The sequence below is a fragment of the Ovis canadensis genome, chromosome 4, assembly GCF_042477335.2.
Source record: "Ovis canadensis isolate MfBH-ARS-UI-01 breed Bighorn chromosome 4, ARS-UI_OviCan_v2, whole genome shotgun sequence".
Classification (NCBI taxonomy): domain Eukaryota; kingdom Metazoa; phylum Chordata; class Mammalia; order Artiodactyla; family Bovidae; genus Ovis; species Ovis canadensis.
This window is the reverse complement of record NC_091248.1, coordinates 1049575-1190709: the sequence shown is the minus strand read 5'-3', so window position 1 is coordinate 1190709 and position 141135 is coordinate 1049575. Positions and strand designations below refer to the sequence as shown.

The 141135-nt window shown below is 52.6% G+C and overlaps 3 long non-coding RNA genes across 3 annotated transcripts; all 3 read left to right on the top strand.

The window, feature by feature from the left end:
- The first annotated feature begins 36806 nt into the window (after positions 1-36806).
- Positions 36807-51254, top strand: LOC138438755 (uncharacterized). The gene is made up of 6 exons (XR_011256459.1): positions 36807-37002; positions 38508-38614; positions 40236-40369; positions 42405-42525; positions 48517-49350; positions 50589-51254. It is a non-coding gene; the product is annotated as an uncharacterized lncRNA (long non-coding RNA).
- Positions 51255-63241: 11987 nt separating this feature from the next.
- Positions 63242-77739, top strand: LOC138438754 (uncharacterized). Its single transcript, XR_011256458.1, has 5 exons — positions 63242-63391; positions 66712-66845; positions 68890-69010; positions 75000-75833; positions 77074-77739. It is a non-coding gene; the product is annotated as an uncharacterized lncRNA (long non-coding RNA).
- A 15444-nt stretch (positions 77740-93183) lies between these two features.
- Positions 93184-107681, top strand: LOC138438753 (uncharacterized). The gene is made up of 5 exons (XR_011256457.1): positions 93184-93333; positions 96654-96787; positions 98832-98952; positions 104942-105775; positions 107016-107681. It is a non-coding gene; the product is annotated as an uncharacterized lncRNA (long non-coding RNA).
- Positions 107682-141135: the final 33454 nt, after the last annotated feature.

The window sequence follows — 141135 nt, the reverse complement described above, 5'->3', positions numbered from 1 at the left end:
TCGAGTGGAGACGGGTATGTCGGGGAACTTCTTGAGTTGCAGCAATGGTGTGAAGGACCCTTTGGAAGTTCCAGTGGTTAGATGTGATTGGCCTCGAGAAGCCTCAGCGGAAATGGGCCTCATCTCGCCTGGAGGGCAAAACCTCCTGGATTTTCTCGAGTTGCGGCAGGTGCTCTCGACTTACGACGGGGACCTCAGCGACCCGCTCTGGTGGCCTCAGGAAAGGCCAGTCCCCATGCGAGTTCCTCGGGGGCCTCTCGGGATTCCTCTCCCGTCGATGCCAGGGCCTAAGACCTTGTGTGGAGTCGGGGCCGGAACCTGAGGATTCCTCTCCAGTGCTGACATGGATCTTGGGGTACTTCTGGAGTCTCCCCAGGGGAGTCAGTCCTCGTCTCGAATGCGGGCATGCACTTGCGCTTTCCTCCAGAGCGGTAGCAGCAGTGTCACGCATTCCGACGCGTGGATCAAAGGATCTATGGTTTTCCCTCGAGTCTTTCCCACGAGGCTTTCCCACGAGGCTTTCCCACAGGGCTGTCCCACGTGCACACGTGGTGGGAGTCGATCCTCGGCTTGAACGTCAAGGCAGTGCAGGGAAAACAGGTTCCTCTGGAATGGACTGACACATCTGGGGGACTCTTGGAATGGTGGCACGACCCTGGAGTTCCTCTCGCCTTTCCTGTGGAGAGCACCTATTCTTGAGATGCGACGGGAACGCCGGGAATTCTTTCCCTACGAAACAGGGAAAGGATCCCTCATCTCGAGCTAGGAGGCAGAAACGGGGCTCCCCTGGATGTGTACGGGACCCACGTGCTTCCTCTCGAGTGGAGACGGGTATGTCGGGGACCTTCTTGAGTTGCAGAAAGGGTGTGAAGGACCCTTTGGAAGTTCCAGTGGTTAGACGTGATTAGCCTCGAGAAGCCTCAGCGGAAATGGGCCTCATCTCGCCTGGAGGGCAAAACCGCCTGGATTTTCTCGAGTTGCGGCAGGTGCGCTCGACTTACGACGGGGACCTCAGGGACCCGCTCTGGTGGCCTCAGGAAAGGCCAGTCCCCATGCGAGTTCCTCGGGGGCGTCTCGGGATTCCTCTCCCGTCGATTCCGGGGCCTAAGACCTTGTGTGGAGTCGGGGCCGGAACCTGAGGATTCCTCTCCAGTGCTGACATGGATCTTGGGGTACTTCTGGAGTCTCCCCAGGGGAGTCAGTCCTCGTCTCGAATGCGGGCATGCACTTGCGCTTTCCTCCAGAGCGGTAGCAGCAGTGTCACGCAGTCCGCCGCGTGGAACAAAGGATCTATGGTTTTCCCTCGAGTCTTTCCCACGAGGCTTTCCCACGAGGCTTTCCCACAGGGCTGTCCCACGTGCACACGTGGTGGGAGTCGATCCTCGGCTTGAACGTCAAGGCAGTGCAGGGAAAACAGGTTCCTCTGGAATGGACTGACACATCTGGGGGACTCTTGGAATGGTGTCACGACCCTGGAGTTCCTCTCGCCTTTCCTGTGGAGAGCGCCTCCTCTTGAGATGCGACGGGAACGCCGGGAATTCTTTCCTACGAAACAGGGAAAGGATCCCTCATCTCGAGCTATGAGGCGGAAACGGGGCTCCCCTGGATGTGTGCGGGACCCCACGTATTCCTCTCGAGTGGAGACGGGTATGTAGGGGACCTTCTTGAGTTGCAGCAAGGGTGTGAAGGACCCTTTGGAAGTTCCAGTGGTTAGATGTGATTAGCCTCGAGAAGCCTCAGCGGAAATGGGCCTCATCTCGCCTGGAGGGCAAAACCTCCTGGATTTTCTCGAGTTGCCGCAGGTGCTCTCGACTTACGACGGGGACCTCAGGGACCCGCTCTGGTGGCCTCAGGAAAGGCCAGTCCCCATGCGAGTTCCTCGGGGGCCTCTCGGGATTCCTCTCGCATCGATGCCGGGACCTAAGACCTTGTGTGGAGTCGGGGCCGGAACCTGAGGATTCCTCTCCAGTGCTGACATGGATCTTGGGGTACTTCTGGAGTCTCCCCAGGGGAGTCAGTCCTCGTCTCGAATGCGGGCATGCACTTGCGCTTTCCTCCAGAGCGGTAGCAGCAGTGTCACACAGTCCGCCCAATGGATCAAAGGATCTATGGTTTTCCCTCGAGTCTTTCCCACGAGGCTTTCCCACGAGGCTTTCCCTCAGGGCTGTCCCACGTGCACACGTGGTGGGAGTCGATCCTCGGCTTGAACGTCAAGGCAGTGCAGGGAAAACAGGTTCCTCTGGAATGGACTGACACATATGGGGGTCTCTTGGAATGGTGGCACGACCCTGGAGTTCCTCTCCCCTTTCCTGTGGAGAGCGCCTCCTCTTGAGATGCGACGGGAACGCCGGGAATTCTTTCCCTACGAAACAGGGAAAGTATCCCTCATCTCGATCTAGGAGTCGGAAACGGAGCTCCTGGATGTGGGCGGGAAACCACGTGCTTCCTCTCAAGTGGAGACGGGTATGTCGGGGAACTTCTTGAGTTGCAGCAAGGGTGTGAAGGACCCTTTGGAAGTTCCAGTGGTTAGACGTGATTAGCCTCGAGAAGCGTCAGCGGAAATGGGCCTCATCTCGCCTGGAGGGCAAAACCTCCTGGATTTTCTCGAGTTGCGGCAGGTGCTCTCGACTTACGACGGGGACCTCAGGGACCCGCTCTGGTGGCCTCAGGAAAGGCCAGTCCCCATGCGAGTTCCTCGGGGGCGTCTCGGGATTCCTCTCCCGTCGATGGCGGGGCCTAAGACCTTGTGTGGAGTCGGGGCCGGAACCTGAGGATTCCTCTCCAGTGCTGACATGGATCTTGGGGTACTTCTGGAGTCTCCCCAGGGGAGTCAGTCCTCGTCTCGAATGCGGGCATGCACTTGCGCTTTCCTCCAGAGCGGTAGCAGCAGTGTCACGCAGTCCGCCGCGTGGATCAAAGGATCTATGGTTTTCCCTCGAGTCTTTCCCACGAGGCTTTCCCACGAGGCTTTGCCACAGGGCTGTCCCACGTGCACACGTGGTGGGAGTCGATCCTCGGCTAGAACGTCAAGGCAGTGCAAGGAAAACAGGTTCCTCTGGAATGGACTGACACATCTGGGGGACTCTTGGAATGGTGTCACGACCCTGGAGTTCCTCTCGCCTTTCCTGTGGAGAGAGCCTCCTCTTGAGATGCGACGGGAATGCCGGGAATTCTTTCCCTACGAAACAGGGAAAGGATCCCTCATCTCGAGCTAGGAGGCGGAAACGGGGCTCCCCTGGATGTGTGCGGGACCCCACGTGCTTCCTCTCGAGTGGAGACGGGTATGTCGGGGAACTTCTTGAGTTGCAGCAATGGTGTGAAGGACCCTTTGGAAGTTCCAGTGGTTAGATGTGATTGGCCTCGAGAAGCCTTAGCGGAAATGGGCCTCATCTCGCCTGGAGGGCAAAACCTCCTGGATTTTCTCGAGTTGCGGCAGGTGCTCTCGACTTACGACGGGGACCTCAGGAACCCGCTCTGGTGGCCTCAGGAAAGGCCAGTCCCCATGCGAGTTCCTCGGGGGCCTCTCGGGATTCCTCTCCCGTCGATGCCGGGGCCTAAGACCTTGTGTGGAGTCGGGGCCGGAACCTGAGGATTCCTCTCCAGTGCTGACATGGATCTTGGGGTACTTCTGGAGTCTCCCCAGGGGAGTCAGTCCTCGTCTCGAATGCGGGCATGCACTTGCGCTTTCCTCCAGAGCGGTAGCAGCAGTGTCACGCAGTCCGCCGCGTGGAACAAAGGATCTATGGTTTTCCCTCGAGTCTTTCCCACGAGGCTTTCCCACGAGGCTTTCCCACAGGGCTGTCCCACGTGCACACGTGGTGGGAGTCGATCCTCGGCTTGAACGTCAAGGCAGTGCAGGGAAAACAGGTTCCTCTGGAATGGACTGACACATCTGGGGGACTCTTGGAATGGTGTCACGACCCTGGAGTTCCTCTCGCCTTTCCTGTGGAGAGCGCCTCCTCTTGAGATGCGACGGGAACGCCGGGAATTCTTTCCTACGAAACAGGGAAAGGATCCCTCATCTCGAGCTATGAGGCGGAAACGGGGCTCCCCTGGATGTGTGCGGGACCCCACGTATTCCTCTCGAGTGGAGACGGGTATGTAGGGGACCTTCTTGAGTTGCAGCAAGGGTGTGAAGGACCCTTTGGAAGTTCCAGTGGTTAGATGTGATTAGCCTCGAGAAGCCTCAGCGGAAATGGGCCTCATCTCGCCTGGAGGGCAAAACCTCCTGGATTTTCTCGAGTTGCCGCAGGTGCTCTCGACTTACGACGGGGACCTCAGGGACCCGCTCTGGTGGCCTCAGGAAAGGCCAGTCCCCATGCGAGTTCCTCGGGGGCCTCTCGGGATTCCTCTCCCGTCGATGCCGGGGCCTAAGACCTTGTGTGGAGTCGGGGCCGGAACCTGAGGATTCCTCTCCCGTGCTGACATGGATCTTGTGGTACGTCTGGAGTCTCCCCAGGGGAGTCAGTCCTCGTCTCGAATGCGGGCATGCACTTGCGCTTTCCTCCAGAGCGGTAGCAGCAGTGTCACGCAGTCCGCCGCGTGGATCAAAGGATCTATGGTTTTCCCTCGAGTCTTTCCCACGAGGCTTTCCCACGAGGCTTTCCCACAGGGCTGTCCCACGTCCACACGTGGTGGGAGTCGATCCTCGGCTTGAACGTCAAGGCAGTGCAGGGAAAACAGGTTCCTCTGGAATGGACTGACACATCTGGGGGACTCTTGGAATGGTGGCATGACCCTGGAGTTCCTCTCGCCTTTCCTGTGGAGAGCGCCTCTTCTTGAGATGCGACGGGAACGCCAGGAATTCTTTCCCTACGAAACAGGGAAAGGATCCCTCATCTCGAGCTAGGAGGCGGAAACGGGGCTCCCCTGGATGTGTGAGGGACACCACGTGCTTCCTCTCGAGGTCAGACGGGTATGTCGGGGAAGTTCTTGAGTTGCAGCAAGGGTGTGAAGGACCCTTTGGAAGTTCCAGTGGTTAGATGTGATTGGCCTCGAGAAGCCTCAGCGGAAATGGGCCTCATCTTGCCTGGAGGGCAAAACCGCCTGGATTTTCTCGAGTTGCGGCAGGTGCTCTCGGCTTACGACGGGGACATCAGGGACCCGCTCTGGTGGCCTCAGGAAAGGCCAGTCCCCATGCGAGTTCCTCGGGGGCCTCTCGGGATTCCTCTCCCGTCGATGCCGGGGCCTAAGACCTTGTGTGGAGTCGGGGCCGGAACCTGAGGATTCCTCTCCAGTGCTGACATGGATCTTGGGGTACTTCTGGAGTCTCCCCAGGGGAGTCAGTCCTCGTCTCGAATGCGGGCATGCACTTGCGCTTTCCTCCAGAGCGGTAGCAGCAGTGTCACGCAGTCCGCCGCGTGGATCAAAGGATCTATGGTTTTCCCTCGAGTCTTTCCCACGAGGCTTTCCCACGAGGCTTTCCCACAGGGCTGTCCCACGTGCACACGTGGTGGGAGTCGATCCTCGGCTTGAACGTCAAGGCAGTGCAGGGAAAACAGGTTCCTCTGGAATGGACTGACACATCTGGGGGACTCTTGGAATGGTGTCACGACCCTGGAGTTCCTCTCGCCTTTCCTGTGGAGAGAGCCTCCTCTTGAGATGCGACGGGAATGCCGGGAATTCTTTCCCTACGAAACAGGGAAAGGATCCCTCATCTCGAGCTAGGAGGCGGAAAAGGGGCTCCCCTAGATGTGTGCGGGACCCCACGTGCTTCATCTCGAGTGGAGACGGGTATGTCGGGGAACTTCTTGAGTTGCAGCAAGGGTGTGAAGGACCCTTTGGTAGTTCCAGTGGTTAGATGTGATTGGCCTCGAGAAGCCTCAGCGGAAATGGGCCTCATCTTGCCTGGAGGGCAAAACCGCCTGGATTTTCTCGAGTTGCGGCAGGTGCTCTCGACTTACGACGAGGACCTCAGGGACCCGCTCTGGTGGCCTCAGGAAAGGCCAGTCCCCATGCGAGTTCCTCTGGGGATTCCTCTCCCGTCGATGCCGGGGCCTAAGACCTTGTGTGAAGTCGCGGCCGGAACCTTAGGATTCCTCTCCAGTGCTGACATGGATCCTGGGGTACTTCTGGAGTCTCCCCAGGGGAGTCAGTCCTCGTCTCGAATGCGGGCATGCACTTGCGCTTTCCTCCAGAGCGGTAGCAGCAGTGTCACGCAGTCCGCCGCGTGGATCAAAGGATCTATGGTTTTCCCTCGAGTCTTTCCCACGAGGCTTTCCCACGAGGCTTTCCCACAGGGCTGTCCCACGTGCACACGTGGTGGGAGTCGATCCTCGGCTTGAACGTCAAGGCAGTGCAGGGAAAACAGGTTCCTCTGGAATGGACTGACACATCTGGGGGACTCTTGGAATGGTGGCATGACCCTGGAGTTCCTCTCGCCTTTCCTGTGGAGAGCGCCTCCTCTTGAAATGCGACGGGAACGCCGGGAATTCTTTCCCTACGAAACAGGGAAAGGATCCCTCATCTCGAGCTAGGAGGGGAAACAGGGCTCCCCTGGATGTGTGCGGGACCCCACGTGCTTCCTCTCGAGTGCAGACGGGTATGTCGGGGAACTTCTTGAGTTGCAGCAAGGGTGTGAAGGATCCTTTGGAAGTTCCAGTGTTTAGACGTGATTAGCCTCGAGAAGCCTCAGCGGAAATGAGCCTCATCTCGCCTGGAGGGCAAAACCTCCTGGATTTTCTCGAGTTGCGGCAGGTGCTCTCGACTTACGACGGGGACCTCAGGGACCCGCTTTGGTGGCCTCAGGAAAAGCCGGTCCCCAAGCGAGTTCCTCGGGGGCCTCTCGGGATTCCTCTCCCGTCGATGCCGGGGCCTAAGACCTTGTGTGGAGTCGGGGCCGGAAACTGAGGATTCCTCTCCCGTGCTGACATGGATTTTGGCGTACTTCTGGAGTCTCCCAAGGGGCGTCAGTCCTCGTCTCGAGTGGGGTCATTCATGTGTGCTTTCCTCCTGAGCAGTAGCAGCAGTGTCTCGCTTCCCGTCTCGTGGATCAAGGGACCTGTGTCTTTCCCTCGAGGCTTTTCCATGGGGCTTTCCCACAGGGCTATTCCACGTGCCACCATGCAGTGCTGGGAAAACAGGAACCTCCTTCCCCACATAGGGGGTACACTGTCCCCTTGGGCGTGTATCTCCAGGGCATTCGCGCTTGGGGGTTGCCCACGGATGTTGGCCTCAGGCTCCACATGAGAAAAGCCCCTAATGGCATTAGCTGCCGGTCCAGACGCTGGCCCCTCAGGTCTCTGGCCGGAGCCTTGGGCTCCAGGCAACTCCAAGCCCTCGGGGCTGGCGCTCTGGGACTGCTGTAGGGAAAGGACGCCAGGAGCCCACGGAGGAGTTGGGGAGGCGCAGGGGGCATATGGAGGCGAGGACAGCGTGGGATCTAGGTGGAGGCGCTGGAGAGAGCGTCCGTTGTCCCGGAATGCCTCGGAGGAGCCAGCGGGGGACAGTACAGGCCCAGGGACCTGTGGTATGTGAAAAGGTGGGAAACCCCAGAACAAGGCAGGCTGGGAAAGGGGGCGTGGGCGGCCAATTCAAAGGGACCTAGGGGGCGTTTCCTGGGCAGTGAGCTCCCTTGGCACTGCTGAGGGCCCCTGATTGATCCACCCGGGGTTGATCCCACCATCCGCTGCGAGGGAGGGCCACAAACCAAAGCCCCCGAACTGCCCACCCACCCCGACGGGGATCTTGGCGGTCCGGGGCACAGCTGTGCCCGGGAAAAGCCCACTCACTCCACGGGACTCCGTCCAGGGTCTCTGCTTGGAAAGAGGCCAGGGGCGGCCCCCTCCATCTACGCACCCAAACCCTATTGACGTCAATGGGGGCGGAGACGCCTCCCGCTCTCCAGAGTCCTGGGCTGCTGGGTCCCCGCCCACTCGGCCAGCAGTCTGCAGCACTCCCGTGTGCCTCTCCCACCATGGCTTCGTCCGGCTCCTCCAGCGCCTCAAGCGGTACGTTTGCCCTCGGTCCCTGGGGTCGGATCACGTCTCAGGGGATTTGCGGGTGGCCCGGGCAAGGGCTCTCGGCCCACGTGTCGACCCCCCTCCCGCCCGAGAACGGCGGGGACCCATCGGCCGGGCCCGGGGTTCCCAGGCGTCAGGTGTGCCCAAAGTTGGAGGGCGTTGCATCGTTCGTTCATCTTGCTCCTTTGGCACACACATGGCTTCTCCGTTCTCTTTTCTGGGAAGACAGTGTTGTTTTAGGGGGCGCGCTGCGGGGGTCGGGGGCCGGTGGGAGCGGGTGCTGTACTGGGATGAGGCCCTTTATCCTCACATCTTCCTGTGGGAACGGGAGTCGGGGAGCTCTGTGGCCTTGCCGCCTTCAGTGGCTTCCTCTGCACAGGGGCCAAGTGCCTTCTGCCTTCTGTCAGGCGTTACGAGGTTTGGGCTTCGCTTTGGCGGCCTTGGCCTTGGCCCTGGCCTGGGCCTTGGCCTTACCCTTGGCGTTGCCCTTGCCCTTGCCCTTGGCCTTGGGCTTGGCCTTCCCTAGGCCTTGTCCTTGGCCTTACCTTGTCCTTGCCCTTACCTTGTCCTTGCCCTTAAAGTTAAACTTGACCTTGACTTTGACCTTGAACTTGAACTTGACCTTGAGATTGAATTTGACCTTGAACTTGACCTTGACCTTGAACTTGAACTTGACTTTGAACTTGAACTCGAACTTGAACTTGACCTTGACTTTGACCTTGACCTTGAACTTGACCTTCACCTTGAACTTGAACTTGACCAACAACGGGAGACCAGATTTGCTCAGAGCACCGGAGGTCCAGAGGCAGGGCCGTGTATCTCCCCTTCCCTTTGTGATCATTGCAAAGACATTCCTAGCTGATAGCGGGAGTGCCCATGAAGAAGCAAGCAGTGGGAGTGTGTTTGACACGACTGTGTGCCTCAACTCCACAAGGGGCCTTTCCTCTCGAAGTAGGCCCCATGTCCCCTTGGGGAGGGTGTCATGCCTCTTTTCTCCACACTGCCAAAGGGTGGAGCAAAGCTCGCTCTGTCAGAGGTACAAAAACAGCAATTGAATGGATTTTCAAGCTCTTGCTAGGCTGCACCCTTTCAGGGCCCACTTTACTGAAGCAGGTGCTCTGTGGCCCCCGGTTGGGTATGCAGGTTCACAAACAGGGTGAGATCCTGTCCAAGCCAACAATTTTCCTGAAAGACCTAGGCTCACTAAAGCTCTCCTCCAGAGCAAAGGGGATAGAGGAGATGTATGGAGGAGTCGTTGCCTTTCCCTGTGAGTGTGGGGCTACTCCCTACGGCCCCAAGCTCAGGGATAACTGCCTCTAAGAAAGGAATGGCAAGAAGCGCTAATCTTGGAGGTTGGGACAGGGAGTTCGCAGCATGTGGGGAAAGAAAGACTTCTTCGGGGAAGAAGAGGCAACCACTGGGGGTGTGTTCGCAAGCCTCTATTTGGAAGGAACACGTTTGCTTATACAACTCAAGACCTCCAGATCTGCTCAGAGGACTGAAGTTCCAGAGACAGGGCCATGTATCTCCCCTTCCCTTTGAGATCCTTGCCAAGACATTCCTAGCAGATTGTCGGAGTGCCCATGAAGAAGCAAGCAGCGGGAGTGTGCTTGACATCACTGGCTGCCTACCTGGGCTCAGCTCCTCAAGGGGCCTTTCTCTCCTGGTAGGCCCTATGTCCCCTTTGGGAGAGGGTTGTGCCCTCTTCCCTCCACACTGCCAAAGGGTGGAGGTGGAGCAAACTCGTTCTCTCCGAGGTAAAAGAAAGACAAATTGGATGGATTTTTAAGCTCTTGCTATGCTGCACCCCTCCAGGACCCACTCGAGCAAAACAGGTGCCCTGTGGCCCCTAGGTCGGGTATGCAGGTTCACACACCGGGTGTGATCCCGTCAAAGCCAAGAATTTTCCTGACAGACCTAGGCTCACTAGAGCTCTCCTCCAGAGGAAAGGGGACAGAAAAGATGTGTGTGTGGAGGTGGCTCTGCCTTTCCAGGTCCCAATCTCAGGGATAACTGCCCCTAAGAAAGAACTGCTGCTGCTGCTGCTGCTGCTGCTGCTGCTGCTGCTGCTGCTGCTGCTGCTGCTGCTGCTGCTGCTAAGTTGCTTCAGTCGTGTTCGACTCTGTGCGACACCATAGACGGTAGCCCACTAGGCTCCCCCGTCCCTGGGATTCTCCAGGCAAGAACAGTAAGTGGGTTGCCATTGCCTTCTCCAATGCATGAAAGTGAAAAAGAAAGTGCAGTCGCTCAGTCGTGTCCGACCCTCAGCGACCCCATGGACTGCAGCCTACCAGGCTTCTCTGTCCATAGGATTTTCTGAAAGGAACTGCAAGAAGCACTTTTCCAGGAGGCTGGGAAAGGGAGTTCGCAGGATGTGGGGAAAGAGAGCCTCCTTCGGGGAAGAATAGGCGGCCACTTGTTTTGTGTTGCAAACCTCTATTTGGAAGGAACAGGTTAGCTTATACAAAGGGAGACCTCCAGATCTGCTCAGAGGACCGAAGTTGCAGAGGCAGGTCGGTGTATTTTCCCTTCACTTTGCGATCCTTGCAAAGAGATTCCTTGATGCTAGATGACTCAGCAAGGGCCTTTGAGACTGTTGTTTTCTTTCCTAGGTTCAAAGATTCCTTCAGTTCCTAATATAGATATCCTATTAATGATATGACATCCGTGAAAATCTGATATGTCCTGGTCAAATGCTGTCAGTTATCATTCTAGTTATCATATTAAAGCATTTCAAGTCGCAGCAGTGACCAGATGACATTGTCAATTTCTATTTCATCAGGTTTTAACCATGTCCTCTATGGTTTCACACTGATGCCTTTGCAGAAATACTGCTACTTCAAGATATATGGAAAATACTTTTTTTAAGCTTACTGATAATTTGTTTGTTTGTTTGCTTGTCTTCTGGTAAGCTGGTACCAGATGGAATTTAGTCTCCTCTCTAGGTTAAGAGAACAAAGTTTTCTTAGAATTCAATTTTTGATCACAGACTATGAGTTTCTCTACCTTTCATTGATTTATAATTGTTTTCATCATCTGTTTTTTTACTTCGGTAAAGTAAATAAGCCTTATTTAAGATTTTGGTACATGTAGGATGGACTAAGCTTTCCCCACTCTTGCAAGTTCCCTTAACCCTTCAGATTCTTCTCGTGGGACCAAGATCTCACTTTCCTCCAGAGGGACAATCCAAGCTTTTTACCAGTTGATCTGCCCCTGACATCAGAGTCAAGTTGAGCACGAGTTGGCCTATAATTTAGGCATGAAACTATGACTACATAAAGAAAAGGTGACTTTATGATTCAGGGATGGCCATGATATGCCTTGCACTTCAGAGAAAATGGGTTAAAATGATTTTTTTCCTTCAAAACTGCACACCCAGTTCTTTCAGCATATGCAATTGAAAACATCTAGTCATTAGGTCAGTTTTCATTCCAATCCCAAAGAAAGGCAATGACAAAGACTATTCAAGCTGCTGCACAATTGCACTCATCTCACACACTAGTAAAGTAATGCTCAAAATTCCCCAAGTTCACATGAACTGTGAACTTCCAGATGTTCAAGAGGGATTTTAAAAATGCAGAGAAACCAGAGATCAAATTGCCAACATCCACTGGATCATTGAAAAAGCAAGAGAGTTCCAGAAAAAAAGAAACATCTATTTCTGCTTTATTGACAATGCCAAAGCCTTTGACTGTGTGGATCACAAGAAACTGGGAAAAATTCTGAAAGAGATGGGAATACCAGACCACCTGACCTGTCTCCTGAGAAACCTGTATGCAGGTCAGGAAGAAACAGTTCGAACTGGACATGGAACAACAGACTGGTTCTAAATAGGAAAAGGAACATGTCAAGGCTGTATATTGTCACCCTGCTTATTTAACTTATATGCAGCGTACAGCATGAGAAACACTGGGCTGGAGGAAGCACACGCTGGAATCAAGGTTGCTGGGAGAAATATCAATAATCTCAGATATTCAGATGACACCACCCTTATGGCAGAAAGTGAAGAAGAGGTAAAGAGTCTCCTGATGAAAGTGAAAGAGGAGAGTGAAAAAGTTAGCTTAAAGCTCAGCATTCAGAAAACTAAAATCATTGCATCCAGTCTCATCACTTCATGGCAAATAGATGGGAAAACATTGGAAACAGCAGCAGACTATTTTGGGGGGCTTGGAAATCACTGCAGGTGATGGCTGCCTCCATGAACTTAAAACATATTTATGACTTGGAAGAAAAGTGATGACCAAACTAGACAGCATATTAAAAAGCCGAGACGTTGCTTTGCCAACAAAGATCCATCCGGTCAAGGCTATGGTTTTTCCATATGTCATGGATGGATATGAAAGATGTACTATAAAGAAAGTGACAGCTGAAAATTTGATGCTTTTGAACTGTGGTGTTGGAGAAGATGCTTGTAGGTCGCTTAGACTACAAGGAGACGCAACCACTCCATCCTAAAGGAAATCAGGTCTGAATATCCATTGGAAGGACTAATACTGAACCTGAAACTCCAATACTTTGGCCACTTGATGTGAAGAGCTGACTCACTTGGAAGTTGCTTTGATTTGCCTATGAGTGTGGGAGCCCTCCCTGGGCAAAGGGCCTCAGGGGTCATTGCCACTGAATCATGACATCCAAGCAAGCGCATTCCAGCTGTGTGACATGCAGGAAGCAGGAGACTGGGAAAACTGTCTTCCTGAGAGGAAGGAAAGTCATCCACAGAGAGTGTGTTTTCAGGCCTCTCTTTGCAGCAAGTGTTTTGCTTCTCAGACATCAGAGCTGCAGGCTTGCTCTGAGGGCCTCAATTCCAGAGTCAGGGCTGTGTGTCTCACTGCACTTTCCAAGCATTGCAGACACATTCCTAGGTTGGAGCAGTGCTTCCCATGAGAAAGAAGCCTCGGGAGTGTGTCTGAGCGGGCTGAGTGCCATGCCAGGGTCACCTAGTCGAGGGCACCTTGCACATCCAATGGGCCCCAGGCGAGTAGCTATGGACCGGCCCCTCGGTTGAGATATCCCAAAGCAGGGAACAAAGCTAGCTCTGTCAGAAGGAGGAAAACAGCCATGGGATGGATTTTCAAGCAGTTGCTAAGTCACACCACGTGAGGGCTCCGCGGGAAAGAAATGCGAATTTTGGCCTCTAGGCCCAGTATCCGGATGTGTGCACAGGATATTTTCCCCACAGGACCCAAGAATGTTCCAGACAGACCTAAGCTCACTAGCTCTCTCCTGCAGAGGAAATGAAATATTGTTGCTGAACCACGAAAAGATGCTGGGATTCTTGGCTTATGGAGGAGAAGAATTCAATCCAGGGCCCAAGACGAGGCTTGATTGCTCAGAGCTTTTGTGCAATCGAGTTTTATTCAAGAAGAAAGGAGATAGAGAAAGCTTCTGACAGAGACATCACAAGGGGCAGAAAGCGTACCCCCTTGCTAGTGTTAGTAATGGAGTTATATACTCTCCAATAAGTTATTACAACGAACAAAAGAATGTCTGGAGGTTGTAAAGACTCACTAGACCTACTCCCATCATTTACATTTTAAGATAACAGGATTAGCCAGAAGGCTTTTCCAGAGACCATCCTCAAGAAGGATGCATGATTGTTATATAATCCTAAGGAATGTAGAGGGAAAAAAAAGTGTGCCCTTTCTTCCTCCTTGAGAATTCTAGACCCCTCTCTCCTTGGGGACCCTTGAACTTCTTATAAACCTGCCTTGGCAATGACTCTCTCCGAAACATGATTGAACAGCCGTTTGGAGCTTCCTTTGACTTTCCCTGGGAGGGAGGGAGCCCTCCCTGAGCACAGGGCCTCAGGGGCCATGGCCAATGAAAACTAATCTCCCAGTAAGTGCTTTTCAGCCCTGTGTGACTCTCAGCCCACAGGAGGCTGAGAAAACTCTCTTCCTTGGAGGAAGGAAAGGCAGCCCAAGAGTGTGTTTTCAGGCCTGTATCTTGCAGCAAGTGTTTGGCTTGTTAGACATAAGACCTGCAGGCCTGCTCCAACAGACTCCATTCCAGAATCAGGGCCTTGTGTCTCCCTGCAGTTTCCTGGCCTCGCAAACACATTCCTAGGTGAGAGCAGTCCTGCCCATGGGGAAGCAGGCTGCGGGAGTGTGTCTGAGGGGGCCAGGTGCCATGCTGGGGTCACCTGGTCGAGGGCACCTTGCACCTCCAATGGACCCCAGGCAAGGAGTTGCAGGCCACCACCTTGCTTCTGAAATCCCAAAGTGGGGAGCAAAGCTCGCTCTGTCAGAGGGAAGAAAACAGCAACAGGATGGATTTTCAAGCAGTTGCTAGGCTGTACTGCGTTAGGGCTCCAAGGAAGAAAAATGCAGATGTTAGCCCCTACGACTGGTATCCAGGTGGGCTCCCAGGATGATTTCCCCGCAGGATCCAAGAACGTTCCAGACAGACCTGGGCTCACTAGCTCCCTCCTGCAGAGGAAACATGATAGAACAGCTGTTTGGAGGTTGCTTTGACCTCCCCTGGGAGGGTAGGATCCCTCCCTGGGTGCAGGGCCTCAGGGGCCATTGCCGCTGAGAAATGCCCTCTAAGCCAGACCTTTCCAGCCTTGTATGACTCAGCACGGAGGAGACTGGAAAAGCTATCTTCCTTGGAGGAAGGAAAGGCAGCCCCAGAGAGTGTGTTTTCACACCTGTATCTCGCAGCAAGACGTCAGACCTCCAGGCCTGCTCCAACGGCCTCAGTTCCAGAGTCAGGGCCGTGTGTCTCCCTGCATTTTCTGAGCCTTGGGAACACATTCCTAGGTCAGAACAGTCCTGCCCATGGGGAAGGAGGCTGCGGGAGTGTGTCTGAGGGGGTCGGGTGCCATGCTGGGGTCCAATAGACCTGGTACCTCCAATAGACCCCAGGACAACAGCGGTGGGGCTCCCCCTGGCTTCCGAAATGCCAAAGCGAGAAGCAAAGCTAGCTCTATCAGAAGGAAGAAAAGAGCAATTAGATGGATGTTCAGGCTGTTGCTGGGCCGCACCACTTCAGGGTCCCCCCCGAGAGGAGCAGGCGCCCTGTGGCCCCTAGGTCCGATATGCAGGTTAACACACAGGATGTGTCCCCATAGGAGCCAAGAATTTTCCTGACAGACCTAGGCTCACTAGAGCTCTCCTACAGGGCAAAAGGGATAGAACAGACTGTGGATGTGACTCTGCCTTTCCCAGCGAGGGAAAGGGGATGGGACAGATGTGTGGCTGTGGCTCTGCCTTTCCCTGGGAGTGTGGAGCCGCTCCCTATGGCCCCGGGCTCCAGGGGAAATTGCCCCTGAATAATGACCTCCAAGAAGCGCTTTTCCAACTGGCTGAGACGTGGAGTTCTCAGGATGCAGGGAAAGCGAGTGTCCCTTCGGGGAAGCAAAGGCAGTCACCTGTTATCATTACTTACTAGAATAGTAGGTACCTTCTCCAGTTGGGCAGAGGCCTTCCCTACCTGATCTGAAAAAGAAAATGAAGTAGCTCGCTGATTTGAGAAATAATTCCCAGACTTGGGTTTCCAACCAGCATAGAATCCGACAATGGCCCTGTCTATGTAGCCGCGTTAATTAACAGGTATGTGAAGCTCTAAATATCAGTGGAAATTACATACAGCATATAGGCCCCAGTGTTCTGGAATGGTGCAAAGAAACAACCAAACTCTTGAAGAGACACTTTCAAAATGGATCATAGAGACTGACTGTACATGGATGGGCTTGCTTCTGGCAGACTTACTCATATTACGGGTAACTGCTCGTTCCCATAGTTGTTGTCCTTATGAAATTTTCTATGGGAGACCCCCCCCACAATGAGGCAGGTGTTAGCAGATTTGCCACAAGTAAGGAGGTGGGATTTCACAGCAGCTGGAACAATTAGGTACAGTAATAAATCAGGTAACTAAGTTTGTATGAAAAAGAATATCATTCCCCCTTGAGGAACAGATTCATGAATTTGTGCTCAGTGATCAGGTGTGGCTCAATGACTGGAAACACAATTCCTTGGCCTGACATCGGAAAGGTCCTTATATTGTTGTTTTAGCCACAATTCTGAAAGGGAAGGGAATACCAGACCACCTAACCTGCCTCTTGAGAAATCTGTATGAAGGTCAGGAAGCAACAGTTAGAGCAGGACATGGAACAACAGACTGGTTCCAAAAAGGAAAAGGAGTATGTCAAGGCTGTATATTGTCACCATGTTTATTTAACTTATATGCAGAGTACATCATGAAAAATGCTGGGATGGAAGATACAAGAGCTGGAATCAAGATTGCCGGAAGAAATAGCAATAAACTTAGATATGCAGATGACACCACCATTATGGCAGAATGGGAAGAGGAACGGGTATGTCGGGGAACTTCTTGAGTTGCAGCAAAGGTGTGAAGGACCCTTTCGAAGTTCCAGAGGTTAGGTGTGGTTAGTCTCGACATGCCTCAGCGGGAATGGGCCTCATGTCGCCTGGAATGGAGAGGCTCCTGGATATTCCCGAGTATCAGCAGGTGCTCTCGAGTTACGACGGGGACTTCAGGGACCCGCTCTGGCGGCCTCAGGAATGCCCAGTCATCATGCGTGTTGCTAGGGGGCCTCTCGTGATTCCTCTCCCGTCGATGCGGGGGCCTAAGACCTTGTGTGGAGTCGGGGCCGGAAGCTGAGGATTCCTCTCCAGTGCTGACATGGATTTTGGGGTACTTCTGGAGTTTCCACAGGGGAGCCAGTCCTCGTCTCGAGTGGGGACATGCACGTGCGCTTTCCTCCAGAGCGGTAGCAGCAGTGTCACACTTCCCGTCGCGTGGATCAAGGGATCTGTGGCTTTCGATCGAGGCTTTCACACGAGGGTTTCCCACAGGGCTGTTCCACGTGCCACCGTGGGGTTGTCGATCCTCGAAGTGAAAGTCGAGGCAGTGCAGGGAAAACAGATTCCTCTGGAATGGACTGAGACATCTGGGGGACTCTTGCAATGGTGCAACGACCCTGGAGTTACCCTCGCCTTTCCTGTGGAGAGCGCCTCCTCTTGAGATGCGACCGGAATGCCGGGAATTCTTTCCCGACGACGCAGGGAAAGGATCAATCATTTCCAGCTACGAGGCGGAAACGGAGCTCCTCTGGATGTGGGCGGGACCTTCGTGCTTCCTCTCCAGCGGAGACGGGTATGTCAGGGAACTGCTTGAGTTGCAGCAAGAGTGTGAAGGACCGTTTCCAAGTTCAGGGGTTAGGTGTGATTAGCCTCGAGAAGCCTCAGCGGAAATGGGCCTCATCTCGCCTGGAGGGCAAAACCTCCTGGATTTTCTCGAGTTGCGGCAGGTGCTCTCGACTTACGATGGGAACCTCAGGGACCCGCTCTGGTGGCCTCAGGAAAGGCCAGTCCCCATGCGAGTTGCTCAGGGGCCTCTCAGGATTCCGCTCCCTTCGATACCAGAGCCTAACACCTTGTGTAGAATCCAGGCCGGAACCTGAGGATTCCTCTCCAGTGCTGACATGGATCTTGGGGTACTTCTGGAGTCTCCCTATGGGAGTCAGTCCTCATTTCAAACGGGGGCATGCACGTGCGCTTTCCTCCCCAGCTGTACCAGCAGTGTCACCTTCCCTTCACGTCGATCAAGGGATCTGTGGCTTTCCCTCGAGGCTTTCCCACGAGGCTTTCCCACAGGGCTCTCCCACGTGCAACCGTGGTGTGTGTCGATCCTCGGTGTGAAAGTCGAGGCAGTGCAGGGAAAACAGGTTCCTCTGGAATGGACTGACACATCTGGGGGACTCTTGGAATGGTGGCACGACCCTGGAGTTCCTCTCGCCTTTCCTGTGGAGAGCGCCTCCTTTTGGGATGCGACGGGAACGCCGGGAATTCTTTCAGGAGCAAGTAGGGAAAGGATCGCTCATCTCGAGCTACCAGGCGGAAACAGGGCTCCTCTGGATGTGGGCGGGACCCTCGTGCTTCCTCTCGAGTGGAGATGGGTATGTCAGGGAACTTCTTGAGTTGCAGCCAGGGTGTGAAGGACCCTTTGGAAGTTCCAGTGGTTAGGTGTGATTAGCCTCGAGACGCCTCAGTGGAAATGGGCCTCATCTCGCCTGGAGGGCAGAACGTCCTGGATTTTCTCCAGTTGCGGCAGGTGCTCTCGACTTATGACGGGGACCTCAGGGACCCGCTCTGGTGGCCTCAGGAAAGGCCAGTCCCCATGCGAGTTCCTCGGGGGCCTCTCGGGATTCCTCTCGCGTCGATGCCGGGGCCTACGACCTTGTGTGGAGTCGGGGCCGGAACCTGAGGATTCCTCTCCAGTGCTGACATGGATCTTGGGGTACTTCTGGAGTCTCCCCAGGGGAGTCAGTCCTCGTCTCGAATGCGGGCATGCAGGTGCGCTTTCCTCCCGATGGGTAGCAGCAGTGTCACGCTTCATGCCGCGTGGATCTAGGGATCTGTGGCTTTCCCTCGAGGCTTTCCCACGAGGCTTTCCCACAGGGCTGTCCCACATGTCCCCGTGGTGTGAGTCGATCCTCAGCATGAAAGTCGAGGCATTGCAGGGAAAACAGGTTCCTCTGGAATGGACTGAAACATCTGGGGGACTCTTGGAATGGTGGCACAACCCTCGAGTTCCTCTCGCCTTTCCTGTGGAGAGTGCCTCCTCTTGAGATGTGACGGGAACGCCGGGAATTCTTTCCGGACCAAGCAGTGAATGGATCCCTCATCTCGAGCTAGGAGGCGGAAAGGGGGCTCCTCTGGATGTTGGCGGGACCCTCGTGCTTCCTCTCGAGTGAAGACGGGGGCTTCGGGGAATTTTTTGAGTTGCCACACGGGTGTGGAGGACTCTTTTGAAGTTCATGAGGGAAGGTGTGATTAGCCTCGAGAGTCCTCAGCGGATATGGGCCTCATTTCACCTGGAAGGGCGATCCTCCTGGATTTTCTAGAGTTACAACAGGTGCCTCTCGAGTTACCACGAGGCCCTCAGGGACTCGATCTGGTGGCCTTAGGTAAGGCCAGTCTCCATTCGAGTTGCTAGTGGCCACTCAAATTGCTCCCCAGTCCATGCCGAGGCCTCAGACCTTGTGTGGACTCGGGCTTGGATCCTGAGGATTCCTCTCCAGTGCTGTCATGGATCTTGGTGTTCTTCTGGAATCTCTTCAGGGGACTTAGTCCTCCTCTCCAGTGGGGACATGCACGTCCGCTTTGCTCCCATGCTGTATCAGCAGTGTCAGGATTCCCATCGCATTACTAACGTGATCTGTGACTTTTCCTTGAGGCTTTCCCACGAGGCTTTCCCACAGGGCTGTCACACGTGACACCATTTTTGATTCGATACTCGGTGTGAAATTCGAGGCAGTGCAGGGAAATCAGTTCCCTCAGAGTGGACTGAGACATTTGGGGGTCTTTTGCAATGGGGCACGAACCCTGTAGTTCCTCTCGACTTTCTCATTTAGACCGCCTCCTCTTGAGATGCGACGTGAACGCCAGGAATCCTTTCCCGACGAAGCAGGGAAAGGATCTCTCATCTCCAATTAAGAGGTGGAAATGAGGCTCCTCTTGTGGTTTGCTGGACCCTCTTTCTTCCTCTCGAGTGGAGACCGGATTGCTGGGGAAGTTCCTGAGTTGCAGCAAAAATGTGAAGGACCATTTCGAAGTTTTAGACGGATTGTGCGTTTTGCCAGGATGTGCCTCAGTGTAAAAGGGCCTCATCTCTCATGAACCGCTTCATCAGGTTTGGCTCAGGCGCTGCTTCCCCTGAGCTAAGGCTGTGGGCGGGAGCCCAGAGACGCAGAGCTAGGCCCAAACCACCTGTGCACTTCTCTGATGGAAGGACAGCACTCAGGAACCCACGTTTGAGAGGCACACAAGCCAGGCACCTACGGAGTCAGCATCCGAGTGTGGGAGACTGCAGGCCTCATCCACAGCCCCAGGGAGCCTGGTGCTCCTACTGCAGAGGTGAGTTTGGGGGGCCAAACAAAACTGAAGGAGCCCTGCAGTTTCACCTCCCTCCTTGGCAGTGTGCAAACAACAGGCATCTAAGCCCTCCCCAAGGACGCCTGGGGCCTAGGTACAAAGGCAAGGCAAGAGCAGAGCTGAGGCCAGGAAGGCGACAGTGGCGTCTCCCAGGCTCGCGCAGCCTGCTCATTCCTGGGCAGGAAGCCTAGCAGCGAGGCAAGTCTGGGCAAGGCTCGCCCAGGGCAGAGCAGCCTCACGCCAGCAACTCGGCCACATCGGGCCTCTGAGCGGAGCTGGAGCTCTGCCGTACAGGAGGCGCACACGGGTCCAGCCAAGCAGGGCTTTACACGCACGCGGCTGGGCTGCCTCTTCTTCCCCGAGGACGCTCGCTTCCGCGAATGCTGTTCAGTCGGCTTCTAGGAGGGGGCGCTCTGTGCCTCCTGCAGGTCTTGGCTCACAGGCTGCTTGCCCTGAGCTGGGGCTGTGGGCGGGAGCCGAGACACGCAGGGGCAGGCCCCAACCAGCTGCACACGTCTCTGCGTGGGAGGAGAGTGGTAGGGAGGCTTCATGTGTGAGGCAGCTGCTGGGCGCCCACAGAGTCAGCCTCCTAGTGTGCGGGGCTACAGAGCCCTGCTAGGGGCCCTGGGAGCCTGGTGCACTCCGTGCGGTGCTGACTCTGGGCGGCCAAGCAACCGCTGGAGGAGCCCTGCACTTGCCCTTCCTTTCCCTCCGACAGAGCTCTTCCTGCTGGAGCCCTTGGCAGTGTGCATGCGACCGGCCCCTGAGCCCTCCCCAAGGACGCCTTGAGCCTAGGTGCAAAGGCAAGGTAGGAGCGGAGCTGAGTCCAGGAAGGCCCCAGTGACGTCTGCCAGCCTCGCGCAGCCGGCTCCTTCCTGGGCAGGAAGCCTAGCAGCGAGGCAAGTCTGGGCAAGACTCTCCCATGGCAAAGCAACCTCGCGCCAGCAACTCTGCCAGATCGCGCCTCTGAGCAGAGTTGGAGCTCTGGAGTCCTGGAGGCACACTCGGCTCCAGCCAAGCAGGGCTTGAGCTGCACGAGGCTGGGCGGCCTCTTCTTCCCAGAGGTTCTACTTCCCCGCATGCTGTTCACTCGGTTTCCTGGCGGGGGCGCTCTGCTCCTCCTGCAGGTCTTGGCTCAGGGGCTACTTGCCCTGAGCTGGGGCTGTGGGCGGGAGCCCAGGCACGCAGGGGCAGGTCCCAACCAGCTGCACACGTCTCTGCTGGGGAGGAGAGTGCTAGGGACGCTACGTGTGTGAGGCAGCTGCTGGGCGCCCACGGAGTCAGCCTCTGGGTGTGCGGGGCTGCAGACCCCAGCCAAGGGCCCTGGGAGCCTGGTGCACTCGGTGCGGCGCTGAGTCTGGGCGGCCAAGCAACCGCTGGAGGAGCCCTGCACTTGCCCTTCCCTTCCCTCTCACAGAGCTCTCCCTGCTGGAGCCCTTGGCAGTGTGCACGACACCGGCCCCTGAGCTGTCTCCAAGGACGCCTGGGGCCTAGGTGCAAAGGCAAGGAAGGAGCGGAGCTGAGGCCAGGAAGGCGCCAGTGGCGTCTCCCAGCCTCGCGAAGCCTGCTCCTTCCTGGGCAGGAAGCCTAGCAGCGAGGCAAGTCTGGGCAAGGCTCGCCGAGGGCAGAGCAGCCTCGCGCCAGCAACTCTGCCAGATCGGGCCTCTGAGCAGAGCTGGAGCTCTGCTGTCCCGGAGGCGCACTGGGCTCCAGCCAAGTAGGGCTTGAGCCCCACTTGGCTCGGCTGCCTCTTCCTCCGTCGAGGAGGCTCGCTTCCCCGCATGCTGTTCACTCGGCTTCCAGGCGGGGCCGCTCTGCGCCTCCTGCAGGTCTTGGCTCAGGGGCTGCTTGCCCTGAGCTGGGGCTGTGGGCGGGAGCCCAGACAGGCAGGGGCAGGCCCCAACCAGCTGCACACGTCTCTGCTGGGGAGGAGAGCGCTAGGGAAGCTACGTGTGTGAGTCAGCTGCTGGGCGCCCAGGGAATCAGCCTCTGGGTGTGCGGGGCTGCAGACCCAAGCCAGGGGCCCTGGGAGCCTGGTGCACTCTGTTCGGCGCTGAGTCTGGGCGGCCAAGCCACCGCTGAAAGAGCCCTGCACTTGCCCTTCCCTTCCGGGGTCCAGCCCCGGTGGATCCAGGGTGATTCGAAGGTGGGGGGAAGGAGTCGGCGTCTTTGTAAAAATACATATTTAATCACAGATATAGAGAGATTAGAAATGGATATTTTAGTAGGAAGATTAATGGAGAAAAGGGAGCTGAATAACTTGGATTACGTGGAATAGCATCCATGCTCCAGATGGGAATTCAGCCAATAAAACCGGGAGCAAGAGAGATGCGACATGGGGGAATCAGTCTTTCCAGAAACTGATCCGATTTCTTTATTTTTGGGTTTGCTTATATACCTTTTGTTAAACATAGGGATGAATACAGAGTCACGCGGGGGTCAGCAGTCCTGACCTTTATCAAAATCAGGTGCTTCACATAAATGTACAAAAAAAAAGGTCTTAGGAATATTACATCATCTTCTGGCCATGAGTGAGACCTGCTGACATTTTATGATCCTTTCTTTCTGATAACCAAAAAACTTATTTTTTCCAAGGGTGTTTTTTCTTAAACCAGGCACCACTCTCCAAATAAAGTTGCATTCCTATAAGGTGAGGGTGTCGTGAGTTACAATCAAGAAAGGAGTTTATTTAACCCAAGGTTAACAAGATTAGTCTTAAAGGTTAATACTTATTTCTCCTATATGCTTAAAGGTTAATACTTATTTCTTCCTATATGCTAGTTATATTCATTATAAGAGTAGGGAACATGGAGATTTAGCAGCAAACATCAGCCCAACAAATGAAAATCCTTTCACCAATGCTCCCCTTAAGATCTATTTAGTCTTAAGATATGATAAAGTTACATTCTTACATAGGAAGGACACAGTGATTTATAACAAAGTACAGTGATCTATTACAAAAGAGAAAATCCATTAACTCAAAAAGTCTAGTATTGCTAACATCAAAAACTACTATATTTCCTTTGCTATACTCCAAATACATTGATTAATATATTCCCAAGAGCCTAAGGATATGGAGGCCTGGCGGCAATCATTGACTCAACAAGAAGAAAAAGTCCTATGCTAATTAAGACTCTCAAAATACTCCAAAACTCTGCTGTTTATGGTTGAGAGGTAGTAAACAATCATGTGGCAGGAGTATGGATAATCCTCTCACACAAGCTAGTCTGTCAGCAGAGAGGTTTGACCTGAGACATCCTTGTCCCACCCAGAGCAGGGAATTAGTGGCAGTTATTGACACAACAAATGAAAAACCCTTCACCAATATAATTCTTAACCAACACACTATACTAATAATTTCCAACTCCCCAAAAGAATTCGCCATTAATAAGTCTAAAACATCTCGTGCCTCTCAGGTTAGGAGGCTGCAGACAATCACATGTAGCCGGACAAACCTATACAGGTGGGCTAGATAACCTTCAGAGGAGTCCGTATGCTGAAACACTCTTATCACGCCCAGGAATTTTTGTTGCCTTGGAGCTGCACGTTTACTCCTTCTCCGAGAGAAACGGTTATGGGGGAGAGCCCCCCGTAAAGCCAGAGGTGTAGGAGAGAGCATAAAACAGACTCTGGTTTTGGGGTTAGATGCTCGGGAACACGGGGTTTCCAGAGGATTGATCACGCCTTTGCGTATGCAAGCCTCCTTCCTCATGAACTTGCCATGGGCGGAATTCCTCAGGCTGGCCCCCGGCACTTCACTTCCCTCTGACAGGGCTCTCCCTGCTGGAACCCTTGGCAGTGTGCACGACACCGGCCCCTGAGGCCTCCCCAAGGACGCCGGGGGCCTAGGTGCAAAGGCAAGGAAGAAGCGGAGCTGAGGCCAGGAAGGCGCCAGTGGCGGCTCCCAGCCTCGAGCACCCTGCTCCTTCCTGAGCAGGAAGCCTAGCAGTGAGGCAAGTCTGGGCAAGGCTTGCCCAGGGCAGAGCAGCCTCTCGCCTGCAACTCTGCCAGATCGGGCCTGTGAGAAGAGCTGGAGCTCTGCCGTCCTGGAGGCGCACTCGGCTCCAGCCAAGTAGGGCTTGCCTTGTCCCACCCAGAGCAGGGAATTAGTGGCAATTATTGACACAACAAATGAAAAACCCTTCACCAATATAATTCTTAACCAACACACTATACTAATAATTTCCAACTCCCCAAAAGAATTCGCCGCTTGGCTGCCTCTTCTTCCCTCGAGGAGGCTCGCCTCCCCGCCGGCTGTTCACTCGGCTTCCAGGCGGGGGCGTTCTGCTCCTCCTGCAGGTCTTGGTTCAGGGGCTGCTTGCACTGAGCTGGAGCTGTGGGCGGGAGCCCAGGCACGCAGGGGCAGGCCCCAAACAGCTGCACACGTCTCTGCTGGGGAGGAGAGGGCTAGGGAAGCAACGTGTGTGAGGCAGCTGCTGGGCGCCCAGGGAGACAGCCTCCGGGTGTGCGGGACTGCAGACCCCAGCCAGGGGACCTGGGAGGCTGGTGCACTCCGTGCGGTACTGAGTCTGGGCGGCCAAGCAACCGCTGGAGGAGCCCTGCACTTGCCCTTCCCTTCCCTTTCACAGAGTTCTCCCTGCCTGAGCCCATGGCAGTGTGCAAGCCACCGGCCCCTAAGCCCTCCACAACGACGCCTGGGGCCTAGGTGTAAAGGCAAGGCAGGAGCGGAGCTGATGCCTGGAAGGCGCCAGTGGCGTCTCCCAGCCTCGCGCAGCCTGCCTCTTCCTGGGCCGGAAGCCTAGCAGTGAGGCGAGTCTGGGCAAGGCTCGCCCAGAGCAGAGCAGCCTCACGCCAGCAACTCGGCCACATCGGGCCTCTGAGCAGAGCTGGAGCTCTGCCGTACTGGAGGCGCACTCGGCTCCAGCCAAGCAGGGCTTGAGCCGCACGCGGCTCGACTGCCTCTTCTTCCCTCGAGGAGGCTCGCCTACCCGCCGGCTGTTCACTCGGCTTCCAGGCGGGGGAGCACTACGCCTCCTGCAGGTCTTGTCTCAGGGGCTGCTTGCCCTGAGCTGGGGCTGTGGGAGGAAGCCCAGGCACACAGGGGCAGGCCCCAACCACCTGAACACGTCTCTGCTGGGGAGGAGAGCGCTAGAGAAGCAACGTGTGTGAGGCAGCTGCTGGGCACCCAGGGAGACAACCTCCGGGTGTGCGGGGCTGCAGACCCCAGCCAGGGGCCCACGGGGCCTGGTGCACTCCGCGCGGTACTGAGTCTGGGCGGCCAAGCAACCGCTGGAGGAGCCCTGCACTTGCCCTTCCCTTCCCTCTCACAGAGCTCTCCCTGCTGGAGCCCTTGGCAGTGTGCAAGCCACCGGCCCCTAAGCCCTTCACAAGGAGGCCTGGGGCCTAGGTGCAAAGGCAAGGCAGGAGCGGAGCTGATGCCTGGAAGGCGCCAGGGGCGAATCCCAGCCTCGCGCACCCTGCTCCTTCCTGGGCAGGAAGCCTAGCAACAAGGCAAGTCTGGGCAAGGCTCGCTCAAGGCAGAGCAGCCTCGCGCCAGCAACTCTGCCACATGGAGCCTCTGAGCAGAGCTGGAGCTCTGCCATACAGGATGCGCGCTCGGTTCCAGCCAAGCAGGGCTTGAGCCGCACGCGGCTCGACTGCCTCTTCTTCCCTCGAGGAGGCTCGCCTCCCCACCGGCTGTTCACTCGGCTTCCAGGCGGGGGCGCACTGCGCCTCCTGCAGGTCTTGGCTCAGGGGCTGCTTGACCTGAGCTGGGGCTGTGGGAGGAAGCCCAGGCACGCAGGGGCAGGCCCCAACCAGCTGCACACGTCTCTGCTGGGGAGGAGAGCGCTAGGGAAACTACGTGTTTGAGGCAGCTGCTGGGCGCCCAGGGAGACAGCCTCCGGGTGTGCGGGGCTTCAGACCCCAGCCAGGGGCCCTGGGAGGCTGGTGCACTCCATGCGGTACCTAGTCTGGGCGGCCAAGCAACCGCTGGAGGAGCCCTGCACTAGCCCTTCCCTTCCCTCTGACAGAGCTTTCACTGCCGGCGCCCTTGGCAGTGTGCAACCCACAAGCCCCTACGCCCTCCCCTAGGACCCCTGGGGCCTAGGTGCAAAGGCAAGGCAGGAGCGGAGCTGAGGCCAGGAAGGCGCCAGTGGCATCTCCCAGCCTCGCACAGGCGGCTCCTTCCTGGGGAGGGAGTCTAAAGTCAAGGCAAGTCTGGGCAAGCTTCGCCCACGACAGTGCAGCCTCGCGCCAGGAACTCTGCCATATGGGTCCTCTGAGCAGAGCTAGGGCTCTGCCTTACTGGAGGCGCACTTGGCTCCGGGCAAGCAAGGCTTTCAGCTTCACGGGGCTGGGCTGCCTCCTCTTCCCCGAGGAGGCTCGCTTCCCTGTTGGCTGTGCACTCGCCGATCAGGCTGGGGCACAGGGCTCCTCCAGCAGGTCTTGCCTCGGGGGCTGTTTCCACTGAGTTGGGGCTATGGGCTGGAACCCAGACAGGCAGTATCAGTCCCCAACCAACTGCACATGTCTCTGCTGGGGAGGAGGGTGCTAGGGAACCTACGTCTGTCATGCACTTGCTTGGCGCCCACGAAGTCAGCCTCCGGGTGTGCGGGGCTGCAGACCCCAGCCAGGGTCCCTGGGAACCTGGTGCTCTCCGTGCGGCGCTGAGTCTGGCAGGCCAAGCTAACGCTGGAGGAGCCCTGCAGGTGCCCGTCCCATCCGTCTGACAGAGTTCTCACTGCTGGAGCCCTTGGCAGTGTGCAAGGCACCGGCCCCTAAGCCCTCCCCTAGGACGCCTGGGGCCTAGGTGCAAAGGCAAGGCAGGAGCGGAGCTGACGCCAGAAAGGCGCCAGTGGCATCTCCCAACCTCGTGCAGCCTGCTCCTTCCTGGGCAGGAAGCCTAGCAGCGAGGCAAGTCTGGGCAAGGCGCGCCCAGAGCAGAGCAGCTTCGTGCCAGCAACTATGCCAGATCGGGCCTCTGAGCAGAGCTGGAGCTCTGCCGTCCTGGAGGCGCACTCGGGCCCAGCTAAGTAGGGCTAGAGCCGCACGCGGCTGGGCTGCCTCTTCTTCCCTCAAGGAGGCTCGCCTCCCGCCTGCTGTTCAGTCGGCTTCCAGGCGGGGGCGCTCTGCGCCTCCTGCAGGTCTTGGCTCAGGGGCTGCTTGCCCTGAGCTGGGGCTGGGGGCGGGAGCCCAGGCACGCAGGTGCAGGCCCCAACCAGCTGCACACGTCTCTGCTGGGGAGGAGAGCGCTAGGGAATCTACGTGTGTGAGGCAGCTGCTGGGCGCCCAGAGAGTCAGCCTCCGGGTGTGCGGGGCTGCAGACCCCAGCCAGGGGCCCTAGGAGCCTTGTGCACTCCGTGCGGCGCTGAATCTGGGCGGCCCAGCAACCGCTCGAGGATCCCTGCACTTGCCTTTCCCTTCCCTCTCACAGAGCTCTCCCTGCTGGAGCCCTGGCAGTGTGCATGTGACCGGCCCCTAAGCCCTCCCCAAGGACGCCTGGGGCCTAGGTGCAAAGGCAAGGCAGGAGCGGAGCTGAGGACATTAAGGCGCCAGTGGCGTCTCCCAGCCTCGCGCAGCCTGCTCCTTCCTGGGCAGGAAGCCTAGCAGCGAGGCAATTCTGTGCAAGGCTCGCCCATGGCAGAGAAGCCTTGCGCCAGGAACTCTGCCAGATCGGGCCTCTGAGCAGAGCTCGAGCTCTGCTGTACTGGAGGCTCACTTAGCTCCAGGCAAGCAGGGCTTTCAGCTTGACGGGGCTGGGCTGCCTATTCTTCCCCCGAGGGGCTCGCTTCCCTGCTTGCTGTGCACTCGCCGATCAGGTGGGAGCGCAGGGCTCCTCCAGCAGGTCTTGCCTCATGGGCTGCTTCCCCTGAGTTGGGGCTGTGGGCGGGAACCCAGACACGCAGTATCAGTCCCCAACCAACTGCACATGTCTCTGCTGGGGAGGAGAGTGCTAGGGAAGCTACGTCTGTCATGCACTTGCTGGGCGCCCACGGAGTCAGCCTCCGGTGTGGGAGTCTGCAGACCCCAGCCAGGGGCCCTGGGAGCCTGGTGCTCTCCGTGTGGCGATGAGTCTGGGCGGCCAAGCAACCGCTGGAGGAGCCCTGCAGGTGCCCTTCACTTCCGTCTGACAGAGCTCTCACTGCTGGAGCCCTTGGCAGTGTGCAACCCACAAGCCCCTAAGCACTCCCCAAGGAAGCCTGGGGCCTAGGTCCAAAGGCAAGGCAGGAGCGGAGCTGAGGCCAGGAAGGCGCCAGTGGCATCTCCCAGCCTTGCGCAGCCGGCTCCTTCCTGAGGAGGGAGCATAAAAGCAAGGCAAGTCTGGGCAAGGCTCGCCCATGGCAGAGAAGCCTCGCGCAAGGAACTCTGCCAGATAGGGCCTCTGAGCAGAGCTGGAGCTCTGCTGTACTGGAGGCACACTAGGCTCCAGCAAGCACGGCTTTCAGCTTGACGGGGCTGGGCTGCCTCCTCTTCCCCCTAGGAGGCTCGCTTCCCTGCTGGCTGTGCACTCGCCAATCAGACGGGGGAGCAGGGCTCCTCCAGCAGGTCTTGCCTCAGGGGCTGCTTCCCCTGAGTTGGGGCTGTGGGCGGGAACCCAGACACGCAGGATCAGGCCCGAACCACCGGCACATGTCTGTGCTGGGGAGGAGAGTGCTAGGGAACCTACGTCTGTCATGCACTTGCTGGGCGCCCAGGGAGTCAGCCTCCGGGTGTGCGGGGCTGCAGACCCCAGCCAGGGGCCCTGGGATCCTGGTTCTGTCCATGCTGCGCTGAGCCTTGGCGGCAAAGGAACCGCTGAAGGATCCCTGCACTTGCCCTTCCATTCCCTCTCACAGAGCTCTCCCTGCTGGAGCCCTGGCAGTGTGCATGTCCCCGGCCCCTAAGCCCTCCCCAAGGACGCCTGGGGCCTAGGTGCAAAGGCAAGGAAGGAGCGGAGCTGAGGCTAGGAAGGCGCCAGGGGTGTCACCCAGCCTCGCGCAGCCTGCTCCTTCCTGCGCAAGAAGCCTAGCAGAGAGGCAATTCTGGGCAAGGCTCGCCCATGGCAGAGAAGCCTTGCGCCAGGAACTCTGCCAGATCGGGCCTCTGAGCAGAGCTCGAGCTCTGCTGTACTGGAGGCACACTTGGCTAGGGCAAGAGGACTTTCAGCTTGAAGGGGCTGGGCTGCCTCCTCTTCCCCCGAGGAGGCTCGCTTCCCTGCTGGCTGTGCACTCGCCAATCAGACGGGGGAGCAGGGCTCCTCCAGCAGGTCTTGCCTCAGGGGCTGCTTCCCCTGAGTTGGGGCTGTGGGCGGGAACCCAGACACGCAGGATCAGGCCCAAACCACCGGCACATGTCTGTGCTGGGGAGGAGAGTGCTAGGGAACCTACGTCTGTCATGCACTTGCTGGGCGCCGAGGGAGTCAGCCTCCTGGTGTGCGGGGCTGCAGACCCCAGCCAGGGGCCCTGGGATCCTGGTTCTGTCCATGCGACGCTGAGCCTTGGCGGCAAAGGAACCGCTGGAGGAGCCCTGCACTTGCTCTTCCCTACCCTCTGACAGAGCTCTCACTGCCTGGGCCATTGGCAGTGTGCAACCCACCAGCCCCTAAGCCCTGCCCAGGACGCCTGGGGCCTAGGTGCAAAGGAAAAGCAGGAGCGGAGCTGAGGCCAGGAAGGCGCCAGTGGCATCTCCCAGCCTCGCGCAGCCGGCTCCTTCCTGGGTAGGGTGCCTAAAAGCAAGGCAAGTCTGGGCAAGGCTCGCCCAGGGCAGAGCAGCCTCGCGCCAGGAACTCTGCCAGATCGGGCCTCTGAGCAGAGCTGGAGCCTGCTCTACTGGAGGCACACTTGGCTCGGGCAAGCAGGGCTTTCAGCTTGAAGGGGCTGGGCGGCCTCCTCTTCCCCCAAGGAGGCTCGCTTCCCTGCTGGCTGTGCACTCACCAATCAGGCGGGGTAGCAGGGCTCCTCCAGCAGGTCTTGCCTCAGGGGCTGCTTCCCTGAGTTGGGGCTGTGGGCGGGACCCAGACTTGCAGGATCAGGCCCCAACCACTGGCACATGTCTGTGCTGGGGAGGAGAGTGCTAGGGAACCTACGTCTGTCATGCACTTGCTGGGCGCCCACGGAGTCAGCCTCCAGGTGTGCGGGGCTGCAGACCCCAGCCAGGGGCCCTGGGAGCCTGGTGCTCTTCGTGAGGCGCTGAGTCTTGGCTGCCAAGCAACCACTGGAGGAGCCATGCAGGTGCCCTTCCCTTCCCTCTGACAGAGCTCTCACTGCCGGCGCCCTTGGCAGTGTGCAACCCACCAACCCCTAAGCCCTGCCCTAGGACCCCTGGGGCCTAGGTGCAAAGGCAAGGCAGGAGCGGAGCTGAGGCCAGGAAGGCGCCAGTGGCATCTCCCAGCCTCGCGCAGCCTGCTCCTTCCTGGGGAGGGTGCCTAAAAGCAAGGCAAGTCTGGGCAAGTCTCGCCCAGGGCAGAGCAGCCTCGCGACAGGAACTCTGCCAGATCGGGCCTCTTAGCAGAGCTAGAGCTCTGCCTTACAGGCGGCTCACTTGGCTCCGGGCAAGCAGGGCTTTCCGCTTGACGGGGCTGGGCTGCCTCCTCTTCCCCCGAGGGGGCTCGGTTCCCTGCTGGCTGTGCACTCGCCAATCAGACGGGGGAGCAGGGCTCCTCCAGCAGGTTTTGACTCAGGGGCTGAGTTCCCAGAGTTGGGGCTGTGGGCGGGAACCCAGACACGCAGGATCAGGCCGGAACCACCGGCACATGTCTCTGCTGGGCAGGAGAGTGCTAGGGAACCTACGTCTGTCATGCACTTGCTGGGCGCCCACGGAGTCAGCCTCAGGGTGTGCGGGGCTGCAGACCCCAGCCAGGGGCCCTGGCAGCTTGGTGCTCTCCGTGGGGCCCTGAGTCTGGGCGGCCAAGCAACCGCTGGAGGAGCCTTGCAGGTGCCCTTCCCTTCCCTCTGACAGAGCTCTCACTGCCGGCGCCCTTGGCAGTGTGCAACCCACAAGCCCCTACGCCCTCCCCTAGGACGCCTGGGGCCTAGGTGCAAAGGCAAGGCAGGAGCGGAGCTGAGGCCAGGAAGGCGCCAGTGGCATCTCCCAGCCTCGCGCAGCCGGCTCCTTCCTGAGGAGGGAGCATAAAAGCAAGGCAAGTCTGGGCAAGGCTCCCCCATGGCAGAGAAGCCTCGCGTCAGGAACTCTGCCAGATCGGGCCTCTGAGCAGAGCTGGAGCTCTGCTGTACTGGAGGCACACTTGGCTCCGGCAAGCACGGCTTTCAGCTTGACGGGGCTGGGCTGCCTCCTCTTCCCCCTAGGAGGCTCGCTTCCATGCTGGCTGTGCACTCGCCAATCAGACGGGGGAGCAGGGCTCCTCCAGCAGGTCTTGCCTCAGGGGCTGCTTCCCCTGAGTTGGGGCTGTGGGCGGGAACCCAGACACGCAGAATCAGGCCCGAACCACCAGCACATGTCTGTGCTGGGGAGGAGAGTGCTAGGGAACCTACGTCTGTCATGCACTTGCTGGGCGCCCACGGAGTCAGCCTCCAGGTGTGCGGGGCTGCAGACCCCAGCCAGGGGCCCTGGGAACCTGGTGCTCTTCGTGAGGCCCTGAGTCTGGGCGGCCAAGCACCCGCTGGAGGAGCCCTGCAGGTGCCCTTCCCTTCCCTCTGACAGAGCTCTCACTGCCTGCGCCCGTGGCAGTGTGCAACCCACCAGCCCCTAAGCCCTCCCCTAGGACGCCTGGGGCCTAGGTGCAAAGGCAATGCAGGAGCGGAGCTGAGGCCAGGAAGCCGCCAGTGGCATCTCCCAGCCTCGCCCAGCATGCCCCTTCCTGGGTAGGGTGCCTAAAAGCAAGGCAAGTATGGGCAAGTCTCGCCCAGGGCAGAGCAGCCTCGCACCAGGAACTCTGCCAGATCGGGCCTCTGAGCAGAGCTGGAGCCTGCTCTACTGGAGGCACACTTGGCTCGGGCAAGCAGGGCTTTCAGCTTGAAGGGTCTGGGAGGCCTCCGCTTCCCCTGAGGAGGCTCGCTTCCCTGCTGGCTCTGCACTCGCCAATCAGACGGGGGAGAAGGGCTCCTCCAGCAGGTCTTGCCTCAGGGGCTGCTTCCCTGAGTTGGGGCTGTGGGCGAGACCCAGACTTGCAGGATCAGGCCCCAACCACCCTCACATGTCTGTGCTGGGGAGGAGAGTGCTAGGGAACCTTCGTCTGTCATGCACTTGCTGGGCGCCCACGGAGTCAGCCTCCAGGTGTGCGGGGCTGCAGACCCCAGCCAGGGGCCCTGGGAGCCTGAGCTCTCCGTGTGGCGATGAGTCTGGGCGGCCCAGCAACCGCTCGAGGATCCCTGCACTTGCCCTTCCCTTCCCTCTCACAGAGCTCTCCCTGCTGGAGCCCTGGCAGTGTGCATGTCACCGGCCCCTAAGTCCTCCGCAAGGACGCCTGGGGCCTAGGTGCAAAGGCAAGGCAGGAGCAGAGCTGAGGACATTAAGGCGCCAGTGGCGTCTCCCAGCCTCGCGCAGCCTGCTCCTTCCTGGGGAGGGTGCCTAAAAGCAAGGCAAGTCTGGGCAAGTCTCGCCCATGGCAGAGCAGCCTCGCGACAGGAACTCTGCCAGATGGGGCTTCTGAGAAGACCTAGAGCTCTGCTGTACTGGAGGCTCACGTAGACCCTGGCAAGCAGAGCTTTCAGCTTGATGGAGCTGTGCTGCCTCCTCTTCCCCGAGGAGCCTCACTTCCCTGCTGGCTGTACACTCGCTGTTCAGGCGGGGGCACAGGGCTCCTCCAGCAGGTTTTGACTCAGGGGCTGTTTCCACTGAGTTGGGGTTGTGGGCGGGTACCCAGACATGCAGGAACAAGCCCGAACCACCTGCACATGTCTCTGCTGGGGAGGAAAGTGCTAGGGAACCTACGTCTGTCATGCACTTGCTGGGCGCCCACGGAGTCAGCCTCCGGATGTGCGCGGCTGCAGACCCCAGCCAGGGGCCCTGGGAGCCTGGTGCTCTTCGTGAGGCGCTGAGTCTGGGCGGCCAACAACCGCTGGAGGAGCCCTGCAGGTTTCCTTCACTTCTGTCTGACAGAGCTCTCACTGCTGGAGCCCTTGGCAGTGTGCAACCCACAAGCCCCTAAGCACTCCCCAAGGAAGCCTGGGGCCTAGGTGCAAAGGCAAGGCAGGAGTGGATCTGAGGCCAGGAATGCGCCAGTGGCATCTCCCAGCCTCGCGCAGCCTGCTCCTTCCTGGGGAGGGTGCCTAAAAGCAAGGGAAGTCTGGGCAAGGCTCGCCCATGGCAGAGAAGCCTTGCGCCAGGAACTCTGCCAGATCGGGCCTCTGAGCAGAGCTGGAGCTCTGCTGTTCTGGAGGCCCACTTGGCTCCGGCGAGCACGGCTTTCAGCTTGACGGGGCTGGGCTGCCTCCTCTTCCCCCGAGGAGGCTCGCTTCCCTGCTGGCTGTGCACTCGCCAATCAGACGGGGGAGCAGGGCTCCTCCAGCAGGTCTTGCCTCAGGGGCTGCTTCCCCTGAGTTGGGGCTGTGGGCGGGAACCCAGACACGCAGGATCAGGCCCGAACCACCGGCACATGTCTGTGCTGGGGAGGAGAGTGCTAGGGAACCTACGTCTGTCATGCACTTGCTGGGCGCCCACGGAATCAGCCTCCAGGTGTGAGGGGCTGCAGACCCCAGCCAGGGGCCCTGGGAGCCTGGTGGTCTCCGTGAGGCGCTGAGTCTGGTCGGCCAAGGAACCGCTGGAGGAGCGCTGCACTTGCCCTTCCCTTCCCTCTCACAGAGCTCTCACTGCTGGAGCCCTTGGCAGTGTGCAAGCCACCGGCCCCTAAGCCCTTGCCAAGGACTCCTGGGGCCAAGGTGCAAAGGCAAGGCAGGAGCGGAGCTGACACCAGGAAGGCGCCAGCGGCATCTCCCAGCCTCGTGCAGCCTGCTCCTTCCTGGGCAGGAAGCCTATCAGCGAGCCAAGTCTGGGCAAGGCTCGCCCAGAGCAGAGCATCCTCGTGCCAGCAACTATGCCAGATCGGGCCTCTGAGCAGAGCTGGAGCTCTGCCGTACTGGAGGCGCACTGGGGCCCAGCCAAGTAGGGCTAGAGCCACACGCGGCTGGGCTGCCTCTTCTTCCCTGGAGGAGGCTGGCCTCCCCCTGCTGTTCACTCGGCTTCCAGGCGGGGGCGCTCTGCCCCTCCTGCAGGTCTTGGCTCAGGGGCTGCTTGCCCTGAGCTGGGGCTGGGGGCGGGAGCCCAGGCAGAGGCACACTTCGCTCGGGCAAGCAGGGCTTTCAGCCTGAAGGGGCTGGGCAGCCTCCTCTTCCCCCGAGGAGGCTCGCTTCCCTGCTGGCTGTGCACTCGCCAATCAGGCGAGGTAGCTGGGCTCCTCCAGCAGGTCTTGCCTCAGGGGCTGCTTCCCTGAGTTGGGGCTGTGGGCGGGACCCAGACTTGCAGGATCAGGCCCGAACCACCGGCACATGTCTGTGCTGGGGAGGAGAGTGCTAGGGAATCTACGTCTGTCATGCACTTGCTGGGCGCCCACGGAGTCAGCCTCCAGGTGTGCGGGGCTGCAGACCCCAGCCAGGGGCCCTGGGAGCCTGGTGCTCTTCGTGAGCCGCTGAGTCTTGGCTGCCAAGCAACCGCTCGAGGATTCCTGCACTTACCTTTCCCTTCCCTCTCACAGAGCTCTCACTGCTGGAGCCCTTGGCAGTGTGCAATCCACCAGGCCCTAAGCAATCCCCAAGGACCCCTGGGGCCTAGGTTCAAAGGCAAGGGAGGAGCGGAGCTGAGCCCAGGAAGGCTCCAGTGGCTTCTCCCAGCCTTGCGCAGCATGCTCCTTCCTGGGGAGGTAGCGTAAAAGCAAGGCAAGTCTGGGCAAGGCTCGCCCATGGCAGAGAAGCCTCGCGCCAGGAACTCTGCCAGATCGGGCCGCTGATCAGAGCTGGAACTCTGCTGTACTGGAGGCACACTTGGCCTGGGCAAGCAGGGATTTCAGCTTGACGGGGCTGGGCTGCCTCCTCTTTCCCCGAGGTGGCTCGCTTCCCTCTTGGCTGTGCACTCGCCGATCAGGCGGGGGCGCAGGGCTCCTCCAGCAGGTCTTGCCTCAGGGGCTGCTTCCCCTGAGTTGGTGCTGTGGGTGGGAACCCAGACAGGCAGGATCAGACCCCAACCACTTGCAGATGTCTCTGCTGGGGAGGAGAGTGCTAGGGAACCTACGTCTGTCATGCACTTGCTGGGCGCCCACGGAGTCAGCCTCCGGGTGTGCGGGGCTGCAGACCCCAGCCAGGGGCCCTGGGAGCCTGGTGCTCTCCGTTAGGCGCTGAGCCTGGGCGGCCAAGCAACCGCTGGAGGAGCCCTGCACCTGCCCTTCCCTTCCGTCTGACAGAGCTCACACTGCTGGAGCCCTTGGCAGTGTGCAACCCACTGGCATCTAAGCCCTCCCCAAGGAGGCCTGGGGCTTTGGTGCAAAGGCAAGGCAGAAGAGGAACTGAGGCCAGGAAGGCGCCAGTGGCGTCTCCCAGCCTCGCGCAGCATGCTCCTTCCTGGGCAGGAAGCCTAGCAGCGATGCAAGTCTGGGCAAGGCTTGCCCAGGGCAGAGCAACCTCCCGCCAGTAACTCTGCTAGATCGGGCCCCTAACGAGAGCTGAATCTCTGTGGTACTGAAGTCGCACTGGGCTCCGCCCAAGCAGGGCTTGCAGCTGCTCGCGGCTGGGCTTCCTCACGCGGCTGGGCTGCCTTTCTTCCCTGGAGTAGGCTCTTTTCCCCGCATGCTGTTCACTTGGCTTCCGGGGGGGGGGGGGGGCACGCTCTGTTCCTGCTGCAGGTCTTGGCTCAGGGGCTGCTCCCCCTGAGCTGGGGCTGTGGGCGGGAGCCCAGACAGGCAGGGGCAGGCCCCAACCAGCTGCACACCCCCCTGCTGGGGAGCAGAGGGCTAGGGAAGCTACGTGTGTGAGGCAGCTGCTGGGCGCCCACGAGTCAGCCTCCCAGGCATTCTTCAAGCCTCAGCCCACCAGGGCAGGCTAATAAAGAACTATGGACCCTCTTAGCCCTCACTTTAACCTATAACCCTAATGGTAACGCCCCGAACTCTAAGAAGAGGGGGGTCCCCGAATTCTAACCTGAACCCGAACCCTAACAAGTGGGGGGGGTTGCCCGAACCCTAACCCTAAGCTTAACAATAAACCTCTAAAATAAAAAAATTTTCTGGTCTAAGCCCTGGCTCTTGCAGTCCCCTGCCCCTTAAAAGCGAAAAGGTCACACTAGAGACTTGAACTCCTGATTTAGAGGCCATAGTCTGCCTGCCTACTGGCCCGCCTAACCCCTATGCTACAGAGGCTTACTGCTTTCAGCAGGGCTCCCGAACCCTCTTCAAGCCTCGGCCCGCCAGGGCAGGCTAATAAAGAACTATGGGCCCTATTAGGGCTCACTTTAAGCTGTAACCCCAACACTAATGCTAACCCTAACCGTAACCCGAACCCTGACCCTGACATGAACCCTAACCCAAACCCGAACTCTTAGAAGAGGGGGGATCCCCAAATTCTAACCCTAACCCTGAACCCGAACCTGAACAAGTTGGGGGGTTGCCCGAACCCTAACCCTAAGCTAAACAATAAACCTCTAAAATAAAAATAAACGTTTCTGGTCTAAGTCCCGCCTGTTGCTGTCCCCCGCCCCCTAAGAGCAAAAGAGTTAAGCTGCGGACTTGAACTCCTGACTTACAGACCATCGTCTGCCTGCTCACCAGCGCACCCAACCGCTACGCTACAGAGGCTTGCTGTTCTGACAGAGCTCCCGGACCCTCTTCAAGCCTCTGCCCGCCAGGGTCTGGCTCTATAGACTATCATGGCTGTCCTAGGTCATCTTTGCTTTCTATAGTCATAGTTTTATCCCTAAATCATAGACAGATCAGCTGAGAAAAAGCTTGGATTGTCTCGGTGGGGTGGATTTGCTTGTCCTTGTGTTTCACCTGGAGGCAGTCGCGGTCCCGCGGGCCTGTCCTGGAAGGGGGCGTGGGGGTGGGGCGCACCGTGAGCGCGTCGGGGGCGGGGCGAGCCTGGGCGGCTGGTCAGGAGCGCGGCTCACGTGAGCGGGTCTGGGGCGGGATGAACATGGCGGCGCGTCGGGGGCCAGGGCTCTCAGGGCTCGCCATTGCAGCTGGGAATGCTCGTTTCGTGGGCTCCTGGGTCCCCGTCGATTGGCATCCAGCGAGTAGAGCGCAGGGCTGTGGGCCACAGGTAAGGGAACTCGGACTGGGTGGAGCAGGGAACCATGTATTCTGCCCTCTTTGTTTGCAGTCTCGGAGCCGACTAAAATGGCGGTCGCAGAAAAGCCTCGCCTTTGGGGCCAAGGGTTTTGCCGCTTTACCCCTTTGCATAAAGCTCAGACCCGCGCGGTTTTCCCAAGCAGCCTAGTGTGTTGCTTCCTACAGGCCTGGAGAGGATAACAGGCAGGAAGGCCAGGGGTCTCCAGCCAGAGAAAATAGACTGCAAGTGTCAGACGTTTTTTTCTCTGTCTTAAGAGGCAGGAGGAGACAAAAGAGTGCTGCATTTTTTTTTCTCCATCTTGATACAAATTTAAAAGGAGGTTTCTCTGAAAATTCTGTGTTGCCATGACCACTCCTGGCTCCACCTGAATTTAACTTTTCTCAAACCTTGAACTAAGCAATGCATTTTTCTTATGGAAATGTTTGTCTTAAGGTATGCTAATGTGCTATGTATTTACCCAAGGCTCTGTCTTCAGGTCACTTCCCCCTAAAGGCTCAGAAACGACTTGACAAACCAGTATGTTTTACTCATACCTTGTTCTCTTAATCTATGTGAATGAAACTATATATTTGCTTGGAAATCTGCCTTTCTTCAAGATTCATGTCCATCATTTTATGGCCTGGGATGACTCATCTGCTGCCAATGTTATCTCAATGCTTGCTGTGGGTGAGGGGCCTGGTGCCACTCTCTGAGACATTGTCTTTCTTTCATTAGCAGACTGCTAGTGGCTCTATAACATCTGGCTAAAGACTAGCAGGGGGTACTCTTTCTTCCCCCTTTTAATGTCTATGTCAGCAGCTCTCTCGATCTCTTTTATACTTTAATAAAACTTTTAAACAGAAAACCTCTGAGCCATCAAGCTTCTTCACTTGCCCTGGATTGAATTCTCTGGAGGCCGAGAATGCTGGCATCTTTTGTGGTTTAGCAGCCACGTTTCAGCCTTTTGTAATTCATATTGAATCTTCATTTCAGATTGAAGATGCCTTCCACGGTATTGCCAACTGAAGCCTTTTCATCACTATGGAGTATCTGTCCATGTCTTTAGGGTATTTTTCAGCAATCATGTATCATTTCCAGTGTGCCAGTCTTGTCATCCTCATTCTGTCCATAGCAAAGTCTTTTATTACTGTTGATATGATTGAAAGGGAATTGTTTGTTTAAATTCCCTTTCAGATTGTTATTTGCTGGTGTATACAGATAACACTGTGTCATCATTCATTTGTATCAGTTTGGACAGCTTGATAGTTGTCTTTAGTTTCTTTAATTTCTCATAATTTAAGATGACCCTGGCTCATATATTTACAGTCTCACCCCTAGTCTCAGTCATTTCTTCAAAGAACTGTCCCTTTATTAACATTACATTATTTTTGACTGTGCTGGGTCTTTATTGCTCGTTTGTCTAGTTGTAGTGAGCAGAGGCTACCCTCTAGTTGCTGTGCCATGGCTTCTCATTGCAGTGCTTTCTCTGTTTGCAGAACTTGGGCTCTGGAGCATGCAAACTTCAAGAGTTGTTCAAGGGCTTCGTTGTCCCTGGGTGTGTGGAATCTTCTACACAGGGATTGAACCCGTGTTCCCTGCATCGGTAGGCAGATTCTTTACCACTGGGCCATCAGAGATGTTTCCTGTTCCCTTTTATTAGAGAATGATATTTAAAACATACATGTAGGAGCTCAATATGCTCACCTTTGAACATATTCAGTTAAAGGTAATTTGTGATGTCTCCAACCTGATCCACCACGACATGGACATTGTAACGTTTCCTTTTGTTTATCTGTAACTTTGCCTTCCAATGGTAAGATACCTGGCTTCCACCGCTTGTCATACACAGAATTCAGTGCTTGTCCCATGTGGTTACTGAAAAAAAAAAACCTGTCAGATTGTCTTTCAAAGGGGGCTCTGCATGCATTGCACCAGTATCTTGAGTATGTTTTTGTATGATAGTTTACTATCAGTATACCCTCAGTGGCCTATTTCAGTCACTACCAATTATGAATGGGCTTGTTTGCTCTAGTGTTCTTGGACAATTTGAGTACAGTTTCTTTGTCAGATATGCATTTTTTTAGGAAAACAGTTTTATTGATTGTTGGCTGTGTTGCATCTTTGTGTGTGGGCTTTTCTCTAGTTTTGGTGAGCATGGGCCATAACTAGTGGTTTGCAGGCTTCTCACTGCAGTGTCTCCTCTTGTTGAGGGGCACAGGCTCACGGGCTTCAGTGGCTGCAGCATGTGAACTCGGCATCGTGGCTTCCAGGATCTAGAGCACAGGTTCGGCTGTTGTGGCACACAGACTCCATAGGATGTGGGATCTTCCCATCCTAGGGATCGCACATGCATCTCCAGCACTGGCAGGTGGATTCTTTACTATGGAACCACCAGGGCATATTTTAGATTCTAGTTTTCCACACATGTATCTAGTGAAAGAGGCCAGGATCAAGAGGCATGGCAGCTGGGAATCCTCAGCCCCAGCTCTGGTGTGCTATCCAAAGCTCTGGGGCCTTTGGTGAGCAGCTCAGCTTCCCTGGGACTGTTTCCTCCCATCAGAAATGCCCTGCTTTTGGACTGTAGCCCACCAAGCTCCTCTATCCCTGGGATTTCTGAGACCAGAGTACTGTAGGTGGTGCCATTTCCTTCTCTGCTGCTGCTGCTGCTGCTGCTGCGGCTGCGTCGCTTCAGTCGTGCCTGACTCTGCGCGACCCCATAGACAGCAGCCTACCAGGCTCCTCTGTCCCTGGGATTCTCCAGGCAAGAACACTGGAGTGGGTTGCCATGTCCTTCTCCAGTGCATGAAAGTGAAAAGTGAAAGTGAAGTCACTCAGTGAAGTCGTGTCCGTCTCTTAGTGACCCCGGGGTTGCAGCCTACCAGGCTTCTCTGTCCATGGGATTCTCCAGGCAATGGTACTGGAGCGGGCTGCCATTGCCATTTCCTTCTCTACAAGATAACGTTTTGAAGATATTTTCTCCTGGATATTGCTTTTGATGAAGGAAGGGGGATCCCTTCCCAGGGCTTGAGAGTGAGTTCTTGTCTGACACTGGGCAATGAGTTGTCTGAGGAGAGGAGTGCTGTCCAAGCGAGAGGCTTTATTGGGAAGGGCTGCCGGGGTGGAGGGCAGGAGGGTGAGGGAAACGGAGAGAACCACTCTGTCACGTGGCTCACAGTCTCAGGTTTTATGGTCATTGGGTTAATTTCTGGTTTGTCTCTTGCCAGGCATTCTGAATTGGGATCTCTCTTGGGGGCACACGCATCACTCAGCTGAGATGGATTCCAGCAATGTGGATCCTGGGAGGTTGGTAGGACCTCTGAACTGGAGCCTCCCATCACCTGACCTCTCCAGAATTCTGGTTGGTGGTAGCTTGTTCGTTCCTTGTTCCTTCCCAGGGCCTCCTGTTGTAAGATGACTCCTGCAAGTGTTTTCTTTTCTCTGTTGCCTGGCCAGGGTGGGTGGTCCGTGGTTCATTTAACAGTTTGTTTTTGGTTCTCTTGAGTAAGGTCCTCCACGGGGTAAATGTATGAAATGATAAAAGGCAATGTTTTAACTAATTTATATTCATAATTTGGTAAGTTGGCTTGTTTTGTGTATGTTAGACCTGATTACCAGACCAAAGGTCATGTAGAACTTTAGTAGTTTTCTAAAATTCTATAGTTTTTAAAATGGAGTTACCTTGTTGCAAAGTTTGTGTTTATGTTCAGATTTTTTAAAAGTTATTTCTTTTTAGTTGATTGATCATTGCTTTACAATATTGGTTTGATTTGTCATACATCCACATTAGGTGTACCTATGTCCTCTTGCTCTTGAATCTCCCTCCCACCTCGCACGCATTCCCACCTCTCCAGGTTACTACTGAGCCCCAGTTTGAGTTCCCTGAATCATACAGCAAATTCCCATTGGTTGTCTATTTACAAATGTAGGTGTACCTGCATCCATGCTGCTCTCTCCATTCATCTCACCCTCTCCCTCTTGTTCCCCACCCTCGTCTGTAAGTCTGTTCTCTATGTCTGCACCTCCATTGCTGCTCTGTGAACAGACTCGTCAGTACCATCCTTCTAGATTCCATGTTTTTCTCTCTTTGACTGACTTCCCTCCCCTTTATTAGAACAAACTCAAATGTGTTCCTTTTTATGGCTGCATTCCATGCAGGCTCTGATTGTTCCTTAGCCATGTTTTGCGGAGGGTCATGGAGCTATTCTGCTCCATTTCAGTTTGGGCTTCCAGTCTGAGTGCTCGCAGCAGAGCTGCTTCTGGGTGAGCCCTCTGAGGTCTGTGAGCACCGGGCTGCCCGCTCTTCTCTTGTGGCCCGCAGGGGGCGCCAAAGGCCCCTCTGACCCGCGGGCGCAGGACGCTTTGCCTTTAGACTCTGCTCCGTGAGCAGCTGGCGGGAGCTTTGTCTCCTCAGGACCATCGGGGCTCAGGCTTCTGGATAACAGGGCTGCATCCAGGCTGAGAGGAGCAGGGTTGCCTCAGTGCCCACCAGCAGGGAGGCGCTGCAAGAGCGAAAAATGAGGATGGAGTAGACGTTTCCTGTGTCCAGCTGAGGGCTGACTGGAGGTCCATCTCAGAGGACTCAGGGGGAAAGAGCTCCGTGTGCAAAGCGGTGGGTTTTCAGTTAGATTTGCCTTAGATGATGTAGAGGATGAACACTGATGTTCTTCCGTGTAGGTGGCCATTTTCCTGTCACTGTTTCTTGAGAAGACTGTCCTTTCCTCTTCGCTCGTTCCTGGTTTGATTTTCAGGAACTGACCATGTACAGGTGGGTTCGTTTCTGGGCTCTCTATTCTCTCCTGGAGTCCATGTGTCTGTGTTCCTGCCAGTTCCTCACTGTGGTGGTCACTACAGCTCCGTGATGTAGTTTGAAGAGGGATAGGAAGATGCCTCCAGCTGTGTTCCTCTTTCTCAGAGTCTTTTTGGCCGTTTAAGGTCCTGTTCAACAGTAGCAGCCTAATATTAGGAATATTTCTATTTCTGTGAAAAATGCCATTGAATATTATTTTGTGATTGCAGTCCGTGTATTTGTTGATGACTTTGGTTGGAATGGACCTTTTAATTCCTCATTGTTCCAGTGCATGAGCGTGGAATAATTTTCTGTGTGTTTGTATTTTCTTTGGTTTCTTTATCAGTGCCTTCTAGTTTTCTGACTACTGGTTTTTTATGTTCTTGATTAAGTTTGTTGCTAGATGTTTTATTTAAGTGGGATTTTCTTAATATTTTTTTCTGATTGTTATTAGTGTATAGAAATGCAAGTGATTTTTGGACTGTAAAGGGTAGTATTTTATGATTGTAAATTAATCCAAAATGATTCAGCTTTACTGAATGTAGTCTAACAACTTTTTGTGAAGTGATGTGGAACATTTTATCTGTAAGATCTGTTTCTCCTGCAGTAGGTCATCCAGAGGACCCAAGACATGGTGGTTACTAATAGACTTCCCACACTACTTCTTCATTCCACGTGGACTCCTTCACGGGCAGTGAGCATCGCAGCTTCCCTTGAACTTCATCTGGGTAAGTCTTGGCCTGTATCAGAAAGTTTCCTGCCTGTCTGCTCTAAATTTCTTTTGTGGTATTGACATGGTTGTTTTGAAACCTAGTATACTTTCCAGTCATTTAAAATGTACAGAAAATGCCTAGCAATGGGAACAAGTGCTAGCATTTGCCACATCATCTAAAATACTCTATGTGTTTTATCCAAAATGGGTACCTTCTGCAGAACCAGCACATAATCTCCAAAATCAGGAAATCATATGGTACCTACATTATAATGTAATCCACTGCCCCACTTCCACTTTTAGCAATTGTTCAAGTGTATGAATATATCTTTTGTTTCCATCGTCATCCTTTTTTCTTTATTTAGAGTGTTACTGAGATTTTCAGTTATTTGGACAAACTTGATGGATTGAAAGCAGACATGGTGAATAAGGGTTCTGGGTGGCCTTTTCTATGTGGATTTCTTTTTCACTGAAGATGGTTTTAATATTTATTCATGTGGTAACATGTATGAATCCTGCATTCTTTCTCCCCCCCCCCCATAGTAATTAAAAATAAATAATATGCCATTTACCATTTAGATATTTGTAAGCATACAGTGTTGTAGCAGACAACCTTTTCTTGTTTTGCAAACCAGTTTAATAATGTGCACCTTGTGCGTGCTTTGGAGAAACTCAGGAAACTGAGTCAGTGACTGAAATGGCCCAAGATATCACCTTAGATTCCATCTTCATCTGAAAACAAAACAGGCACTTTCTGGTGGTCCAGTGGCTGAGACTGGACACTCCCAAAGAAGGAGGCCCAGGTTCATTCCCTGATCCAAGAGCTAGATCTCCCATGCCACAAAGGAGAATTTGCATGTTGTAGCTAAATATCTGGCTTACCTCAATGAAGGTTGACCTGGCGCAGCCAAATTAAAAAAGAAACAAATATTTTACAGATACAACCAAAGGAAAGGAAGGGTATGGTTGTTGTGCAGATTTACGGCTTAGCTTTCCCTATCGATAGAAAAGAAAAAAGAGTTTCAAAAGACTGTGTCTCATCCTTCTATCTGGCATATAGAGAGGATTCCTTTGAAATGAGATTTCTCTGGTAAATGTGACTCACAGAAGAGCTGTCTTGAACTTGGGTTTCAGAGATGATCATGTGTCCTCTAAAAAAAAAAGTTAATTGGGTCCCACTAATTCTCATGCTGAGGTGGTATATTTTGTGGTAGCATTTGCTCCCCTTCACTTTGGATGTATCCCCATTTGTTTACACTGTCATCTACTGAAGACATCCTGATATTTGAAAGTTTTTAGTTATTACAAGTAGAGCTGTTGTATATAATCATGTGATACTTTTTGTCTGGACGTTTTCAAAGCTGTTTAGTAAGTGCTAGCCATATAGTATTCAGGTCACAGGTGAGCTTTGTTTAGCTGTGGAAAAATCCAGCTATGTTTCTCTGTGGCATGTGGGATCTTCTGGGGTAAGGGATCAAACTAGAGTGTCTTGCATTGTCAGGCAGATTCTTTACCACTGAGCCACCGGAGAAGTTGTGCCCTACCCCCGTTTTTTTTTTTTTGAGTTTACTGGATCTAATAGGTGTGCAGTGCTACCTCACTGTTATTTTAGTTTGTAATTTCCTAATGATATGTGATTTTGAGTCTTTTTGATAGGCTTATTTGCTATCTTTATATTTTTGTAGGCCAGGTGTTTAGGTGTATACATTTTTTATGAGATTGTTCTAGATTTTTTGGTATATTTGGAGTACAATCCTTTATCAGATATGTATTTTATAAATATATTTTCCTGTGGCTTGTGTTTAAGTTTTGTGAATAAGGTTTTTCACAGTTTAAATGTCTAATTCTTTAAAGTTAATGTTATATATGTTTTATATCCTTTTTTGGATAGACTTTAGTGTGTTGTTGTTGTTGTTGTTAAATTTTATAAGCAGAAGTGAGGTACTGTAGATACAGTTTTAAGCTAAGCTGAGGTACCATAGATACAGTTTTGCCTTTTGTCTGTTAAGAAGTTTGAGTGAGTTTGGTGTACACTGTATATAACATTATGTCTACATTCATTTGACTGGATATAGCTTCCAATTATTTGTCTAATTGGTTTTGGAGATATCACGGGAAGTCAGTTTTTCCAAGGGAAACTGAGGTCCATGAAACATGAACTCTTTTCGATCGGTCGGAATCACTCTCTGCTATTTCTGACAGATTTGACTTGTTTGGATATCTCATATGAGTGGAATCACAGAACGTTTGTCTTTTCTTGGTCTGGTTTATTTCACATGATCTAATGACCATAAGGTTTGTCCACATTGTCGCATTGTCAGAATTACTGACTTTGAAGGGCCGAATCAGATTCCATTGTGTGTATACCACAGTTTGTTTATGGAATTGGCTGCCATGGACACTTAGATCACTTCTGTTTGTTTGCCAGTGTGAATCATGCTGTTGTGAGTATGACGGAAGAAGTATCCATTTTTTCAGCCCCCTTTCCCAATCCTTTTGGGTACATAGCTTGAATTGGAATCGAACTATGTATTTATTCCATGTGTTTGTTTTGGAGTCATTTCTGTAATGTCTTGCAGAGTGGCAGCACCATTTAATGTACTTTTTCGTATGGTGGAATACCGTTCAAGCTTCTGAATATACCTTGTGTTGCATATTCAGTCTCCCACCAACGGACACTTGAATGAGTTCTACCTTTGAGCTATTGTGAATGTCACTATGAGTATTTGTGTACCAGTTTTTGTTTGAATTATTAACAAGTACATTACTATATATAAAAGAAGCCACAAGGACCTACTGTACAGTTTAGGAAACTATTAAATATCTTATGATAATGTATAATGGAAGAGAATCTCAAAAGGAATATATGAAAAGCACATAGTAACCATGATATTTATTGTGCCAACACTATGAGTTATCATAGCACTACTCAACGTGTATTTATACATGTCAGTAAAATATTCACATCTGTAAGGATATTATAAAAAATTATATAAAAAATCAAGAATTCAAACAGAGATTAAATAAACTTCCTGTCATTGCTCATCATCATTTATACATTCATACTACCTGTAACACTCATTGTATAAGTGCTGGACTAGCAATTGATGTTCTCGTAAACCAAGAGATTGTGAAGGTGTAAGGAAATATAGCTTATTGAATTCCTTAATGAAGGATTATAGAACTCTATGTCCATGAAGTGAATGAAATTCCATTTTATTGAACCACATTCTTACTAGAGTGATGAGCTTCCACCCCACCCAACGTTAGTTCACAATGAAATCCTGCAGTCCTCTGGCCTCAATGTCTGCTTCCTGCTACCGAGAAAGAAAAGATGAGGAAGTCCTGACAAAACCGATGCTATTTTTCTTTTTCTGATTTGTATTTTATCGCAGGGCTTGGCAAAAAGAGGGCCCAACCTGTTTTTAGAGTTCCATCCCAAGGGTCCCTCTGGCATGTTCCCTATGTTGACAAAGTGCTGATTATTTTCAACAAAGGACAATGATCTGCACTTCACTATCTGTTGCTTGAGCTGGAATAGCGGGCATCCCTTGAAGTGCATTCCTTCATGCTGAAGTAGGCATCCCTGAAGCAATAGTATAAGAGGAACACATTTATCACGTAGACATCGCAGCCCATGCATTTGTAATAATTTTTCAGTTATACCCATCATCATCGGAGGAACTGACTTGTCCCAGTAACAACGAGAGTACCCAGTATAACAGTTCCTTGACTTATGAGTACTTCCTATGAGTACCCTTATGAGTACTTCTTCCAATGTTGTTTCTCCTACTTTGGTCATGAACAGTAGAAGCTGATGGCAGTGGTCCTTGAAATGTATGTCGATTCCTAGGTGGCACAGTTGATAAATAAAAAATCTGCCTACCAGTGCAGGAGGGGGAAGTGATGTGGGTTTGATCCCTGGTTCAGGAAGATAACAATTCATACACATGTTTTATGTGAACCAGTTTGATACTCATGAGTTTTTTCTTCTGTATACAGAAAAACAAATGCTGTTCAAGGACACTGAAAGAACCCTGATGTTGAAAATCAGATCTGTATTGTGAGCAATGCTTAGATATCCATGAGTCGAAGCATAGTATTATGCCTATCATCCTTGTATTTCTCTCAGTGAAATATGTTGAGGAAAACTCTTCATTCGTGGTCTAGATTCACGAAGAAGCTAAATAGCATTCATCCTTTACGTTGACAACTGTGAATTTAAATCTCCTGTGAATCCTATGTGACAACCACACATACCAACATGAGTTATCAGTATTATATCAATATTTTTAGTCCTATTGTATGTCAACTAAAAAAATCAGTATATAATTGTACATGAAGTCAAGACATAAAATCAGTGCAAATACAAAATGTTCCATCCTTTGAGAAAGGGAGAAAAACATCTCTGTGCTTAGCCTATTGCATTTTTATGTATTAGACCCTTAAGTAGTTTATTCACCACACCCTGTGAATGATTCACAAATCTTCAGAGAAGAAAGGATCATTTCTCTTGAACAATGAGTAGTTCAACTATTCTCAAAGCAAAGCCATAAGTGAGTCTTATTTTGGGTGAGACCATGAAAACTCAGCGTTTTCATTATGCTTGTGCTTATGATGGGAGGAGGTCTGAGAAAGCACTTCTGAAGGTTTATTCATACCAGTCGTTCTCATATGTATCGAGTCTTTAAAGGTCGAATCACCAAGGTGTTGCTTCTACACTTGTACTAGGCTGAGCAGCAACATTCCCTTTCTCCGTAAGTGCAGTAGACGTGTTCCCAACCTGTCTGTCTTCTGTCCTCTGGAGTATGCATTGCTTGAGCTCATCACAGCCTAGTAGATGGAAATCATCAGGATATTCTGGAAACCCTTTTTATTTCAGTCTGTTCAGGAGGTTACCACTGCTGCAAACCTCTGGATTTTACCAAGCGCTTTTAACAACCTCAGATGAAGGATATAAGTCAACACTGGTGACAGCCACGGGCTTCCATGGCCTATCCATGATTGTTGGCTTTGCTTTCATAATCATCCTGTTTCTTATACCAGCTAAACTGTCAGTGTATTTTTTAATTACCATTTTATCTTTGATGGTTTTTAGAGCTATTATGGATTTTCCTATATATCTTCACTTATCGGTGAGGGTCTTATGTTAGTAGTAGTTATGACAACTGACTTTCTGTCTGTTAGCTGTGGCAGAATAAAAAAAGAATGACCCACTGTATATTATTAATATTATGTATCAATATATTGTTAGTTTTATTGTTTGCAGTCATCCAATTCCAAGTTTCTGAAATAAACTTTCAGAAAAATCACATCCTTTTGAATGCCCATTTGACTGAATAGGAGCACGGAAATGTTCTTCCATAAAATTGTTTACAGTTTCCATTCCGTTTCTCCTGTTTGATGTAGATATTGGCCTTTGGTTCTATCAGTAGCTTTGCAAGTAAAAAAAAAAAATTAATTAGAGCTCGTATGGTAATTTTACTGTTAGCAATAAGTTTAGCATAAAATGAACACAGAAGAGGTTACAGTAGACCAAATATGAAAGTCAGTTTAAAAGAAAACATAGTGTTGAATGTTTACAGTAGGAATATAGTTATGAAGTTCCTTTATTATTATTCTATCCTTTCCTTTTGTTTTGCAGGGGTGTTAATGTACAGATTCCAGTACTATGGCTAGAGCGAATAATAGTATCATTATTCTTGAGAGCAACTCTACTAAGTCTTCACGCTCATGTCACTCAAGGTTTTTTAATACCTATTATGTTAGTCGTGTTTGTAGTTTGTGAAGTCACATAAGTTGCATTCATTCAAGCAATAGTATCAAACAGCTATGGCATCAATTATAGATGTGAATCGATATCGAATGTGAATCCATTTCACTGTGACAAGTTATTATTGTAGATATTCTATTCATGCCAGTAACAAAGCTGTGCAGAAATAATACAATGTTTATTAAGAAAATAAGATTTACTAATTTGTTTTATTATTCTATTTCTTTTAAACAGATTTAATGACAACAGGCTCAACTTTTCATTCACTTGTATGACTATGAGCAGTTTGACCAAGTTGAAGAAGATGACTCGTTTGTAGTCTTCCTCATCAGCTCATTCCATCTACTGGCTTTAAAATCATTTAGTACAGAGCTCACCGTCTAGGTGTTCATCCAGTGTTTTGTTTGCTTATCATGCAGGATCATTTTAAAAGGAAAAGTATGTGTGTATGAGTTAGAGCTCTGATCCCAGGAGTCCATGTAGAAGCTTCCCCTGAGAAATGTATCGTTTTTGCACCAATGCTACTGAAATGTGTGAATGTGGTATACCACGCGTCCCAATAAGTGTAAACAGCGTCATAGGCTACTTATTTGAAATGACCAGTACTCATGACATTCCATTCAACTGAGGACTAAATATAGCCAACGTAGGCTGTGTTTGCCAAATAGACTTTGAAGTATTCTTCACACAGTCCTTCATCGATGCCAGTTTTCAGATCGAAGAAACCCTTGCTCCATGAAGTTTGTGAACACATATACTCATGTTTTGTTTGAGATTTTAAAGTCATTCTTCAGTTTTGTTGGAGGAATGGTTCTGTATATGCCCCGTGGATCCCCAAATCCACTGATGTTCATGTGTCTTGGGGCTTCCCAGGTGGTTCTAATGGTAAAGAACATGCAGAACATACCCATGCAGGAGACATGGGAGGTATGGATTCCATCCCTGGGGCAGGAAGATCTCCTGAGGGAGAGCATGGCAACCCCCTCCAGTATCTTTGCCTAGAGAATCTCATGGAGAGAGGAGCCTGGTGGGGCCTAGTCCATATGATCCCAAGGAGTTGGACACAATGTAAGTGACTTCGCACAGCACATGATTCGTTGTCATAGCTAATATAATGGAGATGACATAAAAAGAAGCACCAGCGGGCGAAAGTCAATATCCATCACTTTTAAACTTTGGAATGTATTGTGATATTTTACATCCATATTTGTATGACTTGATAGTTGGAGAATCGATGCATGTGAAGGCCTGGTTGTGTTATATGTATGTTGAGGGAAGATATATTTTTATGTGGTTTGACATATAGGTCCCATTTCATTCGTAGACATATGCATACTCATCACTTATCATCATTTTTTTTTTTGAAAAGACCATTGTTTGGAAAGGTTGTTGTCTAACCATGAAAGATGCTTGAATTCTTGGGCTCCTTAGAGGAAGAATTCAACCCGGGGCCAGTGATGAGGCTTGATCAGTCAGAGCTTTTGTGTCCCAACGTTTTATTAAAGTATAAAAGAGAGAAAGCTTCTGACATAGACATCAGAAGGGGGCAGAAAGAGTGCCCCCCTACTCATCTTTGGCTGGATGTTATCTAGCTACTAGCAGTCTACTCATTAGAGAAAGGAATGGCAGCAGACCCCTCACCCACAAGATATATGGAGATGACCGTGGCACCAGGTGAGTCATCCTGGGCCATAAAACGATTGATATGAGCAAATGGATAGCTTCATTCACATAGATCAGGAGAGCCATGTATGAGTAAAGCATATTGGTTTGTCAAGTCAGTTCTGAGCCTTTAGGCAGAACCTACTTGAAGATAGAGTCTAGGGTAAATACATAGTACATTCACATAGCTTAAGGCAAACCTTTCCATGAGAAAAATGCCTTGGTCAGCTCAAAGTATGAGAAAAGTGAAGTTCAGGCGGAACCAGGTGTCATTATAGCAACACAGAATTGTAAGAGAAAATCTCTGTTTAAATTTGTATCAAGAAGGGGAAAAAAGATAACAGCTTGTTTCCTCCTGCCTCGGAAGTGACAGATAACAACTGTCTGACACTTGCACCCCATTTCCTCCCTTTGGAGACCCCTGGCCTTCCTGGCTGTTACCCTCTCAGTTTCATTCATTGAGCGTTTTCTGCCTTGTGAAACATTGGGCATAGAAGTATGTGTTTATTTAGGGGTATTTCATCCAATTTCATTTAAATGCATATGTGAATTAGAAAGTTTGACATGCTGTTGCTTTGTATACCGATTGGGAAATGTGAGCCTCCAAGCTTAATTTAGTTTTTCATGTTCATTTTTCTTTTTAGGGGTACAAAGAAAAATAATATGACTGTTAAGATCAGCTTTCGTATTTTTTGCCAAATATGAATTGGGATCACATCGATCAGAGATGAGTCTGTGCATGAAAGCCCTAATAACTAATGCTAATTGACTTCACTACCATGGGATGTTTTCATATCTATTGAGGATTTACTTCATGTATTTCGATTTTAACTTTCTGTCTTACAGCCTTGTTTGTAGATCAAAGCTATTTGAAATTGTCATCTGGTTTCAAATGGCTTGTGAGGTTATTCATGAGTGGTTCATAAAACCGAATGGATTGTACGTAGCCATACTTTGTTGTCATTCTATGAATTTGAAGAATGTCTGAAGAATGTCTGCAGTTATGCCTTAAAGATTCATACAATTGATGTCCAATATTTATCTCAAAAGACTTGCTTTCAATTTGTAGTTTCCTATGCGTATGTCTTTCTTTATGGATTTGGGTAGAACTTGTATTGGAACACTGAAAAATCTGTGATATCAACCGTGCTGACCTTTCTGGTGGTCATCATTAAGATTTTCACGCTCTATGGATCCTAGTGGAAACAGGTGCTGTTCATCCTACTTTTGTGAAGATTGAACTCATCGTAGAAAGTGGAATTTGTTGAAATATTTATGGTATAAATAAATCTTGTCTCTATAATTACCCAGAGTCCTGGTGCGTATTTGATTGCTAAGTTATAAAATGTATGAGATAGATGTGATCCATCAATGGCGACTGGATAAGTGGTGGAGAGGTATTTTGGTGATGCAAGAGATTTAAATGATATGATCATAGTATTTATATCCCTTTTATGTGGATAATGGGTCTTGGATCCATGTTTGAAACCTTACAACCTCGTCTTTTGTTATGCATGGGAAGTGTCAAAAATGAAGAAGATGCGGGTAGGTACTTCAAGGGTAAGTATAGGGCTGAGGGCGTGACTATGATGTGGGTTAGGGTTAGGATGTGGATGGGGGTCCGGTTAGGGTAGGGTAAAGGTTAGAGTTCGTGGAGGAGCCCTCCAAACTTGTTAGGGTGAGGGGTGAGGTGTGAGGGTTCAGGATGAGGGTGAGGGTAAGGATTCAGGGTGAGGGTTAGGATTCAGGATGAGGGTGAGGATTCAGGGAGAGGGTGAGGGTGAGGGTTCAGGGAGAGGGTGAGGGTGAGGGTTCAGGGAGAGGGTGAGGGTGAGGGTTCAGGGTGAGGGCGTGGGTGAGGGTAAGGGTTCGGGGTGAGGGTTCAGAGTGAGCGTTCAGGGTGAAGGTGTGGGCCTCACATCTGATACAGGATTGTACTCCAAATATACCCATCCCTTCCCTTGAACAGACCTCTCACTATGGGAGCCCTTGGCAGTGTGGAACCCACCGGCCCCTAAGGCCTCCCAAAGGACGCCTGGGGCCTAGGTGCAAAGGCAATACAGGAGTGGAGCTGAGGCCAGGAAGGCGCCAGTGGCGTCTCCCAACTTCGCAAAGGCTGCTCCTTCCTGGGTAGGAAGCCTAGCAGCGAGGCAAGTCTGGGCAAGGTTCGCCCAGGGCAGAGCAGCCTCGCACCAGGAACTCTGCCAGATCGGGCCTCTGAGCAGAGCTGGAGCTCTGCCATCCTGGAGGCGCACTCGACTCCGCCCAAGCAGGGCTTGCAGCCTAAGGCGGCTGGGCTGCTTCGTCTTCCCCCTAGGAAGCTCGATTCCCGCATGCTGTTCACTCGGCTTCCAGGCGCCGGCTCCCTGCCCCTCCTTACGGTCTAGGATCAGGGGCTGCTTCCCCTGAGCTGGGGCTGTGGGCAGGAGCCCAGACACACAGGTGCAGGACCCAACCACCTGCACACGTCTCTGCTGGAGAGGAGAGCGCTAGGGAACCTACGTGTGTGAGGCAGCTACTGGGCGCCCACGGAGTCAGACTCGAGGTGTGCGGGGCTCCAGAGCCCCGCCAGGGGTCCAAGGAGCCTGGTGCTCACCGTGCGGCGCTGAGTCTGGGCTGTCAAGCAACCGCTGGAGGAGACCTGCACTTGCCCTTCCCTTGCCTCTGACAGAGCTCTCCCTGCTGGAGCCCTTGGCAGTGTGCAACCCACCGGCCCCTAAGCCATCCCCAAGGACGCCTGGTGCAAAGGCAAGGCAGGAGCAGAGCTGAGGCCAGGAAGGCGACAGTGGCATCTCCCAGGCTCAAGGAGCCTGCTCCTTCCATGGCAGGAAGCCTAGCAGCCAGGCAAGTCAGGGCAAGGCTCGGCCAGGGCAGAGCAGCCTCAGACCAGGAACTCTGCCAGATCGGGCCTCTGAGCAGAGCTGGAGATCTGCCATACTGGAGGCGCGCTCAGATCCAGCCAAGCAGGGCTTGAGCCGCACGTGGCTGGGCTGCCTCTTCTTACCTCGAGGAGGCTTGCCACCTTGAATGCTCTTCCTTCGGCTTCCAGGCGCGGAAGCTCTGTGCCTCCTGCAGGTCTTGGCTCAGGGGCTGCTTGCCCTGAGCTGGGGCTGTGGGCGGGAGTCAAGACACGCAGGGGCATACCCCAAACTGCTGCACACTTCTCTGCTGGGGAAGAGAGTGCAAGGGAACGACATGTGAGAGGCAGCTGATCGGCACCCACGGAGTCAGCCTCCAGGTATGCCGGGATGGAGACCCCAGCCAGTGGCCCTGGGAGGTGCGTTTCTTCGTGCGGCGCTGAGTCTCGGCGACCAAGCAACCGCTGGAGGATCCCTGCACTTGCCCTTCCCTTCCCTCTCACAGAGCTCGCCCTGCCTGAGCTCTTGGCAGCATGCAAGCCACCGGCCCCTAAGCATTACCCACGGACGCCTGGGGTCTAGGTTCAAAGGCAAGGCAGATGAGGAGCTGAGGTCAGGAAGGCGCCAGTGGCGTCTCCCAGGCTCACGCAGCCTGCTCCTTCCTGGGCAGGAAGCCTAGCAGTGAGGCAAGTCTGGGCAAGGCTCGCCCAGGGCAGAGCAGCCTCGCGCCAGCAACTCTGCCAGATCGGGCCTCTGAGCAGAGCTGGAGCCCTGCCGTCCTGGAGGCACACTCGGCTCCAGCCAAGTAGGGCTTGAATCAAAGGGGGCTGGGCTGCCTCTTCTTCCCTCGAGGAGGCTCGCCTCCCCGCCAGCTGTTCACTCGGCTTCCAGGTGGGGGCGCTCTGCGCCTCCTGCAGGTCTTGGCTCAGGGGCTGCTTGCCCTGAGCTGGGGCTGTGGGCGGGAGCCCAGGCACGCAGGGGCAGGCCCCAACCAGCTGCACACGTCTCTGCTAGGGAGGAGAGCGCTAGGGAAGCTACGTGTGTGAGTCAGCTGCTGGGTGCCCAGGGAGTCAGCCTCCGGGTGTGCGGGGCTGCAGACCCCAGCCAGGGGCCCTGGGAGCCTGGTGCACTCCGTGCGGCGCTGAGTCTGGGCGGCCAAGCAACCGCTGGAGGAGCCCTGCACTAGCCCTTCTCTTCCCTCGCACAGAGCTCTTCCGGCTTGAGCCCGTGGCAGTGTGCAACCACTGGCCCCTAAGCCCTCCCAATGGACGCCTGGGGCCTAGGTGCAAGGGCAAGGCAGGAGCGGAGCTGAGGCCAGGAAGGGGCCAGTGGCGTCTCCCAGCCTCGCGCAGCCGGCTCCTTCCTGGGCAGGAAGCCTAGCAGCGAGGCAGGTCTGGGCAAGGCTCGCCGAGGGCAGAGCAGCCTCGCGCCAGCAACTCTGCCAGATCGGGCCTCTGAGCAGAGCTGGAGCTCTGCCGTCCTGGAGGCGCACTCGGCTCCAGCCAAGTAGGGCTTGAGCCAAACGAGGCTGGGCTGCCTCTTCTTCCCTCGAGGAGTATCACCTACCTCCCAGCTGTTCACTCGGCTTCCAGGTGGGGGCGCTCAGCGACTCGTGCAGGTCTTGGCTCAGGGGCTGCTTGCCCTGAGCTGAGGCTGTGGGCGGGAGCCCAGGCACGCAGGGGCAGGCCCCAACCAGCTGCACACGTCTCTGCTGGGGAGGAGAGCGCTAGGGAAGCTACGTGTGAGAGGCAGCTGCTGGGCGCCCAGGGAGTCAGCCTCCGGGTGTGCGGGGCTGCAGACCCCAGCCAGGGGCCATGGGAGCCTGGTGCACTCCGTGCAGCGCTGAGTCTGGGCGGCCAAGCAACCGCTGGAGGAGCCCTGCACTAACCCTTCCCTTCCCTCGCACAGAGCTCTTCCTGCTGGAGCCCTAGCCACGGGCCCCTAAGCCCTCCCCAAGGACGCCTGGGGCCTAGGTGCAAAGGCGAGGAAGGAGAGGAGCTGAGGCGAGGAAGGAGCCGGTGGCGTCTCCCAGCCTCGCGCAGCCTGCTCCTTCCGGGGCAGGAAGCCTAGCAGCGAGGCAAGTCTGGGCAAGGCTCGCCCAGGGCAGAGCAGCCTCGCGCCAGCAACTCTGCCAGATCGGGGCTCTGAGCAGAGCTGGAGCTCTGCCGTCCTGGAGGCGCACTCGGCTCCAGCCAAGTAGGGCTTGAGCCAAACGAGGCTGGGCTGCCTCTTCTTCCCTCGAGTAGGCTCGGCTCCCCGCCAGTTGTTCACTCGGCTTCCAGGTGGGGGCGCTCTGCGCCTCCTGCAGGTCTTGGCTCAGGGGCTGCTTGCCCTGAGCTGGGGCTGTGGGCGGGAGCCCAGGCACGCAGGGGCAGGCCCCAACCAGCTGCACACGTCTCTGCTGGAGAGGAGAGCGCTAGGGAAGCTACGTGTGTGAGGCAGCTGCTGGGCGCCCAGGGAGTCAGCGTCCGGGTGTGCGGGGCTGCAGACCCCAGCCAGGGGCCCTGGGAGCCTGGTGCACTCAGTGCGGGGCTGAGTCTGGGCGGTCAAGAAACCGCTGGAGGAGCCCAGCACTAACCCTTCCCTTCCCTCGCACAGAGTTCTTCCTGCTGGAGCCCTTGGCAGTGTGCAAGCCACCGGCCCCTAAGCCCTCCCAATGGACGCCTGGGAACTAGGTGCAAGGGCCAGGCAGGAGCGGAGCTGAGGCCAGGAAGGCGCCAGTGGCGGCTCCCAGCCTCGCGCAGCCGGCTCCTTCCTGGGCAGGAAGCCTAGCAGTGAGGCAAGTCTGGGCAAGGCTCGCCCAGGCCAGAGCATCCTCGCGCCTGCAACTCTGCCAGATCGGGGCTCTGAGCAGAGCTGGAGCTCTGCCGTTCTGGAGGCGCACTCGGCTCCAGCCAAGTAGGGCTTGAGCCAAACGAGGCTGGGCTGCCTCTTCTTCCCTCAAGGAGGCTCACCTACCCGCCAGCTGTTCACTCGGCTTCCAGGTGGGGGCGCTCTGCGCCTCCTTCAGTTCTTGGCTCAGGGGCTGCTTGCCCTGAGCTGGGGCTGTGGGCGGGAGCCCAGCCACGCAGGGGCAGGCCCCAACCAGCTGCACACGTCTCTGCTGGGGAGGAGAGCGCTAGGGAAGCTACGTGTGAGAGGCAGCTGCTGGGCGCCCAGGGAGTCAGCCTCCGGGTGTGCAGGGCTGCAGACCCCAGCCAGGGGCCATGGGAGCCTGGTGCACTCCGTGCAGCGCTGAGTCTGGGAGGCCAAGCAACCGCTGGAGGAGCCCTGCACTAACCCTTCCCTTCCTTCGCACAGAGCTCTTCCTGCTGGAGCCCTAGCCACGGGCCCCTAAGCCCTCCCCAAGGACGCCTGGGGCCTAGGTGCAAAGGCGAGGCAGGAGCGGAGCTGAGGCGAGGAAGGAGCCGGTGGCGTCTCCCAGCCTCGCGCAGCCGGCTCCTTCCTGGGCAGGAAGCCTAGCAGCGAGGCAAGTCTGGGCAAGGCTCGCCCAGGGCAGAGCAGCCTCGCGCCCTCAACTCTGCCAGATCGGGGCTCTGAGCAGACCTGGAGCTCTGCCGTCCTGGAGGCGCACTCGGCTCCAGCCAAGTAGGGCTTGAGCCAAAGGAGGCTGGGCTGCCTCTTCTTCCCTCGAGGGGGCTCGCCTCCCCGCCAGCTGTTCACTCGGCTTCCAGGTGGGGGCGCTCAGCGACTCGTGCAGGTCTTGGCTCAGGGGCTACTTGCCCTGAGCTGGGGCTGTGGGCGGGATCCCAGGCACGCAGGGGCAGGCCCCAACCAGCTGCACACGTCTCTGCTGGGGAGGAGAACGCTAGGGAATCTACGTGTGAGAGGCAGCTGCTGGGCGCCCAGGGAGTCAGCCTCAGGGTGTGCGGGGCTGCAGACCCCAGCCAGGGACCCTGGGAGCCTTTTGCACTCCGTGCGGCGATGAGTCTGGGCAGCCCAGCAACCGCTGGATGAGCCCTGCACTAGCCCTTCCCTTCCCTCGCACAGAGCTCTTCCTACTGGAGCCCTTGGCAGTGTGCAAGCCACCGGCCCCAAAGCCCTCCCAAAGGACGCCTGGGGCCTAGGAGGCCAGGAAGGCGCCAGTGGCGTCTCCCAGCCTCGCGCAGCCGGCTCCTTCCTGGGCAGGAAGCCTAGCAGCGAGGCAAGTCTGGGCAAGGCTCGCCCAGGGCAGAGCAGTCTCGCGCCAGCAACTCTGCCAGATCGGGCCTCTGAGCAGAGCTGGAGCTCTGCCGTCCTGGAGGCGCACTCGGCTCCAGCCAAGTAGGGCTTGAGCCAAACGAGGCTGGGCTGCCTCTTCTTCCCTCGAGGAGGCTCGGCTCCCCTCCAGCTGTTCACTCGGCTTCCAGGTGGGGGCGCTCTGCGCCTCCTGCAGGTCTTGGCTCAGGGGCTGCTTGCCCTGAGCTGGGGCTGTGGGCGGGAGCCCAGGCACGCAGGGGCAGGCCCCAACCAGCTGCACACGTCTCTGCTGGGGAGGAGAGCGCTAGGGAAGCTACGTGTGTGAGTCAGCTGCTGGGCGCCCAGGGAGTCAGCCTCCATGTGGGCGGGGATGCAGACCCCAGCCAGGGTCCCTGGCAGCCTGGTGCACTCCCTGCGGCGCTGAGTCTGGGCGGCCAAGCAACCGCTGGAGGAGCCCTGCACTAGCCCTTCTCTTCCCTCGCACAGAGCTCTTCTGGCTTGAGCCCTTGGCAGTGTGCAAGCCACTGGCCCCTAAGCCCTCCCAATGGACGCCTGGGGCCTAGGTGCAAGGGCAAGGCAGGAGCGGAGCTGAGGCCAGGAAGGCGCCAGTGGCGTCTCCCAGCCTCGCGCAGCCGGCTCCTTCCTGGGCAGGAAGCCTAGCAGCGAGGCAAGTCTGGGCAATGTTCGGCCAGGGCACAGCAGCCTCGCGCCAGCAACTCTGCCAGATCGGGCCTCTGAGCAGAGCTGGAGCTCTGCCGTCCTGGAGGCGCACTCGGCTCCAGCCAAGCAGGGCTTGAGCCAAACGAGGCTGGGCTGCCTCTTCTTCCCTCAAGGAGGCTCACCTCCCCGCCAGCTGTTCACTCGGCTTCCAGGTGGGGGCGCTCTGCGCCTCCTGCAGGTCTTGGCTCAGGGGCTACTTGCCCTGAGCTGGGGCTGTGGGCGTGAGCCCAGGGACGCAGGGGCAGGCCCCAACCAGCTGCACACGTCTCTGCTGGGGAGGAGAGCGCTAGGGAAGCTACGTGTGTGAGGCAGCTGCTGGGCGCCCAGGGAGTCAGCCTCCGGGTGTGCGGGGCTGCAGACAAAAGCCACGGGCCCTGGGAGGCTGGTACACTCCGTTCGGCGCTGAGTCTGTGCGGCCAAGCAACCGCTGGAGGTGCCCTACACTTGCCTTTCTTTCCCTCTCACAGAGCTCTCCCTGCTGGAACCCTTGGCAGTGTGCAAGCCACCGGTCCCTAAGCCCTCCCTAAGGACGCCTGGGGCCTAGGTGCAAAGGCAAGGCAGGACCAGAGCTGAGGCCAGGAAGGGGCAAATGGCGTCTCCCAGCCTCGCGCAGCCTGCTTCTTCCGGGCAGGAAGCCTAGCAGCCGGGCAAGTCTGGGCAAGGCTCGCCGAGGGCAGAGCAGCCTCGCGCGAGCAACTCTGCCAGATCGGGCCTCTGAGCAGAGCTGGAGCTCTGCCGTCCTGGAGGCGCACTCGGCTCCATCCAAGTAGGGCTTGAGCCAAACGAGGCTGGGCTGCCTCTTCTTCCCTCGAGGGGGCTCGCCTCCCCGCCAGCTGTTCACTAGGCTTCCAGGTGGGGGGGCTCAGCGACTCGTGCAGGTCTTCGCTCAGGGGCTGCTTGCCCTGATCTGGGGCTGTGGGCGGGAGCCCAGGCACGCAGGGGCAGGCCCCAACCAGCTGCACACGTCTCTGCTGGGGAGCAGAGCGCTAGGGAATCTTCGTGTGTGAGGCAGCTGCTGGGCGCCCAGGGAGTCAGCCTCCGGGTGTGCGGGGCTGAAGACCCCAGCCAGCGGCCCAGGGAGCCTGGTGCACTCCGTGCGGCACTGAGTCTGGGCGGCCAAGCAACCGCTGGAGGAGCCCAGCACTAACCCTTCCCTTCCCTCGCACAGAGCTCTTCCTGCTGGAGCCCTTGGCATGTGCAAGCCACCGGCCCCTAAGCCCTCCCAAAGGACGCCTGGGGCCTAGGTCCAAAGGTGAGGCAGGAGCGGAGCTGAGGCCAGGAAGGCGCCAGTGGCGTCTCCCAGCCTCGCGCAGCCTGCTCCTTCCTGGGCAGGAAGCCTAGCAGCCAGGCAAGTCTGGGCAAGGCTCGCCCAGGGCAGAGCAGCCTCGCGCCAGCATCTCTGCCAGATCGGGCCTCTGAGCAGAGCTGGAGCTCTGCCGTTCTGGAGGCGCACTCGGCTCCAGCCAAGTAGGGCTTGAGCCAAACGAGGCTGGGCTGCCTCTTCTTCCCTCGAGGAGGCTCGCCTCCCCGCCAGCTCTTCACTCGGCTTCCAGGTGGGGGCGCTCTTCGCCTCTTGCAGGTCTTGGCTCAGTGGCTGCTTGCCCTGAGCTGGGCCTGTGGGCCGGAGCCCAGGCACGCAGGGGCATTCCCCCAACCAGCTGCACACGTCTCTGCTGGGGAGGAGAGCGCTAGGGAAGCCAAGTGTGTAAGGCAGCTGCTAGGCGCCCAGGGAATCAGCCTCCAGGTGTGCGGGGCTGCAGACCCCAGCCAGGGGCCCTGGGAGCCTGGTGCACTCCGTGCGGCGCTGAGTCTGGGCGGCCAAGCAACTGCTGGAGGAGCCCTGCACTTGCCCTTCCCTTCCCTCTCACAGAGCTCTCCCTGCTGGAGCCCTTGACAGTGTGCAAGCCACCGGCCCTTAAGCCCTTCCCAAGGACGCCTGGGGCCTAGGTGCAAAGGCAAGGCAGGAGCGGAGCTAAGGCCAGAAAGGCGCCAGTAGCGTCTCCCAGCTTCTCGCAGCCTGCTTTTACTGCTGGAACCCTTGCCTCTGCGGCACTCAGTAGCCCCTAATCGCGACTCCAATCCCGGAACTCCACCCTGACCTCAAAACCCTATATCCCAAACCTGTAAACTGAATGCCTAGCTCGAATCCCCAAACAATGAACCTGAAACCTGATACCTTAACCCTAACCCGACCTCAAACCAAAACACCTACCCCTTAATACCAAACCCAAACTCCAATCTCCAAACCGCAACCCCAAACCGCAAACCTCTAACCCCGAAGCCGAACCCCAAACCCCAAGCCCCTAATCAGAACAAGAACCCCCAAACTCCGAACCCCAAACCCCTAACTCGAACACCATACCATGAACCCCAACCCATTTCCCGAATCCAAATCTCTAACCCCAAGCACCGAACTCCCAACCTGAACCCGAATCCCCTAACCCAATCCCCTACCTGAACCCTTTACCATAACCCGAAAACGAAACACCAAACCCCTAACCCATAACCTGAACTGCGACCCCCTACCCTAAAACAGAAGCCCCTGTCACTAACCCCTAACCAGAACAGCGAACCCCTTAACCGAACCTCAAAGGCCGAACCCCAAACCCCTAACCCGATCCGTGAACCCCTAACTCGTACCCGAACCCCTAACCCGAGCCCCAAACCCAAACCCCGACCCCCAAACCCCATACCACAAACCCCGAACCATGTAGCCCAAACCCCGAATCCATAACTCAAACCCCGAACCCCAAATCTGGAACCCGAACCCCCAACCCCAAACCGCTAACACGAACCCCACACCCAGACCGCACACCCCTAATGCCTTACCGGAAACGCAAACCCATAAAGTGAACCCCAAACCCTGAACCCAAACCCCTAACCCGTACCCCACACCCCACACCCCCAACCCAAACCCCAAACCCCTAACCCAAACTGCGAACACCTAACCCGAATTCTAAACCCCGAAACCCAAACCCCAAAACCCAACCCTCAAACCCAAACTCCAAACCCCTGATCCGAACCCCAAACCCCAAACCCCTAGCCGGAACCCCAAACCTCAAACCCCAAACCGCACACCCCAAACCCCTAAGCCGAACCCCGAACTCCCAACCCCTAACTCCTAACCTGAACAGCACAACTCGAAACTGCACCTCACACCCCCATCCCCAAACCCTGAACCCAAACCCCCGAAGCCCAAACCCCAAACCTCAAATCTTGACCCCCGATCCACAAATCTCACTTACTGAACCTCTAATCGGAACCCCCAACCCCAATCCTCGAATCCCAATTCCCGAACCCCAAACCCAAACCCCAAACCCCTAATCCGTAACCCAAACTGCAAACCCAAAAACCGAACCCCAAACCCCCAACCCACAACCCTGAACCCAAACCCCAAACCCATAACTGGAACCCCAAACCCCGAACCCCTGACCCAAATCCCAGACTCCAAACCCCAAATCCCTAACCCCTAACCAAATCCGCGAACCCCTATCCCAAACCGCGAACCCCAAACCCCAACCCTCAACCCCTAACCTGAAACGCGAACCCCAAACCTCGAACTCCAAACCCCAAACCCGAACCCCGAACCCCTAACCAGAACCCCAAACCCAAACCGCGAACCCCAAAACCCAAACCCATAACCCGAATCCCAAACCCAAAACCCCTAACCCGAATCCCAAACCTCCAACCCAAACCGCGAACCCCAAACCCCAAACCCTTCACCCTAACCTCAAACCCAAACCCGAACTGTGAACCCCTAACCCAATCCGAGAGCCCCTAACCTGATCCCCAAACCCCAAACCCAAACCTCAAACCACAAACCCAAACCGCGAACCCCAAACCCTTTACCTGAACCTCAAACCCCAAACCCAAACTGCGAACCCCGAACCTGAACTGAGAACCCATAACCTGATCCCCAAATCTGAAACGCGAACCCCTAACCCGAACCCCAAACCCCAAACCCAAACCGCGAACCCCTAACCCGAACCCCAAACCCCTAAGCTGAACCTTGAACCCCTAATCGGAACCCCAAACTTCAAACTAGAACCGCGAACCCCTAACCCCAAACGCTGAACCCCAAACCACAAACACGAACCCTGAACCCGAACCCTAAGTAGAGAGGGGATTCCCCGCACCCGAACTCTGAACCTGAACCCTAACAAGTTGGGGGGATGCCAGAACCCTAAACCTAACCCTAACAATAAAACTCTAACATAAACATAAACTTTTCTGGCCTAAGCCCCGCCCCTTGCTGTCCCTCACCCCCTAAAAGCAAACGAGGCAAAACTGGGACTTGAATGCCTGACCTACAGAGCCAAGTTGGATGTTTAACTGGTTGTCAGCCTAACCGCTTCGCTAGAGAGGATTACTGGGTTTTGTTTTGCTCCCAGGCGCTCTTCAAGCCTCACCCCGCCACTGCAGGCTAATAAAGAACTATGGACCCTATTAGCGCTCACTTTACCTGTAACCCTAGAGTTAATGCCAACCCTAACCGTAACCCGAACCCTGACCCTGACATGAACCCTAACCCAAACCCGAACTCTAAGAAGAGGGGGGTCCCCGAATTCTAACCTGAACCCGAACCCTAACAAGTGGGGGGGGGGTTGCCCGAACCCTAACCCTAAGCTTAACAATAAACCTCTAAAATAAAAAAATTTTCTGGTCTAAGCCCTGGCTCTTGCAGTCCCCTGCCCCTTAAAAGCGAAAAGGTCAGACTGGAGACTTGAACTCCTGATTTACAGGCCATAGTCTGCCCGCCTACTGGCCCGCCTAACCCCTATGATACAGAGGCTTGCTGCTTTCAGCAGGGCTCCCGAACCCTCTTCAAGCCTCGGCCCGCCAGGGCAGGCTAATAAAGAACTATGGGCCCTATTAGGGCTCACTTTAAGCTGTAACCCCAACACTAATGCTAACCCTAACCGTAACCCGAACCCTGACCCTGACATGAACCCTAACCCAAACCCGAACTCTTAGAAGAGGGGGGATCCCCAAATTCTAACCCTAACCCTGAACCCGAACCTGAACAAGTTGGGGGGTTGCCCGAACCCTAACCCTAAGCTAAACAATAAACCTCTAAAATAAAAATAAACGTTTTTGGTCTAAGTCCCGCCTGTTGCTGTCCCCCGCCCCCTAAGAGCAAAAGAGTTAAGCTGCAGACTTGAACTCCTGACTTACAGACCATCGTCTGCCTGCTCACCAGTGCACCTAACCGCTACGCTACAGAGGCTTGCTGTTCTGACAGAGCTCCCGGACCCTCTTCAAGCCTCTGCCCGCCAGGGTCTGGCTCTATAGACTATCATGGCTGTCCTAGGTCATCTTTGCTTTCTATAGTCATAGTTTTATCCCTAAATCATAGACAGATCAGCTGAGAAAAAGCTTGGATTGTCTCGGTGGGGTGGATTTGCTTGTCCTTGTGTTTCACCTGGAGGCAGTCGCGGTCCCGCGGGCCTGTCCTGGAAGGGGGCGTGGGGGTGGGGCGCACCGTGAGCGCGTCGGGGGCGGGGCGAGCCTGGGCGGCTGGTCAGGAGCGCGGCTCACGTGAGCGGGTCTGGGGCGGGATGAACATGGCGGCGCGTCGGGGGCCAGGGCTCTCAGGGCTCGCCATTGCAGCTGGGAATGCTCGTTTCGTGGGCTCCTGGGTCCCCGTCGATTGGCATCCAGCGAGCAGAGCGCAGGGCTGTGGGCCACAGGTAAGGGAACTCGGACTGGGCGGAGCAGGGAACCATGTATTCTGCCCTCTTTGTTTGCAGTCTCGGAGCCGACTAAAATGGCGGTCGCAGAAAAGCCTCGCCTTTGAGGTCAAGGGTTTTACTGCTTTACCCCTTTGCATAAAGCTCAGACCCGCGCGGTTTTCCCAAGCAGCCTAGTGTATTGCTTCCTACAGGCCTGGAGAGGATAACAGGCAGGAAGGCCAGGGGTCTCCAGACAGAGAAAATAGACTGCAAGTGTCAGACGTTTTTTTCTCTCTCTTAAGAGGCCGGAGGAGACAAAAGAGTGCTGCATTTTTTTTTCTCCATGTTGATACAAATTTAAAAGGTTTCTCAGAAATTTCTGTGTTGCCATGACCACTCCTGGCTCCACCTGAATTTAACTTTCCTCAAACCTTGAACTAAGCAATGCATTTTTCTTATGGAAATGTTTGTCTTAAGGTATGCTAATGTACTATGTATTTACCCAAGGCTCTGTCTTCAGGTCAGTTTCCCCTAAAGGCTCAGAAAAAACTTGACAAACCAGTATGTTTTACTCATACCTTGTTCTCTTAATCTATGTGAATGAAACTATATATTTGCTTGGAAATCTGCCTTTCTTCAAGATTCATGTCCATCATTTTATGGCCTGGGATGACTCATCTGCTGCCAATGTTATCTCAATGCATGCTGTGGGTGAGGGGCCTGGTGCCATTCTCTGACACATTGTCTTTCTTTCATTAGCAGACTGCTAGTGGCTCTATAACATCTGGCTAAAGACTAGCAGGGGGTACTCTTCCCCCTTTTACTGTCTACGTCAGCAGCTCTCTCGATCTCTTTTATATTTTAATAAAACTTTTTAACAGAAAACCTCTGAGCCATCAAGCTTCGTCACTTGCCCTGGATTGAATTCTCCTCTGGAGTCCAAGAATGCTGGCATCTTTTGTGGTTTAGCAACCACCTTTCAGCCTTTTGAAATTCATATTGAATCTTCATTTCAGATTGAAGATGCATTCCATGGTATTGCCAACTGAAGCCTTTTCATCGCTATGGCATATCTGTCCATGTCTTTAGGGTATTTTTCAGCAATCATGTATCATTTCCAGTGTGCCAGTCTTGTTATCCTCATTCTGTCCATAGCAAAGTCTTTTATTAATGTTGACATGACTGAAAGGGAATCGTTTGTTTAAATTCCTTTTCAGATTGTTATTTGCTGGTGTATACAGATAACACTGTGTCATCATTCATTTGTATCAGTTTGGACAGCTTGATAGTTGTCTTTAGTTTCTTTAATTTCTCATAATTTAAGATGACCCTGTCTCATATATTTACAGTCTCACCCCTAGTCTCAGTCATTTCTTCAAAGAACTGTCCTTTTTTTAAACATTACATTATTTTTGACTGTGCTGGGTCTTTATTGCTCGTTTGTCTAGTTGTAGTGAGCAGAGGCTACCCTCTAGTTGCTGTGCCATGGCTTCTCATTGCAGTGCTTTCTCTGTTTGCAGAACTTGGGCTCTGGAGCATGCAAACTTCAAGAGCTGTTCAAGGGCTTCATTGCCCCTGGGCGTGTGGAATCTCCTACACAGGAATTGAACCCGTGTTCCCTGCATCGGTAGGCAGATTCTTTACCACCGGGCCATTGGAGATGTTTCCTGTTCCCTTTTATTAGAGAATGATATTTAAAACATACATGTAGGAGCTCAATATGCTCAGCTGACAATACATGGATATATATATATATATATATATACATGTATTCCAGCTCACCTTTGAACATATTCAGTTAAAGGTAATTTGTGATGTCTCCAACCTGATCCACCACGACATGGACATTGTAACGTTTCCTTTTGTTTATCTGTAACTTTGCATTCCAATGGTAAGATACCTGGCTTCCACCGCTTGTCATACACAGAATTCAGTGCTTGTCCCACGTGGTTACTGAAAAAAAAACTGTCAGATTGTCTTTCAAAGGGGGCTCTGCATGCATTGCACCAGTATCTTGAGTATGTTTTTGTATGATAGTTTACTATCAGTATACCCTCAGTGGCCAGGTGTCTATTTCAGTCGCTACCAATTATGAATGGGCTTGTTTGCTCTAGTGTTCTTGGACAATTCGAATACAGTTTCTTTGTCAGATATGCATTGTTTTAGGAAAACAGTTTTATTGATTGTTGGCTGTGTTGCCTCTTTGTGTGTGGGCTTTTCTCTAGTTTTGGTGAGCATGGGCCATAACTAGTGGTTTGCAGGCTTCTCACTGCAGTGTCTCCTCTTGTTGAGGGGCACAGGCTCACGGGCTTCAGTGGCTGCAGCATGTGAACTCGGCATCGTGGCTTCCAGGATCTAGAGCACAGGCTCGCTCGGCTGTTGTGGCACACGGGCTCCATAGGATGTGGGATCTTCCCATCCTAGGGATCGCACATGCATCTCCAGCACCGGGGGGTGGATTCTTTACTATGGAACCACCAGGGCATATTTTAGACTAGTTTTCCACACATGTATCTAGTGAAAGAGGCCAGGATCAAGAGGCATGGCAGCTGGGAATCCTCAGCCCCAGCTCTGGTGTGCTATCCAAAGCTCTGGGGCCTTTGGTGAGCAGCTCAGCTTCCCTGGGACTGTTTCCTCCCATCAGAAATGCCCTGCTTTTGGACTGTAGCCCACCAAGCTCCTCTGTCCCTGGGATTTCTGAGACCAGAGTACTGCAGGTGGTGCCATTTCCTTCTCTGCTGCTGCTGCTGCTGCTGCTGCTGCTGCTGCTGCTGCTGCTGCTGCTGCTGCGTCGCTTCAGTCGTGCCTGACTCTGCGCGATCCCATAGACAGCAGCCTACCAGGCTCCTCTGTCCCTGGGATTCTCCAGGCAAGAACACTGGAGTGGGTTGCCATGTCCTTCTCCAGTGCATGAAAGTGAAAAGTGAAAGTGAAGCCACTCAGTGAAGTCGTGTCCGTCTCTTAGTGACCCCGGGGTTGCAGCCTACCAGGCTCCTCTGTCCGTGGGATTCTCCAGGCAATGGTACTGGAGTGGGCTGCCATTGCCTTCTCTGATTTCCTTCTCTGCAAGATAGCGTTTTGAAGATATTTTCTCCTGGATATTGCTTTTGATGAAGGAAGGGGGATCCCTTTCAGGGCTTGAGAGTGAGTTCTTGTCTGACACTGGGCAATGAGTTGTCTGAGGAGAGGAGTGCTGTCCAAGCGAGAGGCTTTATTGGGAAGGGCTGCCAGGGTGGAGGGCAGGAGGGTGAGGGAAACGGAGAGAACCACTCTGTCACGTGGCTCACAGTCTCAGGTTTTATGGTCATCGGGCTCATTTCTGGTTTGTCTCTTGCCAGGCATTCTGAATTGGGATCCTTCTTGGGGGCACACGCATCACTCAGCTGAGATGGATTCCAGCGAAGTGGATCCTGGGAGGTTGGTAGGACCTCTGAACTGGAGCCTCCCATCTCCTGACCTCTCCAGAATTCTGGTTGGTGGTAGCTTGTTCGTTCCTTGTTCCTTCCCAGGACCTCCTGTTGTAAGATGATTCCTGCAAGTGTTTTCTTTTCTCTGTTGCCTGGCCAGGGTGGGTGGTCCGTGGTTCATTTAACAGTTTGTTTTTGGTTCTCTCGAGTAAGGTCCTCCACAGGGTAAATGTATGAAATGATAAAAGGCAATGTTTTAAATAATTTATATTCATAATTTGGTAAGTTGGCTTGTTTTGTGTATGTTAGACCTGATCACCAGACCAACGGTCATGTAGAACTTTTGCAGTTTTCTAAAATTCTATAGTTTTTTAAATGGAGTTACCTTGTTGCAAAGTTTGTGTTTATGTTCATATTTTTTTAAAGTTATTTCTTTTAGTTGATTGATCATTGCTTTACAATATTGGTTTGATTTGTCATACATCCACATGAATTAACCATAGGTGTACCTATGTCCTCTTGCTCTTGAATCTCCCTCCCACCTCGCACGCATTCCCACCTCTCCAGGTTACTACTGAGCCCCAGTTTGAGTTCCCTGAATCATACAGCAAATTCCCATTGGTTGTCTATTTACAAATGTAGGTGTACCTGCATCCATGCTGCTCTCTCCATTCATCTCACCCTCTCCCTCTTGTTCCCCACCCTCGTCTGTAAGTCTGTTCTCTATGTCTGCACCTCCATTGCTGCTCTGTGAACAGACTCGTCAGTACCATCCTTCTAGATTCCATGTTTTTCTCTCTTTGACTGACTTCCCTCCCCTTTATTAGAACAAACTCAAATGTGTTCCTTTTTATGGCTGCATTCCATGCAGGCTCTGATTGTTCCTTAGCCATGTTTTGCGGAGGGTCATGGAGCTATTCTGCTCCATTTCAGTTTGGGCTTCCAGTCTGAGTGCTCGCAGCAGAGCTGCTTCTGGGTGAGCCCTCTGAGGTCTGTGAGCACCGGGCTGCCCGCTCTTCTCTTGTGGCCCGCAGGGGGCGCCAAAGGCCCCTCTGACCCGCGGGCGCAGGACGCTTTGCCTTTAGACTCTGCTCCGTGAGCAGCTGGCGGGAGCTTTGTCTCCTCAGGACCATCGGGGCTCAGGCTTCTGGATAACAGGGCTGCATCCAGGCTGAGAGGAGCAGGGTTGCCTCAGTGCCCACCAGCAGGGAGGCGCTGCAAGAGCGAAAAATGAGGATGGAGTAGACGTTTCCTGTGTCCAGCTGAGGGCTGACTGGAGGTCCATCTCAGAGGACTCAGGGGGAAAGAGCTCCGTGTGCAAAGCGGTGGGTTTTCAGTTAGATTTGCCTTAGATGATGTAGAGGATGAACACTGATGTTCTTCCGTGTAGGTGGCCATTTTCCTGTCACTGTTTCTTGAGAAGACTGTCCTTTCCTCTTCGCTCGTTCCTGGTTTGATTTTCAGGAACTGACCATGTACAGGTGGGTTCGTTTCTGGGCTCTCTATTCTCTCCTGGAGTCCATGTGTCTGTGTTCCTGCCAGTTCCTCACTGTGGTGGTCACTACAGCTCCGTGATGTAGTTTGAAGAGGGATAGGAAGATGCCTCCAGCTGTGTTCCTCTTTCTCAGAGTCTTTTTGGCCGTTTAAGGTCCTGTTCAACAGTAGCAGCCTAATATTAGGAATATTTCTATTTCTGTGAAAAATGCCATTGAATATTATTTTGTGATTGCAGTCCGTGTATTTGTTGATGACTTTGGTTGGAATGGACCTTTTAATTCCTCATTGTTCCAGTGCATGAGCGTGGAATAATTTTCTGTGTGTTTGTATTTTCTTTGGTTTCTTTATCAGTGCCTTCTAGTTTTCTGACTACTGGTTTTTTATGTTCTTGATTAAGTTTGTTGCTAGATGTTTTATTTAAGTGGGATTTTCTTAATATTTTTTTCTGATTGTTATTAGTGTATAGAAATGCAAGTGATTTTTGGACTGTAAAGGGTAGTATTTTATGATTGTAAATTAATCCAAAATGATTCAGCTTTACTGAATGTAGTCTAACAACTTTTTGTGAAGTGATGTGGAACATTTTATCTGTAAGATCTGTTTCTCCTGCAGTAGGTCATCCAGAGGACCCAAGACATGGTGGTTACTAATAGACTTCCCACACTACTTCTTCATTCCACGTGGACTCCTTCACGGGCAGTGAGCATCGCAGCTTCCCTTGAACTTCATCTGGGTAAGTCTTGGCCTGTATCAGAAAGTTTCCTGCCTGTCTGCTCTAAATTTCTTTTGTGGTATTGACATGGTTGTTTTGAAACCTAGTATACTTTCCAGTCATTTAAAATGTACAGAAAATGCCTAGCAATGGGAACAAGTGCTAGCATTTGCCACATCATCTAAAATACTCTATGTGTTTTATCCAAAATGGGTACCTTCTGCAGAACCAGCACATAATCTCCAAAATCAGGAAATCATATGGTACCTACATTATAATGTAATCCACTGCCCCACTTCCACTTTTAGCAATTGTTCAAGTGTATGAATATATCTTTTGTTTCCATCGTCATCCTTTTTTCTTTATTTAGAGTGTTACTGAGATTTTCAGTTATTTGGACAAACTTGATGGATTGAAAGCAGACATGGTGAATAAGGGTTCTGGGTGGCCTTTTCTATGTGGATTTCTTTTTCACTGAAGATGGTTTTAATATTTATTCATGTGGTAACATGTATGAATCCTGCATTCTTTCTCCCCCCCCCCATAGTAATTAAAAATAAATAATATGCCATTTACCATTTAGATATTTGTAAGCATACAGTGTTGTAGCAGACAACCTTTTCTTGTTTTGCAAACCAGTTTAATAATGTGCACCTTGTGCGTGCTTTGGAGAAACTCAGGAAACTGAGTCAGTGACTGAAATGGCCCAAGATATCACCTTAGATTCCATCTTCATCTGAAAACAAAACAGGCACTTTCTGGTGGTCCAGTGGCTGAGACTGGACACTCCCAAAGAAGGAGGCCCAGGTTCATTCCCTGATCCAAGAGCTAGATCTCCCATGCCACAAAGGAGAATTTGCATGTTGTAGCTAAATATCTGGCTTACCTCAATGAAGGTTGACCTGGCGCAGCCAAATTAAAAAAGAAACAAATATTTTACAGATACAACCAAAGGAAAGGAAGGGTATGGTTGTTGTGCAGATTTACGGCTTAGCTTTCCCTATCGATAGAAAAGAAAAAAGAGTTTCAAAAGACTGTGTCTCATCCTTCTATCTGGCATATAGAGAGGATTCCTTTGAAATGAGATTTCTCTGGTAAATGTGACTCACAGAAGAGCTGTCTTGAACTTGGGTTTCAGAGATGATCATGTGTCCTCTAAAAAAAAAAGTTAATTGGGTCCCACTAATTCTCATGCTGAGGTGGTATATTTTGTGGTAGCATTTGCTCCCCTTCACTTTGGATGTATCCCCATTTGTTTACACTGTCATCTACTGAAGACATCCTGATATTTGAAAGTTTTTAGTTATTACAAGTAGAGCTGTTGTATATAATCATGTGATACTTTTTGTCTGGACGTTTTCAAAGCTGTTTAGTAAGTGCTAGCCATATAGTATTCAGGTCACAGGTGAGCTTTGTTTAGCTGTGGAAAAATCCAGCTATGTTTCTCTGTGGCATGTGGGATCTTCTGGGGTAAGGGATCAAACTAGAGTGTCTTGCATTGTCAGGCAGATTCTTTACCACTGAGCCACCGGAGAAGTTGTGCCCTACCCCCGTTTTTTTTTTTTTGAGTTTACTGGATCTAATAGGTGTGCAGTGCTACCTCACTGTTATTTTAGTTTGTAATTTCCTAATGATATGTGATTTTGAGTCTTTTTGATAGGCTTATTTGCTATCTTTATATTTTTGTAGGCCAGGTGTTTAGGTGTATACATTTTTTATGAGATTGTTCTAGATTTTTTGGTATATTTGGAGTACAATCCTTTATCAGATATGTATTTTATAAATATATTTTCCTGTGGCTTGTGTTTAAGTTTTGTGAATAAGGTTTTTCACAGTTTAAATGTCTAATTCTTTAAAGTTAATGTTATATATGTTTTATATCCTTTTTTGGATAGACTTTAGTGTGTTGTTGTTGTTGTTGTTAAATTTTATAAGCAGAAGTGAGGTACTGTAGATACAGTTTTAAGCTAAGCTGAGGTACCATAGATACAGTTTTGCCTTTTGTCTGTTAAGAAGTTTGAGTGAGTTTGGTGTACACTGTATATAACATTATGTCTACATTCATTTGACTGGATATAGCTTCCAATTATTTGTCTAATTGGTTTTGGAGATATCACGGGAAGTCAGTTTTTCCAAGGGAAACTGAGGTCCATGAAACATGAACTCTTTTCGATCGGTCGGAATCACTCTCTGCTATTTCTGACAGATTTGACTTGTTTGGATATCTCATATGAGTGGAATCACAGAACGTTTGTCTTTTCTTGGTCTGGTTTATTTCACATGATCTAATGACCATAAGGTTTGTCCACATTGTCGCATTGTCAGAATTACTGACTTTGAAGGGCCGAATCAGATTCCATTGTGTGTATACCACAGTTTGTTTATGGAATTGGCTGCCATGGACACTTAGATCACTTCTGTTTGTTTGCCAGTGTGAATCATGCTGTTGTGAGTATGACGGAAGAAGTATCCATTTTTTCAGCCCCCTTTCCCAATCCTTTTGGGTACATAGCTTGAATTGGAATCGAACTATGTATTTATTCCATGTGTTTGTTTTGGAGTCATTTCTGTAATGTCTTGCAGAGTGGCAGCACCATTTAATGTACTTTTTCGTATGGTGGAATACCGTTCAAGCTTCTGAATATACCTTGTGTTGCATATTCAGTCTCCCACCAACGGACACTTGAATGAGTTCTACCTTTGAGCTATTGTGAATGTCACTATGAGTATTTGTGTACCAGTTTTTGTTTGAATTATTAACAAGTACATTACTATATATAAAAGAAGCCACAAGGACCTACTGTACAGTTTAGGAAACTATTAAATATCTTATGATAATGTATAATGGAAGAGAATCTCAAAAGGAATATATGAAAAGCACATAGTAACCATGATATTTATTGTGCCAACACTATGAGTTATCATAGCACTACTCAACGTGTATTTATACATGTCAGTAAAATATTCACATCTGTAAGGATATTATAAAAAATTATATAAAAAATCAAGAATTCAAACAGAGATTAAATAAACTTCCTGTCATTGCTCATCATCATTTATACATTCATACTACCTGTAACACTCATTGTATAAGTGCTGGACTAGCAATTGATGTTCTCGTAAACCAAGAGATTGTGAAGGTGTAAGGAAATATAGCTTATTGAATTCCTTAATGAAGGATTATAGAACTCTATGTCCATGAAGTGAATGAAATTCCATTTTATTGAACCACATTCTTACTAGAGTGATGAGCTTCCACCCCACCCAACGTTAGTTCACAATGAAATCCTGCAGTCCTCTGGCCTCAATGTCTGCTTCCTGCTACCGAGAAAGAAAAGATGAGGAAGTCCTGACAAAACCGATGCTATTTTTCTTTTTCTGATTTGTATTTTATCGCAGGGCTTGGCAAAAAGAGGGCCCAACCTGTTTTTAGAGTTCCATCCCAAGGGTCCCTCTGGCATGTTCCCTATGTTGACAAAGTGCTGATTATTTTCAACAAAGGACAATGATCTGCACTTCACTATCTGTTGCTTGAGCTGGAATAGCGGGCATCCCTTGAAGTGCATTCCTTCATGCTGAAGTAGGCATCCCTGAAGCAATAGTATAAGAGGAACACATTTATCACGTAGACATCGCAGCCCATGCATTTGTAATAATTTTTCAGTTATACCCATCATCATCGGAGGAACTGACTTGTCCCAGTAACAACGAGAGTACCCAGTATAACAGTTCCTTGACTTATGAGTACTTCCTATGAGTACCCTTATGAGTACTTCTTCCAATGTTGTTTCTCCTACTTTGGTCATGAACAGTAGAAGCTGATGGCAGTGGTCCTTGAAATGTATGTCGATTCCTAGGTGGCACAGTTGATAAATAAAAAATCTGCCTACCAGTGCAGGAGGGGGAAGTGATGTGGGTTTGATCCCTGGTTCAGGAAGATAACAATTCATACACATGTTTTATGTGAACCAGTTTGATACTCATGAGTTTTTTCTTCTGTATACAGAAAAACAAATGCTGTTCAAGGACACTGAAAGAACCCTGATGTTGAAAATCAGATCTGTATTGTGAGCAATGCTTAGATATCCATGAGTCGAAGCATAGTATTATGCCTATCATCCTTGTATTTCTCTCAGTGAAATATGTTGAGGAAAACTCTTCATTCGTGGTCTAGATTCACGAAGAAGCTAAATAGCATTCATCCTTTACGTTGACAACTGTGAATTTAAATCTCCTGTGAATCCTATGTGACAACCACACATACCAACATGAGTTATCAGTATTATATCAATATTTTTAGTCCTATTGTATGTCAACTAAAAAAATCAGTATATAATTGTACATGAAGTCAAGACATAAAATCAGTGCAAATACAAAATGTTCCATCCTTTGAGAAAGGGAGAAAAACATCTCTGTGCTTAGCCTATTGCATTTTTATGTATTAGACCCTTAAGTAGTTTATTCACCACACCCTGTGAATGATTCACAAATCTTCAGAGAAGAAAGGATCATTTCTCTTGAACAATGAGTAGTTCAACTATTCTCAAAGCAAAGCCATAAGTGAGTCTTATTTTGGGTGAGACCATGAAAACTCAGCGTTTTCATTATGCTTGTGCTTATGATGGGAGGAGGTCTGAGAAAGCACTTCTGAAGGTTTATTCATACCAGTCGTTCTCATATGTATCGAGTCTTTAAAGGTCGAATCACCAAGGTGTTGCTTCTACACTTGTACTAGGCTGAGCAGCAACATTCCCTTTCTCCGTAAGTGCAGTAGACGTGTTCCCAACCTGTCTGTCTTCTGTCCTCTGGAGTATGCATTGCTTGAGCTCATCACAGCCTAGTAGATGGAAATCATCAGGATATTCTGGAAACCCTTTTTATTTCAGTCTGTTCAGGAGGTTACCACTGCTGCAAACCTCTGGATTTTACCAAGCGCTTTTAACAACCTCAGATGAAGGATATAAGTCAACACTGGTGACAGCCACGGGCTTCCATGGCCTATCCATGATTGTTGGCTTTGCTTTCATAATCATCCTGTTTCTTATACCAGCTAAACTGTCAGTGTATTTTTTAATTACCATTTTATCTTTGATGGTTTTTAGAGCTATTATGGATTTTCCTATATATCTTCACTTATCGGTGAGGGTCTTATGTTAGTAGTAGTTATGACAACTGACTTTCTGTCTGTTAGCTGTGGCAGAATAAAAAAAGAATGACCCACTGTATATTATTAATATTATGTATCAATATATTGTTAGTTTTATTGTTTGCAGTCATCCAATTCCAAGTTTCTGAAATAAACTTTCAGAAAAATCACATCCTTTTGAATGCCCATTTGACTGAATAGGAGCACGGAAATGTTCTTCCATAAAATTGTTTACAGTTTCCATTCCGTTTCTCCTGTTTGATGTAGATATTGGCCTTTGGTTCTATCAGTAGCTTTGCAAGTAAAAAAAAAAATTAATTAGAGCTCGTATGGTAATTTTACTGTTAGCAATAAGTTTAGCATAAAATGAACACAGAAGAGGTTACAGTAGACCAAATATGAAAGTCAGTTTAAAAGAAAACATAGTGTTGAATGTTTACAGTAGGAATATAGTTATGAAGTTCCTTTATTATTATTCTATCCTTTCCTTTTGTTTTGCAGGGGTGTTAATGTACAGATTCCAGTACTATGGCTAGAGCGAATAATAGTATCATTATTCTTGAGAGCAACTCTACTAAGTCTTCACGCTCATGTCACTCAAGGTTTTTTAATACCTATTATGTTAGTCGTGTTTGTAGTTTGTGAAGTCACATAAGTTGCATTCATTCAAGCAATAGTATCAAACAGCTATGGCATCAATTATAGATGTGAATCGATATCGAATGTGAATCCATTTCACTGTGACAAGTTATTATTGTAGATATTCTATTCATGCCAGTAACAAAGCTGTGCAGAAATAATACAATGTTTATTAAGAAAATAAGATTTACTAATTTGTTTTATTATTCTATTTCTTTTAAACAGATTTAATGACAACAGGCTCAACTTTTCATTCACTTGTATGACTATGAGCAGTTTGACCAAGTTGAAGAAGATGACTCGTTTGTAGTCTTCCTCATCAGCTCATTCCATCTACTGGCTTTAAAATCATTTAGTACAGAGCTCACCGTCTAGGTGTTCATCCAGTGTTTTGTTTGCTTATCATGCAGGATCATTTTAAAAGGAAAAGTATGTGTGTATGAGTTAGAGCTCTGATCCCAGGAGTCCATGTAGAAGCTTCCCCTGAGAAATGTATCGTTTTTGCACCAATGCTACTGAAATGTGTGAATGTGGTATACCACGCGTCCCAATAAGTGTAAACAGCGTCATAGGCTACTTATTTGAAATGACCAGTACTCATGACATTCCATTCAACTGAGGACTAAATATAGCCAACGTAGGCTGTGTTTGCCAAATAGACTTTGAAGTATTCTTCACACAGTCCTTCATCGATGCCAGTTTTCAGATCGAAGAAACCCTTGCTCCATGAAGTTTGTGAACACATATACTCATGTTTTGTTTGAGATTTTAAAGTCATTCTTCAGTTTTGTTGGAGGAATGGTTCTGTATATGCCCCGTGGATCCCCAAATCCACTGATGTTCATGTGTCTTGGGGCTTCCCAGGTGGTTCTAATGGTAAAGAACATGCAGAACATACCCATGCAGGAGACATGGGAGGTATGGATTCCATCCCTGGGGCAGGAAGATCTCCTGAGGGAGAGCATGGCAACCCCCTCCAGTATCTTTGCCTAGAGAATCTCATGGAGAGAGGAGCCTGGTGGGGCCTAGTCCATATGATCCCAAGGAGTTGGACACAATGTAAGTGACTTCGCACAGCACATGATTCGTTGTCATAGCTAATATAATGGAGATGACATAAAAAGAAGCACCAGCGGGCGAAAGTCAATATCCATCACTTTTAAACTTTGGAATGTATTGTGATATTTTACATCCATATTTGTATGACTTGATAGTTGGAGAATCGATGCATGTGAAGGCCTGGTTGTGTTATATGTATGTTGAGGGAAGATATATTTTTATGTGGTTTGACATATAGGTCCCATTTCATTCGTAGACATATGCATACTCATCACTTATCATCATTTTTTTTTTTTTGAAAAGACCATTGTTTGGAAAGGTTGTTGTCTAACCATGAAAGATGCTTGAATTCTTGGGCTCCTTAGAGGAAGAATTCAACCCGGGGCCAGTGATGAGGCTTGATCAGTCAGAGCTTTTGTGTCCCAACGTTTTATTAAAGTATAAAAGAGAGAAAGCTTCTGACATAGACATCAGAAGGGGGCAGAAAGAGTGCCCCCCTACTCATCTTTGGCTGGATGTTATCTAGCTACTAGCAGTCTACTCATTAGAGAAAGGAATGGCAGCAGACCCCTCACCCACAAGATATATGGAGATGACCGTGGCACCAGGTGAGTCATCCTGGGCCATAAAACGATTGATATGAGCAAATGGATAGCTTCATTCACATAGATCAGGAGAGCCATGTATGAGTAAAGCATATTGGTTTGTCAAGTCAGTTCTGAGCCTTTAGGCAGAACCTACTTGAAGATAGAGTCTAGGGTAAATACATAGTACATTCACATAGCTTAAGGCAAACCTTTCCATGAGAAAAATGCCTTGGTCAGCTCAAAGTATGAGAAAAGTGAAGTTCAGGCGGAACCAGGTGTCATTATAGCAACACAGAATTGTAAGAGAAAATCTCTGTTTAAATTTGTATCAAGAAGGGGAAAAAAGATAACAGCTTGTTTCCTCCTGCCTCGGAAGTGACAGATAACAACTGTCTGACACTTGCACCCCATTTCCTCCCTTTGGAGACCCCTGGCCTTCCTGGCTGTTACCCTCTCAGTTTCATTCATTGAGCGTTTTCTGCCTTGTGAAACATTGGGCATAGAAGTATGTGTTTATTTAGGGGTATTTCATCCAATTTCATTTAAATGCATATGTGAATTAGAAAGTTTGACATGCTGTTGCTTTGTATACCGATTGGGAAATGTGAGCCTCCAAGCTTAATTTAGTTTTTCATGTTCATTTTTCTTTTTAGGGGTACAAAGAAAAATAATATGACTGTTAAGATCAGCTTTCGTATTTTTTGCCAAATATGAATTGGGATCACATCGATCAGAGATGAGTCTGTGCATGAAAGCCCTAATAACTAATGCTAATTGACTTCACTACCATGGGATGTTTTCATATCTATTGAGGATTTACTTCATGTATTTCGATTTTAACTTTCTGTCTTACAGCCTTGTTTGTAGATCAAAGCTATTTGAAATTGTCATCTGGTTTCAAATGGCTTGTGAGGTTATTCATGAGTGGTTCATAAAACCGAATGGATTGTACGTAGCCATACTTTGTTGTCATTCTATGAATTTGAAGAATGTCTGAAGAATGTCTGCAGTTATGCCTTAAAGATTCATACAATTGATGTCCAATATTTATCTCAAAAGACTTGCTTTCAATTTGTAGTTTCCTATGCGTATGTCTTTCTTTATGGATTTGGGTAGAACTTGTATTGGAACACTGAAAAATCTGTGATATCAACCGTGCTGACCTTTCTGGTGGTCATCATTAAGATTTTCACGCTCTATGGATCCTAGTGGAAACAGGTGCTGTTCATCCTACTTTTGTGAAGATTGAACTCATCGTAGAAAGTGGAATTTGTTGAAATATTTATGGTATAAATAAATCTTGTCTCTATAATTACCCAGAGTCCTGGTGCGTATTTGATTGCTAAGTTATAAAATGTATGAGATAGATGTGATCCATCAATGGCGACTGGATAAGTGGTGGAGAGGTATTTTGGTGATGCAAGAGATTTAAATGATATGATCATAGTATTTATATCCCTTTTATGTGGATAATGGGTCTTGGATCCATGTTTGAAACCTTACAACCTCGTCTTTTGTTATGCATGGGAAGTGTCAAAAATGAAGAAGATGCGGGTAGGTACTTCAAGGGTAAGTATAGGGCTGAGGGCGTGACTATGATGTGGGTTAGGGTTAGGATGTGGATGGGGGTCCGGTTAGGGTAGGGTAAAGGTTAGAGTTCGTGGAGGAGCCCTCCAAACTTGTTAGGGTGAGGGGTGAGGTGTGAGGGTTCAGGATGAGGGTGAGGGTAAGGATTCAGGGTGAGGGTTAGGATTCAGGATGAGGGTGAGGATTCAGGGAGAGGGTGAGGGTGAGGGTTCAGGGAGAGGGTGAGGGTGAGGGTTCAGGGAGAGGGTGAGGGTGAGGGTTCAGGGTGAGGGCGTGGGTGAGGGTAAGGGTTCGGGGTGAGGGTTCAGAGTGAGCGTTCAGGGTGAAGGTGTGGGCCTCACATCTGATACAGGATTGTACTCCAAATATACCCATCCCTTCCCTTGAACAGACCTCTCACTATGGGAGCCCTTGGCAGTGTGGAACCCACCGGCCCCTAAGGCCTCCCAAAGGACGCCTGGGGCCTAGGTGCAAAGGCAATACAGGAGTGGAGCTGAGGCCAGGAAGGCGCCAGTGGCGTCTCCCAACTTCGCAAAGGCTGCTCCTTCCTGGGTCGGAAGCCTAGCAGCGAGGCAAGTCTGGGCAAGGTTCGCCCAGGGCAGAGCAGCCTCGCACCAGGAACTCTGCCAGATCGGGCCTCTGAGCAGAGCTGGAGCTCTGCCATCCTGGAGGCGCACTCGACTCCGCCCAAGCAGGGCTTGCAGCCTAAGGCGGCTGGGCTGCTTCGTCTTCCCCCTAGGAAGCTCGATTCCCGCATGCTGTTCACTCGGCTTCCAGGCGCCGGCTCCCTGCCCCTCCTTACGGTCTAGGATCAGGGGCTGCTTCCCCTGAGCTGGGGCTGTGGGCAGGAGCCCAGACACACAGGTGCAGGACCCAACCACCTGCACACGTCTCTGCTGGAGAGGAGAGCGCTAGGGAACCTACGTGTGTGAGGCAGCTACTGGGCGCCCACGGAGTCAGACTCGAGGTGTGCGGGGCTCCAGAGCCCCGCCAGGGGTCCAAGGAGCCTGGTGCTCACCGTGCGGCGCTGAGTCTGGGCTGTCAAGCAACCGCTGGAGGAGACCTGCACTTGCCCTTCCCTTGCCTCTGACAGAGCTCTCCCTGCTGGAGCCCTTGGCAGTGTGCAACCCACCGGCCCCTAAGCCATCCCCAAGGACGCCTGGTGCAAAGGCAAGGCAGGAGCAGAGCTGAGGCCAGGAAGGCGACAGTGGCATCTCCCAGGCTCAAGGAGCCTGCTCCTTCCATGGCAGGAAGCCTAGCAGCCAGGCAAGTCAGGGCAAGGCTCGGCCAGGGCAGAGCAGCCTCAGACCAGGAACTCTGCCAGATCGGGCCTCTGAGCAGAGCTGGAGATCTGCCATACTGGAGGCGCGCTCAGATCCAGCCAAGCAGGGCTTGAGCCGCACGTGGCTGGGCTGCCTCTTCTTACCTCGAGGAGGCTTGCCACCTTGAATGCTCTTCCTTCGGCTTCCAGGCGCGGAAGCTCTGTGCCTCCTGCAGGTCTTGGCTCAGGGGCTGCTTGCCCTGAGCTGGGGCTGTGGGCGGGAGTCAAGACACGCAGGGGCATACCCCAAACTGCTGCACACTTCTCTGCTGGGGAAGAGAGTGCAAGGGAACGACATGTGAGAGGCAGCTGATCGGCACCCACGGAGTCAGCCTCCAGGTATGCCGGGATGGAGACCCCAGCCAGTGGCCCTGGGAGGTGCGTTTCTTCGTGCGGCGCTGAGTCTCGGCGACCAAGCAACCGCTGGAGGATCCCTGCACTTGCCCTTCCCTTCCCTCTCACAGAGCTCGCCCTGCCTGAGCTCTTGGCAGCATGCAAGCCACCGGCCCCTAAGCATTACCCACGGACGCCTGGGGTCTAGGTTCAAAGGCAAGGCAGATGAGGAGCTGAGGTCAGGAAGGCGCCAGTGGCGTCTCCCAGGCTCACGCAGCCTGCTCCTTCCTGGGCAGGAAGCCTAGCAGTGAGGCAAGTCTGGGCAAGGCTCGCCCAGGGCAGAGCAGCCTCGCGCCAGCAACTCTGCCAGATCGGGCCTCTGAGCAGAGCTGGAGCCCTGCCGTCCTGGAGGCACACTCGGCTCCAGCCAAGTAGGGCTTGAATCAAAGGGGGCTGGGCTGCCTCTTCTTCCCTCGAGGAGGCTCGCCTCCCCGCCAGCTGTTCACTCGGCTTCCAGGTGGGGGCGCTCTGCGCCTCCTGCAGGTCTTGGCTCAGGGGCTGCTTGCCCTGAGCTGGGGCTGTGGGCGGGAGCCCAGGCACGCAGGGGCAGGCCCCAACCAGCTGCACACGTCTCTGCTAGGGAGGAGAGCGCTAGGGAAGCTACGTGTGTGAGTCAGCTGCTGGGTGCCCAGGGAGTCAGCCTCCGGGTGTGCGGGGCTGCAGACCCCAGCCAGGGGCCCTGGGAGCCTGGTGCACTCCGTGCGGCGCTGAGTCTGGGCGGCCAAGCAACCGCTGGAGGAGCCCTGCACTAGCCCTTCTCTTCCCTCGCACAGAGCTCTTCCGGCTTGAGCCCGTGGCAGTGTGCAACCACTGGCCCCTAAGCCCTCCCAATGGACGCCTGGGGCCTAGGTGCAAGGGCAAGGCAGGAGCGGAGCTGAGGCCAGGAAGGGGCCAGTGGCGTCTCCCAGCCTCGCGCAGCCGGCTCCTTCCTGGGCAGGAAGCCTAGCAGCGAGGCAGGTCTGGGCAAGGCTCGCCGAGGGCAGAGCAGCCTCGCGCCAGCAACTCTGCCAGATCGGGCCTCTGAGCAGAGCTGGAGCTCTGCCGTCCTGGAGGCGCACTCGGCTCCAGCCAAGTAGGGCTTGAGCCAAACGAGGCTGGGCTGCCTCTTCTTCCCTCGAGGAGTATCACCTACCTCCCAGCTGTTCACTCGGCTTCCAGGTGGGGGCGCTCAGCGACTCGTGCAGGTCTTGGCTCAGGGGCTGCTTGCCCTGAGCTGAGGCTGTGGGCGGGAGCCCAGGCACGCAGGGGCAGGCCCCAACCAGCTGCACACGTCTCTGCTGGGGAGGAGAGCGCTAGGGAAGCTACGTGTGAGAGGCAGCTGCTGGGCGCCCAGGGAGTCAGCCTCCGGGTGTGCGGGGCTGCAGACCCCAGCCAGGGGCCATGGGAGCCTGGTGCACTCCGTGCAGCGCTGAGTCTGGGCGGCCAAGCAACCGCTGGAGGAGCCCTGCACTAACCCTTCCCTTCCCTCGCACAGAGCTCTTCCTGCTGGAGCCCTAGCCACGGGCCCCTAAGCCCTCCCCAAGGACGCCTGGGGCCTAGGTGCAAAGGCGAGGAAGGAGAGGAGCTGAGGCGAGGAAGGAGCCGGTGGCGTCTCCCAGCCTCGCGCAGCCTGCTCCTTCCGGGGCAGGAAGCCTAGCAGCGAGGCAAGTCTGGGCAAGGCTCGCCCAGGGCAGAGCAGCCTCGCGCCAGCAACTCTGCCAGATCGGGGCTCTGAGCAGAGCTGGAGCTCTGCCGTCCTGGAGGCGCACTCGGCTCCAGCCAAGTAGGGCTTGAGCCAAACGAGGCTGGGCTGCCTCTTCTTCCCTCGAGTAGGCTCGGCTCCCCGCCAGTTGTTCACTCGGCTTCCAGGTGGGGGCGCTCTGCGCCTCCTGCAGGTCTTGGCTCAGGGGCTGCTTGCCCTGAGCTGGGGCTGTGGGCGGGAGCCCAGGCACGCAGGGGCAGGCCCCAACCAGCTGCACACGTCTCTGCTGGAGAGGAGAGCGCTAGGGAAGCTACGTGTGTGAGGCAGCTGCTGGGCGCCCAGGGAGTCAGCGTCCGGGTGTGCGGGGCTGCAGACCCCAGCCAGGGGCCCTGGGAGCCTGGTGCACTCAGTGCGGGGCTGAGTCTGGGCGGTCAAGAAACCGCTGGAGGAGCCCAGCACTAACCCTTCCCTTCCCTCGCACAGAGTTCTTCCTGCTGGAGCCCTTGGCAGTGTGCAAGCCACCGGCCCCTAAGCCCTCCCAATGGACGCCTGGGAACTAGGTGCAAGGGCCAGGCAGGAGCGGAGCTGAGGCCAGGAAGGCGCCAGTGGCGGCTCCCAGCCTCGCGCAGCCGGCTCCTTCCTGGGCAGGAAGCCTAGCAGTGAGGCAAGTCTGGGCAAGGCTCGCCCAGGCCAGAGCATCCTCGCGCCTGCAACTCTGCCAGATCGGGGCTCTGAGCAGAGCTGGAGCTCTGCCGTTCTGGAGGCGCACTCGGCTCCAGCCAAGTAGGGCTTGAGCCAAACGAGGCTGGGCTGCCTCTTCTTCCCTCAAGGAGGCTCACCTACCCGCCAGCTGTTCACTCGGCTTCCAGGTGGGGGCGCTCTGCGCCTCCTTCAGTTCTTGGCTCAGGGGCTGCTTGCCCTGAGCTGGGGCTGTGGGCGGGAGCCCAGCCACGCAGGGGCAGGCCCCAACCAGCTGCACACGTCTCTGCTGGGGAGGAGAGCGCTAGGGAAGCTACGTGTGAGAGGCAGCTGCTGGGCGCCCAGGGAGTCAGCCTCCGGGTGTGCAGGGCTGCAGACCCCAGCCAGGGGCCATGGGAGCCTGGTGCACTCCGTGCAGCGCTGAGTCTGGGAGGCCAAGCAACCGCTGGAGGAGCCCTGCACTAACCCTTCCCTTCCTTCGCACAGAGCTCTTCCTGCTGGAGCCCTAGCCACGGGCCCCTAAGCCCTCCCCAAGGACGCCTGGGGCCTAGGTGCAAAGGCGAGGCAGGAGCGGAGCTGAGGCGAGGAAGGAGCCGGTGGCGTCTCCCAGCCTCGCGCAGCCGGCTCCTTCCTGGGCAGGAAGCCTAGCAGCGAGGCAAGTCTGGGCAAGGCTCGCCCAGGGCAGAGCAGCCTCGCGCCATCAACTCTGCCAGATCGGGCCTCTGAGCAGAGCTGGAGCTCTGCCGACCTGGAGGCAACTCGGCTCCAGCCAAGTAGGGCTTGAGCCAAAGGAGGCTGGGCTGCCTCTTCTTCCCTCGAGGGGGCTCGCCTCCCCGCCAGCTGTTCACTCGGCTTCCAGGTGGGGGCGCTCAGCGACTCGTGCAGGTCTTGGCTCAGGGGCTACTTGCCCTGAGCTGGGGCTGTGGGCGGGATCCCAGGCACGCAGGGGCAGGCCCCAACCAGCTGCACACGTCTCTGCTGGGGAGGAGAACGCTAGGGAATCTACGTGTGAGAGGCAGCTGCTGGGCGCCCAGGGAGTCAGCCTCAGGGTGTGCGGGGCTGCAGACCCCAGCCAGGGACCCTGGGAGCCTTTTGCACTCCGTGCGGCGATGAGTCTGGGCAGCCCAGCAACCGCTGGATGAGCCCTGCACTAGCCCTTCCCTTCCCTCGCACAGAGCTCTTCCTACTGGAGCCCTTGGCAGTGTGCAAGCCACCGGCCCCAAAGCCCTCCCAAAGGACGCCTGGGGCCTAGGAGGCCAGGAAGGCGCCAGTGGCGTCTCCCAGCCTCGCGCAGCCGGCTCCTTCCTGGGCAGGAAGCCTAGCAGCGAGGCAAGTCTGGGCAAGGCTCGCCCAGGGCAGAGCAGTCTCGCGCCAGCAACTCTGCCAGATCGGGCCTCTGAGCAGAGCTGGAGCTCTGCCGTCCTGGAGGCGCACTCGGCTCCAGCCAAGTAGGGCTTGAGCCAAACGAGGCTGGGCTGCCTCTTCTTCCCTCGAGGAGGCTCGGCTCCCCTCCAGCTGTTCACTCGGCTTCCAGGTGGGGGCGCTCTGCGCCTCCTGCAGGTCTTGGCTCAGGGGCTGCTTGCCCTGAGCTGGGGCTGTGGGCGGGAGCCCAGGCACGCAGGGGCAGGCCCCAACCAGCTGCACACGTCTCTGCTGGGGAGGAGAGCGCTAGGGAAGCTACGTGTGTGAGGAAGCTGCTGGGCGCCCAGTGAGTCAGCCTCCGGGTGTGCGGGGCTGCAGACCCCAGCCAGGGGTCCTGGGAGGCTGCTGCACTCCGTTCGGCGCTGAGTCTGGGCGGCCAAGCAACCGCTGGAGGTGCCCTGCACTTGCCTTTCCTTCCCTCTCACAGAGCTCTCCCTGCTGGAACCCTTGGCAGTGTGCAAGCCACCGGCTCCTAAGCCCTCCCTAAGGACGCCTGGGGCCTAGGTGCAAAGGCAAGGTAGGAGGGGAAATGAGGCCAGGAAGGCGCCAGTGGCGTCTCCCAGCCTCGCGCAGCCTGCTTCTTCCGCGCAGGAAGCCTTGCAGCGAGGCAAATCTGGGCAAGGCTCGCCCAGGGCAGTGCAGCCTCGCGCCAGCAACTCTGCCAGATCGGGGCTCTGAGCAGAGCTGGAGCTCTGCCGTTCTGGAGGCGCACTCGGCTCCAGCCAAGTAGGGCTTGAGCCAAACGAGGCTGGGCTGCCTCTTCTTCCCTCGAGGAGTATCACCTACCTCCCAGCTGTTCACTCGGCTTCCAGGTGGGGGCGCTCAGCGACTCGTGCAGGTCTTGGCTCAGGGGCTGCTTGCCCTGAGCTGAGGCTGTGGGCGGGAGCCCAGGCACGCAGGGGCAGGCCCCAACCAGCTGCACACGTCTCTGCTGGGGAGGAGAGCGCTAGGGAAGCTACGTGTGAGAGGCAGCTGCTGGGCGCCCAGGGAGTCAGCCTCCGGGTGTGCGGGGCTGCAGACCCCAGCCAGGGGCCATGGGAGCCTGGTGCACTCCGTGCAGCGCTGAGTCTGGGCGGCCAAGCAACCGCTGGAGGAGCCCTGCACTAACCCTTCCCTTCCCTCGCACAGAGCTCTTCCTGCTGGAGCCCTAGCCACGGGCCCCTAAGCCCTCCCCAAGGACGCCTGGGGCCTAGGTGCAAAGGCGAGGAAGGAGAGGAGCTGAGGCGAGGAAGGAGCCGGTGGCGTCTCCCAGCCTCGCGCAGCCTGCTCCTTCCGGGGCAGGAAGCCTAGCAGCGAGGCAAGTCTGGGCAAGGCTCGCCCAGGGCAGAGCAGCCTCGCGCCAGCAACTCTGCCAGATCGGGGCTCTGAGCAGAGCTGGAGCTCTGCCGTCCTGGAGGCGCACTCGGCTCCAGCCAAGTAGGGCTTGAGCCAAACGAGGCTGGGCTGCCTCTTCTTCCCTCGAGTAGGCTCGGCTCCCCGCCAGTTGTTCACTCGGCTTCCAGGTGGGGGCGCTCTGCGCCTCCTGCAGGTCTTGGCTCAGGGGCTGCTTGCCCTGAGCTGGGGCTGTGGGCGGGAGCCCAGGCACGCAGGGGCAGGCCCCAACCAGCTGCACACGTCTCTGCTGGAGAGGAGAGCGCTAGGGAAGCTACGTGTGTGAGGCAGCTGCTGGGCGCCCAGGGAGTCAGCGTCCGGGTGTGCGGGGCTGCAGACCCCAGCCAGGGGCCCTGGGAGCCTGGTGCACTCAGTGCGGGGCTGAGTCTGGGCGGTCAAGAAACCGCTGGAGGAGCCCAGCACTAACCCTTCCCTTCCCTCGCACAGAGTTCTTCCTGCTGGAGCCCTTGGCAGTGTGCAAGCCACCGGCCCCTAAGCCCTCCCAATGGACGCCTGGGAACTAGGTGCAAGGGCCAGGCAGGAGCGGAGCTGAGGCCAGGAAGGCGCCAGTGGCGGCTCCCAGCCTCGCGCAGCCGGCTCCTTCCTGGGCAGGAAGCCTAGCAGTGAGGCAAGTCTGGGCAAGGCTCGCCCAGGCCAGAGCATCCTCGCGCCTGCAACTCTGCCAGATCGGGGCTCTGAGCAGAGCTGGAGCTCTGCCGTTCTGGAGGCGCACTCGGCTCCAGCCAAGTAGGGCTTGAGCCAAACGAGGCTGGGCTGCCTCTTCTTCCCTCAAGGAGGCTCACCTACCCGCCAGCTGTTCACTCGGCTTCCAGGTGGGGGCGCTCTGCGCCTCCTTCAGTTCTTGGCTCAGGGGCTGCTTGCCCTGAGCTGGGGCTGTGGGCGGGAGCCCAGCCACGCAGGGGCAGGCCCCAACCAGCTGCACACGTCTCTGCTGGGGAGGAGAGCGCTAGGGAAGCTACGTGTGAGAGGCAGCTGCTGGGCGCCCAGGGAGTCAGCCTCCGGGTGTGCAGGGCTGCAGACCCCAGCCAGGGGCCATGGGAGCCTGGTGCACTCCGTGCAGCGCTGAGTCTGGGAGGCCAAGCAACCGCTGGAGGAGCCCTGCACTAACCCTTCCCTTCCTTCGCACAGAGCTCTTCCTGCTGGAGCCCTAGCCACGGGCCCCTAAGCCCTCCCCAAGGACGCCTGGGGCCTAGGTGCAAAGGCGAGGCAGGAGCGGAGCTGAGGCGAGGAAGGAGCCGGTGGCGTCTCCCAGCCTCGCGCAGCCGGCTCCTTCCTGGGCAGGAAGCCTAGCAGCGAGGCAAGTCTGGGCAAGGCTCGCCCAGGGCAGAGCAGCCTCGCGCCATCAACTCTGCCAGATCGGGGCTCTGAGCAGAGCTGGAGCTCTGCCGTCCTGGAGGCGCACTCGGCTCCAGCCAAGTAGGGCTTGAGCCAAAGGAGGCTGGGCTGCCTCTTCTTCCCTCGAGGGGGCTCGCCTCCCCGCCAGCTGTTCACTCGGCTTCCAGGTGGGGGCGCTCAGCGACTCGTGCAGGTCTTGGCTCAGGGGCTACTTGCCCTGAGCTGGGGCTGTGGGCGGGATCCCAGGCACGCAGGGGCAGGCCCCAACCAGCTGCACACGTCTCTGCTGGGGAGGAGAACGCTAGGGAATCTACGTGTGAGAGGCAGCTGCTGGGCGCCCAGGGAGTCAGCCTCAGGGTGTGCGGGGCTGCAGACCCCAGCCAGGGACCCTGGGAGCCTTTTGCACTCCGTGCGGCGATGAGTCTGGGCAGCCCAGCAACCGCTGGATGAGCCCTGCACTAGCCCTTCCCTTCCCTCGCACAGAGCTCTTCCTACTGGAGCCCTTGGCAGTGTGCAAGCCACCGGCCCCAAAGCCCTCCCAAAGGACGCCTGGGGCCTAGGAGGCCAGGAAGGCGCCAGTGGCGTCTCCCAGCCTCGCGCAGCCGGCTCCTTCCTGGGCAGGAAGCCTAGCAGCGAGGCAAGTCTGGGCAAGGCTCGCCCAGGGCAGAGCAGTCTCGCGCCAGCAACTCTGCCAGATCGGGCCTCTGAGCAGAGCTGGAGCTCTGCCGTCCTGGAGGCGCACTCGGCTCCAGCCAAGTAGGGCTTGAGCCAAACGAGGCTGGGCTGCCTCTTCTTCCCTCGAGGAGGCTCGGCTCCCCTCCAGCTGTTCACTCGGCTTCCAGGTGGGGGCGCTCTGCGCCTCCTGCAGGTCTTGGCTCAGGGGCTGCTTGCCCTGAGCTGGGGCTGTGGGCGGGAGCCCAGGCACGCAGGGGCAGGCCCCAACCAGCTGCACACGTCTCTGCTGGGGAGGAGAGCGCTAGGGAAGCTACGTGTGTGAGTCAGCTGCTGGGCGCCCAGGGAGTCAGCCTCCATGTGGGCGGGGATGCAGACCCCAGCCAGGGTCCCTGGCAGCCTGGTGCACTCCCTGCGGCGCTGAGTCTGGGCGGCCAAGCAACCGCTGGAGGAGCCCTGCACTAGCCCTTCTCTTCCCTCGCACAGAGCTCTTCTGGCTTGAGCCCTTGGCAGTGTGCAAGCCACTGGCCCCTAAGCCCTCCCAATGGACGCCTGGGGCCTAGGTGCAAGGGCAAGGCAGGAGCGGAGCTGAGGCCAGGAAGGCGCCAGTGGCGTCTCCCAGCCTCGCGCAGCCGGCTCCTTCCTGGGCAGGAAGCCTAGCAGCGAGGCAAGTCTGGGCAATGTTCGGCCAGGGCACAGCAGCCTCGCGCCAGCAACTCTGCCAGATCGGGCCTCTGAGCAGAGCTGGAGCTCTGCCGTCCTGGAGGCGCACTCGGCTCCAGCCAAGCAGGGCTTGAGCCAAACGAGGCTGGGCTGCCTCTTCTTCCCTCAAGGAGGCTCACCTCCCCGCCAGCTGTTCACTCGGCTTCCAGGTGGGGGCGCTCTGCGCCTCCTGCAGGTCTTGGCTCAGGGGCTACTTGCCCTGAGCTGGGGCTGTGGGCGTGAGCCCAGGGACGCAGGGGCAGGCCCCAACCAGCTGCACACGTCTCTGCTGGGGAGGAGAGCGCTAGGGAAGCTACGTGTGTGAGGCAGCTGCTGGGCGCCCAGGGAGTCAGCCTCCGGGTGTGCGGGGCTGCAGACAAAAGCCACGGGCCCTGGGAGGCTGGTACACTCCGTTCGGCGCTGAGTCTGTGCGGCCAAGCAACCGCTGGAGGTGCCCTACACTTGCCTTTCTTTCCCTCTCACAGAGCTCTCCCTGCTGGAACCCTTGGCAGTGTGCAAGCCACCGGTCCCTAAGCCCTCCCTAAGGACGCCTGGGGCCTAGGTGCAAAGGCAAGGCAGGACCAGAGCTGAGGCCAGGAAGGGGCAAATGGCGTCTCCCAGCCTCGCGCAGCCTGCTTCTTCCGGGCAGGAAGCCTAGCAGCCGGGCAAGTCTGGGCAAGGCTCGCCGAGGGCAGAGCAGCCTCGCGCGAGCAACTCTGCCAGATCGGGCCTCTGAGCAGAGCTGGAGCTCTGCCGTCCTGGAGGCGCACTCGGCTCCATCCAAGTAGGGCTTGAGCCAAACGAGGCTGGGCTGCCTCTTCTTCCCTCGAGGGGGCTCGCCTCCCCGCCAGCTGTTCACTAGGCTTCCAGGTGGGGGGGCTCAGCGACTCGTGCAGGTCTTCGCTCAGGGGCTGCTTGCCCTGATCTGGGGCTGTGGGCGGGAGCCCAGGCACGCAGGGGCAGGCCCCAACCAGCTGCACACGTCTCTGCTGGGGAGCAGAGCGCTAGGGAATCTTCGTGTGTGAGGCAGCTGCTGGGCGCCCAGGGAGTCAGCCTCCGGGTGTGCGGGGCTGAAGACCCCAGCCAGCGGCCCAGGGAGCCTGGTGCACTCCGTGCGGCACTGAGTCTGGGCGGCCAAGCAACCGCTGGAGGAGCCCAGCACTAACCCTTCCCTTCCCTCGCACAGAGCTCTTCCTGCTGGAGCCCTTGGCATGTGCAAGCCACCGGCCCCTAAGCCCTCCCAAAGGACGCCTGGGGCCTAGGTCCAAAGGTGAGGCAGGAGCGGAGCTGAGGCCAGGAAGGCGCCAGTGGCGTCTCCCAGCCTCGCGCAGCCTGCTCCTTCCTGGGCAGGACGCCTAGCAGCCAGGCAAGTCTGGGCAAGGCTCGCCCAGGGCAGAGCAGCCTCGCGCCAGCATCTCTGCCAGATCGGGCCTCTGAGCAGAGCTGGAGCTCTGCCGTTCTGGAGGCGCACTCGGCTCCAGCCAAGTAGGGCTTGAGCCAAACGAGGCTGGGCTGCCTCTTCTTCCCTCGAGGAGGCTCGCCTCCCCGCCAGCTCTTCACTCGGCTTCCAGGTGGGGGCGCTCTTCGCCTCTTGCAGGTCTTGGCTCAGTGGCTGCTTGCCCTGAGCTGGGCCTGTGGGCCGGAGCCCAGGCACGCAGGGGCATTCCCCCAACCAGCTGCACACGTCTCTGCTGGGGAGGAGAGCGCTAGGGAAGCCAAGTGTGTAAGGCAGCTGCTAGGCGCCCAGGGAATCAGCCTCCAGGTGTGCGGGGCTGCAGACCCCAGCCAGGGGCCCTGGGAGCCTGGTGCACTCCGTGCGGCGCTGAGTCTGGGCGGCCAAGCAACTGCTGGAGGAGCCCTGCACTTGCCCTTCCCTTCCCTCTCACAGAGCTCTCCCTGCTGGAGCCCTTGACAGTGTGCAAGCCACCGGCCCTTAAGCCCTTCCCAAGGACGCCTGGGGCCTAGGTGCAAAGGCAAGGCAGGAGCGGAGCTAAGGCCAGAAAGGCGCCAGTAGCGTCTCCCAGCTTCTCGCAGCCTGCTTTTACTGCTGGAACCCTTGCCTCTGCGGCACTCAGTAGCCCCTAATCGCGACTCCAATCCCGGAACTCCACCCTGACCTCAAAACCCTATATCCCAAACCTGTAAACTGAATGCCTAGCTCGAATCCCCAAACAATGAACCTGAAACCTGATACCTTAACCCTAACCCGACCTCAAACCAAAACACCTACCCCTTAATACCAAACCCAAACTCCAATCTCCAAACCGCAACCCCAAACCGCAAACCTCTAACCCCGAAGCCGAACCCCAAACCCCAAGCCCCTAATCAGAACAAGAACCCCCAAACTCCGAACCCCAAACCCCTAACTCGAACACCATACCATGAACCCCAACCCATTTCCCGAATCCAAATCTCTAACCCCAAGCACCGAACTCCCAACCTGAACCCGAATCCCCTAACCCAATCCCCTACCTGAACCCTTTACCATAACCCGAAAACGAAACACCAAACCCCTAACCCATAACCTGAACTGCGACCCCCTACCCTAAAACAGAAGCCCCTGTCACTAACCCCTAACCAGAACAGCGAACCCCTTAACCGAACCTCAAAGGCCGAACCCCAAACCCCTAACCCGATCCGTGAACCCCTAACTCGTACCCGAACCCCTAACCCGAGCCCCAAACCCAAACCCCGACCCCCAAACCCCATACCACAAACCCCGAACCATGTAGCCCAAACCCCGAATCCATAACTCAAACCCCGAACCCCAAATCTGGAACCCGAACCCCCAACCCCAAACCGCTAACACGAACCCCACACCCAGACCGCACACCCCTAATGCCTTACCGGAAACGCAAACCCATAAAGTGAACCCCAAACCCTGAACCCAAACCCCTAACCCGTACCCCACACCCCACACCCCCAACCCAAACCCCAAACCCCTAACCCAAACTGCGAACACCTAACCCGAATTCTAAACCCCGAAACCCAAACCCCAAAACCCAACCCTCAAACCCAAACTCCAAACCCCTGATCCGAACCCCAAACCCCAAACCCCTAGCCGGAACCCCAAACCTCAAACCCCAAACCGCACACCCCAAACCCCTAAGCCGAACCCCGAACTCCCAACCCCTAACTCCTAACCTGAACAGCAAAACTCGAAACTGCACCTCACACCCCCATCCCCAAACCCTGAACCCAAACCCCCGAAGCCCAAACCCCAAACCTCAAATCTTGACCCCCGATCCACAAATCTCACTTACTGAACCTCTAATCGGAACCCCCAACCCCAATCCTCGAATCCCAATTCCCGAACCCCAAACCCAAACCCCAAACCCCTAATCCGTAACCCAAACTGCAAACCCAAAAACCGAACCCCAAACCCCCAACCCACAACCCTGAACCCAAACCCCAAACCCATAACTGGAACCCCAAACCCCGAACCCCTGACCCAAATCCCAGACTCCAAACCCCAAATCCCTAACCCCTAACCAAATCCGCGAACCCCTATCCCAAACCGCGAACCCCAAACCCCAACCCTCAACCCCTAACCTGAAACGCGAACCCCAAACCTCGAACTCCAAACCCCAAACCCGAACCCCGAACCCCTAACCAGAACCCCAAACCCAAACCGCGAACCCCAAAACCCAAACCCATAACCCGAATCCCAAACCCAAAACCCCTAACCCGAATCCCAAACCTCCAACCCAAACCGCGAACCCCAAACCCCAAACCCTTCACCCTAACCTCAAACCCAAACCCGAACTGTGAACCCCTAACCCAATCCGAGAGCCCCTAACCTGATCCCCAAACCCCAAACCCAAACCTCAAACCACAAACCCAAACCGCGAACCCCAAACCCTTTACCTGAACCTCAAACCCCAAACCCAAACTGCGAACCCCGAACCTGAACTGAGAACCCATAACCTGATCCCCAAATCTGAAACGCGAACCCCTAACCCGAACCCCAAACCCCAAACCCAAACCGCGAACCCCTAACCCGAACCCCAAACCCCTAAGCTGAACCTTGAACCCCTAATCGGAACCCCAAACTTCAAACTAGAACCGCGAACCCCTAACCCCAAACGCTGAACCCCAAACCACAAACACGAACCCTGAACCCGAACCCTAAGTAGAGAGGGGATTCCCCGCACCCGAACTCTGAACCTGAACCCTAACAAGTTGGGGGGATGCCAGAACCCTAAACCTAACCCTAACAATAAAACTCTAACATAAACATAAACTTTTCTGGCCTAAGCCCCGCCCCTTGCTGTCCCTCACCCCCTAAAAGCAAACGAGGCAAAACTGGGACTTGAATGCCTGACCTACAGAGCCAAGTTGGATGTTTAACTGGTTGTCAGCCTAACCGCTTCGCTAGAGAGGATTACTGGGTTTTGTTTTGCTCCCAGGCGCTCTTCAAGCCTCACCCCGCCACTGCAGGCTAATAAAGAACTATGGACCCTATTAGCGCTCACTTTACCTGTAACCCTAGAGTTAATGCCAACCCTAACCGTAACCCGAACCCTGACCCTGACATGAACCCTAACCCAAACCCGAACTCTAAGAAGAGGGGGGTCCCCGAATTCTAACCTGAACCCGAACCCTAACAAGTGGGGGGGGGGGTTGCCCGAACCCTAACCCTAAGCTTAACAATAAACCTCTAAAATAAAAAAATTTTCTGGTCTAAGCCCTGGCTCTTGCAGTCCCCTGCCCCTTAAAAGCGAAAAGGTCAGACTGGAGACTTGAACTCCTGATTTACAGGCCATAGTCTGCCCGCCTACTGGCCCGCCTAACCCCTATGATACAGAGGCTTGCTGCTTTCAGCAGGGCTCCCGAACCCTCTTCAAGCCTCGGCCCGCCAGGGCAGGCTAATAAAGAACTATGGGCCCTATTAGGGCTCACTTTAAGCTGTAACCCCAACACTAATGCTAACCCTAACCGTAACCCGAACCCTGACCCTGACATGAACCCTAACCCAAACCCGAACTCTTAGAAGAGGGGGGATCCCCAAATTCTAACCCTAACCCTGAACCCGAACCTGAACAAGTTGGGGGGTTGCCCGAACCCTAACCCTAAGCTAAACAATAAACCTCTAAAATAAAAATAAACGTTTTTGGTCTAAGTCCCGCCTGTTGCTGTCCCCCGCCCCCTAAGAGCAAAAGAGTTAAGCTGCAGACTTGAACTCCTGACTTACAGACCATCGTCTGCCTGCTCACCAGTGCACCTAACCGCTACGCTACAGAGGCTTGCTGTTCTGACAGAGCTCCCGGACCCTCTTCAAGCCTCTGCCCGCCAGGGTCTGGCTCTATAGACTATCATGGCTGTCCTAGGTCATCTTTGCTTTCTATAGTCATAGTTTTATCCCTAAATCATAGACAGATCAGCTGAGAAAAAGCTTGGATTGTCTCGGTGGGGTGGATTTGCTTGTCCTTGTGTTTCACCTGGAGGCAGTCGCGGTCCCGCGGGCCTGTCCTGGAAGGGGGCGTGGGGGTGGGGCGCACCGTGAGCGCGTCGGGGGCGGGGCGAGCCTGGGCGGCTGGTCAGGAGCGCGGCTCACGTGAGCGGGTCTGGGGCGGGATGAACATGGCGGCGCGTCGGGGGCCAGGGCTCTCAGGGCTCGCCATTGCAGCTGGGAATGCTCGTTTCGTGGGCTCCTGGGTCCCCGTCGATTGGCATCCAGCGAGCAGAGCGCAGGGCTGTGGGCCACAGGTAAGGGAACTCGGACTGGGCGGAGCAGGGAACCATGTATTCTGCCCTCTTTGTTTGCAGTCTCGGAGCCGACTAAAATGGCGGTCGCAGAAAAGCCTCGCCTTTGAGGTCAAGGGTTTTACTGCTTTACCCCTTTGCATAAAGCTCAGACCCGCGCGGTTTTCCCAAGCAGCCTAGTGTATTGCTTCCTACAGGCCTGGAGAGGATAACAGGCAGGAAGGCCAGGGGTCTCCAGACAGAGAAAATAGACTGCAAGTGTCAGACGTTTTTTTCTCTCTCTTAAGAGGCCGGAGGAGACAAAAGAGTGCTGCATTTTTTTTTCTCCATGTTGATACAAATTTAAAAGGTTTCTCAGAAATTTCTGTGTTGCCATGACCACTCCTGGCTCCACCTGAATTTAACTTTCCTCAAACCTTGAACTAAGCAATGCATTTTTCTTATGGAAATGTTTGTCTTAAGGTATGCTAATGTACTATGTATTTACCCAAGGCTCTGTCTTCAGGTCAGTTTCCCCTAAAGGCTCAGAAAAAACTTGACAAACCAGTATGTTTTACTCATACCTTGTTCTCTTAATCTATGTGAATGAAACTATATATTTGCTTGGAAATCTGCCTTTCTTCAAGATTCATGTCCATCATTTTATGGCCTGGGATGACTCATCTGCTGCCAATGTTATCTCAATGCATGCTGTGGGTGAGGGGCCTGGTGCCATTCTCTGACACATTGTCTTTCTTTCATTAGCAGACTGCTAGTGGCTCTATAACATCTGGCTAAAGACTAGCAGGGGGTACTCTTCCCCCTTTTACTGTCTACGTCAGCAGCTCTCTCGATCTCTTTTATATTTTAATAAAACTTTTTAACAGAAAACCTCTGAGCCATCAAGCTTCGTCACTTGCCCTGGATTGAATTCTCCTCTGGAGTCCAAGAATGCTGGCATCTTTTGTGGTTTAGCAACCACCTTTCAGCCTTTTGAAATTCATATTGAATCTTCATTTCAGATTGAAGATGCATTCCATGGTATTGCCAACTGAAGCCTTTTCATCGCTATGGCATATCTGTCCATGTCTTTAGGGTATTTTTCAGCAATCATGTATCATTTCCAGTGTGCCAGTCTTGTTATCCTCATTCTGTCCATAGCAAAGTCTTTTATTAATGTTGACATGACTGAAAGGGAATCGTTTGTTTAAATTCCTTTTCAGATTGTTATTTGCTGGTGTATACAGATAACACTGTGTCATCATTCATTTGTATCAGTTTGGACAGCTTGATAGTTGTCTTTAGTTTCTTTAATTTCTCATAATTTAAGATGACCCTGTCTCATATATTTACAGTCTCACCCCTAGTCTCAGTCATTTCTTCAAAGAACTGTCCTTTTTTTAAACATTACATTATTTTTGACTGTGCTGGGTCTTTATTGCTCGTTTGTCTAGTTGTAGTGAGCAGAGGCTACCCTCTAGTTGCTGTGCCATGGCTTCTCATTGCAGTGCTTTCTCTGTTTGCAGAACTTGGGCTCTGGAGCATGCAAACTTCAAGAGCTGTTCAAGGGCTTCATTGCCCCTGGGCGTGTGGAATCTCCTACACAGGAATTGAACCCGTGTTCCCTGCATCGGTAGGCAGATTCTTTACCACCGGGCCATTGGAGATGTTTCCTGTTCCCTTTTATTAGAGAATGATATTTAAAACATACATGTAGGAGCTCAATATGCTCAGCTGACAATACATGGATATATATATATATATATATATACATGTATTCCAGCTCACCTTTGAACATATTCAGTTAAAGGTAATTTGTGATGTCTCCAACCTGATCCACCACGACATGGACATTGTAACGTTTCCTTTTGTTTATCTGTAACTTTGCATTCCAATGGTAAGATACCTGGCTTCCACCGCTTGTCATACACAGAATTCAGTGCTTGTCCCACGTGGTTACTGAAAAAAAAACTGTCAGATTGTCTTTCAAAGGGGGCTCTGCATGCATTGCACCAGTATCTTGAGTATGTTTTTGTATGATAGTTTACTATCAGTATACCCTCAGTGGCCAGGTGTCTATTTCAGTCGCTACCAATTATGAATGGGCTTGTTTGCTCTAGTGTTCTTGGACAATTCGAATACAGTTTCTTTGTCAGATATGCATTGTTTTAGGAAAACAGTTTTATTGATTGTTGGCTGTGTTGCCTCTTTGTGTGTGGGCTTTTCTCTAGTTTTGGTGAGCATGGGCCATAACTAGTGGTTTGCAGGCTTCTCACTGCAGTGTCTCCTCTTGTTGAGGGGCACAGGCTCACGGGCTTCAGTGGCTGCAGCATGTGAACTCGGCATCGTGGCTTCCAGGATCTAGAGCACAGGCTCGCTCGGCTGTTGTGGCACACGGGCTCCATAGGATGTGGGATCTTCCCATCCTAGGGATCGCACATGCATCTCCAGCACCGGGGGGTGGATTCTTTACTATGGAACCACCAGGGCATATTTTAGACTAGTTTTCCACACATGTATCTAGTGAAAGAGGCCAGGATCAAGAGGCATGGCAGCTGGGAATCCTCAGCCCCAGCTCTGGTGTGCTATCCAAAGCTCTGGGGCCTTTGGTGAGCAGCTCAGCTTCCCTGGGACTGTTTCCTCCCATCAGAAATGCCCTGCTTTTGGACTGTAGCCCACCAAGCTCCTCTGTCCCTGGGATTTCTGAGACCAGAGTACTGCAGGTGGTGCCATTTCCTTCTCTGCTGCTGCTGCTGCTGCTGCTGCTGCTGCTGCTGCTGCTGCTGCTGCTGCTGCGTCGCTTCAGTCGTGCCTGACTCTGCGCGATCCCATAGACAGCAGCCTACCAGGCTCCTCTGTCCCTGGGATTCTCCAGGCAAGAACACTGGAGTGGGTTGCCATGTCCTTCTCCAGTGCATGAAAGTGAAAAGTGAAAGTGAAGCCACTCAGTGAAGTCGTGTCCGTCTCTTAGTGACCCCGGGGTTGCAGCCTACCAGGCTCCTCTGTCCGTGGGATTCTCCAGGCAATGGTACTGGAGTGGGCTGCCATTGCCTTCTCTGATTTCCTTCTCTGCAAGATAGCGTTTTGAAGATATTTTCTCCTGGATATTGCTTTTGATGAAGGAAGGGGGATCCCTTTCAGGGCTTGAGAGTGAGTTCTTGTCTGACACTGGGCAATGAGTTGTCTGAGGAGAGGAGTGCTGTCCAAGCGAGAGGCTTTATTGGGAAGGGCTGCCAGGGTGGAGGGCAGGAGGGTGAGGGAAACGGAGAGAACCACTCTGTCACGTGGCTCACAGTCTCAGGTTTTATGGTCATCGGGCTCATTTCTGGTTTGTCTCTTGCCAGGCATTCTGAATTGGGATCCTTCTTGGGGGCACACGCATCACTCAGCTGAGATGGATTCCAGCGAAGTGGATCCTGGGAGGTTGGTAGGACCTCTGAACTGGAGCCTCCCATCTCCTGACCTCTCCAGAATTCTGGTTGGTGGTAGCTTGTTCGTTCCTTGTTCCTTCCCAGGACCTCCTGTTGTAAGATGATTCCTGCAAGTGTTTTCTTTTCTCTGTTGCCTGGCCAGGGTGGGTGGTCCGTGGTTCATTTAACAGTTTGTTTTTGGTTCTCTCGAGTAAGGTCCTCCACAGGGTAAATGTATGAAATGATAAAAGGCAATGTTTTAAATAATTTATATTCATAATTTGGTAAGTTGGCTTGTTTTGTGTATGTTAGACCTGATCACCAGACCAACGGTCATGTAGAACTTTTGCAGTTTTCTAAAATTCTATAGTTTTTTAAATGGAGTTACCTTGTTGCAAAGTTTGTGTTTATGTTCATATTTTTTTAAAGTTATTTCTTTTAGTTGATTGATCATTGCTTTACAATATTGGTTTGATTTGTCATACATCCACATGAATTAACCATAGGTGTACCTATGTCCTCTTGCTCTTGAATCTCCCTCCCACCTCGCACGCATTCCCACCTCTCCAGGTTACTACTGAGCCCCAGTTTGAGTTCCCTGAATCATACAGCAAATTCCCATTGGTTGTCTATTTACAAATGTAGGTGTACCTGCATCCATGCTGCTCTCTCCATTCATCTCACCCTCTCCCTCTTGTTCCCCACCCTCGTCTGTAAGTCTGTTCTCTATGTCTGCACCTCCATTGCTGCTCTGTGAACAGACTCGTCAGTACCATCCTTCTAGATTCCATGTTTTTCTCTCTTTGACTGACTTCCCTCCCCTTTATTAGAACAAACTCAAATGTGTTCCTTTTTATGGCTGCATTCCATGCAGGCTCTGATTGTTCCTTAGCCATGTTTTGCGGAGGGTCATGGAGCTATTCTGCTCCATTTCAGTTTGGGCTTCCAGTCTGAGTGCTCGCAGCAGAGCTGCTTCTGGGTGAGCCCTCTGAGGTCTGTGAGCACCGGGCTGCCCGCTCTTCTCTTGTGGCCCGCAGGGGGCGCCAAAGGCCCCTCTGACCCGCGGGCGCAGGACGCTTTGCCTTTAGACTCTGCTCCGTGAGCAGCTGGCGGGAGCTTTGTCTCCTCAGGACCATCGGGGCTCAGGCTTCTGGATAACAGGGCTGCATCCAGGCTGAGAGGAGCAGGGTTGCCTCAGTGCCCACCAGCAGGGAGGCGCTGCAAGAGCGAAAAATGAGGATGGAGTAGACGTTTCCTGTGTCCAGCTGAGGGCTGACTGGAGGTCCATCTCAGAGGACTCAGGGGGAAAGAGCTCCGTGTGCAAAGCGGTGGGTTTTCAGTTAGATTTGCCTTAGATGATGTAGAGGATGAACACTGATGTTCTTCCGTGTAGGTGGCCATTTTCCTGTCACTGTTTCTTGAGAAGACTGTCCTTTCCTCTTCGCTCGTTCCTGGTTTGATTTTCAGGAACTGACCATGTACAGGTGGGTTCGTTTCTGGGCTCTCTATTCTCTCCTGGAGTCCATGTGTCTGTGTTCCTGCCAGTTCCTCACTGTGGTGGTCACTACAGCTCCGTGATGTAGTTTGAAGAGGGATAGGAAGATGCCTCCAGCTGTGTTCCTCTTTCTCAGAGTCTTTTTGGCCGTTTAAGGTCCTGTTCAACAGTAGCAGCCTAATATTAGGAATATTTCTATTTCTGTGAAAAATGCCATTGAATATTATTTTGTGATTGCAGTCCGTGTATTTGTTGATGACTTTGGTTGGAATGGACCTTTTAATTCCTCATTGTTCCAGTGCATGAGCGTGGAATAATTTTCTGTGTGTTTGTATTTTCTTTGGTTTCTTTATCAGTGCCTTCTAGTTTTCTGACTACTGGTTTTTTATGTTCTTGATTAAGTTTGTTGCTAGATGTTTTATTTAAGTGGGATTTTCTTAATATTTTTTTCTGATTGTTATTAGTGTATAGAAATGCAAGTGATTTTTGGACTGTAAAGGGTAGTATTTTATGATTGTAAATTAATCCAAAATGATTCAGCTTTACTGAATGTAGTCTAACAACTTTTTGTGAAGTGATGTGGAACATTTTATCTGTAAGATCTGTTTCTCCTGCAGTAGGTCATCCAGAGGACCCAAGACATGGTGGTTACTAATAGACTTCCCACACTACTTCTTCATTCCACGTGGACTCCTTCACGGGCAGTGAGCATCGCAGCTTCCCTTGAACTTCATCTGGGTAAGTCTTGGCCTGTATCAGAAAGTTTCCTGCCTGTCTGCTCTAAATTTCTTTTGTGGTATTGACATGGTTGTTTTGAAACCTAGTATACTTTCCAGTCATTTAAAATGTACAGAAAATGCCTAGCAATGGGAACAAGTGCTAGCATTTGCCACATCATCTAAAATACTCTATGTGTTTTATCCAAAATGGGTACCTTCTGCAGAACCAGCACATAATCTCCAAAATCAGGAAATCATATGGTACCTACATTATAATGTAATCCACTGCCCCACTTCCACTTTTAGCAATTGTTCAAGTGTATGAATATATCTTTTGTTTCCATCGTCATCCTTTTTTCTTTATTTAGAGTGTTACTGAGATTTTCAGTTATTTGGACAAACTTGATGGATTGAAAGCAGACATGGTGAATAAGGGTTCTGGGTGGCCTTTTCTATGTGGATTTCTTTTTCACTGAAGATGGTTTTAATATTTATTCATGTGGTAACATGTATGAATCCTGCATTCTTTCTCCCCCCCCCCATAGTAATTAAAAATAAATAATATGCCATTTACCATTTAGATATTTGTAAGCATACAGTGTTGTAGCAGACAACCTTTTCTTGTTTTGCAAACCAGTTTAATAATGTGCACCTTGTGCGTGCTTTGGAGAAACTCAGGAAACTGAGTCAGTGACTGAAATGGCCCAAGATATCACCTTAGATTCCATCTTCATCTGAAAACAAAACAGGCACTTTCTGGTGGTCCAGTGGCTGAGACTGGACACTCCCAAAGAAGGAGGCCCAGGTTCATTCCCTGATCCAAGAGCTAGATCTCCCATGCCACAAAGGAGAATTTGCATGTTGTAGCTAAATATCTGGCTTACCTCAATGAAGGTTGACCTGGCGCAGCCAAATTAAAAAAGAAACAAATATTTTACAGATACAACCAAAGGAAAGGAAGGGTATGGTTGTTGTGCAGATTTACGGCTTAGCTTTCCCTATCGATAGAAAAGAAAAAAGAGTTTCAAAAGACTGTGTCTCATCCTTCTATCTGGCATATAGAGAGGATTCCTTTGAAATGAGATTTCTCTGGTAAATGTGACTCACAGAAGAGCTGTCTTGAACTTGGGTTTCAGAGATGATCATGTGTCCTCTAAAAAAAAAAGTTAATTGGGTCCCACTAATTCTCATGCTGAGGTGGTATATTTTGTGGTAGCATTTGCTCCCCTTCACTTTGGATGTATCCCCATTTGTTTACACTGTCATCTACTGAAGACATCCTGATATTTGAAAGTTTTTAGTTATTACAAGTAGAGCTGTTGTATATAATCATGTGATACTTTTTGTCTGGACGTTTTCAAAGCTGTTTAGTAAGTGCTAGCCATATAGTATTCAGGTCACAGGTGAGCTTTGTTTAGCTGTGGAAAAATCCAGCTATGTTTCTCTGTGGCATGTGGGATCTTCTGGGGTAAGGGATCAAACTAGAGTGTCTTGCATTGTCAGGCAGATTCTTTACCACTGAGCCACCGGAGAAGTTGTGCCCTACCCCCGTTTTTTTTTTTTTGAGTTTACTGGATCTAATAGGTGTGCAGTGCTACCTCACTGTTATTTTAGTTTGTAATTTCCTAATGATATGTGATTTTGAGTCTTTTTGATAGGCTTATTTGCTATCTTTATATTTTTGTAGGCCAGGTGTTTAGGTGTATACATTTTTTATGAGATTGTTCTAGATTTTTTGGTATATTTGGAGTACAATCCTTTATCAGATATGTATTTTATAAATATATTTTCCTGTGGCTTGTGTTTAAGTTTTGTGAATAAGGTTTTTCACAGTTTAAATGTCTAATTCTTTAAAGTTAATGTTATATATGTTTTATATCCTTTTTTGGATAGACTTTAGTGTGTTGTTGTTGTTGTTGTTAAATTTTATAAGCAGAAGTGAGGTACTGTAGATACAGTTTTAAGCTAAGCTGAGGTACCATAGATACAGTTTTGCCTTTTGTCTGTTAAGAAGTTTGAGTGAGTTTGGTGTACACTGTATATAACATTATGTCTACATTCATTTGACTGGATATAGCTTCCAATTATTTGTCTAATTGGTTTTGGAGATATCACGGGAAGTCAGTTTTTCCAAGGGAAACTGAGGTCCATGAAACATGAACTCTTTTCGATCGGTCGGAATCACTCTCTGCTATTTCTGACAGATTTGACTTGTTTGGATATCTCATATGAGTGGAATCACAGAACGTTTGTCTTTTCTTGGTCTGGTTTATTTCACATGATCTAATGACCATAAGGTTTGTCCACATTGTCGCATTGTCAGAATTACTGACTTTGAAGGGCCGAATCAGATTCCATTGTGTGTATACCACAGTTTGTTTATGGAATTGGCTGCCATGGACACTTAGATCACTTCTGTTTGTTTGCCAGTGTGAATCATGCTGTTGTGAGTATGACGGAAGAAGTATCCATTTTTTCAGCCCCCTTTCCCAATCCTTTTGGGTACATAGCTTGAATTGGAATCGAACTATGTATTTATTCCATGTGTTTGTTTTGGAGTCATTTCTGTAATGTCTTGCAGAGTGGCAGCACCATTTAATGTACTTTTTCGTATGGTGGAATACCGTTCAAGCTTCTGAATATACCTTGTGTTGCATATTCAGTCTCCCACCAACGGACACTTGAATGAGTTCTACCTTTGAGCTATTGTGAATGTCACTATGAGTATTTGTGTACCAGTTTTTGTTTGAATTATTAACAAGTACATTACTATATATAAAAGAAGCCACAAGGACCTACTGTACAGTTTAGGAAACTATTAAATATCTTATGATAATGTATAATGGAAGAGAATCTCAAAAGGAATATATGAAAAGCACATAGTAACCATGATATTTATTGTGCCAACACTATGAGTTATCATAGCACTACTCAACGTGTATTTATACATGTCAGTAAAATATTCACATCTGTAAGGATATTATAAAAAATTATATAAAAAATCAAGAATTCAAACAGAGATTAAATAAACTTCCTGTCATTGCTCATCATCATTTATACATTCATACTACCTGTAACACTCATTGTATAAGTGCTGGACTAGCAATTGATGTTCTCGTAAACCAAGAGATTGTGAAGGTGTAAGGAAATATAGCTTATTGAATTCCTTAATGAAGGATTATAGAACTCTATGTCCATGAAGTGAATGAAATTCCATTTTATTGAACCACATTCTTACTAGAGTGATGAGCTTCCACCCCACCCAACGTTAGTTCACAATGAAATCCTGCAGTCCTCTGGCCTCAATGTCTGCTTCCTGCTACCGAGAAAGAAAAGATGAGGAAGTCCTGACAAAACCGATGCTATTTTTCTTTTTCTGATTTGTATTTTATCGCAGGGCTTGGCAAAAAGAGGGCCCAACCTGTTTTTAGAGTTCCATCCCAAGGGTCCCTCTGGCATGTTCCCTATGTTGACAAAGTGCTGATTATTTTCAACAAAGGACAATGATCTGCACTTCACTATCTGTTGCTTGAGCTGGAATAGCGGGCATCCCTTGAAGTGCATTCCTTCATGCTGAAGTAGGCATCCCTGAAGCAATAGTATAAGAGGAACACATTTATCACGTAGACATCGCAGCCCATGCATTTGTAATAATTTTTCAGTTATACCCATCATCATCGGAGGAACTGACTTGTCCCAGTAACAACGAGAGTACCCAGTATAACAGTTCCTTGACTTATGAGTACTTCCTATGAGTACCCTTATGAGTACTTCTTCCAATGTTGTTTCTCCTACTTTGGTCATGAACAGTAGAAGCTGATGGCAGTGGTCCTTGAAATGTATGTCGATTCCTAGGTGGCACAGTTGATAAATAAAAAATCTGCCTACCAGTGCAGGAGGGGGAAGTGATGTGGGTTTGATCCCTGGTTCAGGAAGATAACAATTCATACACATGTTTTATGTGAACCAGTTTGATACTCATGAGTTTTTTCTTCTGTATACAGAAAAACAAATGCTGTTCAAGGACACTGAAAGAACCCTGATGTTGAAAATCAGATCTGTATTGTGAGCAATGCTTAGATATCCATGAGTCGAAGCATAGTATTATGCCTATCATCCTTGTATTTCTCTCAGTGAAATATGTTGAGGAAAACTCTTCATTCGTGGTCTAGATTCACGAAGAAGCTAAATAGCATTCATCCTTTACGTTGACAACTGTGAATTTAAATCTCCTGTGAATCCTATGTGACAACCACACATACCAACATGAGTTATCAGTATTATATCAATATTTTTAGTCCTATTGTATGTCAACTAAAAAAATCAGTATATAATTGTACATGAAGTCAAGACATAAAATCAGTGCAAATACAAAATGTTCCATCCTTTGAGAAAGGGAGAAAAACATCTCTGTGCTTAGCCTATTGCATTTTTATGTATTAGACCCTTAAGTAGTTTATTCACCACACCCTGTGAATGATTCACAAATCTTCAGAGAAGAAAGGATCATTTCTCTTGAACAATGAGTAGTTCAACTATTCTCAAAGCAAAGCCATAAGTGAGTCTTATTTTGGGTGAGACCATGAAAACTCAGCGTTTTCATTATGCTTGTGCTTATGATGGGAGGAGGTCTGAGAAAGCACTTCTGAAGGTTTATTCATACCAGTCGTTCTCATATGTATCGAGTCTTTAAAGGTCGAATCACCAAGGTGTTGCTTCTACACTTGTACTAGGCTGAGCAGCAACATTCCCTTTCTCCGTAAGTGCAGTAGACGTGTTCCCAACCTGTCTGTCTTCTGTCCTCTGGAGTATGCATTGCTTGAGCTCATCACAGCCTAGTAGATGGAAATCATCAGGATATTCTGGAAACCCTTTTTATTTCAGTCTGTTCAGGAGGTTACCACTGCTGCAAACCTCTGGATTTTACCAAGCGCTTTTAACAACCTCAGATGAAGGATATAAGTCAACACTGGTGACAGCCACGGGCTTCCATGGCCTATCCATGATTGTTGGCTTTGCTTTCATAATCATCCTGTTTCTTATACCAGCTAAACTGTCAGTGTATTTTTTAATTACCATTTTATCTTTGATGGTTTTTAGAGCTATTATGGATTTTCCTATATATCTTCACTTATCGGTGAGGGTCTTATGTTAGTAGTAGTTATGACAACTGACTTTCTGTCTGTTAGCTGTGGCAGAATAAAAAAAGAATGACCCACTGTATATTATTAATATTATGTATCAATATATTGTTAGTTTTATTGTTTGCAGTCATCCAATTCCAAGTTTCTGAAATAAACTTTCAGAAAAATCACATCCTTTTGAATGCCCATTTGACTGAATAGGAGCACGGAAATGTTCTTCCATAAAATTGTTTACAGTTTCCATTCCGTTTCTCCTGTTTGATGTAGATATTGGCCTTTGGTTCTATCAGTAGCTTTGCAAGTAAAAAAAAAAATTAATTAGAGCTCGTATGGTAATTTTACTGTTAGCAATAAGTTTAGCATAAAATGAACACAGAAGAGGTTACAGTAGACCAAATATGAAAGTCAGTTTAAAAGAAAACATAGTGTTGAATGTTTACAGTAGGAATATAGTTATGAAGTTCCTTTATTATTATTCTATCCTTTCCTTTTGTTTTGCAGGGGTGTTAATGTACAGATTCCAGTACTATGGCTAGAGCGAATAATAGTATCATTATTCTTGAGAGCAACTCTACTAAGTCTTCACGCTCATGTCACTCAAGGTTTTTTAATACCTATTATGTTAGTCGTGTTTGTAGTTTGTGAAGTCACATAAGTTGCATTCATTCAAGCAATAGTATCAAACAGCTATGGCATCAATTATAGATGTGAATCGATATCGAATGTGAATCCATTTCACTGTGACAAGTTATTATTGTAGATATTCTATTCATGCCAGTAACAAAGCTGTGCAGAAATAATACAATGTTTATTAAGAAAATAAGATTTACTAATTTGTTTTATTATTCTATTTCTTTTAAACAGATTTAATGACAACAGGCTCAACTTTTCATTCACTTGTATGACTATGAGCAGTTTGACCAAGTTGAAGAAGATGACTCGTTTGTAGTCTTCCTCATCAGCTCATTCCATCTACTGGCTTTAAAATCATTTAGTACAGAGCTCACCGTCTAGGTGTTCATCCAGTGTTTTGTTTGCTTATCATGCAGGATCATTTTAAAAGGAAAAGTATGTGTGTATGAGTTAGAGCTCTGATCCCAGGAGTCCATGTAGAAGCTTCCCCTGAGAAATGTATCGTTTTTGCACCAATGCTACTGAAATGTGTGAATGTGGTATACCACGCGTCCCAATAAGTGTAAACAGCGTCATAGGCTACTTATTTGAAATGACCAGTACTCATGACATTCCATTCAACTGAGGACTAAATATAGCCAACGTAGGCTGTGTTTGCCAAATAGACTTTGAAGTATTCTTCACACAGTCCTTCATCGATGCCAGTTTTCAGATCGAAGAAACCCTTGCTCCATGAAGTTTGTGAACACATATACTCATGTTTTGTTTGAGATTTTAAAGTCATTCTTCAGTTTTGTTGGAGGAATGGTTCTGTATATGCCCCGTGGATCCCCAAATCCACTGATGTTCATGTGTCTTGGGGCTTCCCAGGTGGTTCTAATGGTAAAGAACATGCAGAACATACCCATGCAGGAGACATGGGAGGTATGGATTCCATCCCTGGGGCAGGAAGATCTCCTGAGGGAGAGCATGGCAACCCCCTCCAGTATCTTTGCCTAGAGAATCTCATGGAGAGAGGAGCCTGGTGGGGCCTAGTCCATATGATCCCAAGGAGTTGGACACAATGTAAGTGACTTCGCACAGCACATGATTCGTTGTCATAGCTAATATAATGGAGATGACATAAAAAGAAGCACCAGCGGGCGAAAGTCAATATCCATCACTTTTAAACTTTGGAATGTATTGTGATATTTTACATCCATATTTGTATGACTTGATAGTTGGAGAATCGATGCATGTGAAGGCCTGGTTGTGTTATATGTATGTTGAGGGAAGATATATTTTTATGTGGTTTGACATATAGGTCCCATTTCATTCGTAGACATATGCATACTCATCACTTATCATCATTTTTTTTTTTTTGAAAAGACCATTGTTTGGAAAGGTTGTTGTCTAACCATGAAAGATGCTTGAATTCTTGGGCTCCTTAGAGGAAGAATTCAACCCGGGGCCAGTGATGAGGCTTGATCAGTCAGAGCTTTTGTGTCCCAACGTTTTATTAAAGTATAAAAGAGAGAAAGCTTCTGACATAGACATCAGAAGGGGGCAGAAAGAGTGCCCCCCTACTCATCTTTGGCTGGATGTTATCTAGCTACTAGCAGTCTACTCATTAGAGAAAGGAATGGCAGCAGACCCCTCACCCACAAGATATATGGAGATGACCGTGGCACCAGGTGAGTCATCCTGGGCCATAAAACGATTGATATGAGCAAATGGATAGCTTCATTCACATAGATCAGGAGAGCCATGTATGAGTAAAGCATATTGGTTTGTCAAGTCAGTTCTGAGCCTTTAGGCAGAACCTACTTGAAGATAGAGTCTAGGGTAAATACATAGTACATTCACATAGCTTAAGGCAAACCTTTCCATGAGAAAAATGCCTTGGTCAGCTCAAAGTATGAGAAAAGTGAAGTTCAGGCGGAACCAGGTGTCATTATAGCAACACAGAATTGTAAGAGAAAATCTCTGTTTAAATTTGTATCAAGAAGGGGAAAAAAGATAACAGCTTGTTTCCTCCTGCCTCGGAAGTGACAGATAACAACTGTCTGACACTTGCACCCCATTTCCTCCCTTTGGAGACCCCTGGCCTTCCTGGCTGTTACCCTCTCAGTTTCATTCATTGAGCGTTTTCTGCCTTGTGAAACATTGGGCATAGAAGTATGTGTTTATTTAGGGGTATTTCATCCAATTTCATTTAAATGCATATGTGAATTAGAAAGTTTGACATGCTGTTGCTTTGTATACCGATTGGGAAATGTGAGCCTCCAAGCTTAATTTAGTTTTTCATGTTCATTTTTCTTTTTAGGGGTACAAAGAAAAATAATATGACTGTTAAGATCAGCTTTCGTATTTTTTGCCAAATATGAATTGGGATCACATCGATCAGAGATGAGTCTGTGCATGAAAGCCCTAATAACTAATGCTAATTGACTTCACTACCATGGGATGTTTTCATATCTATTGAGGATTTACTTCATGTATTTCGATTTTAACTTTCTGTCTTACAGCCTTGTTTGTAGATCAAAGCTATTTGAAATTGTCATCTGGTTTCAAATGGCTTGTGAGGTTATTCATGAGTGGTTCATAAAACCGAATGGATTGTACGTAGCCATACTTTGTTGTCATTCTATGAATTTGAAGAATGTCTGAAGAATGTCTGCAGTTATGCCTTAAAGATTCATACAATTGATGTCCAATATTTATCTCAAAAGACTTGCTTTCAATTTGTAGTTTCCTATGCGTATGTCTTTCTTTATGGATTTGGGTAGAACTTGTATTGGAACACTGAAAAATCTGTGATATCAACCGTGCTGACCTTTCTGGTGGTCATCATTAAGATTTTCACGCTCTATGGATCCTAGTGGAAACAGGTGCTGTTCATCCTACTTTTGTGAAGATTGAACTCATCGTAGAAAGTGGAATTTGTTGAAATATTTATGGTATAAATAAATCTTGTCTCTATAATTACCCAGAGTCCTGGTGCGTATTTGATTGCTAAGTTATAAAATGTATGAGATAGATGTGATCCATCAATGGCGACTGGATAAGTGGTGGAGAGGTATTTTGGTGATGCAAGAGATTTAAATGATATGATCATAGTATTTATATCCCTTTTATGTGGATAATGGGTCTTGGATCCATGTTTGAAACCTTACAACCTCGTCTTTTGTTATGCATGGGAAGTGTCAAAAATGAAGAAGATGCGGGTAGGTACTTCAAGGGTAAGTATAGGGCTGAGGGCGTGACTATGATGTGGGTTAGGGTTAGGATGTGGATGGGGGTCCGGTTAGGGTAGGGTAAAGGTTAGAGTTCGTGGAGGAGCCCTCCAAACTTGTTAGGGTGAGGGGTGAGGTGTGAGGGTTCAGGATGAGGGTGAGGGTAAGGATTCAGGGTGAGGGTTAGGATTCAGGATGAGGGTGAGGATTCAGGGAGAGGGTGAGGGTGAGGGTTCAGGGAGAGGGTGAGGGTGAGGGTTCAGGGAGAGGGTGAGGGTGAGGGTTCAGGGTGAGGGCGTGGGTGAGGGTAAGGGTTCGGGGTGAGGGTTCAGAGTGAGCGTTCAGGGTGAAGGTGTGGGCCTCACATCTGATACAGGATTGTACTCCAAATATACCCATCCCTTCCCTTGAACAGACCTCTCACTATGGGAGCCCTTGGCAGTGTGGAACCCACCGGCCCCTAAGGCCTCCCAAAGGACGCCTGGGGCCTAGGTGCAAAGGCAATACAGGAGTGGAGCTGAGGCCAGGAAGGCGCCAGTGGCGTCTCCCAACTTCGCAAAGGCTGCTCCTTCCTGGGTAGGAAGCCTAGCAGCGAGGCAAGTCTGGGCAAGGTTCGCCCAGGGCAGAGCAGCCTCGCACCAGGAACTCTGCCAGATCGGGCCTCTGAGCAGAGCTGGAGCTCTGCCATCCTGGAGGCGCACTCGACTCCGCCCAAGCAGGGCTTGCAGCCTAAGGCGGCTGGGCTGCTTCGTCTTCCCCCTAGGAAGCTCGATTCCCGCATGCTGTTCACTCGGCTTCCAGGCGCCGGCTCCCTGCCCCTCCTTACGGTCTAGGATCAGGGGCTGCTTCCCCTGAGCTGGGGCTGTGGGCAGGAGCCCAGACACACAGGTGCAGGACCCAACCACCTGCACACGTCTCTGCTGGAGAGGAGAGCGCTAGGGAACCTACGTGTGTGAGGCAGCTACTGGGCGCCCACGGAGTCAGACTCGAGGTGTGCGGGGCTCCAGAGCCCCGCCAGGGGTCCAAGGAGCCTGGTGCTCACCGTGCGGCGCTGAGTCTGGGCTGTCAAGCAACCGCTGGAGGAGACCTGCACTTGCCCTTCCCTTGCCTCTGACAGAGCTCTCCCTGCTGGAGCCCTTGGCAGTGTGCAACCCACCGGCCCCTAAGACATCCCCAAGGACGCCTGGTGCAAAGGCAAGGCAGGAGCAGAGCTGAGGCCAGGAAGGCGACAGTGGCATCTCCCAGGCTCAAGGAGCCTGCTCCTTCCATGGCAGGAAGCCTAGCAGCCAGGCAAGTCAGGGCAAGGCTCGGCCAGGGCAGAGCAGCCTCAGACCAGGAACTCTGCCAGATCGGGCCTCTGAGCAGAGCTGGAGATCTGCCATACTGGAGGCGCGCTCAGATCCAGCCAAGCAGGGCTTGAGCCGCACGTGGCTGGGCTGCCTCTTCTTACCTCGAGGAGGCTTGCCACCTTGAATGCTCTTCCTTCGGCTTCCAGGCGCGGAAGCTCTGTGCCTCCTGCAGGTCTTGGCTCAGGGGCTGCTTGCCCTGAGCTGGGGCTGTGGGCGGGAGTCAAGACACGCAGGGGCATACCCCAAACTGCTGCACACTTCTCTGCTGGGGAAGAGAGTGCAAGGGAACGACATGTGAGAGGCAGCTGATCGGCACCCACGGAGTCAGCCTCCAGGTATGCCGGGATGGAGACCCCAGCCAGTGGCCCTGGGAGGTGCGTTTCTTCGTGCGGCGCTGAGTCTCGGCGACCAAGCAACCGCTGGAGGATCCCTGCACTTGCCCTTCCCTTCCCTCTCACAGAGCTCGCCCTGCCTGAGCTCTTGGCAGCATGCAAGCCACCGGCCCCTAAGCATTACCCACGGACGCCTGGGGTCTAGGTTCAAAGGCAAGGCAGATGAGGAGCTGAGGTCAGGAAGGCGCCAGTGGCGTCTCCCAGGCTCACGCAGCCTGCTCCTTCCTGGGCAGGAAGCCTAGCAGTGAGGCAAGTCTGGGCAAGGCTCGCCCAGGGCAGAGCAGCCTCGCGCCAGCAACTCTGCCAGATCGGGCCTCTGAGCAGAGCTGGAGCCCTGCCGTCCTGGAGGCACACTCGGCTCCAGCCAAGTAGGGCTTGAATCAAAGGGGGCTGGGCTGCCTCTTCTTCCCTCGAGGAGGCTCGCCTCCCCGCCAGCTGTTCACTCGGCTTCCAGGTGGGGGCGCTCTGCGCCTCCTGCAGGTCTTGGCTCAGGGGCTGCTTGCCCTGAGCTGGGGCTGTGGGCGGGAGCCCAGGCACGCAGGGGCAGGCCCCAACCAGCTGCACACGTCTCTGCTAGGGAGGAGAGCGCTAGGGAAGCTACGTGTGTGAGTCAGCTGCTGGGTGCCCAGGGAGTCAGCCTCCGGGTGTGCGGGGCTGCAGACCCCAGCCAGGGGCCCTGGGAGCCTGGTGCACTCCGTGCGGCGCTGAGTCTGGGCGGCCAAGCAACCGCTGGAGGAGCCCTGCACTAGCCCTTCTCTTCCCTCGCACAGAGCTCTTCCGGCTTGAGCCCGTGGCAGTGTGCAACCACTGGCCCCTAAGCCCTCCCAATGGACGCCTGGGGCCTAGGTGCAAGGGCAAGGCAGGAGCGGAGCTGAGGCCAGGAAGGGGCCAGTGGCGTCTCCCAGCCTCGCGCAGCCGGCTCCTTCCTGGGCAGGAAGCCTAGCAGCGAGGCAGGTCTGGGCAAGGCTCGCCGAGGGCAGAGCAGCCTCGCGCCAGCAACTCTGCCAGATCGGGCCTCTGAGCAGAGCTGGAGCTCTGCCGTCCTGGAGGCGCACTCGGCTCCAGCCAAGTAGGGCTTGAGCCAAACGAGGCTGGGCTGCCTCTTCTTCCCTCGAGGAGGCTCGGCTCCCCGCCAGCTGTTCACTCGGCTTCCAGGTGGGGGCGCTCTGCGCCTTCTGCAGGTCTTGGCTCAGGGGCTGCTTGCCCTGAGCTGGGGCTGTGGGCGGGAGCCCAGGCACGCAGGGGCAGGCCCCAACCAGCTGCACACGTTTCTGCTGGGGAGGAGAGCGCTAGGGAAGCTACGTGTGTGAGGCAGCTGCTGGACTCCCAGGGAGTCAGCCTCCGGGTGTGCGGGGCTGCAGACCCCAGCCAGGGGCCCTGGGAGCCTGGTGCACTCCGTGCGGCGTTGAGTCTGGGCAGCCAAGCAACCGCTGGAGGAGCCCTGCTCTAGCCCTTCCTTTCCCTGGCACAGAGCACTTCCTGCTGGAGCCCTTGGCAGTGTGCAAGCCACCGGCCCCTAAGCCTTCCCCAAGGAAGCCTGGGGCCTAGGTGCAAAGGCAAGGCAGGAGCGGAGCTGAGGCCAGGAAGGAGCCAGTGGCGTCTCCCAGCCTCGCTCAGCCGGCTCCTTCCTGGGCAGGAAGCCTAGCAGCGAGGCAAGTCTGGGCAAGGCTTGCCCAGGGTAGAGCAGCCTCGCGCCAGCAACTCTGCCAGATCGGTGCTCTCAGCAGAGCTCGAGCTTTGCCGTCCTGGAGGCGCACTCGGCTCCAGCCAAGTAGGGCTTGAGACAAACGACGCTGGGCTGCCTCTTCTTCCCTCGAGGGCGCTCGCCTCCCCGCCAGCTGTTCACTCGGCTTCCAGGTGGGGGCGCTCAGCGACTCGTGCAAGTCTTGGCTCAGGGGCTGCTTGCCCTGAACTGGGGCTGTGGGCGGGAGCCCAGCCACGCAGGGGCAGGCCTCAACCAGCTGCACACGTCTCTGCTGGGGAGGAGAGCGCTAGGGAAGCTACGTGTGTGAGGAAGCTGCTGGGCGCCCAGTGAGTCAGCCTCCGGGTGTGCGGGGCTGCAGACCCCAGCCAGGGGTCCTGGGAGGCTGCTGCACTCCGTTCGGCGCTGAGTCTGGGCGGCCAAGCAACCGCTGGAGGTGCCCTGCACTTGCCTTTCCTTCCCTCTCACAGAGCTCTCCCTGCTGGAACCCTTGGCAGTGTGCAAGCCACCGGCTCCTAAGCCCTCCCTAAGGACGCCTGGGGCCTAGGTGCAAAGGCAAGGTAGGAGGGGAAATGAGGCCAGGAAGGCGCCAGTGGCGTCTCCCAGCCTCGCGCAGCCTGCTTCTTCCGCGCAGGAAGCCTTGCAGCGAGGCAAATCTGGGCAAGGCTCGCCCAGGGCAGTGCAGCCTCGCGCCAGCAACTCTGCCAGATCGGGGCTCTGAGCAGAGCTGGAGCTCTGCCGTTCTGGAGGCGCACTCGGCTCCAGCCAAGTAGGGCTTGAGCCAAACGAGGCTGGGCTGCCTCTTCTTCCCTCGAGGAGTATCACCTACCTCCCAGCTGTTCACTCGGCTTCCAGGTGGGGGCGCTCTGCTCCTCCTGCAGGTCTTGGGTCAGGGGCTGCTTGCCCTGAGCTGAGGCTGTGGGCGGGAGCCCAGGCACGCAGGGGCAGGCCCCAACCAGCTGCACACGTCTCTGCTGGGGAGGAGAGCGCTAGGGAAGCTACGTGTGAGAGGCAGCTGCTGGGCGCCCAGGGAGTCAGCCTCCGGGTGTGCGGGGCTGCAGACCCCAGCCAGGGGCCATGGGAGCCTGGTGCACTCCGTGCAGCGCTGAGTCTGGGCGGCCAAGCAACCGCTGGAGGAGCCCTGCACTAACCCTTCCCTTCCCTCGCACAGAGCTCTTCCTGCTGGAGCCCTAGCCACGGGCCCCTAAGCCCTCCCCAAGGACGCCTGGGGCCTAGGTGCAAAGGCGAGGAAGGAGAGGAGCTGAGGCGAGGAAGGAGCCGGTGGCCTCTCCCAGCCTCGCGCAGCCTGCTCCTTCCGGGGCAGGAAGCCTAGCAGCGAGGCAAGTCTGGGCAAGGCTCGCCCAGGGCAGAGCAGCCTCGCGCCAGCAACTCTGCCAGATCGGGGCTCTGAGCAGAGCTGGAGCTCTGCCGTCCTGGAGGCGCACTCGGCTCCAGCCAAGTAGGGCTTGAGCCAAACGAGGCTGGGCTGCCTCTTCTTCCCTCGAGTAGGCTCGGCTCCCCGCCAGTTGTTCACTCGGCTTCCAGGTGGGGGCGCTCTGCGCCTCCTGCAGGTCTTGGCTCAGGGGCTGCTTGCCCTGAGCTGGGGCTGTGGGCGGGAGCCCAGGCACGCAGGGGCAGGCCCCAACCAGCTGCACACGTCTCTGCTGGAGAGGAGAGCGCTAGGGAAGCTACGTGTGTGAGGCAGCTGCTGGGCGCCCAGGGAGTCAGCGTCCGGGTGTGCGGGGCTGCAGACCCCAGCCAGGGGCCCTGGGAGCCTGGTGCACTCAGTGCGGGGCTGAGTCTGGGCGGTCAAGAAACCGCTGGAGGAGCCCAGCACTAACCCTTCCCTTCCCTCGCACAGAGTTCTTCCTGCTGGAGCCCTTGGCAGTGTGCAAGCCACCGGCCCCTAAGCCCTCCCAATGGACGCCTGGGAACTAGGTGCAAGGGCCAGGCAGGAGCGGAGCTGAGGCCAGGAAGGCGCCAGTGGCGGCTCCCAGCCTCGCGCAGCCGGCTCCTTCCTGGGCAGGAAGCCTAGCAGTGAGGCAAGTCTGGGCAAGGCTCGCCCAGGCCAGAGCATCCTCGCGCCTGCAACTCTGCCAGATCGGGGCTCTGAGCAGAGCTGGAGCTCTGCCGTTCTGGAGGCGCACTCGGCTCCAGCCAAGTAGGGCTTGAGCCAAACGAGGCTGGGCTGCCTCTTCTTCCCTCAAGGAGGCTCACCTACCCGCCAGCTGTTCACTCGGCTTCCAGGTGGGGGCGCTCTGCGCCTCCTTCAGTTCTTGGCTCAGGGGCTGCTTGCCCTGAGCTGGGGCTGTGGGCGGGAGCCCAGCCACGCAGGGGCAGGCCCCAACCAGCTGCACACGTCTCTGCTGGGGAGGAGAGCGCTAGGGAAGCTACGTGTGAGAGGCAGCTGCTGGGCGCCCAGGGAGTCAGCCTCCGGGTGTGCAGGGCTGCAGACCCCAGCCAGGGGCCATGGGAGCCTGGTGCACTCCGTGCAGCGCTGAGTCTGGGAGGCCAAGCAACCGCTGGAGGAGCCCTGCACTAACCCTTCCCTTCCTTCGCACAGAGCTCTTCCTGCTGGAGCCCTAGCCACGGGCCCCTAAGCCCTCCCCAAGGACGCCTGGGGCCTAGGTGCAAAGGCGAGGCAGGAGCGGAGCTGAGGCGAGGAAGGAGCCGGTGGCGTCTCCCAGCCTCGCGCAGCCGGCTCCTTCCTGGGCAGGAAGCCTAGCAGCGAGGCAAGTCTGGGCAAGGCTCGCCCAGGGCAGAGCAGCCTCGCGCCATCAACTCTGCCAGATCGGGGCTCTGAGCAGAGCTGGAGATCTGCCGTCCTGGAGGCGCACTCGGCTCCAGCCAAGTAGGGCTTGAGCCAAAGGAGGCTGGGCTGCCTCTTCTTCCCTCGAGGGGGCTCGCCTCCCCGCCAGCTGTTCACTCGGCTTCCAGGTGGGGGCGCTCAGCGACTCGTGCAGGTCTTGGCTCAGGGGCTACTTGCCCTGAGCTGGGGCTGTGGGCGGGATCCCAGGCACGCAGGGGCAGGCCCCAACCAGCTGCACACGTCTCTGCTGGGGAGGAGAACGCTAGGGAATCTACGTGTGAGAGGCAGCTGCTGGGCGCCCAGGGAGTCAGCCTCAGGGTGTGCGGGGCTGCAGACCCCAGCCAGGGACCCTGGGAGCCTTTTGCACTCCGTGCGGCGATGAGTCTGGGCAGCCCAGCAACCGCTGGATGAGCCCTGCACTAGCCCTTCCCTTCCCTCGCACAGAGCTCTTCCTACTGGAGCCCTTGGCAGTGTGCAAGCCACCGGCCCCAAAGCCCTCCCAAAGGACGCCTGGGGCCTAGGAGGCCAGGAAGGCGCCAGTGGCGTCTCCCAGCCTCGCGCAGCCGGCTCCTTCCTGGGCAGGAAGCCTAGCAGCGAGGCAAGTCTGGGCAAGGCTCGCCCAGGGCAGAGCAGTCTCGCGCCAGCAACTCTGCCAGATCGGGCCTCTGAGCAGAGCTGGAGCTCTGCCGTCCTGGAGGCGCACTCGGCTCCAGCCAAGTAGGGCTTGAGCCAAACGAGGCTGGGCTGCCTCTTCTTCCCTCGAGGAGGCTCGGCTCCCCTCCAGCTGTTCACTCGGCTTCCAGGTGGGGGCGCTCTGCGCCTCCTGCAGGTCTTGGCTCAGGGGCTGCTTGCCCTGAGCTGGGGCTGTGGGCGGGAGCCCAGGCACGCAGGGGCAGGCCCCAACCAGCTGCACACGTCTCTGCTGGGGAGGAGAGCGCTAGGGAAGCTACGTGTGTGAGTCAGCTGCTGGGCGCCCAGGGAGTCAGCCTCCATGTGGGCGGGGATGCAGACCCCAGCCAGGGTCCCTGGCAGCCTGGTGCACTCCCTGCGGCGCTGAGTCTGGGCGGCCAAGCAACCGCTGGAGGAGCCCTGCACTAGCCCTTCTCTTCCCTCGCACAGAGCTCTTCTGGCTTGAGCCCTTGGCAGTGTGCAAGCCACTGGCCCCTAAGCCCTCCCAATGGACGCCTGGGGCCTAGGTGCAAGGGCAAGGCAGGAGCGGAGCTGAGGCCAGGAAGGCGCCAGTGGCGTCTCCCAGCCTCGCGCAGCCGGCTCCTTCCTGGGCAGGAAGCCTAGCAGCGAGGCAAGTCTGGGCAATGTTCGGCCAGGGCACAGCAGCCTCGCGCCAGCAACTCTGCCAGATCGGGCCTCTGAGCAGAGCTGGAGCTCTGCCGTCCTGGAGGCGCACTCGGCTCCAGCCAAGCAGGGCTTGAGCCAAACGAGGCTGGGCTGCCTCTTCTTCCCTCAAGGAGGCTCACCTCCCCGCCAGCTGTTCACTCGGCTTCCAGGTGGGGGCGCTCTGCGCCTCCTGCAGGTCTTGGCTCAGGGGCTACTTGCCCTGAGCTGGGGCTGTGGGCGTGAGCCCAGGGACGCAGGGGCAGGCCCCAACCAGCTGCACACGTCTCTGCTGGGGAGGAGAGCGCTAGGGAAGCTACGTGTGTGAGTCAGCTGCTGGGCGCCCAGGGAGTCAGCCTCCGGGTGTGCGGGGCTGCAGACAAAAGCCACGGGCCCTGGGAGGCTGGTACACTCCGTTCGGCGCTGAGTCTGTGCGGCCAAGCAACCGCTGGAGGTGCCCTACACTTGCCTTTCTTTCCCTCTCACAGAGCTCTCCCTGCTGGAACCCTTGGCAGTGTGCAAGCCACCGGTCCCTAAGCCCTCCCTAAGGACGCCTGGGGCCTAGGTGCAAAGGCAAGGCAGGACCAGAGCTGAGGCCAGGAAGGGGCAAATGGCGTCTCCCAGCCTCGCGCAGCCTGCTTCTTCCGGGCAGGAAGCCTAGCAGCCGGGCAAGTCTGGGCAAGGCTCGCCGAGGGCAGAGCAGCCTCGCGCGAGCAACTCTGCCAGATCGGGCCTCTGAGCAGAGCTGGAGCTCTGCCGTCCTGGAGGCGCACTCGGCTCCATCCAAGTAGGGCTTGAGCCAAACGAGGCTGGGCTGCCTCTTCTTCCCTCGAGGGGGCTCGCCTCCCCGCCAGCTGTTCACTAGGCTTCCAGGTGGGGGGGCTCAGCGACTCGTGCAGGTCTTCGCTCAGGGGCTGCTTGCCCTGATCTGGGGCTGTGGGCGGGAGCCCAGGCACGCAGGGGCAGGCCCCAACCAGCTGCACACGTCTCTGCTGGGGAGCAGAGCGCTAGGGAATCTTCGTGTGTGAGGCAGCTGCTGGGCGCCCAGGGAGTCAGCCTCCGGGTGTGCGGGGCTGAAGACCCCAGCCAGCGGCCCAGGGAGCCTGGTGCACTCCGTGCGGCACTGAGTCTGGGCGGCCAAGCAACCGCTGGAGGAGCCCAGCACTAACCCTTCCCTTCCCTCGCACAGAGCTCTTCCTGCTGGAGCCCTTGGCATGTGCAAGCCACCGGCCCCTAAGCCCTCCCAAAGGACGCCTGGGGCCTAGGTCCAAAGGTGAGGCAGGAGCGGAGCTGAGGCCAGGAAGGCGCCAGTGGCGTCTCCCAGCCTCGCGCAGCCTGCTCCTTCCTGGGCAGGAAGCCTAGCAGCCAGGCAAGTCTGGGCAAGGCTCGCCCAGGGCAGAGCAGCCTCGCGCCAGCATCTCTGCCAGATCGGGCCTCTGAGCAGAGCTGGAGCTCTGCCGTTCTGGAGGCGCACTCGGCTCCAGCCAAGTAGGGCTTGAGCCAAACGAGGCTGGGCTGCCTCTTCTTCCCTCGAGGAGGCTCGCCTCCCCGCCAGCTCTTCACTCGGCTTCCAGGTGGGGGCGCTCTTCGCCTCTTGCAGGTCTTGGCTCAGTGGCTGCTTGCCCTGAGCTGGGCCTGTGGGCCGGAGCCCAGGCACGCAGGGGCATTCCCCCAACCAGCTGCACACGTCTCTGCTGGGGAGGAGAGCGCTAGGGAAGCCAAGTGTGTAAGGCAGCTGCTAGGCGCCCAGGGAATCAGCCTCCATGTGGGCGGGGATGCAGACCCCAGCCAGGGGCCCTGGGAGCCTGGTGCACTCCGTGCGGCGCTGAGTCTGGGCGGCCAAGCAACTGCTGGAGGAGCCCTGCACTTGCCCTTCCCTTCCCTCTCACAGAGCTCTCCCTGCTGGAGCCCTTGACAGTGTGCAAGCCACCGGCCCTTAAGCCCTTCCCAAGGACGCCTGGGGCCTAGGTGCAAAGGCAAGGCAGGAGCGGAGCTAAGGCCAGAAAGGCGCCAGTAGCGTCTCCCAGCTTCTCGCAGCCTGCTTTTACTGCTGGAACCCTTGCCTCTGCGGCACTCAGTAGCCCCTAATCGCGACTCCAATCCCGGAACTCCACCCTGACCTCAAAACCCTATATCCCAAACCTGTAAACTGAATGCCTAGCTCGAATCCCCAAACAATGAACCTGAAACCTGATACCTTAACCCTAACCCGACCTCAAACCAAAACACCTACCCCTTAATACCAAACCCAAACTCCAATCTCCAAACCGCAACCCCAAACCGCAAACCTCTAACCCCGAAGCCGAACCCCAAACCCCAAGCCCCTAATCAGAACAAGAACCCCCAAACTCCGAACCCCAAACCCCTAACTCGAACACCATACCATGAACCCCAACCCATTTCCCGAATCCAAATCTCTAACCCCAAGCACCGAACTCCCAACCTGAACCCGAATCCCCTAACCCAATCCCCTACCTGAACCCTTTACCATAACCCGAAAACGAAACACCAAACCCCTAACCCATAACCTGAACTGCGACCCCCTACCCTAAAACAGAAGCCCCTGTCACTAACCCCTAACCAGAACAGCGAACCCCTTAACCGAACCTCAAAGGCCGAACCCCAAACCCCTAACCCGATCCGTGAACCCCTAACTCGTACCCGAACCCCTAACCCGAGCCCCAAACCCAAACCCCGACCCCCAAACCCCATACCACAAACCCCGAACCATGTAGCCCAAACCCCGAATCCATAACTCAAACCCCGAACCCCAAATCTGGAACCCGAACCCCCAACCCCAAACCGCTAACACGAACCCCACACCCAGACCGCACACCCCTAATGCCTTACCGGAAACGCAAACCCATAAAGTGAACCCCAAACCCTGAACCCAAACCCCTAACCCGTACCCCACACCCCACACCCCCAACCCAAACCCCAAACCCCTAACCCAAACTGCGAACACCTAACCCGAATTCTAAACCCCGAAACCCAAACCCCAAAACCCAACCCTCAAACCCAAACTCCAAACCCCTGATCCGAACCCCAAACCCCAAACCCCTAGCCGGAACCCCAAACCTCAAACCCCAAACCGCACACCCCAAACCCCTAAGCCGAACCCCGAACTCCCAACCCCTAACTCCTAACCTGAACAGCAAAACTCGAAACTGCACCTCACACCCCCATCCCCAAACCCTGAACCCAAACCCCCGAAGCCCAAACCCCAAACCTCAAATCTTGACCCCCGATCCACAAATCTCACTTACTGAACCTCTAATCGGAACCCCCAACCCCAATCCTCGAATCCCAATTCCCGAACCCCAAACCCAAACCCCAAACCCCTAATCCGTAACCCAAACTGCAAACCCAAAAACCGAACCCCAAACCCCCAACCCACAACCCTGAACCCAAACCCCAAACCCATAACTGGAACCCCAAACCCCGAACCCCTGACCCAAATCCCAGACTCCAAACCCCAAATCCCTAACCCCTAACCAAATCCGCGAACCCCTATCCCAAACCGCGAACCCCAAACCCCAACCCTCAACCCCTAACCTGAAACGCGAACCCCAAACCTCGAACTCCAAACCCCAAACCCGAACCCCGAACCCCTAACCAGAACCCCAAACCCAAACCGCGAACCCCAAAACCCAAACCCATAACCCGAATCCCAAACCCAAAACCCCTAACCCGAATCCCAAACCTCCAACCCAAACCGCGAACCCCAAACCCCAAACCCTTCACCCTAACCTCAAACCCAAACCCGAACTGTGAACCCCTAACCCAATCCGAGAGCCCCTAACCTGATCCCCAAACCCCAAACCCAAACCTCAAACCACAAACCCAAACCGCGAACCCCAAACCCTTTACCTGAACCTCAAACCCCAAACCCAAACTGCGAACCCCGAACCTGAACTGAGAACCCATAACCTGATCCCCAAATCTGAAACGCGAACCCCTAACCCGAACCCCAAACCCCAAACCCAAACCGCGAACCCCTAACCCGAACCCCAAACCCCTAAGCTGAACCTTGAACCCCTAATCGGAACCCCAAACTTCAAACTAGAACCGCGAACCCCTAACCCCAAACGCTGAACCCCAAACCACAAACACGAACCCTGAACCCGAACCCTAAGTAGAGAGGGGATTCCCCGCACCCGAACTCTGAACCTGAACCCTAACAAGTTGGGGGGATGCCAGAACCCTAAACCTAACCCTAACAATAAAACTCTAACATAAACATAAACTTTTCTGGCCTAAGCCCCGCCCCTTGCTGTCCCTCACCCCCTAAAAGCAAACGAGGCAAAACTGGGACTTGAATGCCTGACCTACAGAGCCAAGTTGGATGTTTAACTGGTTGTCAGCCTAACCGCTTCGCTAGAGAGGATTACTGGGTTTTGTTTTGCTCCCAGGCGCTCTTCAAGCCTCACCCCGCCACTGCAGGCTAATAAAGAACTATGGACCCTATTAGCGCTCACTTTACCTGTAACCCTAGAGTTAATGCCAACCCTAACCGTAACCCGAACCCTGACCCTGACATGAACCCTAACCCAAACCCGAACTCTAAGAAGAGGGGGGTCCCCGAATTCTAACCTGAACCCGAACCCTAACAAGTGGGGGGGGGGTTGCCCGAACCCTAACCCTAAGCTTAACAATAAACCTCTAAAATAAAAAAATTTTCTGGTCTAAGCCCTGGCTCTTGCAGTCCCCTGCCCCTTAAAAGCGAAAAGGTCAGACTGGAGACTTGAACTCCTGATTTACAGGCCATAGTCTGCCCGCCTACTGGCCCGCCTAACCCCTATGATACAGAGGCTTGCTGCTTTCAGCAGGGCTCCCGAACCCTCTTCAAGCCTCGGCCCGCCAGGGCAGGCTAATAAAGAACTATGGGCCCTATTAGGGCTCACTTTAAGCTGTAACCCCAACACTAATGCTAACCCTAACCGTAACCCGAACCCTGACCCTGACATGAACCCTAACCCAAACCCGAACTCTTAGAAGAGGGGGGATCCCCAAATTCTAACCCTAACCCTGAACCCGAACCTGAACAAGTTGGGGGGTTGCCCGAACCCTAACCCTAAGCTAAACAATAAACCTCTAAAATAAAAATAAACGTTTTTGGTCTAAGTCCCGCCTGTTGCTGTCCCCCGCCCCCTAAGAGCAAAAGAGTTAAGCTGCAGACTTGAACTCCTGACTTACAGACCATCGTCTGCCTGCTCACCAGTGCACCTAACCGCTACGCTACAGAGGCTTGCTGTTCTGACAGAGCTCCCGGACCCTCTTCAAGCCTCTGCCCGCCAGGGTCTGGCTCTATAGACTATCATGGCTGTCCTAGGTCATCTTTGCTTTCTATAGTCATAGTTTTATCCCTAAATCATAGACAGATCAGCTGAGAAAAAGCTTGGATTGTCTCGGTGGGGTGGATTTGCTTGTCCTTGTGTTTCACCTGGAGGCAGTCGCGGTCCCGCGGGCCTGTCCTGGAAGGGGGCGTGGGGGTGGGGCGCACCGTGAGCGCGTCGGGGGCGGGGCGAGCCTGGGCGGCTGGTCAGGAGCGCGGCTCACGTGAGCGGGTCTGGGGCGGGATGAACATGGCGGCGCGTCGGGGGCCAGGGCTCTCAGGGCTCGCCATTGCAGCTGGGAATGCTCGTTTCGTGGGCTCCTGGGTCCCCGTCGATTGGCATCCAGCGAGCAGAGCGCAGGGCTGTGGGCCACAGGTAAGGGAACTCGGACTGGGCGGAGCAGGGAACCATGTATTCTGCCCTCTTTGTTTGCAGTCTCGGAGCCGACTAAAATGGCGGTCGCAGAAAAGCCTCGCCTTTGAGGTCAAGGGTTTTACTGCTTTACCCCTTTGCATAAAGCTCAGACCCGCGCGGTTTTCCCAAGCAGCCTAGTGTATTGCTTCCTACAGGCCTGGAGAGGATAACAGGCAGGAAGGCCAGGGGTCTCCAGACAGAGAAAATAGACTGCAAGTGTCAGACGTTTTTTTCTCTCTCTTAAGAGGCCGGAGGAGACAAAAGAGTGCTGCATTTTTTTTTCTCCATGTTGATACAAATTTAAAAGGTTTCTCAGAAATTTCTGTGTTGCCATGACCACTCCTGGCTCCACCTGAATTTAACTTTCCTCAAACCTTGAACTAAGCAATGCATTTTTCTTATGGAAATGTTTGTCTTAAGGTATGCTAATGTACTATGTATTTACCCAAGGCTCTGTCTTCAGGTCAGTTTCCCCTAAAGGCTCAGAAAAAACTTGACAAACCAGTATGTTTTACTCATACCTTGTTCTCTTAATCTATGTGAATGAAACTATATATTTGCTTGGAAATCTGCCTTTCTTCAAGATTCATGTCCATCATTTTATGGCCTGGGATGACTCATCTGCTGCCAATGTTATCTCAATGCATGCTGTGGGTGAGGGGCCTGGTGCCATTCTCTGACACATTGTCTTTCTTTCATTAGCAGACTGCTAGTGGCTCTATAACATCTGGCTAAAGACTAGCAGGGGGTACTCTTCCCCCTTTTACTGTCTACGTCAGCAGCTCTCTCGATCTCTTTTATATTTTAATAAAACTTTTTAACAGAAAACCTCTGAGCCATCAAGCTTCGTCACTTGCCCTGGATTGAATTCTCCTCTGGAGTCCAAGAATGCTGGCATCTTTTGTGGTTTAGCAACCACCTTTCAGCCTTTTGAAATTCATATTGAATCTTCATTTCAGATTGAAGATGCATTCCATGGTATTGCCAACTGAAGCCTTTTCATCGCTATGGCATATCTGTCCATGTCTTTAGGGTATTTTTCAGCAATCATGTATCATTTCCAGTGTGCCAGTCTTGTTATCCTCATTCTGTCCATAGCAAAGTCTTTTATTAATGTTGACATGACTGAAAGGGAATCGTTTGTTTAAATTCCTTTTCAGATTGTTATTTGCTGGTGTATACAGATAACACTGTGTCATCATTCATTTGTATCAGTTTGGACAGCTTGATAGTTGTCTTTAGTTTCTTTAATTTCTCATAATTTAAGATGACCCTGTCTCATATATTTACAGTCTCACCCCTAGTCTCAGTCATTTCTTCAAAGAACTGTCCTTTTTTTAAACATTACATTATTTTTGACTGTGCTGGGTCTTTATTGCTCGTTTGTCTAGTTGTAGTGAGCAGAGGCTACCCTCTAGTTGCTGTGCCATGGCTTCTCATTGCAGTGCTTTCTCTGTTTGCAGAACTTGGGCTCTGGAGCATGCAAACTTCAAGAGCTGTTCAAGGGCTTCATTGCCCCTGGGCGTGTGGAATCTCCTACACAGGAATTGAACCCGTGTTCCCTGCATCGGTAGGCAGATTCTTTACCACCGGGCCATTGGAGATGTTTCCTGTTCCCTTTTATTAGAGAATGATATTTAAAACATACATGTAGGAGCTCAATATGCTCAGCTGACAATACATGGATATATATATATATATATATATACATGTATTCCAGCTCACCTTTGAACATATTCAGTTAAAGGTAATTTGTGATGTCTCCAACCTGATCCACCACGACATGGACATTGTAACGTTTCCTTTTGTTTATCTGTAACTTTGCATTCCAATGGTAAGATACCTGGCTTCCACCGCTTGTCATACACAGAATTCAGTGCTTGTCCCACGTGGTTACTGAAAAAAAAACTGTCAGATTGTCTTTCAAAGGGGGCTCTGCATGCATTGCACCAGTATCTTGAGTATGTTTTTGTATGATAGTTTACTATCAGTATACCCTCAGTGGCCAGGTGTCTATTTCAGTCGCTACCAATTATGAATGGGCTTGTTTGCTCTAGTGTTCTTGGACAATTCGAATACAGTTTCTTTGTCAGATATGCATTGTTTTAGGAAAACAGTTTTATTGATTGTTGGCTGTGTTGCCTCTTTGTGTGTGGGCTTTTCTCTAGTTTTGGTGAGCATGGGCCATAACTAGTGGTTTGCAGGCTTCTCACTGCAGTGTCTCCTCTTGTTGAGGGGCACAGGCTCACGGGCTTCAGTGGCTGCAGCATGTGAACTCGGCATCGTGGCTTCCAGGATCTAGAGCACAGGCTCGCTCGGCTGTTGTGGCACACGGGCTCCATAGGATGTGGGATCTTCCCATCCTAGGGATCGCACATGCATCTCCAGCACCGGGGGGTGGATTCTTTACTATGGAACCACCAGGGCATATTTTAGACTAGTTTTCCACACATGTATCTAGTGAAAGAGGCCAGGATCAAGAGGCATGGCAGCTGGGAATCCTCAGCCCCAGCTCTGGTGTGCTATCCAAAGCTCTGGGGCCTTTGGTGAGCAGCTCAGCTTCCCTGGGACTGTTTCCTCCCATCAGAAATGCCCTGCTTTTGGACTGTAGCCCACCAAGCTCCTCTGTCCCTGGGATTTCTGAGACCAGAGTACTGCAGGTGGTGCCATTTCCTTCTCTGCTGCTGCTGCTGCTGCTGCTGCTGCTGCTGCTGCTGCTGCTGCTGCTGCGTCGCTTCAGTCGTGCCTGACTCTGCGCGATCCCATAGACAGCAGCCTACCAGGCTCCTCTGTCCCTGGGATTCTCCAGGCAAGAACACTGGAGTGGGTTGCCATGTCCTTCTCCAGTGCATGAAAGTGAAAAGTGAAAGTGAAGCCACTCAGTGAAGTCGTGTCCGTCTCTTAGTGACCCCGGGGTTGCAGCCTACCAGGCTCCTCTGTCCGTGGGATTCTCCAGGCAATGGTACTGGAGTGGGCTGCCATTGCCTTCTCTGATTTCCTTCTCTGCAAGATAGCGTTTTGAAGATATTTTCTCCTGGATATTGCTTTTGATGAAGGAAGGGGGATCCCTTTCAGGGCTTGAGAGTGAGTTCTTGTCTGACACTGGGCAATGAGTTGTCTGAGGAGAGGAGTGCTGTCCAAGCGAGAGGCTTTATTGGGAAGGGCTGCCAGGGTGGAGGGCAGGAGGGTGAGGGAAACGGAGAGAACCACTCTGTCACGTGGCTCACAGTCTCAGGTTTTATGGTCATCGGGCTCATTTCTGGTTTGTCTCTTGCCAGGCATTCTGAATTGGGATCCTTCTTGGGGGCACACGCATCACTCAGCTGAGATGGATTCCAGCGAAGTGGATCCTGGGAGGTTGGTAGGACCTCTGAACTGGAGCCTCCCATCTCCTGACCTCTCCAGAATTCTGGTTGGTGGTAGCTTGTTCGTTCCTTGTTCCTTCCCAGGACCTCCTGTTGTAAGATGATTCCTGCAAGTGTTTTCTTTTCTCTGTTGCCTGGCCAGGGTGGGTGGTCCGTGGTTCATTTAACAGTTTGTTTTTGGTTCTCTCGAGTAAGGTCCTCCACAGGGTAAATGTATGAAATGATAAAAGGCAATGTTTTAAATAATTTATATTCATAATTTGGTAAGTTGGCTTGTTTTGTGTATGTTAGACCTGATCACCAGACCAACGGTCATGTAGAACTTTTGCAGTTTTCTAAAATTCTATAGTTTTTTAAATGGAGTTACCTTGTTGCAAAGTTTGTGTTTATGTTCATATTTTTTTAAAGTTATTTCTTTTAGTTGATTGATCATTGCTTTACAATATTGGTTTGATTTGTCATACATCCACATGAATTAACCATAGGTGTACCTATGTCCTCTTGCTCTTGAATCTCCCTCCCACCTCGCACGCATTCCCACCTCTCCAGGTTACTACTGAGCCCCAGTTTGAGTTCCCTGAATCATACAGCAAATTCCCATTGGTTGTCTATTTACAAATGTAGGTGTACCTGCATCCATGCTGCTCTCTCCATTCATCTCACCCTCTCCCTCTTGTTCCCCACCCTCGTCTGTAAGTCTGTTCTCTATGTCTGCACCTCCATTGCTGCTCTGTGAACAGACTCGTCAGTACCATCCTTCTAGATTCCATGTTTTTCTCTCTTTGACTGACTTCCCTCCCCTTTATTAGAACAAACTCAAATGTGTTCCTTTTTATGGCTGCATTCCATGCAGGCTCTGATTGTTCCTTAGCCATGTTTTGCGGAGGGTCATGGAGCTATTCTGCTCCATTTCAGTTTGGGCTTCCAGTCTGAGTGCTCGCAGCAGAGCTGCTTCTGGGTGAGCCCTCTGAGGTCTGTGAGCACCGGGCTGCCCGCTCTTCTCTTGTGGCCCGCAGGGGGCGCCAAAGGCCCCTCTGACCCGCGGGCGCAGGACGCTTTGCCTTTAGACTCTGCTCCGTGAGCAGCTGGCGGGAGCTTTGTCTCCTCAGGACCATCGGGGCTCAGGCTTCTGGATAACAGGGCTGCATCCAGGCTGAGAGGAGCAGGGTTGCCTCAGTGCCCACCAGCAGGGAGGCGCTGCAAGAGCGAAAAATGAGGATGGAGTAGACGTTTCCTGTGTCCAGCTGAGGGCTGACTGGAGGTCCATCTCAGAGGACTCAGGGGGAAAGAGCTCCGTGTGCAAAGCGGTGGGTTTTCAGTTAGATTTGCCTTAGATGATGTAGAGGATGAACACTGATGTTCTTCCGTGTAGGTGGCCATTTTCCTGTCACTGTTTCTTGAGAAGACTGTCCTTTCCTCTTCGCTCGTTCCTGGTTTGATTTTCAGGAACTGACCATGTACAGGTGGGTTCGTTTCTGGGCTCTCTATTCTCTCCTGGAGTCCATGTGTCTGTGTTCCTGCCAGTTCCTCACTGTGGTGGTCACTACAGCTCCGTGATGTAGTTTGAAGAGGGATAGGAAGATGCCTCCAGCTGTGTTCCTCTTTCTCAGAGTCTTTTTGGCCGTTTAAGGTCCTGTTCAACAGTAGCAGCCTAATATTAGGAATATTTCTATTTCTGTGAAAAATGCCATTGAATATTATTTTGTGATTGCAGTCCGTGTATTTGTTGATGACTTTGGTTGGAATGGACCTTTTAATTCCTCATTGTTCCAGTGCATGAGCGTGGAATAATTTTCTGTGTGTTTGTATTTTCTTTGGTTTCTTTATCAGTGCCTTCTAGTTTTCTGACTACTGGTTTTTTATGTTCTTGATTAAGTTTGTTGCTAGATGTTTTATTTAAGTGGGATTTTCTTAATATTTTTTTCTGATTGTTATTAGTGTATAGAAATGCAAGTGATTTTTGGACTGTAAAGGGTAGTATTTTATGATTGTAAATTAATCCAAAATGATTCAGCTTTACTGAATGTAGTCTAACAACTTTTTGTGAAGTGATGTGGAACATTTTATCTGTAAGATCTGTTTCTCCTGCAGTAGGTCATCCAGAGGACCCAAGACATGGTGGTTACTAATAGACTTCCCACACTACTTCTTCATTCCACGTGGACTCCTTCACGGGCAGTGAGCATCGCAGCTTCCCTTGAACTTCATCTGGGTAAGTCTTGGCCTGTATCAGAAAGTTTCCTGCCTGTCTGCTCTAAATTTCTTTTGTGGTATTGACATGGTTGTTTTGAAACCTAGTATACTTTCCAGTCATTTAAAATGTACAGAAAATGCCTAGCAATGGGAACAAGTGCTAGCATTTGCCACATCATCTAAAATACTCTATGTGTTTTATCCAAAATGGGTACCTTCTGCAGAACCAGCACATAATCTCCAAAATCAGGAAATCATATGGTACCTACATTATAATGTAATCCACTGCCCCACTTCCACTTTTAGCAATTGTTCAAGTGTATGAATATATCTTTTGTTTCCATCGTCATCCTTTTTTCTTTATTTAGAGTGTTACTGAGATTTTCAGTTATTTGGACAAACTTGATGGATTGAAAGCAGACATGGTGAATAAGGGTTCTGGGTGGCCTTTTCTATGTGGATTTCTTTTTCACTGAAGATGGTTTTAATATTTATTCATGTGGTAACATGTATGAATCCTGCATTCTTTCTCCCCCCCCCCCATAGTAATTAAAAATAAATAATATGCCATTTACCATTTAGATATTTGTAAGCATACAGTGTTGTAGCAGACAACCTTTTCTTGTTTTGCAAACCAGTTTAATAATGTGCACCTTGTGCGTGCTTTGGAGAAACTCAGGAAACTGAGTCAGTGACTGAAATGGCCCAAGATATCACCTTAGATTCCATCTTCATCTGAAAACAAAACAGGCACTTTCTGGTGGTCCAGTGGCTGAGACTGGACACTCCCAAAGAAGGAGGCCCAGGTTCATTCCCTGATCCAAGAGCTAGATCTCCCATGCCACAAAGGAGAATTTGCATGTTGTAGCTAAATATCTGGCTTACCTCAATGAAGGTTGACCTGGCGCAGCCAAATTAAAAAAGAAACAAATATTTTACAGATACAACCAAAGGAAAGGAAGGGTATGGTTGTTGTGCAGATTTACGGCTTAGCTTTCCCTATCGATAGAAAAGAAAAAAGAGTTTCAAAAGACTGTGTCTCATCCTTCTATCTGGCATATAGAGAGGATTCCTTTGAAATGAGATTTCTCTGGTAAATGTGACTCACAGAAGAGCTGTCTTGAACTTGGGTTTCAGAGATGATCATGTGTCCTCTAAAAAAAAAAGTTAATTGGGTCCCACTAATTCTCATGCTGAGGTGGTATATTTTGTGGTAGCATTTGCTCCCCTTCACTTTGGATGTATCCCCATTTGTTTACACTGTCATCTACTGAAGACATCCTGATATTTGAAAGTTTTTAGTTATTACAAGTAGAGCTGTTGTATATAATCATGTGATACTTTTTGTCTGGACGTTTTCAAAGCTGTTTAGTAAGTGCTAGCCATATAGTATTCAGGTCACAGGTGAGCTTTGTTTAGCTGTGGAAAAATCCAGCTATGTTTCTCTGTGGCATGTGGGATCTTCTGGGGTAAGGGATCAAACTAGAGTGTCTTGCATTGTCAGGCAGATTCTTTACCACTGAGCCACCGGAGAAGTTGTGCCCTACCCCCGTTTTTTTTTTTTTTGAGTTTACTGGATCTAATAGGTGTGCAGTGCTACCTCACTGTTATTTTAGTTTGTAATTTCCTAATGATATGTGATTTTGAGTCTTTTTGATAGGCTTATTTGCTATCTTTATATTTTTGTAGGCCAGGTGTTTAGGTGTATACATTTTTTATGAGATTGTTCTAGATTTTTTGGTATATTTGGAGTACAATCCTTTATCAGATATGTATTTTATAAATATATTTTCCTGTGGCTTGTGTTTAAGTTTTGTGAATAAGGTTTTTCACAGTTTAAATGTCTAATTCTTTAAAGTTAATGTTATATATGTTTTATATCCTTTTTTGGATAGACTTTAGTGTGTTGTTGTTGTTGTTGTTAAATTTTATAAGCAGAAGTGAGGTACTGTAGATACAGTTTTAAGCTAAGCTGAGGTACCATAGATACAGTTTTGCCTTTTGTCTGTTAAGAAGTTTGAGTGAGTTTGGTGTACACTGTATATAACATTATGTCTACATTCATTTGACTGGATATAGCTTCCAATTATTTGTCTAATTGGTTTTGGAGATATCACGGGAAGTCAGTTTTTCCAAGGGAAACTGAGGTCCATGAAACATGAACTCTTTTCGATCGGTCGGAATCACTCTCTGCTATTTCTGACAGATTTGACTTGTTTGGATATCTCATATGAGTGGAATCACAGAACGTTTGTCTTTTCTTGGTCTGGTTTATTTCACATGATCTAATGACCATAAGGTTTGTCCACATTGTCGCATTGTCAGAATTACTGACTTTGAAGGGCCGAATCAGATTCCATTGTGTGTATACCACAGTTTGTTTATGGAATTGGCTGCCATGGACACTTAGATCACTTCTGTTTGTTTGCCAGTGTGAATCATGCTGTTGTGAGTATGACGGAAGAAGTATCCATTTTTTCAGCCCCCTTTCCCAATCCTTTTGGGTACATAGCTTGAATTGGAATCGAACTATGTATTTATTCCATGTGTTTGTTTTGGAGTCATTTCTGTAATGTCTTGCAGAGTGGCAGCACCATTTAATGTACTTTTTCGTATGGTGGAATACCGTTCAAGCTTCTGAATATACCTTGTGTTGCATATTCAGTCTCCCACCAACGGACACTTGAATGAGTTCTACCTTTGAGCTATTGTGAATGTCACTATGAGTATTTGTGTACCAGTTTTTGTTTGAATTATTAACAAGTACATTACTATATATAAAAGAAGCCACAAGGACCTACTGTACAGTTTAGGAAACTATTAAATATCTTATGATAATGTATAATGGAAGAGAATCTCAAAAGGAATATATGAAAAGCACATAGTAACCATGATATTTATTGTGCCAACACTATGAGTTATCATAGCACTACTCAACGTGTATTTATACATGTCAGTAAAATATTCACATCTGTAAGGATATTATAAAAAATTATATAAAAAATCAAGAATTCAAACAGAGATTAAATAAACTTCCTGTCATTGCTCATCATCATTTATACATTCATACTACCTGTAACACTCATTGTATAAGTGCTGGACTAGCAATTGATGTTCTCGTAAACCAAGAGATTGTGAAGGTGTAAGGAAATATAGCTTATTGAATTCCTTAATGAAGGATTATAGAACTCTATGTCCATGAAGTGAATGAAATTCCATTTTATTGAACCACATTCTTACTAGAGTGATGAGCTTCCACCCCACCCAACGTTAGTTCACAATGAAATCCTGCAGTCCTCTGGCCTCAATGTCTGCTTCCTGCTACCGAGAAAGAAAAGATGAGGAAGTCCTGACAAAACCGATGCTATTTTTCTTTTTCTGATTTGTATTTTATCGCAGGGCTTGGCAAAAAGAGGGCCCAACCTGTTTTTAGAGTTCCATCCCAAGGGTCCCTCTGGCATGTTCCCTATGTTGACAAAGTGCTGATTATTTTCAACAAAGGACAATGATCTGCACTTCACTATCTGTTGCTTGAGCTGGAATAGCGGGCATCCCTTGAAGTGCATTCCTTCATGCTGAAGTAGGCATCCCTGAAGCAATAGTATAAGAGGAACACATTTATCACGTAGACATCGCAGCCCATGCATTTGTAATAATTTTTCAGTTATACCCATCATCATCGGAGGAACTGACTTGTCCCAGTAACAACGAGAGTACCCAGTATAACAGTTCCTTGACTTATGAGTACTTCCTATGAGTACCCTTATGAGTACTTCTTCCAATGTTGTTTCTCCTACTTTGGTCATGAACAGTAGAAGCTGATGGCAGTGGTCCTTGAAATGTATGTCGATTCCTAGGTGGCACAGTTGATAAATAAAAAATCTGCCTACCAGTGCAGGAGGGGGAAGTGATGTGGGTTTGATCCCTGGTTCAGGAAGATAACAATTCATACACATGTTTTATGTGAACCAGTTTGATACTCATGAGTTTTTTCTTCTGTATACAGAAAAACAAATGCTGTTCAAGGACACTGAAAGAACCCTGATGTTGAAAATCAGATCTGTATTGTGAGCAATGCTTAGATATCCATGAGTCGAAGCATAGTATTATGCCTATCATCCTTGTATTTCTCTCAGTGAAATATGTTGAGGAAAACTCTTCATTCGTGGTCTAGATTCACGAAGAAGCTAAATAGCATTCATCCTTTACGTTGACAACTGTGAATTTAAATCTCCTGTGAATCCTATGTGACAACCACACATACCAACATGAGTTATCAGTATTATATCAATATTTTTAGTCCTATTGTATGTCAACTAAAAAAATCAGTATATAATTGTACATGAAGTCAAGACATAAAATCAGTGCAAATACAAAATGTTCCATCCTTTGAGAAAGGGAGAAAAACATCTCTGTGCTTAGCCTATTGCATTTTTATGTATTAGACCCTTAAGTAGTTTATTCACCACACCCTGTGAATGATTCACAAATCTTCAGAGAAGAAAGGATCATTTCTCTTGAACAATGAGTAGTTCAACTATTCTCAAAGCAAAGCCATAAGTGAGTCTTATTTTGGGTGAGACCATGAAAACTCAGCGTTTTCATTATGCTTGTGCTTATGATGGGAGGAGGTCTGAGAAAGCACTTCTGAAGGTTTATTCATACCAGTCGTTCTCATATGTATCGAGTCTTTAAAGGTCGAATCACCAAGGTGTTGCTTCTACACTTGTACTAGGCTGAGCAGCAACATTCCCTTTCTCCGTAAGTGCAGTAGACGTGTTCCCAACCTGTCTGTCTTCTGTCCTCTGGAGTATGCATTGCTTGAGCTCATCACAGCCTAGTAGATGGAAATCATCAGGATATTCTGGAAACCCTTTTTATTTCAGTCTGTTCAGGAGGTTACCACTGCTGCAAACCTCTGGATTTTACCAAGCGCTTTTAACAACCTCAGATGAAGGATATAAGTCAACACTGGTGACAGCCACGGGCTTCCATGGCCTATCCATGATTGTTGGCTTTGCTTTCATAATCATCCTGTTTCTTATACCAGCTAAACTGTCAGTGTATTTTTTAATTACCATTTTATCTTTGATGGTTTTTAGAGCTATTATGGATTTTCCTATATATCTTCACTTATCGGTGAGGGTCTTATGTTAGTAGTAGTTATGACAACTGACTTTCTGTCTGTTAGCTGTGGCAGAATAAAAAAAGAATGACCCACTGTATATTATTAATATTATGTATCAATATATTGTTAGTTTTATTGTTTGCAGTCATCCAATTCCAAGTTTCTGAAATAAACTTTCAGAAAAATCACATCCTTTTGAATGCCCATTTGACTGAATAGGAGCACGGAAATGTTCTTCCATAAAATTGTTTACAGTTTCCATTCCGTTTCTCCTGTTTGATGTAGATATTGGCCTTTGGTTCTATCAGTAGCTTTGCAAGTAAAAAAAAAAATTAATTAGAGCTCGTATGGTAATTTTACTGTTAGCAATAAGTTTAGCATAAAATGAACACAGAAGAGGTTACAGTAGACCAAATATGAAAGTCAGTTTAAAAGAAAACATAGTGTTGAATGTTTACAGTAGGAATATAGTTATGAAGTTCCTTTATTATTATTCTATCCTTTCCTTTTGTTTTGCAGGGGTGTTAATGTACAGATTCCAGTACTATGGCTAGAGCGAATAATAGTATCATTATTCTTGAGAGCAACTCTACTAAGTCTTCACGCTCATGTCACTCAAGGTTTTTTAATACCTATTATGTTAGTCGTGTTTGTAGTTTGTGAAGTCACATAAGTTGCATTCATTCAAGCAATAGTATCAAACAGCTATGGCATCAATTATAGATGTGAATCGATATCGAATGTGAATCCATTTCACTGTGACAAGTTATTATTGTAGATATTCTATTCATGCCAGTAACAAAGCTGTGCAGAAATAATACAATGTTTATTAAGAAAATAAGATTTACTAATTTGTTTTATTATTCTATTTCTTTTAAACAGATTTAATGACAACAGGCTCAACTTTTCATTCACTTGTATGACTATGAGCAGTTTGACCAAGTTGAAGAAGATGACTCGTTTGTAGTCTTCCTCATCAGCTCATTCCATCTACTGGCTTTAAAATCATTTAGTACAGAGCTCACCGTCTAGGTGTTCATCCAGTGTTTTGTTTGCTTATCATGCAGGATCATTTTAAAAGGAAAAGTATGTGTGTATGAGTTAGAGCTCTGATCCCAGGAGTCCATGTAGAAGCTTCCCCTGAGAAATGTATCGTTTTTGCACCAATGCTACTGAAATGTGTGAATGTGGTATACCACGCGTCCCAATAAGTGTAAACAGTGTCATAGGCTACTTATTTGAAATGACCAGTACTCATGACATTCCATTCAACTGAGGACTAAATATAGCCAACGTAGGCTGTGTTTGCCAAATAGACTTTGAAGTATTCTTCACACAGTCCTTCATCGATGCCAGTTTTCAGATCGAAGAAACCCTTGCTCCATGAAGTTTGTGAACACATATACTCATGTTTTGTTTGAGATTTTAAAGTCATTCTTCAGTTTTGTTGGAGGAATGGTTCTGTATATGCCCCGTGGATCCCCAAATCCACTGATGTTCATGTGTCTTGGGGCTTCCCAGGTGGTTCTAATGGTAAAGAACATGCAGAACATACCCATGCAGGAGACATGGGAGGTATGGATTCCATCCCTGGGGCAGGAAGATCTCCTGAGGGAGAGCATGGCAACCCCCTCCAGTATCTTTGCCTAGAGAATCTCATGGAGAGAGGAGCCTGGTGGGGCCTAGTCCATATGATCCCAAGGAGTTGGACACAATGTAAGTGACTTCGCACAGCACATGATTCGTTGTCATAGCTAATATAATGGAGATGACATAAAAAGAAGCACCAGCGGGCGAAAGTCAATATCCATCACTTTTAAACTTTGGAATGTATTGTGATATTTTACATCCATATTTGTATGACTTGATAGTTGGAGAATCGATGCATGTGAAGGCCTGGTTGTGTTATATGTATGTTGAGGGAAGATATATTTTTATGTGGTTTGACATATAGGTCCCATTTCATTCGTAGACATATGCATACTCATCACTTATCATCATTTTTTTTTTTTTGAAAAGACCATTGTTTGGAAAGGTTGTTGTCTAACCATGAAAGATGCTTGAATTCTTGGGCTCCTTAGAGGAAGAATTCAACCCGGGGCCAGTGATGAGGCTTGATCAGTCAGAGCTTTTGTGTCCCAACGTTTTATTAAAGTATAAAAGAGAGAAAGCTTCTGACATAGACATCAGAAGGGGGCAGAAAGAGTGCCCCCCTACTCATCTTTGGCTGGATGTTATCTAGCTACTAGCAGTCTACTCATTAGAGAAAGGAATGGCAGCAGACCCCTCACCCACAAGATATATGGAGATGACCGTGGCACCAGGTGAGTCATCCTGGGCCATAAAACGATTGATATGAGCAAATGGATAGCTTCATTCACATAGATCAGGAGAGCCATGTATGAGTAAAGCATATTGGTTTGTCAAGTCAGTTCTGAGCCTTTAGGCAGAACCTACTTGAAGATAGAGTCTAGGGTAAATACATAGTACATTCACATAGCTTAAGGCAAACCTTTCCATGAGAAAAATGCCTTGGTCAGCTCAAAGTATGAGAAAAGTGAAGTTCAGGCGGAACCAGGTGTCATTATAGCAACACAGAATTGTAAGAGAAAATCTCTGTTTAAATTTGTATCAAGAAGGGGAAAAAAGATAACAGCTTGTTTCCTCCTGCCTCGGAAGTGACAGATAACAACTGTCTGACACTTGCACCCCATTTCCTCCCTTTGGAGACCCCTGGCCTTCCTGGCTGTTACCCTCTCAGTTTCATTCATTGAGCGTTTTCTGCCTTGTGAAACATTGGGCATAGAAGTATGTGTTTATTTAGGGGTATTTCATCCAATTTCATTTAAATGCATATGTGAATTAGAAAGTTTGACATGCTGTTGCTTTGTATACCGATTGGGAAATGTGAGCCTCCAAGCTTAATTTAGTTTTTCATGTTCATTTTTCTTTTTAGGGGTACAAAGAAAAATAATATGACTGTTAAGATCAGCTTTCGTATTTTTTGCCAAATATGAATTGGGATCACATCGATCAGAGATGAGTCTGTGCATGAAAGCCCTAATAACTAATGCTAATTGACTTCACTACCATGGGATGTTTTCATATCTATTGAGGATTTACTTCATGTATTTCGATTTTAACTTTCTGTCTTACAGCCTTGTTTGTAGATCAAAGCTATTTGAAATTGTCATCTGGTTTCAAATGGCTTGTGAGGTTATTCATGAGTGGTTCATAAAACCGAATGGATTGTACGTAGCCATACTTTGTTGTCATTCTATGAATTTGAAGAATGTCTGAAGAATGTCTGCAGTTATGCCTTAAAGATTCATACAATTGATGTCCAATATTTATCTCAAAAGACTTGCTTTCAATTTGTAGTTTCCTATGCGTATGTCTTTCTTTATGGATTTGGGTAGAACTTGTATTGGAACACTGAAAAATCTGTGATATCAACCGTGCTGACCTTTCTGGTGGTCATCATTAAGATTTTCACGCTCTATGGATCCTAGTGGAAACAGGTGCTGTTCATCCTACTTTTGTGAAGATTGAACTCATCGTAGAAAGTGGAATTTGTTGAAATATTTATGGTATAAATAAATCTTGTCTCTATAATTACCCAGAGTCCTGGTGCGTATTTGATTGCTAAGTTATAAAATGTATGAGATAGATGTGATCCATCAATGGCGACTGGATAAGTGGTGGAGAGGTATTTTGGTGATGCAAGAGATTTAAATGATATGATCATAGTATTTATATCCCTTTTATGTGGATAATGGGTCTTGGATCCATGTTTGAAACCTTACAACCTCGTCTTTTGTTATGCATGGGAAGTGTCAAAAATGAAGAAGATGCGGGTAGGTACTTCAAGGGTAAGTATAGGGCTGAGGGCGTGACTATGATGTGGGTTAGGGTTAGGATGTGGATGGGGGTCCGGTTAGGGTAGGGTAAAGGTTAGAGTTCGTGGAGGAGCCCTCCAAACTTGTTAGGGTGAGGGGTGAGGTGTGAGGGTTCAGGATGAGGGTGAGGGTAAGGATTCAGGGTGAGGGTTAGGATTCAGGATGAGGGTGAGGATTCAGGGAGAGGGTGAGGGTGAGGGTTCAGGGAGAGGGTGAGGGTGAGGGTTCAGGGAGAGGGTGAGGGTGAGGGTTCAGGGTGAGGGCGTGGGTGAGGGTAAGGGTTCGGGGTGAGGGTTCAGAGTGAGCGTTCAGGGTGAAGGTGTGGGCCTCACATCTGATACAGGATTGTACTCCAAATATACCCATCCCTTCCCTTGAACAGACCTCTCACTATGGGAGCCCTTGGCAGTGTGGAACCCACCGGCCCCTAAGGCCTCCCAAAGGACGCCTGGGGCCTAGGTGCAAAGGCAATACAGGAGTGGAGCTGAGGCCAGGAAGGCGCCAGTGGCGTCTCCCAACTTCGCAAAGGCTGCTCCTTCCTGGGTAGGAAGCCTAGCAGCGAGGCAAGTCTGGGCAAGGTTCGCCCAGGGCAGAGCAGCCTCGCACCAGGAACTCTGCCAGATCGGGCCTCTGAGCAGAGCTGGAGCTCTGCCATCCTGGAGGCGCACTCGACTCCGCCCAAGCAGGGCTTGCAGCCTAAGGCGGCTGGGCTGCTTCGTCTTCCCCCTAGGAAGCTCGATTCCCGCATGCTGTTCACTCGGCTTCCAGGCGCCGGCTCCCTGCCCCTCCTTACGGTCTAGGATCAGGGGCTGCTTCCCCTGAGCTGGGGCTGTGGGCAGGAGCCCAGACACACAGGTGCAGGACCCAACCACCTGCACACGTCTCTGCTGGAGAGGAGAGCGCTAGGGAACCTACGTGTGTGAGGCAGCTACTGGGCGCCCACGGAGTCAGACTCGAGGTGTGCGGGGCTCCAGAGCCCCGCCAGGGGTCCAAGGAGCCTGGTGCTCACCGTGCGGCGCTGAGTCTGGGCTGTCAAGCAACCGCTGGAGGAGACCTGCACTTGCCCTTCCCTTGCCTCTGACAGAGCTCTCCCTGCTGGAGCCCTTGGCAGTGTGCAACCCACCGGCCCCTAAGCCATCCCCAAGGACGCCTGGTGCAAAGGCAAGGCAGGAGCAGAGCTGAGGCCAGGAAGGCGACAGTGGCATCTCCCAGGCTCAAGGAGCCTGCTCCTTCCATGGCAGGAAGCCTAGCAGCCAGGCAAGTCAGGGCAAGGCTCGGCCAGGGCAGAGCAGCCTCAGACCAGGAACTCTGCCAGATCGGGCCTCTGAGCAGAGCTGGAGATCTGCCATACTGGAGGCGCGCTCAGATCCAGCCAAGCAGGGCTTGAGCCGCACGTGGCTGGGCTGCCTCTTCTTACCTCGAGGAGGCTTGCCACCTTGAATGCTCTTCCTTCGGCTTCCAGGCGCGGAAGCTCTGTGCCTCCTGCAGGTCTTGGCTCAGGGGCTGCTTGCCCTGAGCTGGGGCTGTGGGCGGGAGTCAAGACACGCAGGGGCATACCCCAAACTGCTGCACACTTCTCTGCTGGGGAAGAGAGTGCAAGGGAACGACATGTGAGAGGCAGCTGATCGGCACCCACGGAGTCAGCCTCCAGGTATGCCGGGATGGAGACCCCAGCCAGTGGCCCTGGGAGGTGCGTTTCTTCGTGCGGCGCTGAGTCTCGGCGACCAAGCAACCGCTGGAGGATCCCTGCACTTGCCCTTCCCTTCCCTCTCACAGAGCTCGCCCTGCCTGAGCTCTTGGCAGCATGCAAGCCACCGGCCCCTAAGCATTACCCACGGACGCCTGGGGTCTAGGTTCAAAGGCAAGGCAGATGAGGAGCTGAGGTCAGGAAGGCGCCAGTGGCGTCTCCCAGGCTCACGCAGCCTGCTCCTTCCTGGGCAGGAAGCCTAGCAGTGAGGCAAGTCTGGGCAAGGCTCGCCCAGGGCAGAGCAGCCTCGCGCCAGCAACTCTGCCAGATCGGGCCTCTGAGCAGAGCTGGAGCCCTGCCGTCCTGGAGGCACACTCGGCTCCAGCCAAGTAGGGCTTGAATCAAAGGGGGCTGGGCTGCCTCTTCTTCCCTCGAGGAGGCTCGCCTCCCCGCCAGCTGTTCACTCGGCTTCCAGGTGGGGGCGCTCTGCGCCTCCTGCAGGTCTTGGCTCAGGGGCTGCTTGCCCTGAGCTGGGGCTGTGGGCGGGAGCCCAGGCACGCAGGGGCAGGCCCCAACCAGCTGCACACGTCTCTGCTAGGGAGGAGAGCGCTAGGGAAGCTACGTGTGTGAGTCAGCTGCTGGGTGCCCAGGGAGTCAGCCTCCGGGTGTGCGGGGCTGCAGACCCCAGCCAGGGGCCCTGGGAGCCTGGTGCACTCCGTGCGGCGCTGAGTCTGGGCGGCCAAGCAACCGCTGGAGGAGCCCTGCACTAGCCCTTCTCTTCCCTCGCACAGAGCTCTTCCGGCTTGAGCCCGTGGCAGTGTGCAACCACTGGCCCCTAAGCCCTCCCAATGGACGCCTGGGGCCTAGGTGCAAGGGCAAGGCAGGAGCGGAGCTGAGGCCAGGAAGGGGCCAGTGGCGTCTCCCAGCCTCGCGCAGCCGGCTCCTTCCTGGGCAGGAAGCCTAGCAGCGAGGCAGGTCTGGGCAAGGCTCGCCGAGGGCAGAGCAGCCTCGCGCCAGCAACTCTGCCAGATCGGGCCTCTGAGCAGAGCTGGAGCTCTGCCGTCCTGGAGGCGCACTCGGCTCCAGCCAAGTAGGGCTTGAGCCAAACGAGGCTGGGCTGCCTCTTCTTCCCTCGAGGAGGCTCGGCTCCCCGCCAGCTGTTCACTCGGCTTCCAGGTGGGGGCGCTCTGCGCCTTCTGCAGGTCTTGGCTCAGGGGCTGCTTGCCCTGAGCTGGGGCTGTGGGCGGGAGCCCAGGCACGCAGGGGCAGGCCCCAACCAGCTGCACACGTTTCTGCTGGGGAGGAGAGCGCTAGGGAAGCTACGTGTGTGAGGCAGCTGCTGGACTCCCAGGGAGTCAGCCTCCGGGTGTGCGGGGCTGCAGACCCCAGCCAGGGGCCCTGGGAGCCTGGTGCACTCCGTGCGGCGTTGAGTCTGGGCAGCCAAGCAACCGCTGGAGGAGCCCTGCTCTAGCCCTTCCTTTCCCTGGCACAGAGCACTTCCTGCTGGAGCCCTTGGCAGTGTGCAAGCCACCGGCCCCTAAGCCTTCCCCAAGGAAGCCTGGGGCCTAGGTGCAAAGGCAAGGCAGGAGCGGAGCTGAGGCCAGGAAGGAGCCAGTGGCGTCTCCCAGCCTCGCTCAGCCGGCTCCTTCCTGGGCAGGAAGCCTAGCAGCGAGGCAAGTCTGGGCAAGGCTTGCCCAGGGTAGAGCAGCCTCGCGCCAGCAACTCTGCCACATCGGTGCTCTCAGCAGAGCTCGAGCTTTGCCGTCCTGGAGGCGCACTCGGCTCCAGCCAAGTAGGGCTTGAGACAAACGACGCTGGGCTGCCTCTTCTTCCCTCGAGGGCGCTCGCCTCCCCGCCAGCTGTTCACTCGGCTTCCAGGTGGGGGCGCTCAGCGACTCGTGCAAGTCTTGGCTCAGGGGCTGCTTGCCCTGAACTGGGGCTGTGGGCGGGAGCCCAGCCACGCAGGGGCAGGCCTCAACCAGCTGCACACGTCTCTGCTGGGGAGGAGAGCGCTAGGGAAGCTACGTGTGTGAGGAAGCTGCTGGGCGCCCAGTGAGTCAGCCTCCGGGTGTGCGGGGCTGCAGACCCCAGCCAGGGGTCCTGGGAGGCTGCTGCACTCCGTTCGGCGCTGAGTCTGGGCGGCCAAGCAACCGCTGGAGGTGCCCTGCACTTGCCTTTCCTTCCCTCTCACAGAGCTCTCCCTGCTGGAACCCTTGGCAGTGTGCAAGCCACCGGCTCCTAAGCCCTCCCTAAGGACGCCTGGGGCCTAGGTGCAAAGGCAAGGTAGGAGGGGAAATGAGGCCAGGAAGGCGCCAGTGGCGTCTCCCAGCCTCGCGCAGCCTGCTTCTTCCGCGCAGGAAGCCTTGCAGCGAGGCAAATCTGGGCAAGGCTCGCCCAGGGCAGTGCAGCCTCGCGCCAGCAACTCTGCCAGATCGGGGCTCTGAGCAGAGCTGGAGCTCTGCCGTTCTGGAGGCGCACTCGGCTCCAGCCAAGTAGGGCTTGAGCCAAACGAGGCTGGGCTGCCTCTTCTTCCCTCGAGGAGGCTCACCTACCCGCCAGCTGTTCACTCGACTTCCAGGTGGGGGCGCTCTGCGCCTCCTGCAGGTCTTGGCTCAGGGGCTGCTTGCCCTGAGCTGAGGCTGTGGGCGGGAGCCCAGGCACGCAGGGGCAGGCCCCAACCAGCTGCACACGTCTCTGCTGGGGAGGAGAGCGCTAGGGAAGCTACGTGTGAGAGGCAGCTGCTGGGCGCCCAGGGAGTCAGCCTCCGGGTGTGCGGGGCTGCAGACCCCAGCCAGGGGCCATGGGAGCCTGGTGCACTCCGTGCGGCGCTGAGTCTGGGCGGCCAAGTAACCGCTGGAGGAGCCCGGCACTAGCCCTTCCTTTCCTTCGCACAGAGTTCTTCCTGCTGGAGCCCTTGGCAGTGTGCAAGCCACCGGCCCCTAAGCCCTCCCAATGGACGCCTGGGGACTAGGTGCAAGGGCAAGGCAGGAGCGGAGCTGAGGCCAGGAAGGCGCCAGTGGCGGCTCCCAGCCTCGCGCAGCCGGCTCCTTCCTGGGCAGGAAGCCTAGCAGCGAGGCAAGTCTGGGCAAGGCTCGCCCAGGCCAGAGCAGCCTCGCGCCTGCAACTCTGCCAGATCGGGCCTCTGAGCAGAGCTTGAGCTCTGCCGTCCTGGAGGCGCACTCGGCTCCAGCCAAGTAGGGCTTGAGCCAAACGAGGCTGGGCTGTCTCTTCTTCCCTCGAGGAGGCTCGCCTCCCCGCCAGCTGTTCACTCGGCTTCCAGGTGGGGGCGCTCTGGGCCTCCTACAATTCTTGGCCCAGGGGCTCCTTACCCTGAGTTGGGGCTGTGGGCAGGAGCCAAGCACGCAGGGGCAGGCCCGAACCACCTGCACACATCTCTGCTGGGGAGGAGAGCGCTAGGGAAGCTACGTGTGTGAGTCAGCTGCTGGGTGCCCACGGAGTCAGCCTCCGGGTGTGCGGGGCTGCAGACCCCAGCCAGGGACCCTGGGAGCCTTTTGCACTCCGTGCGGCGAAGAGTCTGGGCAGCCCAGCAACCGCTGGATGAGCCCTGCACTAGCCCTTCCCTTCCTTCGCACAGAGCTCTTCC